At 40.1% G+C, this 121896-nt stretch overlaps 5 protein-coding genes across 8 annotated transcripts; 1 reads left to right on the top strand and 4 right to left on the bottom strand.

Annotated features, from left to right (window-relative positions):
- Positions 1 to 2911: 2911 nt before the first annotated feature.
- On the bottom strand, positions 2912 to 22419 carry LOC144716094 (putative magnesium transporter NIPA2). Of its 2 annotated transcripts, none has more exons than XM_078591132.1 (8): positions 21614 to 22419; positions 21476 to 21532; positions 12472 to 12562; positions 12218 to 12378; positions 5337 to 5464; positions 5124 to 5261; positions 4571 to 4663; positions 2912 to 3166 (listed from the first exon to the last, which is right to left on the bottom strand). In XM_078591132.1, the coding sequence occupies exons 1-8, from the start codon at positions 21738 to 21740 to the stop codon at positions 3017 to 3019; spliced, it is 945 nt and encodes a 314-aa protein (XP_078447258.1). In that variant the 5' UTR covers positions 21741 to 22419; the 3' UTR covers positions 2912 to 3016. The 2 variants fall into 2 exon arrangements, with proteins under 2 accessions (XP_078447258.1, XP_078447259.1); XM_078591133.1 differs by lacking the exon at positions 2912 to 3166 and adding an exon at positions 3580 to 3910.
- An 8183-nt stretch (positions 22420 to 30602) lies between these two features.
- Positions 30603 to 34365, bottom strand: LOC144716018 (serine/threonine-protein kinase D6PK-like). Of its 2 annotated transcripts, none has more exons than XM_078591025.1 (3): positions 34206 to 34365; positions 32935 to 33956; positions 30603 to 31550 (listed from the first exon to the last, which is right to left on the bottom strand). In XM_078591025.1, the coding sequence occupies exons 2-3, from the start codon at positions 33819 to 33821 to the stop codon at positions 30731 to 30733; spliced, it is 1707 nt and encodes a 568-aa protein (XP_078447151.1). In that variant the 5' UTR covers positions 33822 to 33956; positions 34206 to 34365; the 3' UTR covers positions 30603 to 30730. The 2 variants fall into 2 exon arrangements, with proteins under 2 accessions (XP_078447151.1, XP_078447152.1); XM_078591026.1 differs by having other exon boundaries at positions 34225 to 34363.
- Positions 34366 to 39536: 5171 nt separating this feature from the next.
- On the bottom strand, positions 39537 to 43930 carry ABI3 (AP2/B3-like transcriptional factor family protein). Its single transcript, XM_078591457.1, has 6 exons — positions 42789 to 43930; positions 40684 to 40806; positions 40464 to 40564; positions 40346 to 40392; positions 40186 to 40262; positions 39537 to 39738 (listed from the first exon to the last, which is right to left on the bottom strand). Exons 1-6 carry the CDS (start codon positions 43905 to 43907, stop codon positions 39586 to 39588), a joined length of 1620 nt encoding a protein of 539 aa, XP_078447583.1. The 5' UTR covers positions 43908 to 43930; the 3' UTR covers positions 39537 to 39585.
- Positions 43931 to 75955: 32025 nt separating this feature from the next.
- Positions 75956 to 81338, top strand: LOC144716177 (pentatricopeptide repeat-containing protein At4g18975, chloroplastic-like). 2 transcript variants are annotated; one of them, XM_078591249.1, is made up of 5 exons: positions 75956 to 76216; positions 76333 to 76429; positions 78443 to 78586; positions 79269 to 79481; positions 80999 to 81159. In XM_078591249.1, exons 1-5 carry the CDS (start codon positions 76035 to 76037, stop codon positions 81017 to 81019), a joined length of 657 nt encoding a protein of 218 aa, XP_078447375.1. In that variant the 5' UTR covers positions 75956 to 76034; the 3' UTR covers positions 81020 to 81159. The 2 variants fall into 2 exon arrangements, with proteins under 2 accessions (XP_078447375.1, XP_078447374.1); XM_078591248.1 differs by having other exon boundaries at positions 75959 to 76216; positions 80989 to 81338.
- A 25850-nt stretch (positions 81339 to 107188) lies between these two features.
- On the bottom strand, positions 107189 to 108816 carry STOMAGEN (stomagen). The gene is made up of 3 exons (XM_078591393.1): positions 108281 to 108816; positions 107705 to 107772; positions 107189 to 107607 (listed from the first exon to the last, which is right to left on the bottom strand). Exons 1-3 carry the CDS (start codon positions 108435 to 108437, stop codon positions 107410 to 107412), a joined length of 423 nt encoding a protein of 140 aa, XP_078447519.1. The 5' UTR covers positions 108438 to 108816; the 3' UTR covers positions 107189 to 107409.
- Between the last annotated feature and the right edge of the window lie 13080 nt (positions 108817 to 121896).

The following is a 121896-nucleotide window of genomic DNA, read 5'->3' as shown; positions in this document are numbered from 1 at the left end:
TTAAGTATGCTACATAAGTAATACTATTCGATATCTGATATCCATTCATGATATTGGATATCGATACAGGAGAATCTCCAAAATTGAGACGCGTTCCCAGATAATGGGTATGATAAAGAGTAACTCACAAAAAATTATGTTATCCGTTATCGTTATCCGAAAACAGATAGATATCAAATAAAAAATTATCGATAACAAACGAAAGTGAGATGAAATAACTTCTGATGTTGTTCTCCAAGTTCTATTTTTGTATTCGTTAGCTAAACGATATCACCGTAATGTGAACGGATTCAGAATGATCTCAAATTTTTAAAGTCAAGGGTGGAACAAGCTCCCCATAAGATGCATGTGATGTATGATTTTAATGATTGATTCAGAATCGATAACATGCTTCCACATCCATGGAAACCTGTTTTCCATGATTGAACCAAGGTAAATAACACAACAGTTTTTGCCAACCGCCCACCTTTCCTTCAAAATCTGTTCAGCCTCTTTCTCAATATGGTAAGTCATGTTTATTAAGCGTTTAAGATGGTAATTAATGGTTTTTTATATCAGCTTAATATGGGACATCATTCCCAAAGGATGTGTCAATGACATCCATTCCTAAAGAACTTAACGTCCTAAATGATTGGCATTTATTTCTCATATTCTCTCTCATCTTTATTATTATTTAAGGGGACTTCTGGGATAAAATAGGCCATCTCTACACCTGAAAAAGAAAGATAAGCAAAGAAATCTAACGAGCATTCATTTCTCAAAATCATACAACCTAATATATTGTATCTTTAAGAAGTCAATAAGTGAAGAGTGAAATTCAATATTTCATCTTATTCTCTGGCAAAAGAGCTATATTTTCTTGGTGTATTTATAGCGTGAAATGAAACTCGTGAAGAGGAGAGGAAGAGGAAAAACATCAAAGAGAGAGTGAGAGGCATCTAAAGGAGAGCAAGCAACCAGAAATATCCGAGTTCCACATTTCCAATATCTTATCTGAATTATATTAAATTTGAGAAAGAAAAATCATTGATTAAATAAGATATAAAGATAGAAATAATTCATGGGGTAAAATAAAAGGATGAAGTGAAGAGAGGAAATCAAGGGTTTTTTGTGGACCTCAAGTAATTTTTAGTGGAGTAATTTAAAATCTTATTGGACATGACTCTAGAAATTAGTAGGCCTCTTGCTGAATGGTTTTTATTGGATAAATTGAGAAATGTTAATAAGTGGAGTGGTTTACAAGTGGATATAAGTGGGTTAACTTTTGAAGGACGTTGAATATAGAGAAAATCAAACGATGAATTTTGGGATAAGAAAGAGGTTAAGAAAGAGGCCTAATCTAAATTGTGCTTAGTTTCTGCTATTCTTTATTTACATCATGGTTCAAATTATTAAGATTATGTGGAAATTAGCTGTTTAGTCTATGTTCAGCGTGCTAAAAGAAAAGGACATGTCTACTCAGCAAAAAGGAGGTGGGAGAGAAATGCATCCAACAAAACTAAGGGGGTCATGGGCTTGGCATATTCTTCATTGAATTTTCTTTACTTGATATCCTTCTATCTTTATTACCGACTGTTTTTTTTGTGGAGCATTAAACTTAGATTAGGATCTTTTTGAACTCTGGGTCAGATATCCCTGAGGTACGAATTAGGGGCTAGCCCTTAGCTGTATAAAAATCTGTGTCAACCTCCTTTAATCCTAATTCAGCTGATAGGTATAAGATCACTTAATTAGATTTAATTTAGACCAGAAAACTTAAGCAGCCTAATTCACCACCCCCTCTTAAGCATAACTGAGCCACACTAATCCAACTGTTAAGATAATATTATTACCAAAGATATTGTCGTAGATCGTGTATTTCACACATTTCGACGAGTTGAATTTATTGCATTAACACTGGTGGTTAGCTTCTTGAACATTAAGAAACCAAAAGGTAATGTAAACTCCACACTTCACGGGACTGCAAAGCTTTGACATCAAGTTAAACTAGATTATTGGAGTGAAAAATTATCATGTTATCAATAAATAAATACTTTACACACTCTCTCCATATACATCTGAGTGATTCTCCTCAATCTATAGAAATCACTCACTGCACTCTCCGTCTCTCTTTGCACGTATATCCATCTTAGTCTCCATATTTTTACACAAATACCTCTCTTTCTGTCTTTACATATGCAACCACTCACGAATCCTCTCATTATCCTTTCTCTCTACATACAAATACAGTCCTCTCTCAACATACATACCACTCACTTCCTCTCATACACTTTCTAGACACAAAATTCTCAATCATCTTCCATCCCTCACTCGCATGCACTCTATATCACCTTCTACATACATTTATATCTCACTCTCGGTCTCTCTATATATCTTTACATACATGTACATCTCATTCGCTCTCTATATCTGTCTCCACAGACTTATATCGCACTTATTTTCTTCCTATCTCTCTCTACATACGTTTATATCTCACTTACTCTCTATGTAACTCTACATGTACATCTCACTCGCTCTCTATATTTGTTTCTACATACATTTATATCACACTCACTTTCTCTCTATCTCCTTCTACATTCATTTATATCTCACTTCCTCTCTATATATCTCTCTACATACATGTATATCCCCTGCTCTTGCTCTCTATCTCTCTCTACATTTATCTCTCACTCACTTTCTCTCTACATGTATATCTCATTCATTTGGTCTCTACATCTTTTTCTGCATATATTTATATCTCAATCACTTTATATAAATACACATACAGTTATACCTCAGTCACTCGGATTCTCTCTATATCTCTCTTCACATACATTTAAATCACACTCACTTGCTCTATATACCTCTCAACATAAAGATCAAACATACATATATATGTATGCATGTATGTATGAATATATGAAACAAGAAAGCTAGCAATACTAAACATTCATATTTTCTACTTAATGAAAGAGCGTGCCTGAATAAGCTATTTTGAAAACATCACAAAGTACTGAGCCCAAAGGACTCACAGCTATTAGACACTGGCCGGAGGCGTCGGCGCGGGTTCGGGGGGAGAGGTCTTGCCCATGTCCTTGGTCTTGTGCAGAAGAAAAGTCCCAGCAAGGATGGTCACGAAGCCGCACAGCTCTGTAGCAATTTGTGAGGCGCCCTGTGTCGCCCAATCCTGTGTCACCAATGCGACACGTCAGCTGTTCGGATGGACTAGCCGGCATATGCATGATGGTGTCATGTAGTATGCATAATAAGCCAGTCAGACTATGATGATGTCATGATGACATCTATGATAAAAAAATTGTGGGACATGCCAGCTGTTATTACTATGGATGAGTTAGTACATGCATGATGATGGCACATCCATAATGAACTAGCAAGTTTGACCATGATGAAGTCACGATGACATCAATTGTAAAAGGAAAACTTGTTTTCATGGAACATGTTTGCATTCCCTGTGGGACACGTCAGCTATTTCAGCAGACGGTTCAGCACCCGTATGATGATGTAATGCACCACGATGACTGAATCCGGCACCATGATATCATGCGCATAATGACTAAGATCATGCGGTGAAAACAGTGTCATTGCCATTCCGATGGTGGTGATAGTGATCAGGATCTGATTAAATACTCCAAATAGATGAAAATAAAGATGCCGACTTTTGAAAACCACATGACAATGATGATTTGTCATCAACTGATGGATGAAAATGACAAAGAAGATGGCGGCTCTTGGAAACAGGATGACGATGATGATGATGATGGCTCTTGAAAACTTGATGAAAATGACAATAGCAAATCAGCGTCAACCAATGAAAGGCACAGGTGATTAGAATACCAGCAGTTGGAAACTGCATGATAATGACTATTCTTCACCGTCATCAACATCATTCACTCTTCGTTGTGTTAGCGTCCTGAAAAGATAGCCGATTCTTCAAAATCCTAGGGTTATAAATACCCCCTTGTAAGATCGCAAGGGGACCTTTTGATGAATGAACATTTTGTGGTTTCTTGGCACGGGTAGCTGCATCCGGCTGTCATGAGGGCAAGAACTCCCAATCCTAAAGTTCTTGAGTGTTTGTTCACCAATCACTATCTCTTCTTCTCTCTTACCTTCCCCATCTCTCCGACTCCCCTCTACTACCCTCGTCCTATTTCTTGATTTTGTTAGATATCCATGGGGATCTTAACACATTGATGCTAAACCCAAGTGGCAGTGTCACTGGAAAGGGCAAGTCATTGGACGATGTCATGAGCAAGCATGAGCATGATGACAACATGCACCATAATGGCTGAATCAGCCATGATGACAATACATGCATAATGATAACCATTGGGTGACAAGTATGAGTCAGCACATGCATGATGATGTCATGCACCATAGTGGCTGAATCCCACATGACGACATTATCTGAATAATGACTCAGATCATGTCCACAACGGGTGAACTAGTCCAGTATGATAACACGATGACAATGTTCACATAAAAATGTGCTACTACTTGCAAGCAATCTATGAATCCTTTCATAGAGCAGGAGATAAAGTACTATGAATAATGTGCTACTTCCAATTACCTTGAACATGATCATGCTGGCAAGAATCGTCAGAGAAGTAAACATCACATAGTAGACTGGGGATACCACGGCGGTATTAAATGTGTCTAGTGCCTGAAATTGAAGTAACCGCATGAACATTCATTCTGTTCATCAAAAAATCAAAATTTGGAAATTTCGTAAAATTTCTGTTTTTTTCACTTTTCTTTCTTAACAATTGTCATGTGACAACAGTTGATTGAAGCCTGAGTTACATAAGACACAATTTGGGTTCAACTTAGGCAACAAAATCAGCACATTAAAAAATGGGCGGGAAATTTTTATTTTACGTTCATGTTTTTCAATCTATAAATTATTGATTAAAGTGCATATGGTGAAATAATCTATCATATAGTCTAGCTGAAAATTTTAAACCCAAGCATGACTCACTCCCCACCTCTTTTTCGAAATTGAGTGAGGAAAGTTAAACTTCGAAACTTTAATAGGATTTTATGGGATCTTGTTACAACTTCAGAGAGGCCAAAGAAATAAAATAATAAAATATATATTGATAAAATGGAAAAACAAACCTTACCTTATTCAGATAGTGTATCTGTAGAACACAACATACCACCACAACAACAGCAAAAAACCAGGTTTGCCCATACACAAACTGATTCATTCCAGAAAAAGTTAACTTTAAGGCAATGGCCAGAGCCTTCACGCCCATGACCTGAAATGAGGATGGATGAGTAGTTAAATATAAGATTAGGATAACATATTATAACATTATCATTATTACGCATACCGTAATGGAGCCAACGATGGAGCATAGACCAATATAAACAACCATATGTGTCTGTCCATAACGTGGTACAATAAAAATCATAAGAGTTATGACCCCAACAAAGGCAAAACCAGCATAAGTAAGAAAACCTGCCAAGTTGTAACAATTTGATTATTCTACTAGGGCTATCAGGTTAAGAACTCATCTCCTAAAAGGAAAAATAGAAAATAAAACATTGTCAGCAGGAAGTAATTCGAGGGAGAGCATGAATTCTCTTCTGTAACTTAACATCAAAAAAAGGATGAGAATCTTTTATGTTCTACATACAGAGACGCTGTATTTAATAAGTAAAATTGCTATATATTCTGTTATTGAATACATACTTGCACTGCATACGGGACACAAAAAACTTCATGTAAGAATGCAAGTGTTTTTTGGTTATACTGTCTGAAGGATCAGGTAAATAATTTATCTATTAAAAAGATAAACTAGAAAATAAAACATTTAAGAGGAAAAGAATTCAAGAGAGACCCAAAATTCACATAAAAAAGTAATGAGTGATAGAGTCCTTACTCAGACCTATCAACGAGCGAATAGGAGGCGTCATATAACGGAATCCGCACATGCCGTGGGAGCAGCACGTGCGTCTTCAAATTAACAGCACCGCAAGAAGGTTATAGATAAAGGTGGAAGACTACTCATCAGGATACTTTTGGAAAATCAAGAACTTGAGAGGTTGCAGCGGAGCGGAGACACTCCGGGTCAAGGAAGGGCGCACATACGATTTGGGCAATCCCTCTCCTCTCATTCTCTTCCTATTTCCTTCTCATTTATTACACATTATCTTCTGCAGGATCCAAATCATTACATTGTTTCATATTCTGGGATTCCATCCTTCCTGAATTGGAGATCCAATAAAGGTTTTGGTTTTTCTTTGAGGTCTATTCTTTATAGGATCTGAGGTCCTATCAATGAGAAGCTTTTATATTCTATCTAATAAAGTTAAATTTCAGTTATATTTAATTTTATATACTTGCGCTGCAGAAGATGGCTTTTTTAAGAGAAAATTTATAATGTCCTTTTCATAATGCAGAAAAAGGCATTATAAATTCATTTAAGAATGTCCTTGGAAGTTGGCCATTTCACAAGAAGGACCAGATAAGGAATTCATCAGATGCAATATAAATTATAAAATAAATGTCCTAAGAGAGACAGCAAGTTCTCTTCTGCGAATTTCACATCAATAAGGGATCAGAAATCAAGGTAAACTGTTTCATCGTTCAGATATTGTGTATTATATCCAATAACACACTTAACTTTAGGGATCAGCTTTAATTTATAGCAAATTACGCTACATAAATGTACTACAGAAAAGACATTAAAAACTTAATTCATGAAAAATTCTTCTGTACGGTGTGAAGTCTCTATTCGATTGAAGTTCTTGAAGCAGATTGCCACATACTGAGGAACGTAACACTATACCAGAAAATAAAGCATAGTAAAGGAGAAATAATTGAACGGCGACAGATTTATCTTCTGTGTCCTCGTTCAGATCTTGTATAATCTGAAGACAAGAAGAAAGAACAATTCTTGATACTCAAACAAAGAGATTAAAAGGGGTTTTATAGGGAGCCCTAATGGGCTAATAATAGAAAGGGCCCTTAATGGGCTAATAATAGAAAGGGCTAATAATAGAAAGAAGACAAGAAAGGAAAGGAGGCAATAATGTCTACACTCCCCCTCAAGCTGGAGCGTGGATGTTTTCCACACCCAGCTTGGAACAGAGCTCCTCAAACCGAGGGGCATGAAGCCCTTTGGTGAAGATGTCTGCAAGCTGTTCAGCTGACGGAACATATGGCGTGCAGAAATTTCCCGACTCAAGCTTCTCTTTAATGAAATGTCGATCGATCTCAATGTGTTTTGTACGATCATGCTGGACGGGATCATGAGCAATGCTGATAGCCGATTTGTTGTCACAGAACAGCTGAACAGGAAGAAACCGGACACCTTAGTTCACGAAGCAGTTGGGTACTCCAAAGTGCTTCACAAAGACCATGCGCAAGGGCACGGAACTCCGCTTCAGCACTTGATCGAGAGACCACTTTCTGTTTCTTACTCCAAGTAATAAGATTGCCTCCCAAGAAGGTGCAGTACCCAGAGGTCGACCGACGTTCAACCACAGATCCTGCATAATCGGCATCGGTGTAGACTTCAGACGCAGACCACCGTGGCGGCGAAACATTAATCCACGGCCAATGGTGCCCTTCAAGAAAGCGGAGGAAGCGATGGGCAGCATGAAGATGACTCATTCGAGGTTCTGCATAAACTGACTTAGAACACCCACTGCATATGCAATGTCGGGACGGGTGTGGGTGAGATAGAGCAGTTTGCCCACAAGTCTTCGATATTGTCCAGGCTCAGCCGGATCTTCATTCTCATCCGCACCAAGTCGATGACTCACATCAATCGGTGTCGAAATAGGCTTGGAGTCTTCCTTTCCCAGCTCGCAAAGAAGATCCACTGTATATTTCCGCTGACAGATGAAAATCCCACTCGAAGAATAAGCCACCTCAATACCAAGAAAATATCGTAATGGGCCAAGATGACGTATGGCAAACTCCGACGACAGATACATAGCCAGCTGAGTAATGGACTCCGTATCATCACCCGTGATGATAATGTCATCCACGTACACGAGAAGAATAGCCACTCCCCCGGACGTGGAATGACGGTAGAAAAGCGTGTGATCTCCATTACAATGACGGTATCCCCGGTTCTTCATGGCCATGGTGAAACGGCCAAACCAAGCACGAGGAGATTGCTTCAAACCGTACAGCGCTTTCTTCAGGCGACAAACAACTGAACTCAGAGTAGACGGCACTATAGATCTCCTCAGTCAAATCACCATGAAGAAAAGCATTCTTGACATCATATTGCTGCAATATCCAGCCCCGATCGGCGGCAAGAGCCAAGAGAATCCGGACAGTGTTCATCTTGGCCACAGGGGTAAATGTTTCCTGATAATCAATGCCATACTGTTGGGTGAACCCTTGCGCCACAACACGTGCCTTGTGCCTTTCAATAGAGCCGTCGGAATTGTGCTTTACAGCATAAACCCATCGACTGCCAACCAAGTGCTTGCCCGGCGGTAGTGGAACCAGATCCCATGTGTCATTTAGGGCAAGTGCTTGTAGCTCCTCCTCCATTGCCCGACGCCAATGAGGAAGAGAGAGGGCTACGTCCACCGTCTTTGGAAGGGAGATAGTGTCAAGGGAGGTGAGAAGAGCGTGGTAGGATGGGGAAAGACGATGAGATGAGATGGATGCGGCTAATGGATACAATGGAGAAGGATGAGGGCAAGACACAAGTGCTAATGAAGGATTTTCAAGAGGAGTGGATGAGGAGGATGAGGGAACTTCAGGGGTAGGAGGAACACAAGGCTTGCGACGAGCAAGAGTGATACCATAGTGTTTTTCTGGCGGGCAACGGCGTATAGGTAAAGGGGCACAACATAGTGGGATAGAGGGATCCGATGGAGACTCTGCTGGAGGGTTCGATGAAGCAGAGGATGGATCTTTAGTAAGGACAGGTGGATTTGGGATTGGTGCAGGCAGAGGATCAGAGGACAAGGTGTTCATGGGAATATCAGATGGAGGCTCTTCGAGAGGAACAGGCAAGGAAGGACTTGGGACTGGTGACGAGGGAGATGAGTTAGGAAGAATAAGAAATTCAAGGGGATCTGATTGAGGTGGTAAAGAAGGAGAAGGTGGAGAAGAAGAGGGGTAATACGGAGTGAATTCGTCAAAGGTAGCATCCTTGGTGACAATAAATCGACGAGAGGGTGGATGATAACATCGATAACCCTTTTGAGTAGAAGCATAGCCGACGAAGACACATTGGATGGCCCGAGGATCAAGCTTGTCACGACCAAGATGGTGGTTAGGAGCAAAGCAAACGCACCCAAAGACACGAGGGGTAAGATTGGTTCGGAGAGAAATGTTGGGGAAGGAATGCTGGAGACAATCAATGGGAGTAGAGTAGTTAAGTACGCGAGACGGAAGACGGTTGAGAAGATGAATGGCAGTTAGGACAGCTTCAGCCCAAAAATACTTTGGCACATGCATGTGAAATAAGAGGCTCCGAGCCATTTCAAAAATGTGACGAAATTTTCGTTCTGCAACTCCATTTTGCTGGGGGGTGTAAGGACATGTGGTTTCATGGATGATGCCTTTATCTTTGAAGAAAGTACTTAACGTGGAATTGACATAGTCTCGGGCATTGTCGGAGCGGAAGCGACGAATAGAAGTGCAGAATTGAGTTTGAATGAGAGAGTAGAACTGAGGAATAACAAGGGAGATCTCTGATTTATTTTTCAAGAGATAGGCCCACGTGAAACGAGTAGCGTCATCAATGAATATACATAACCACCGAGCACCGGACGTGCTATGAACAGGGGAGGGTCCCCACACGTCGGTGTGAACGAGAGCAAAAGGAGTCGTCAAATGGGAAGAAGAAATAGGATACGTAGTACGATGATGTTTAGCAATTCGACAAGCATCACAAACAAAGCGGTCCACAGAGTGGCCTTGGAAAAGTTTTGGAAATAAACGATAAAGAGTAGCAAAGGATGGATGGCCGAGGCGTCGATGGAGAAGCCACAAACGCTCATGAGACGCCGAAAGGGGAACTGCAGCGGCAGCAACAGCGAGGGGAGACAAGGGAGATCGAACAAGATAGAGACCCTCATGCTCCTCAGCAATGGAAATCGTCCTCCCCGACACCTTATCACGATAAAAACAGGTATTAGGAGTGAATGTAAGATCTTGGTTCAGATCACGAACAAGGCGGGATAAAGAAAGAAGATGATGAGCAAGCCGTGGAACATGAAGGACTTTAGTGAGGTTCATCGAAGGAGAGAGAGACACACGACCAATCCCAGCCACAGTGAGAAGATCACCGGAAGCTGTTTTAACTTTGGAGGAGCCGGAAACGGGTTCATAGGTCACAAAAGCTCTAGGATTGGGTGTCATGTGGGCAGTGGCACCAGAGTCAAGAAGCCAATTGGATGATGATGACGACGGAGATGGTGAAGGAGAAGGAGAAGGAATGGTGGACATACCCGCGTTAGCTAGAGAGCACGAGCCCACGACTGGAGGGTCAAGCAATCGCCGAAGACGTTCCACTTCTTCAGGTGTAAAGCCGGGAAGAGAAGCACTCGCCGAAGACGCTCCACTTGGAAGAAGACCATAGGACAGAGGCACTTGACCAGGCATCGATACTTGGTTGACAGAAGGTGCAACCGTAGCGAGATTGCTTTGTTGTGTTCGCTTCCGTTGAAGCTTAAAGCACGTCTCCTTGGAGTGACCCCGCTTTTTGCAGTAATTGCAGAAAAGGAAAGGATCACCTTTGGAGGATTCCTCAGTCTGAGTAGATGGACCACGAGACGAAGCTCCTGCTCCAGTCAATGTGGTCGACACCTAGGAGCGCGTGGAGGAAGACGAATGTGCTACAAGTGCAGAAGCCGGGGTCTGGGACTGCTGAAAGCGAGATTCTTCAATTCTCGTGCTGCGAAGCGCATCCTTGAAGGAAAGCTCTTTCTCCCGGTGTATAAGCTGAGCCCGTACCGCTTCATATTCCGGGTTAAGTCCTATAAGGAACTGAAAAACCCAAAGTTGAAGAGTGTACTTGCGATCCACCGAGTGAGGGTCCGGAGGCATGTAGTGATCAATCTCATTCCACAGAGAAATGAGTTCTGTGCTGTACTCCATGATCGTCCTGTCTCCTTGACGCAGATTGGCGGCCCGATGCACTAGCTCATACAGTGTGGCAATATTATTTTTCTTGGAGTGGCTGTCAAGGGCCGCTTCCCACACGGCCCGGGCAGACTCAAGAGACAGAAATTCACCCTTGATACTCGGTGAAATACTATCCAAAAGCCATCGATGGACCACCCCTTCAACGTCTATCCAGTCATAGTACTTGGAGTCTGTCTTGGAAGGCCCTTCTTCAAGTAAATGACGCATCAGTCGTCCCTTGAGAGTAATCTGGACATATTGCTGCCATCAAGAAGGTTAAAGCCGGTGAACATCCCATCTGGAGGCATCCGAGGCAGAGAAAACGGTCCAGGTGAAGCCGATCAATTCCCCGACTCAAGAGGTGCCTCCGAAGCATTTGACGTTTGACCCACACTGGGTGGCGTCGATGCTGGCGTCGATGCTGGCGTCACACCGGAAACCGATACAGGCTCCGTCATCTTGATCACAGAATGAAGTGTCACACGAGGAGCACACGGTTGCGGGAACGCCCGCGGCTATTAGGCGCGCTGAAGAGTCGAGGAGGAGCGCGCCGCGCAGAAGGGAGCGCAGCCGAGGAGGAGCGCGCTGCCGAGGCGCGCACACCGAGAGGAGAGCGTGCGGTCGAGAGGGAAGCGTACGCTGCCGAGAGAGAAGCACAGCCGAGGAGGGAGCGCGGTGCGGGAAGCCGGAAATGTGGCCGGAAAGAAGCTGCGCCACCAGGAGCAGGTAGCCAACCGGAAGGAGAAGGAGCTCAAGATCGTGGCGAATGTAGAAACGCCAGAGATCGGAGCTACGGTCGAGCCCAGGAACCCAAATTAGGGTTAGGGTTAGGGCTCTGATACCATGAAGACAAGAAGAAAGAACAATTCTTGATACTCAAACAAAGAGATTACAAGGGGTTTTATAGGGAGCCCTAATGGGCTAATAATAGAAAGGGGCTAATAATAGAAAGAAGACAAGGAAAGGAGCCAATAATGTCAACATAATCTATCCAATGGGACATTTTACTTTATAATTGAAATTAAATTCCTGCCATATTTTTAGAATGAATATTTTTTCTGCAGCAAGGACATTATAAACTTAATAAAAAAATGTGACAGGAATTACCAGGTTCAGTAGCGAGGTGCCACAACTGTTGAACGGATTCAATGTCTTTTTCAATGGGTGCATGCAAGACAATTACAGTGGAGCCCACCACACAGAGCACACAACCAAACATTCCAAATATATGCAATTTCTCTTCTAAAAATATATGAGCTAGCACTGCACTGCAAGAAAGTAAATTAGATAAAGAAGAAATGAATATTAACTATTATCAAAATATCAAAACGAGTAAGTATCCCGACTGAACTGTTGCAAACCTGAAAATTATGCTCAAGGCTCCCAATGGAGTAACCAGAATTGCAGGGGCAAACCCATAAGCAAAAAAGTTAGCAACCTCCCCGACAATCACTATCAAAAGAAACCGTTGTGAAATCACTTTTAGCTCTCAGGTGGTACAAATTTAATCAATACTTAATAACACATTTCAAATAAAAATAAAAATTTAAAGAAAAGAGAAACTTTACAATCTTCCAAAGCTGCGTACATTACCCAAGATGGATCGCTGAATATAAATATATTTGATTTTTTTATAATTTGATCCACTATTGAGTTCATAAACACCTATACCAAGTAAATCCACTATTGATACCATCTAGTACTCTCCTCGTCGTGGAATAAAAGGCTGCCGGCCGGATCGGTCGAAGGCAGCAGCTCTGAGGAGGATCTCCTGTGGCGACTTCACAACTGATTCTTGATTCCCCCATATGCAGGGTTGCACTCCTTATTTATAGTATGGGGAACCAATTAGGAATGGTAGTTATATTCAAAGCTCGATAGTCCATGCATATCCTCTAGCCTCCATCTTTCTTTTTAATCAAGAGAGCGGGGCTTGAAAATGAACAATAGGAGTGTCATATGAAACCAGAATCCAACAACTCTTGTGTGAGTGCTTCGAGTTCATTTTTATGGAAATAGGAGTATATGTGTGGTCTGATGTTCACAGGTTTTGCTTCTAGAAGTAAATGTATGAGATGATCTATATCCCTTTTAGGAACTAAGTGATACGGACCTCCCACTCCGAAAGTAATGTGAGATTACTGAGCAGCAAAATTTGCTTGAGAACATAACGGGACACCACTCCAACGACTGAGGAATATCCACAACGAGAAGAACGGGGAGATAGAATGTTGATGAGAGAATACAGGGAAGGAAGAATCCCGAGGGGTGAAGATAGACTAGAAGAAGAAGTAGGCAAGCCCAGATTGGTATTGCCCAGCTGATGCCGAGAGAATCTCCCGATACCCCTTGAGCTCCACCTCGAACTCCTTTTCTCTCTGCCTCCTTTCTGTTACCAAAACCCTTCTTATTTCATAGGTCGATAACTGACCTAGGCCCCCTTCACACGTGGCCTGAGGAAGTGGACGTCATCGTTGTTTTCTGTTTTTTCCTCTTTTCCAGGTACGTGCGAGTTAGTTGCGTATCACTAAGGTCCTACAAGGTTCAAATACCAAAAGACAATGATTTTTGAACTTCTCAATAATAGATTATAGTTCAAGGGTCTTTACCGAAGCCTCAGTGGGATTGCACAGTGAGTGTAATCTTCTGAATTGTCACTTGCTGCATGGTACTTCTTTAACTTGTTGTAGTTGGAATGCAGATTCTGGAGACCTGCATTCAGGATCACTTTGTATGAAATGAAGTCGATCATGCCACAGTGCCTGAAGCATACGCATGTTGTAATTTGAGTAGAACCCATGAAGCAATTTTAGCCATTGTACTCCTAATGTGATATCAAAGCTTCCCATTGCTAAAGGTAGAAAGTCTTGTATAACATCTAAACTTTGAATATGTAAAGGAACATCCACACATACTCCTCTTGAAGATTTTAGAAATCCTTTGCCCAACATCACATCAAATCTTGGTTCATCCATAATAGGAATCTCCGCAAGTGGTAAAATAGCGGGGTTAATGAAATTGTGGGTTGTATCCCCATCTATCAATACTATTACTAGTATGACATTCATGTTGCCCCATAGTTTGAGAGATCCAGATGGTGAAGGTATTTGAGCTTGCTGCAGATTTACTCGCGACAAGAATACTGCACCCGCGGCATTCGGACTATCATTGGTCTGCATAGGACGTCCAGTTCCTCCCTTTCATATATTTCATCTCCTTCCGTCACTAGGATCAAGTTGAGATTCTTCTTGCAGCAATGACCAGGAGTAAAACAATCATTACAATAATGACTTAATCCCTAAACCTTCCGCTGCTGAAACTTGGCATCTCTAACTCTCAAGTTTTGGCATAGGGGTTTTCAAAATTGCTAGATTGTACTATAACTGGAGGTGCTACATACAACGAACTAGCAATCCCATTCACAGTTATAAAGCCAGTGCCTGGAAGCTATATGTTAATGTGGTTGAGCTGTACTATGAGGGCATGGAGCCAGATCTGATTGCGCATGTAGTTCTGCATATGGAGGAGGCATCTTCCAAGCTCGAGGAATCCATTATCTCCTTTACGCCATACGGTCTCCCTCTTAAAACTTTAAACTCAAAAATGTTACAATCCCGGGTATAATACAGATCGTACCATGGATTCACTGAGATAATACCAAACGAATGCTATAAAAGGAAACTCCAAGATTTTATTTCAAGAAGTTCAAGAATAGGCAATAGAATGATGGAAACTGTTAAGATCCCATTCCAACTAAGATCAGCGATAGTAGAACTCTACTAAGATAGGTATCTTATCAACACATTGATACGAGCCAAATTCGGAAATATAAACGAAAGAGGCAAGCGGCAAGGCCCGTTGAGAACCCTTGCTAAAATTAGAGTTTGCGGCACTATAAATAAGAGGGAACACCCTCTAGAACGGCGGTTTGAAGAAGTATTGGAGCAGCGGACAGTCAAGGAGATCCTCCTAGACTGAAGGGAAAAGGGGTACCTATCCGGTCTTCCTCAACTCCACGACCAGCTGATCCCGCCGTTTGTGGACCACCTCCGTTTCTTCCTATCATCTTCCTTTTCTTATTTCCATTATCTACTCGTTGGAGTGCTTGAACTGATTATCAAATCAGCCGAAGGAGTTATTGTTTTTCTTTCTCTCTCTCGAGACTATTGTCATTTGGATAATTCGGGTGTGCATCGTATCAGTGGTATCAGAGCCAGGCTAATTCCACGGTTAAGCAACGGAATAGAGCCAGATCGAAGGGAAGAAATATCTCAATTGGAATTCCAAAGAAGGACAACGAATGTCATGGAGCATCTAATGGAGCAGGCAGCCGCTTTATCTGTGCAACTCAATGAGATTCGAACGGGGAACCCACACGTACCTGGTGAAGCCCCCAACGCACGTCCTCAGTGTGAAATTCGGGAAGAAAGACGACCAGAAGGGAGATTAGTCAAGGATTCTCGATTTAAGAGAGGAGATTTGCCTTTATTTCTGGGTGATAATGCAGAAGGGTGGATAAAGCGAGCCAAGAGGTTTTTCCGATTGCATCCATTGCCAGATCACGAAAAACTGCATTTGGTGTCCCTGCATCTCGAAGAATCCGGGCTGGACTGGTTTCACTATTCGGAGCACGAGGTGGGATTTAGATATCGGGAGGATTTTAAGGAGAAATTTTGTGGACGATACTCCATTTCTACAACTGGATTATATCAAGCATTGATCGAGATCTAGCAAACAGGTTTTGTCGCCAAATTCCAAGCCAAATTTGAAAAATTGATTGCGCAAATGCCGAATGTGGCCTGTGAAGTCAAGGAAAATGCGTATTTATGTCGCTTCAAGGCAGAAATTTGACGAGAAGTCCTCAAACCGAAGCCATTTGGTCTTAGAGAAATTATGGACCACTCCTTGCAAGCAGAAATCGACCTGGGAATGTTATGGTCAGCTTGGCAAGCCACCCCTTCCTATCTGAATAAACAAGCAACTCAACACCAAGGAAAAAGGAGCTTGCCAAATACGTCTATGTTGCAAAACATGAACTCTTCAAGCCGGACACTGAATATAACCAAGGGGCTTATCACCGCCCCAGGGCCATCCATGCAACAACGACAGCATCTAATGGAGGGAACGAACAAGAGACGCAACATCCGACTCACTGAAATTGAGTTCCAGCAGCGTAAGGATAAGGGACTATGTTTTTACTGCAATGACCATTTCACTCCGGGACATCGCTGTAAGAGGGATTTGAATTTGATCGTGGTATTAGATGGAGACCAGGATGAGCAATTGCCTGAGGAAGAGCAAGATTATATGCAAACAGATGAAGACCCTATCAATTCGGGGTCGGCTTATACAGCTCAGATATCTTTCCATTTTTCTGAGTCCTCTCCCAACGGATTGGTTAAATTATGGGGGAACATCAAAAGGCATCTGGCCCGTATACTTATCGATGGCGGGGCGACTCATAACGTCATTGATTCCACATTGGCATCAATTCTGAACTTTCCGGTATTCCCTGGAGAACCTTTTGATGTATTATTGGCGAATGGAGTGGTTCAGGAAACCAGAGGAATCTTTCTAAATGTTCCGATCTATATGCAATGCTTGATGATTAAAAACGAGATCTGATACCCATGAGCAAGATAGAATGCATACTAGGAGTACAATGGCTGAAATCAATCGAGTGGTTCTATAGCAACTATAAGTTATTAAATCTCAAAATACTCTGGGGTAAACGAGTATACACATTGCAAAGCGATCAAGATCTTCTGTCTCCAGGGGTGTCGATTCATCCTACCGCTCAAGAAACTATAAGAAGCAAGCATCAAATCTGGGAGCTACATAAGGCCTGTGACCCACACCAACCCACGGTATTTAACTTGCAACTAAGCTTTCCTTTTTCTCAGTTTCAAGACATCTATCAGACAGTTTTTCAACCAAAGTTCCATCTGCCTCCTAAGAAAAGTGTTGACCACAAAATTCACATTTTGCCGAATTCCAAGCCCGTCAACATTAGGACCATATAGATTTGCTGAAAAAGAATGCTTACTATTGGGATGAACATGCTACTCGGGCATTTGAAGAATTAAAGCAAGCTTTATCTACCGCTCCCATCTTTCAGTTACCAGATTTTTCCAAGCCGTTCACGATAGAGACAGATGCATCAGGGATTGGTGTGGGGGCTGTATTACTCCAAGAATCCCATCCAATTGCATAATTCAGCAAGGCTTTATCCGAAAATGCAAGACGGAAATCAGCCTATGAAAGAGAAATGATGGCCGTAGTATGGTCGATCAACAAATGGAAACATTATCTGCTATTCTAAAAATTTACTATGTTCACAGATCAATTCAGCCTGAAGTATTTAAATGATCAGAAGGAGATACCTTCACAATACCACAAGTGGCTGGTTAAGTTACAAGGGTTTGACTTTGACATCAAGTACAAGACAGGGAAGAACAACGCAGTGGCAAAATCTCTGTCCAGATTGGGGGATAATAGAATCACATGCCAGGTGGCCACAGTAACACACTGGTTAGACAAACCATTATTGGAACAGGAAATTGTGATGGATCCAAAATTATCGATTATCAAGGCAGAATTACTGAAAAACTCGACAGCAAGACCTCTGTATTCTCTGCAACAAGGAATCCTTCTCTACAAAAAGAAAATAGTTATTCCTAAGGACTCCTACCTCATCCCCGTGTTATTTAAGGAATTCCACGACACGAAAATGGGAGGTCAAGGGGGATTTCAGAAGACATATCAACGGGTACCACAACAGTTTCAATGGCCTGGAATGAAACGGCAGATCAACACATATGTATTAAGCTGTCAGATTTGTCAATGCCACAAGGCTTCGAAACTTAGCCCGGCCGGACTACTGCAACCTCTTCCTGTTCCTGATCAAGTATGGGAGGATATCACGATGGACTTCATCGAGGGATTAACAAATTCACAGGGATTCAATTCAATCATGGTGGTGGTGGACAGATTAACCAAGTATGGTCATTATGTGCCACTTAAACATCTTTTCACTGCACAGGGCATTGCGGAGACTTTCATGAAGGAAATTGTACGATTGCACGGTATTCCCCGTGTTATCATATCCGATCGTGGGAGTATTTTCACCAGTACATTTTGGAAGGAGTCACACAAGTTGCAAGGTACTGCATTAAGGCTAAGTTCATCCTATCATCCTGAGACAAATGGGCAGACAGAAGTCACCAATCATGGTTTAGAATGCTACCTCAGATGCTTTGTATCGGGATGTGTTAACGCTTCTAACTTCCAATTGCAAACTCGAAACAGAACAAGATAATCTAAATAGATTGTTCAAATAACTGGCGATCAATGCCAAAATGTACGAGAAGTTCAAGTGAGTGATAGGAGAACTCAGAACAGAGTTAGAGAGAAGGTGCGGAAGGAAGGCCTGGCTGGATCGGTTGTCACCTCTTCTCCCTCCGAGCTGGAGAATCTCCGCTCCCGTCGAAAAGGCGTAACTGTTTTCTCAAAATTCGAGTCCCCCTCTTGAGCTCCTTCCCCTTTATTTTATAAGGCTTACTTTGGTCTTTACCCTTCATTTTGCATCGCACGTGCTTCTCCTGAGGCACGTGTCTGGTGCTCCCCCCGTCGATGTCTCTTTGTCCTCTGATAAGTTCGGATGAGGCATCTATCAGAATGTCCAAAACAGTGGATAAGGTGGCTTCCCTGGGCAGAGTACAGCTACAATAGTTCGTTCCATTCGTCTATTGGAATGACCCTTTTTAAGGCTCTATATGGAAGGGACCCTTCCCAACTACTACGCTATGGATCGCCTTCATCTCCGATAGATTCATGAGACCAAGAATTATATGTACAAAACCCTATGTTACAGAGGTTGAAAATGCATCTGGCTAAGGCTCAGAACATCATGAAACAGAAGGCAGACCACCGCATGAAGCAGGAGAGATTGCCAATACGAAGTAGAGGATAAGGTCTATATCAAAATTAGACCATACCGCATGAAGACTTTGGCTAGAACGACTTCAGAAAAGTTGTCATCGAAATATTTCGGGCCCTATACCATTCTGGAAAAAATGGGACTGGTAGCATACAAATTGCAACTCCCAGACTCATCACAATTACATCATGTTTTTCATGTGTCTCAATTACACAAGGCTGTTGGAAAAAGTCAATCCGTTTTTCCGTTTATGACTAACATCTCTTATGACAGGGAATGGAAGGTTTACCCAGAAGCAATACTTTCTTATCGATTTAATCAAGAAGGAATGCAGGTGCTCGTGAAGTGAAAAAATGTTATGACCCTGGTCGGGTCGAGATAACCACAAATTGCAAAGAACTTATTGAATCAATGTAATAGTTCTTCCAAGAATCCGAGAGCAATAATATTCTGAGCAATCAGAGAAGACGGAACGAATAACAGAGTATGCGTAGAATCTAGACGCAAGAGAGATAGAGATTAGAAGGAACCAAATGGAAATTGAGGGAGAGAGGCCGGATCGGTCGTCTTCTCCTCCAGAACGAGATCGCACTCCCGACTCCAGCCCGCAAGTCGCAACTGAATTCTTGGTGCGCTTTATTCGTCGTATTCTTCTTTATATACTGTCTTGGGAAGTCGATCTGGTCAACTATGGTTGACTGCTACGTGTCCGTCTTGGGTGGTGCCGCGAGCCTTGTGCGTTTTCTCTGGTATGTCTGATGCGGCCTCGTATAAAAAAATCTACCCAATTTTGAAGCCACCTGGGAAGACGCTTCAGCTTTGCAACGTCAGTTCCCTTCATTCCAAATTGGGGACAATTTGGTTCTCCAGAGGGTGTACTGATACAAGCCAAATTCCGAAATATAAACGAGAGGCAGGCGGCAAGGCCCGTTGAGAACCCTTGCTAAAATTAGAGTTTGCGGCATTATAAATAAGAGGGAACACCCTCTAGAACGGCAGTTTTGAAGAAGTATTGGAGCAGCGGACAGTCAAGGAGATCCTCCTAGACTGAAGGGAAAAGGGGTACCAATCCGGTCTTCCTCGACTCCATGACCAGCTGATCCCGCCGTTTGTGAACCACCTTCGTTTCCTCCAATCATCTTCCTTTTCTTATTCCATTATCTACTCGTTGGAGTGCTTTAACTGATTATCAAATCAGCTGGAGGAATTTTTTTTTTCTTTCTCTCTCTCAAGACTATTGTCATTTGGATAATTCGGGTGGGCATCGTATCAGACATCTTGCACTAAAATCCAGTATGCATAACGTAAGATGTAATAGAAATGTTAACAAAAACATCTGATCCAAATCTTGACAATGTAGAGCACAACGGACAAACACAATGAACACGTATGGGCGTACTGAATCAGCTACCCTCTCCAATACTAAAACAGGAGGTCTAGATCGGTCGCCCTTGTTCTTCGACAAGGGGGAGGACCTCCATCTACTCGTAGGGCCGAGAATAACAACTTCTTGATGATCGCAATTGGAAACCACCCCCAATAGATATAGAGGTGAATTCCCACTCTTATTCAAATAACTCACATGTGCAAAGTCAGCATGCCACTTTCACATGCGCCAGTTCTTGCTGTGGTTAGTCCTCAGCAATGGCTAACCGAAAAGGGACATAATCAGATTGAGTCACCCCTCCCAGCGAGATTGAGAGAATCTCTGTCTGTCACCACAGCTCCCTCCAAGAATTCAAAAAATTAAAGTCTGTTGGTCCCGCTGTCCCTCCTGTTATTTATAGGAAGCTCCCCCCATTATTAGTTTGAAGCTGCACGTGCAAGTTCATTGTCACATGCAATCTGACTAATCCTCCTCCTTTTAGATTGATACATTCTATGAAGAACCATACCATAATGATAACAAGAGAATCGAACCACAAGAAGTAGTCATTTCAGTTATTCTCAGTTCATGTTAGAGGGTTAAATCCTTTCAGAAAACATATAAAGTCACTACAAAAAATTCTAACAAAAAAATGAATTATGGTGTAATTTTTCACTAAATAAGCAAAGCTCTGGCTGGACATAAGCCGAGAAAACAGACCATATCTATAAATTTGAATAGATGCGCATAGGAGTAGCTCTTTTTTGTGTTCATACGTACTATCTCGGGATAGAATTGACTCTATAAAGCTCTATTCTTGAAACTATGTCAAGCTTGAATTTCTACTCTTTTTTGTTCATTAAAAATCACGGATCAAAGGAAAAAAAGTAGCCTTGTTTCGTCGTTTAATCATAAAAAAACAGTTTAAGATAATCTGATTAAATAAAACCCCTTTAATTCTGTCGTAGAAACTGCATCTCAAATTACAGAGCAAACAGATATTAGAGGAACATGGATTTTAACAAAAACGCAATTCCATAAAATAAATTCCGATACTTACTGATGATCATTCCGATCCACCACAGAGGTTCATTCAAGTAAGAGTGCCCCCCTTCTCCTGAAACAGAATCGATCGTTTGAAACTCTCTGGTCGAAGATAAATGAATAATTTCTAAAGAACTTTGCAGAAAAAAAGAACCTGCTCGAATGCCGGAAGTTCCAGCTTTTTGGAGCCCCTTCTTCTTTATTATGAAGCTTGATCCGATGAATGCGCTGGAAATCACCGCAAGAATTAGCCCCCAAGCGTTGTCCTTCTCGGATACCATCTCTCTTTCGCATCAAATTGCTAGAAAATCGAACGGACGAGGCCGCAATGCCGAGTAGAACTAAAAATCGATGAATTTTGAGCTCGATCTTCGATCATACATCCATGGAATGTTCGTCGGAAGGAGTAATCTTGAGTAGATGTAGAGAGAGAGAGGTTGGCAAAGAGAGAAATAGAAAGAGAGAGAAAGAGAGAGCGAGGTAGAGAGATACATAGATAGAGAGAGAGGTGTAGCGAGAGAAACAGGAGGAGAGAGAGAGGTGTAGCGAGAGAAATAGGAAGAGAGAGAGAGGGAAAGAGCGAGGTAAAGAGAGAAATAGGAAGAGAAAGAGAACGAGGTGTAGAGAGAGACATAGGAAGAGAGAGCGAGGTAGAGCGAGGAAGATAGAGAGAGAAACGCTGAGAGAGTGCGCGGAAGAGAGAGAAAGAGAGGAGAGAGAGAGAGATCGAGGAAGAGAGAGAAAGAGAGGAGAGAGTGCGAGGAAGAGAGAGAAAGAGGGACAGAGAGAGAACGAGGAAGAGAGAGAAAGAGGGACACAGAGAGAACGAGGAAGAGAGAGAGAGAGAGAGAGAGAGAGAGAGAGAAAGAGGAAGTGAGGGACAGAGAGAGGGCGAGGAAGAGAGAAATAGAGGAGAGCGAAAGAGAGGAGAGAGAGAGAGAGAAAGAGGAAGTGAGGGACAGAGAGAGAGAGAGAGAGAAAGAGGAAGTGAGGGACAGAGAGAGGGCGAGGAAGAGAGAAATAGAGGAGAGCGAAAGAGAGGAGAGAGAGAGAGAGAAAGAGGAAGTGAGGGACAGAGAGAGGGCGAGGAAGAGAGAGAAAGAGAGGAGAGAGAGAAAGAGGAAGTGAGGGACAGAGAGAGGGCGCGGAAGAGAGAAAAATAGAGGAGAGAGAAAGAGAGGAGAGAGAGAGAGAAAGAGATAAAGAGGGAAGAGAAAACCAGGAAGAGAGAGAAAGAGATGAGAGAGAAAGAGAGGATAGAGAGAAAGAGGGACAGAGAGAAAGAAGGACAGAGAGAGAACGAGGAAGAGAGAGAAAGAGGGACACAGAGAGAACGAGGAAGAGAGAGAGAGAGAGAGAAAGAGGAAGTGCGGGACAGAGAGAGGGCGAGGAAGAGAGAGAAATAGAGGAGAGAGAAAGAGATAAAGAGAGAAGAAAAAACGAGGAAGAGAGAGAAAGAGGGACACAGAAAGAGAGGAGAGAGAAAGTGAGATAGAGGAACAGAGAGAAATATTAAGGGAAAGAGAGAACAAGATAGAGAGAGAACAAGGAAGATAGAGAGAGAGCAAGGAAGATAGAAAGAGAACGAGGAAGAGAGAGAAAAATAGGAGAGAGAAAGAGAGGAGAGAGAGAGAGAGCAACCGTTACCCGCGAGAATCTCCGAAGTGAACGCAGAGGAATTTAAAAGCTCTTCCGATTCCCGCGCTCGTCCCCTCACCCTTCGAGCGATCCTGACCGTTCGATCTGTGCACCCCCCCCCCACCGAAGAAGAAAACGACCCTCCGATCTGATCATCCTACCATCCCCCAATGTCCCCCTATTGCTAATAATACGCATACACATACACATAAATATGCATATACATATAAGTTTACATGCAGCTACACATATGCATAGCCATACACATACACCTATAAATAGACACACAAATTCGTATATATACACATATATAGACATGCACATTGATATACATGCATATACACATGCATATGCGTATATGTTAGTTTAGGTGGCCAAGGAACAACCTAAGAGGGGGGTTGAATTAGGTTCTATATTTTAATTTATTTTTATTTTAATTAGCCTAGGATTTTGCTACTTAAGAAACGAGGTAGAGGAAATGGAAGACACTGTTTTTTTTTTTAGACAGCTTAGGCTAATCCTTAATGAAGCTTTGTCGTCCTCAACCCTCGAAGGCTTCCACGGAATGATGTTGCTTAATCTACTTCAACTTAGCCCCCAAAGCCTTCGTCTTATGGCCCCCAAAGCCTTAACCTGAGTGATCACAAAGATCTAGCAGTAACAGTTTATTGGTCGATTCCTCCGTGTCCAACTACAAACCCCTGTAACTCTTTCAAACCTCAACCAAATGATGCCATTCAAATTTCATTGGTTTTGTATGGACGTTAGGAACAATTCATATTTTGAACAAATGCTCAAAATCAGTACAAAAAATATGCTAAAAATTATAAACTTATCACAGGGTCGAGGATGTGCGAAGCTCAGATCTCAGCCTTCTTTTCTTTGAATCTTCAAATATCCTGAACCAAAAATCACAATTCTAAGTTGTATGGACATGGATTGATGTTAGCAACAAATGATCGCTTCAAAGAATGCTCAAAAACTGCTTGAGAATTGCTCCAGGACTTGAAAGATCTCTCTAGCTTTTAGACTACGATTTTCAAAGGGCAAGGAGAAGGGAGTTTGAAATTAGGGCTCAAAACTGCATATATAGATTTGGAAATCCGAAAGGGGCATAATGGTAATCTGTCAAAAGTCCAACAGTCATATTCATTGATTATGATTAAACAATATAAAATATTAATCATTTTAATTTCAATTTTTTTATTTTTATAATTTTGCCATCAATTCAAAATACCTTTCAAGAGTTAAGAGCAAAAACTAGCCGTTATGCCAAGGACATGAGATCTAAAATAATATTAAACTTTTAGAAATGTTTAACACAATATTTAACTAAAGATATCACCATTGGATAATAGTATCTTGATGTAATTAATTTTCATTAAATTATCAATAAATTCAGCTTTAAATACTCGAAGGTAGTAATTAAGATATTGAACACAGTATTCAACAAATAGAACGAGGATAAATTCACGCTACTACCTGAACAATGGTAAAGACTATGTTTATCTTCAATTCATAAAATCACAAGTCCTAAATACATGGTTTGACTCGTTTTGTGTATGGCCAAACTAAGTAATCTTTTAATATATCTAAGGCTCTTATTTTAGTTTCACATACAATCAGTCAACTACTTGACTAAGGGCCTATTGTGCTTTGATCACAGCCCATATTGAGGCATGCATCACTTTGAACATTCATCAAAACATTGTGTTAAAAATACCCTTAAAGCTTAATCTTCAATATACATATACATATACACACATATACACATATACATATACATATACATATACATATACATATACATATACATATACATATACATATACATATACATATACATATACATATACATATACATATACATATACATATACATATACATATACATATACATATACATATACATATACATGTACATACACTTATACATTGACATTTACACATTCATATACACACATACACACGGACGTACATTCATATGCATACACTTACACATCCATTGACATATACACATTTATATACATACACGTACACATGCATTGACATACACATGTTCATACACAAACAGATACATTGACATACACATTCATATACATATACATACACATGCATTGACATACACGTATTCATACACAAACACATACATTGACATACACACATTCATATACATACACATACATTGACACACACACATTTACATACACATACACATATTGATATACATATACATATACATACACATACAAATACACGTATAAATAGGCATACACATACACATACATTGACATACATACATTCATATATGTACACATACACATATTGATATACATATACGTACACATATAAATAGGCATACACATACACATACATACACACATATGTATACATATACATACACATACCCATACACATATACATATACATATGCATGCACATGTACGTAAATATATAGGAGGCATTATAAGTTTACATGATCCATTATGAGTTTTCAATATTCTAGAAAATTTCTAGAATTTGAAGACATTTATTTGTATTACATATTTTCACAAATCAATGTATGGATTTTGATGAACTTATCTTTTGAAGTCTAAGTGCAACTTAGTCAAATTGTGCGACTTATTTACAAGACATGACAAGAACAATTGAAATCATGTCTTGAGAGTTGTATGATGAGTTAGAAACTCAAAACCATCTCATCCATGCATACATCACCTATGCTTATGGAATGTCTTGACATATTTGAGTTTGCAAGTAAGGTCAATGAATCATACATGAATATTTTGACCCCATATTTGGATGGTCAACTCTAGAGTGAAGGTTTGACTAAAACCCATAATTTTGGATGAACTCTAATCTATTTCACTGGTCAAATGCACTGACTATTGTCTGTTTTTGGGCCAACTATGCTTGATTTAAATAAAGATTTTTTATAACTAAATTTTTTTTGCTGGTCAAACTAGTCAAAGGTATTATAAATAAATGAAATAAATATTTATGTTGTTTTTAATAAGTTATTATAATTTGTTATGATTTTTTAAAAAAAATTGTATTTTTTTATGACAGGAATTAAACTATAAGGACAAATAGAACCTTAGGCCACAATTCCGCCATGAAATTGTGTCAAAAATTAGTGGAAAAAAACACTGTAACTTTTTCTATAGGAGGTTTTTCTTAGTGTGGTTTGGCGGATTGTAAAGCTTTATCCTCTGGAATTTTTATCTAGAGAAAATGCCGAGAAAATTCAAATCAAATATTCAAGAGATCACATGAATGTTGTTGTCACTTTCCCCAAGGGCTAAGTGGTGATGTTTCTCCAAGAATCTTGATCTCCTTTGAACCCTCTCTCCCAAAATCTTGTAAAAAAAAGAATACATCAAAGAAATCTGATGCACTATGCCTCCAAGAAAAAATGGGGAGAAGAAATCCAAGATGAGGTACAAAGGAGGGGAGAAGAAAATACATAGAGTTCCCTAACTCTCCAAGCCATTAGATTTGATTACATTGGTTTGGAGGGCTATGATTACTTGATGTCCATCCTGGAATAACGTTCCCTCCTTCCCTATTCAAAAACAGGTGTTCCAAATTAACATTGTGGGTTAGTTCTACAATTCTTGCATTTAGTTAACCCAGTCCTTAAGGAGGTTTGAATGAGCTTCTAGAGCGGACTTGTTGTATATTGGCCTCTTCTTATAATCTATTAGATTTCTAATGTTTTTACTTTCCTCCCATTTGTATCTCAAAGTCACCATTTCATTTACCTAAATCTTGTTTTTCAAATAAAACTCCAAGAATATGCGAGATATCCGCTTGACTCTAAGAAATCAAGTGGGGTTACTCTAAAAAAAACAATAAAATATACAAAATTGAGCTTACAAGAATAAATCATAAATGTCTTATTTTATCCTTAAATGGTGAATAATGCTAGTGAAAATCTAAAAAATATTTGGTTAAACATAAGTATAAAAACATAATTTATTGATCTAATTTGATGTTATTGATTTGATATCCTTGCATTACCCTATTTCCAAGCATTTGCTTGGGAGGCGTTGAAATTAGGATAGGTCTTTATTGAACTCTTGGTAAGGCCATCCCCAGAATAGGATTAGGGGACTATCCTTACCTATATAAAAATTACTGTGACGATCTTTAATCCCTATTTCACTGGATATGAAAATGGTCATCTAGGAATTAAACTAGAAAACTAAAAGGATCTTTTAAAAAACTAATGCATCCCCTTCTCAGGTATAAATCCAACCATATAAACCAACAAGGTAGAGGCTTATCAGATATTTTTAATGGGTTTCATATCATAGAAGGGGCAATTGGATCACGAGAGTGGTCAAATGTAGCCCCGTGATCATTTAAAATCGGGTTAATTCAACCTCAGTTGAATCGGCTTGTTCAAGTTCTGTTCTTTCTAGGAGTTTGGTTTGAATTAGTGCACATACTAGATCTACTCAGCCACATATGGGTTTATTTAATCCACATTGAGTGGACTCAACTAAGTTTACATCCATTTTCCTAGTAGCTTGCTTTGTTTATTTGTGTGTTTGTTTATGGAATCTGCTGACATGACTGCCAGTTCTATGTCCTTGAAACACAATATGTATGTGCAATAGTTCCAAATTTCCTTAAAAATGGATAGAGTACTTCTTTCAGGTATATATTATGATAAATACCATTATTTTTTGAAAAATATATAGAAAAAATATTTCAGTATCTCGGGAAATTTTTTTTTTTGGCAAAAACACGGTGTCCGGTACGTCCAACCTTGCAGTTATGCCCGTAGATCGATCCAGCCGTGCACTAGATGCCACCCAGGGGGGGTTTTATATATAAAGTGGATTGTTTATCAATGTTTTTAGGCATGGAGTGAGCATAAATATCTCAATTACACTCGGATCCCACTCGTCCACGCCCATGTGTAGGAAAGAAAAAAGATAAATAAGTGATACCTGGCAGGTGCTTTGAGAAGGTCGCTCGTGCCAGCGTGTCTCCGGAACCCCCGCGGTGGTGATGATGCATGTTGTGTGTATGCTCTCCCCGCCGTCGAGAAGTGTCATCGATGAGGTGTGTGGCGGGGACATCAATAAAGCTGGAGAGCGAGTGCTCCACCTCCCGCGCTTCATGCAAGACACCAATCGCGGGGGCAAATCTCCAGGAGATGTACGCATGCTAGCAGGAGTATGGGGAGCCGGTGATGCATGGAGTGCAGTCCAACCACCATCCACAGATGTCAGCATTGAGGTGCTCGGCAAATTGGACGATCTCGGCAAAAAATTTAGAATAACTTTGATCTTCATTTTTATGGAAAATACTTTACTTTCAATTATCTCAAAATTATATATGAAAAAGAAACATGATGTTTATACATGAATAATTAAAACATGTATAAAAGAAATGATAACATGCATTACTCATTCAATCACTCATATGCATACAATGATGATAAAATGACACATAAGAGAATTATATGGGTGGATATTACTTTTCATTTGACTTTGTACTTTACCTAAGGTCTTTAAGCTTATTGCCTTACCCTTATCCATGTCATTCACATAAGTGACCTTGATGATCAAGCTTGCATTCCTTGGACTGTACTATACCAACATGATGCCTCGCAACAATTTATGTACTTTCAAGTCATGAAAGTGCTTCAGCTTTCCTCATTTAAATCACTTAATCATGAATTTCTTGATAATTTCAGAATCTTAAAGTGTTGTGTTGCAGAAAATATCCTAGAAACAATGCACCCTTTCATTTGAAAGAAATATTTATAAATATACAATCATGCATTTTATTCAAAGATATCCTACGCTTTTAAATCTTCCTCCACTAAATAGTTAGAATCAATATCTAGTGATATTGCAATATTAAAATCCTTATCCTTCAAAAACTTTAGGATAAGGTCTCTCTTGATCTTAGATACGTAAAACTTCCTATGATAGAGGATCAAGTAAAAGATATAGAAATCCTATGGCACACACTTTGTGATGAGATTGAACCTCCGTAGGTTGCATGTTTTTTTTGTAGAACTTATGAAAGCAAACTTGGTGTATAATAATAATATTGCAGTAAATTAATTTGTTTTAATCAAATGAAGTTTATACTTAACTCTCTCTCTGAAGCTGTAGTGATTAGTGAGGTCATCTCCACAGGTATTGGAGTTTTGAGATGGATCTATTTATAAGTCATGATAAAACATGATAAAACATGATAAAACATTTCAAAGAAATATTATAGCTGGGTAGCTAATTAGTAATCAAAGCTAGGCAATATAATTATGATAAAGGCGATAGGGTCTTAAAGATATCAAAGCAGGAATAGTGAGGCCAAGAGATAGGTCCAGATGACTTGGTGATGTCTCTCTCATATTTTATGACATATCCTTTATAGAGATCCTGTTATTGATGATAATAAGCAAAAAATGTAAACTATACTCACAATATAAGTTCTTCGCCTCCAATTTTTCATATTAAAGCCGACGGTCTATTTTAGATCTCACCTTACAATTAAGAAATTTCATCGAATCATGATTTTATTCATTTGATAAAATCCCGTTAATCTAATATTCCCGACTTTTAAAATAAACATAATAAACACCTTATAAAAATACCATAAATAAACTATCATTTAATAGAGAGTAAAAAAATACCATTTATCAATTACGAGTAAAATGTGAAAAATGTAAATCCACAATCCTGCTCTGGCAAATGCCTGATGAGCTGGTTGTGCCTGTAAAAAATCAGTTCTCAAAGATTGAAAAATTAAAGATAACTTTGTCCATCATTAAAACCATTAAATCTTCTTCGGTTGCCAAATCTTACACAGGACAAGAAGCTGATTTCATTACCCCTGCTCCATGTCATATGTGCAACAGTACAACTAATTATAAGAAAAGACTTCTATACAAGTTCCACGATTTGAATTGTGGAAATTTTATATAAGTCTTTTCTTATAATTAGTTCCACAATTCAAATTGTGGAACTTGTATAGAAATCTTTTTCTTATAATTAGTTCCACAATTTGAATTGTGGAACTTGTATAGAAGTCTTTTCTCATAATTAGTTCCACAATTTGAATTGTGGAACTTGTATAGAAATCTTTTTCTTATAATTAGTTCCACAATTTGAATTGTGGAACTTGTATAGAAGTCTTTTCTTATAATTAGTTGTACTGTAGCACTTATGATATGGAGCAGGGAGAATGAAATCAGCTTCTTGTCCTGTGTAAGATTTGGCAACCGAAGAAGATTTAATGGTTTTAATGATGGACAAAGTTATCTTTAATTTTTCAATCTTTGAGAACTGATTTTTTACAGGCACAACCAGCTCATCAGGCATTTGCCAGAGCAGGATTGTGGATTTACATTTTTCACATTGTGGATTGTGGACTTCTAAACTATCAGAAAATTTTAGCCCCCAAATATAATTTTCATCCACCAATTCCTATGTTGTTGATCTAGCACTTTCTTCTCTTGCCAGCGCATAACACATCGATTATCAATGGCTTAAAGTTAACAGATCCCATCTTAGGACCATGCAAATCAGGATTATGTCCGGCTAATAAGTACTTGTCATGCAAGCACAATGACAGGAAGACAGAGATAGAGAGAGGCTAGCGGGGGCTAGAAGAACTCAAAGTCAAGGTACTTGCCCCCGTGCTTGACGTCATTGGCTGCAGCAGCGGGTTGCATCGGCGCCTTCGTCGGCGACGGGTCTGGCTCCACGACACGGGGTATCTCCGGGGGAGTACTGCACCTGATGAGAGCCCAATTGACCCCGTCAAAGAACGGGTGCTGCTTGATCTCCGCCGCCCCTCGCTTCACTCCCAGCCGTTGCTGCGGCTCCTTCACCAGTAGCGCCCTGATCAGATCCCTCCCGGCAAAGCTTGTCGCCGGCAACTCCGGGAACCGCAGCTGCTGCCCGACGACGTTGAACAGCGTCGCCCTGTTTCCAGTCCCTTTGAACGGCGTCCTACCGTAGAGCAGCTCGTGCAGGAAGATGCCGAAGGTCCACCAGTCAACGGCGCTTCCGTGGCCCTCGCCCTTGATGATCTCCGGTGCGAGGTACTCGTGGGTGCCGACGAAGGACATTGACCGGGCACCTGTCGGCTCGACGACGAGCTCTGGCATGGCGGCCCCACCAACACTGAGGACCTTCTTCGCCTTCTTCTTCGTCTTCCCTCGACGGGGCAAGAAGCAGGAGGGCTGCATGCACGCGGAGGACGGCTCCATGCAGAGGCCGGTGCCGCTTCCTGGTTCGGCAACGACGGCCGCGGACTTGAGAAGGGTCGGGGAGACGGCGCATCGAAGGGAGAGATCGAAGTCTGAGAGCATAATGTGGCCGTCCTCTCTCACGAGGACGTTCTCCGGCTTCAGGTCTCTGTAGACAACCCCGAGCATGTGCAGGTACTCCAGAGCCAGAAGCACTTCCGCGGCATAGAATCTGCCAATATAAAGAAAATATCCCCAGTTCAGCAGATTGTTCAAGGTCAACCTTTCTCTCTCGTTGTTGGCCGAAAACCAATCAATAGACAGAGAAGTAAAAAGTAGACAGAGAAAGTCAAGAGATTTGAGTTAGTGATGATGGAAAACGAAATAGGTGTTCAAGACGCAACATAAGAAGACTTTTTTTTTTGAAAGAAAAATTAAAATTAAGTCTTCATGAATTAATAACATAGATATACAAAGTTGAACGCATAGAATCAACCCGAAGGAGAAAAATCCCACCAACCACCATCGCCTTTGGTCCACATCTAAGGTTGGCTTTTCTCTCTTAATTCCCGACAGTCAACACAAGTTAAAACGAATGACAGTAGACTAAGAAAGTCAATGCTGGGAAATATTTTAATTGCAGTGTGGATACGGGTGAACACGTTTCATCAGTAAATCAGAAAGAAAAACTGTAAGTGGGGACAACATGGTAAAATTTGACAATCTCAGAACTTGAGCATAAAAATCATGGGAAAATAGAAGTACAAATTTGGATCATTAACAGGAGAAAAACAGATATTTTAAGGAATCGTTATCCAATCCCAAATGAGAATCCTTCATATCTTATTGGTGGAACTGAATGCTTGTAGTTTGACGGACATAATGATTTCTTTCGTCACATCATGCTTTACTAAAACAATGGAAAGACATGGTTTGTTCACCAAAAAATAAGATTTCAAGTTTGTTGGTAACCAGCGTTTGACAGAATTCCATGCCCAAAACGGATTACAAAGAAGAGTTTTCTTCCAGGGTAGTACCTCAAGGCCGGTAATTCAGAAACAAATTCTACACGAGGAAATGGGTGATTATCAGAAAATAATAGCCTCTAAAATGGCCAGAAATTATGCTTCAAGTCATTCATAGATAATCGAAAGAATCATCAAACAGACTCGCCTAAAGGATCATCTAGACAAAATTGTTCTGTTCTGTTCGTTAGAAACTAACAAAAATTCGCACAAAAGAACCGCACAGGGCCTTGTTCTTTGTTCTGTTCTTTTTTTTTTTAAAAAAGAACAAAATTCGCACATTCGCACAAAACTAGAGCAAAATTCGCACTAAAGCGAACAAAAGAACTGCACACGGGTCTGTGCGATGTTCTGTTCGAATTCGTTTTTGTTCTGTTCAGAAAACCGAACAGAACGAACAATTCGTACATATTCGCACAAAAAGAACAGAACGACCTCGTCTAGGATCAACATAAATGTAAAGAAACCAATCAAAGACACCCCTACATCACAAAACCCAGATAATCAACAATGATCAAATACTGTAACCTTAAAGAATCATCACATAATTTCTTTTTCCCAAAAGAACAGTTATCAAAACCACGGCCATACCTGGCGGCGGGCTCGGAGAAATACTTCCCTGGCTGGCGCTGCCGGAGATTATGGAGATCGCCGCCGGGGCAGAACTCCATGACCAAGCAAGAGAACCTCTCTGTCTCAAAATGGGTATACAAAGTAGGAAGGAAAGGATGATCCAAGAGCTGGAGTATCTCCCTCTCTGTCTGTGCTCTACTCAGCTTCTTCCTACTAGCCAACGACGCCTTGTCCATCACCTTCATCGCAAAGTAGCACCTTGTGCTGCTAAGTTCCGATAGGTACACGCTTCCGATATCGCCGCAGCCGAGCCGCTTGAGCAGCCTGAAGTGGCTCATTCCCATTGCCCCATCCCGGGTTCGCACTGCGATTATCGCCTTCCACCTCGGATCATTCCCCTTGTGTGGCTTACTAGAATTCCCATTCGAGCTGCTCCAGCTGCTTTCGTCGCTCAATCCGCTGCTCTCGCTCTCCCTGCTTTGGCTCGTCTTTGCACTCTCCGCCGAATCCCCCCCAATGTTCTTCTCTGTGTTCTTGATTCCACCAATTCCACCATTTCCATCAATTCTACCATTTCCAACATTTCCACCAATTCCACCAATTCTACCAATTCCGCCAATTCCACCATTAGTGCTGGTAGTTTCAGTTGGGGAGAGGGAAGAGTCCCAAACACACTCCTTCTCATCAGAATCGGCGCCAGAGATCGCAGTTTCTGTGGTTTTTCCTTGAGATTTCTTCTCATCCATGGGAGAGATGTAGACTGTTCTCATCTGATCAGCTTCTTCCGACTGTTTTATCCCATCTTGAAATCTTTCGTGCAGATCTAAGGCGAGAAATTTCCTTGATAAGACATCATCGGAAGCTGATTTTGACGCGAGATTCCCGGATTCAGAAGCTATTTCCATGGCGGTGATGATCAAACCCTAGGTTTCTCTCTACGCCAGATCGACCATGGATTTCCCCCAAACGCGATCAGAAAATCAATCTCGAAGAATGTCGCCTTCATTCTTCCCAAGGGTAGATCAACCTGTCCTCCATCGCTGCGCGCATCAGATCGAAAGGATTGGATTAGAATGCGACGTCGGATCGGTAGATTCGGTTGCGGATCAAGTGAAATGAATTGGGGAAATGCCGATGAAAAATGGGCGAAAAAGAGATGAAAGAAGTGAATCCGATATCGAAATCGAAGAAGCGAAGAACAAGAAGAAGAAGATCTGAGCGGGTAAATAGCAAGATCGGTGAAGATCAAAGATGGAAAGATCGAAGAACGGGGGTAGAGAGAGAGTCACCAGCGTAGCAGTTGCGTACCACTTCAGTCGCTGCTCCTCTAGAACAGTATGAGAGAGAGAGAGTATAGAGAGAATAAAGAGAGAGGAAGAGCTAGAGAGAGAGGGGTAAAGAGAGCAAGGTAGAGAGAGAGAGGAGAGAAGAGTAGAGAGAGAAAGGATAAAGAGAGAAAGGTCGACAAAGAGAGAGGTAAGGAGATAGGTATAGAGAGAGAAAGATAAAGAGAGGTAAAGAGAGAAAGGTAGACAGAGAGAGAGAGGTAAGGATATAGGTTTAGAGAGAGAAAGCTAGAGAGAGAGAAAAAAATATAAAGAAAGAGTGACGGAGAGATAGAGGGAGAGGTAGAAAGAGAAAAATAGAGAGAGGGAGAGGTAGAGAGAGGTATAAACAGAAAGGTGGAATGAGGGAGAGATAGAGGGAGAGGTAGAAAGAGAATGCTAGAGAGAAGGAGAGGTAGAGAGAAAGGTAGAAAAAGAAAGCTAGAGAGAGGGAGAAGAAGAGAGAGAGGTAGAAAGAGAAAGCTAGAGAGAGGGATAAGTAGAGAGAGAGGTATAAAGAGAAAGCTAGAGAGAGAGGTAGAAAGAGAAAGTTAGAGAGAGGGAGAAGTAGAGAGAGAGGTAGAAAGAGAAAGCTAGACAGAGGGAGAAGTAGAGAGAGAGATAGTAGAAAGAGAAAGCTAGAGAGATAGAGAGGTAGAGAGAGATAGGTAATAAGAGAAAGCTAGAGAGAGAAGTTAAAAGAGGTAGGTGTATAGAGGAAGAGGTAGAGAGAGATTGGTAAAGAGAGAAAGAGAGGTAGAGAGAGAAAGGAAGGTTGAGAGGGGTATATATAGGGAGAGAAGGTTATGAGTTGGAATTATTTTTAGAGAGAGAAGAAGGTTAAGAGATAGAATTATTTATAGAGAGAGAAGAAGGTTGAGAGAGAAAGATTATGAGAGAGAGAGAAGAAGGTTAAGAGAGGGTTATAGAGAGTGAGAAAGGTAGAAAAGAGGAATGGTAAGAGAAGTAGAGAAAGAGGAAGGTTCAGAGAGAGAGTGACAGAAAGAGAAAGAGAGAGAGCTAAAGAGAAAGGAATAACAAGAGAGAGAAGTACATATAGAGAGACTTGTAGAGAGAGAGGCAGGAAAAGAGAGAAAGGTTAAGAGAGAAGTATGGATAGAGAGGGAGGAAAGAGAGAGAAAGATTGAGAGAGAGAATGAGGTATATATAGATTGAGGTAGAGAGAGAGAATGAGGTATAGATGGATAGAGGTAGAGAGAGAGAGTGAGGTATGTATAGATAGAGGTAGAGAGAGAGAGAAGTATATATAGAGAGACAGAGGTTGAGGGAGAGGAAGGTTAAGGAAGAGAAGTATAGAGAGAGAGAGGTACAGGGAGAGGAAGGTTAAGAAAGAGAAGTATAGAGAGAGAGGTTAAGAGAGAGAGATAAAGGGAATTGAGAAAGGCTAAGAGAGAGATGAGTAAATATAGTTGAGAGATAAAGATAGAGAGAGAGAGAAAGGTTAAGAGATAGAAGAGAGAGATGAGTAAATATAGAGAGAGAGAGAAAGGTTAAGAGAGAGAGAGCTATTAAGAGAGAGGATGGTAACGAGAGAGATGCTTAGAGAGTGAGAGAGGTATCAAGAGCATGGTTAAGAGGGAGGTATAGCGACTGAGAGAGGTATAGAGAAATAGGAAGGTTAAGAGAGAGGGGAAGGAAAAGAGAGATAGAGAGAGAAATAGAGAGGAAGGTTAAGAAAGAAAGAGGTAGACAGAGATATAGGAAGGTTAAGAGAGAGAGGTAGAGAGATAGGAAGGTTAAGAGAGAGAGAAAGGTAGAGAGATAGGAAGGTTAAGAGAGAGAGAGGTAGAGAGAAAATAAGGTTGAGAGAGAGAGAAATAGAGAGGAAAGTTAAGAGGGATAGAGAGAGAGAAATAGAGAGGCAAGTTAAGAGGAATAGAGAGAGAAATAGAGAGGAAGGTTAACAGAGATAGAAAGAGAATTAGAGAGGAAGGTTAACAGAGAGAGAGAGAAATAGAGAGGAAGGTTAACAGAGATAGAAAGAGAATTAGAGAGGAAGGTTAACAGAGATAGAGAGAGAAATAGAGAGGAAGGTTAACAGAGATAGAGAGAGAAATAGAGAGGAAGGCTAACAGAGATAGCAAGAGAAATAGAGAGGAAGCGTAAGAGAAATAGAGTGGAAGGTTAAGAGAAATAGAGAGGAAGGGTAAGAGAAATATAAAGGAAGGTTAAGAGAAATAGAGAGGCAACTTAAGAGAAAGAGAGAGAGAGAAATAGAGAGGAAGATTAATAGAGAAAGAGGTAGAGGGAGAGAAATAGAGAGGAAGGTTAAGATTGATAGATAGTGAGAAATAGAGAGGAAGGTTAAGATAGATAGATAGTGAGAAATAGAGAGGAAGGTTAAGATAGATAGATAGTGAGAAATAGAGAGAAAGGTTAAGATAGATAGATTGTGAGAAATAGAGAGGAAGGTTAAGATAGAAAGAGAGAGAGAGAAATAGAGAGGAAGGTTAAGATGGACAGAGAGAGAAATAGAGAGGAAGGTTAAGATAGATAGATAGAGAGAAATAGAGAGGAAGGTTAAGATGGATAGCGAGAGAAATAGAGAGGAAGGTTAACAGAGGAAGAGGTAGAGAGAGTGGAATATTAAGAGAGAGGAAGTTAGTGAGAGGGAGAAAGACAAGAAGGTTAAGAGAGAGAGGTAGAGAGAGATGAATGTTAAGAGAGAGGTAGAGAGAGAGGAATGTTGAGAGAGAGAGCTTGAAAGAGAGGAAAGTTCTGACGAAGAGGTATTTAGAGAGAGGAAGGTTAATAGAGAGATGTAGAGAGATGTAGAGAGACGTGGAGAGATTTAGAGAGATGTGGAGAGATGTAAAGAGATATTGAGAGATGTAGAAAGATGTAGAGAGATGTGGAGAGTTGTAGAGAGATGTGGAGAGATGTAGAGGATGAAGAGAGATCTAAAGCGATGTAGAGAGATATAGAGAGATATAGAGATGTCGAGGTAGGGTAGAGAGAGATTATATTAAGCTACTCCAGACAACAATCAAGTAACGGGAGTCTGAAAATCACGGAGCCCGTGACTTACGACGTGAAATCCCTTAACGGGAAACGTCAGAGGTGCATTATTGCACAGATATATATATGCTAAAATAACAACTATATTCTTATAACTTAAATATTCGCTATTTCTCTTCCCCTTCTTCAATGGACTTTAATAAGGCTAATAATGAATGGGATTGTAACTACGAGATCATTGTGGGTTTATGAGAAATTGTGACGTTTTTATATCACAACTTCATCCGGCCCCGGATGACTTGGCCACCGCCCACCGATCGAAATTTCACTCTTTTTTCTACTCCTTATTTTATCAATGCTTATAGAGAGGGAAATATAGATAGATAGATAGATATGTAGAATGATAAAAAGATATGATAGATAGATAGATAGAGAGAGTGGGAGAGGGAGAGCGGGAGGCAGCGGGAAAGAGGTAGATAGATAGAGAGAGAGGGAGAGGAAGAGAGGGAGGCAGAGGAGATATATAGATATATAGATAGATAGATAGAGAGAAAGAGAGAGAGAGAGAGAGAGAGAGAGAGAGAGAGAGAGAGAGAGAGAGAGAGAGAGAGAGAGAGAGAGAGAGAGAGAGAGAGAGAGAGAGAGAGAGAGAGAGAGAGAGAGAGAGAGAGAGAGAGAGAGAGAGAGAGAGAGAGAGAGAGAGAGAGAGAGAGAGAGGGCGAGAGAGGGGGGAGGGAGAGAGCGGAGAGAGAGAGAGAGAGAGGAGAGAGAGAGAGAGAGAGAGAGAGAGAGAGGGAGAGAGAGGAGAGGGGGAGAGGGAGGGAGGGAAAAGGGGAGAGGGAGAGAGAGAGAGAGAGAGGGAGGGAGAGAGAGGGGGAGAGAGAGAGAGGGAGAGAGGGAGAGGGAGAGAGATAGGGAGAGAGAGGGAGAGGGAGGGAGAGCGAGAGGGAGTGGGAGTGGGAGGGAGAGGGAGAGAGAGAGAGAGAGAGAGAGAGAGGGAGAGGGAGAGAGAGAGGGAGATGGAGAGGGAGAGACAGAGGGTGAGGAGAAGAGAGAGGGAGAGAGAGAGAGATAGAAAGAGCCAGAGGGAGAGTCAGTGAGAGACAGAGAAAGAAAGAGAGAGACACAACCAGAGGGAGATAGTGAGAGACAGAGAAAGAAAGAGAGAGACACAACCAAAGGGAGATAGTGAGAGACAGAGAAAGAAAGAGAGAGACACAACCAGAGAGAGAGATAGTGAGGGACACAGACAGAAAGAGAGACACAGCTAGAGAGAGAGAGAGAGAGCGATAGAGAGATATATAGAGAGATATAGAGACAGAGAGAGAAAGAGAGAGAGAGAGACAGAGAGAGAGATAGAGACGGAGAGAGATCGATAGAGAGAAAGAGAGAGGTAGGTGTATAGAGTCTTATAACCATAATGTTCTCCTTTTGTAGATTTCTCTCCTCTTTTCTTACAAAGATTCTTGCTAGTACTCTAAGATAAACCACCCATACAAGTTTTTCTCATTATTATACAAATTCCCTTAATAAATTATAGATGCGTGTGAGAATTATAGATCCAAGGAAAATGCCTTACTTTTAGGCCTCCCAAGTTCTCTCTCCTATTCTCCTCTTTTTTTCTTTACCATAATCTCAGAGAATCCATACCTGCAACTTTTTCCCCTCTTTGTGTTTCTAATTGAAAGAATATATTATAGATGCATGTGAAACTTTAAGGGTAAGTTCCATGGAAAATGCCATACTTTTAGGCCTCCCCAAGTTCCCTCTCCTATTCTCCTCCATTTTTGTTTACCATTAACTCAAGACAATCCATACCTGCAACTTTTTCCCATCTTTGTTTTTGTAATAGTAAGAATGTTTCATAGAATCACGGGAAAAGATTGCGGGAAAGTTACAAGAAAAGTGCTACACTTTTCTACTACTTTTCTTGCTAGTAATGTCAGAGAAGTCGCACACAATTTTTCCTCGTTGCTGTTCTAATTGTTGTAATATATTACAGAAACAGGTGAAAAAATGAAGGAAAAGTTCCAAGGAAAATGCTACAGTTTTAAACCTCTCCATCTTCTCTCTCCTCTTTTTCTACTGTGTTTCTTGCCCTAATGTAATAGTTCTATGAATTTAGAAGGGTTTGTCTGTCTAAAACCTGCCATAAGGGTGAAAATAAGCAATTGGTAGGAAAGTAGGAAACTATTCCATTTACACAAGGGCGATTTATATACTTGAAAAGTCTCTCTCTCTCTCTCTCTATCTCTCTCTTCTAAGAACAAGGTCGTATTCATACATCTATCTCTAAAGATAGAGATTTAGATGGTCTGCAGTGATGGGATCATACACCGTTGGATCACAGGGCCATGGAATCGAGCTATTCTTGACCGTTGATTCCGGCATGTTCAGTGGCGTTTCTACTCCAGCCTCCATCCCTTTTAACCTCAGCATCCATGGGGTTGAGCTTGAATGAGTTGTTTCCACTTTGGATGCAGTCTGCCGTCTGTCTTACTTTCACTCCTCTGATCATCTGTTCCCCAAGAAATTTCTTGTAAATTAATGGGAAGAAATAAGATTTCAAGCTACTTATAAAATGACCAGAACGAAATTGTGATCAGGAAGAAAATAAGCAACCATCTCTTTCTTTGTAAAGTTTCATTTTTAGAAATGGGTTGGACTTATTAAGAACTATGAGAGAGTAAAACGAAGAAGTTTGTTTTTAAAGATAAGAGCAAAGTAAAGAAGTAGAACGATGGGAACAACTGAAGAACTTGGTTACTTTCTAAAAGTTTCTCATTGCATTGATTTAGAAGTATATCTATTCATCTTCAATTTCCCTCTTTAGAAGTCCACCTTGATTATGTACCCACAAAATTTAAACCTATTTTCAGTTGGATTGGTAATAAATTTCAGCGACCAACTTGCATGATTGAGCAAAAGACGAGAACTTAAAACCCAGAAAGTAGAAGGGCCGTACGTATTTTCCGCACTTAATATCCGAGTAGATGACGATGAAATCTCCTTCTTGCAGCCCATTCGATCGAACGAATTCTCCTACAACATCAAACGCAGATATTAAATTTATACAGACGATTATTTTTTGGAAAAAACCATGGTCATTAAAAACTGTTTCTTACCAGTGTTTTCAAGTAGATACATCCTGCTCTTATTGTTGGGCCAAAACCTGAAAGAACACTAACTGCGATCAAATAAATGAAAATAAGCCGAAAATCACAAGAACAAGAGATTATCTACCTGTATCGCATGTTCCAAATCTGGGAAGTAACAATATCTTCCATAACAAGGGTCATTCCATCTCTAGTCTGCAGTTCTGGCAAGTGGGTTTCAGCTTCTTTCTGTGATGAAGTTCAAAAAAAATAACGACATTAGACATTAGAAGAAACCCATTAGGTTATTTTCTCAAAAATAACAAACGAATGAATAAATTAGGAGATTTGGCTAAGAAAAGAAGCACCTTGGGCAATACTATCCTCCCAAGGCTTCCAACGTCGCTCTGTTTGAGTACTTTCTGGAGGAGGAATCTCAGATTCTTCTCGGCCTTCCATTCCTGGTTGTTTGCCGACGGCAGATGCCAGATTCATGTCAGTTTCTCGGCCCCAAGCTACGCATAAACAAAGCAGGCTTCTTTACTCGAATCAGGCTCAACTATGAAAGAAATAAAGCATTGGGTCCAACTCTTATTTGTTGCCGAGGTAATAATAGTTATGAATAGTTGTCGCACCCAGAGAACGGGTAGAATACTTGGATTGATCCAAAGGTTTTGTCAATGAACTATTATTTGTTGCCAAGGTAAGAGTTATGAATGGTCATCATTCGAATCCAGAGAAAGGGTAGACTACTTTGGATGGATCTTTAGGTTTTGTCAATGAATGGGAATATTTGTAGAAAATCTTGGGTCGAACTCTTATTTGTTGTCAAGGTAATAATAGTTATGAATAGTCATCATTCGAATCCAGAGAAAGGGTAGACTACTTCGGATGGATCTTAAGGTTTTGTCAATGAATGGGAGTAATTGTAGAAAATCTTGGGTCGAACTCTTATTTGTTGTCAAGGTAATAATAGTTATGAATAGTCATCGAATCCAGAAAAACGGTAGAGTACTTGGATGGACCTAAAGGTTTTGTCAATTAATGGGAGTATGTGTAGAAAATCTTCGGTCGAACTCTGTTTTGTTACCGAGGTAGTAGTAATAAAGAATCATTGAATCCAGGGAAAGGGTATAATATTTGGATGGATCTCAAGGTCTTGTCAAGAAAATCTTGAATAGGGTTTTCAACTCCAGAGATGAATCGAAAGGCAATATTTATTTGTTCTGTTTTCTCTTTTTTATTAAGAGAACAAATAGTTTTGTAGGACCAGAAATAATAGTACCTATTGGATTAGAAAGAAATCTTGAATAGGGCATTCAACTTCTGAGATGAATCGAAAAAGATATACTTATCGGTTCTATCTCTTTTGATGATAAAGGAATATTTTATAAGGGTCATAAAAAAATTATTTTCTTTCTCAAATCAGCCCGTAATTGAGTATAAGCATAGCTATCTGCCACTCATCCAAAGAAAGATAATGGTCGGGTATTCAACTCCAGAGATGAATAAAAAAATGTTTATTGCTTCTATCAACTATTTTATGAAGAGAATGGATGTTACTAGAAAACATTTGTCGATGAACAGGAGTAATTGTTCATTAAATGCTGTTTTCTAAGTGAGCAGGATCACTTAGAAAGCTTCACGAAAGTAAATGCTAGTCAATAAAAGAAATATAATGGTACGGATCGGATTACACAACTTCAGAGATGAATCGAAAGATTAACCTTATAATAGTTCTAGCTCCACTTTTTAATCAAGAAAACAGTTTTTCTACAGAGAGATCAGAAAAAAAACAGCTTTCTTTTTCCGTATGGTTCTACCTATCTCTTAAGATATTTTCAACGAAAAGGGACGCGTCTCTTAATTTTACATCTCTGAAAGTACATGGAAACTTGATGTAATTGAGTAGTATCATTCAGCCAAAGAAATATAATGGTACGGAGTGGAGATTTTATTTTCAATAGGATACTCACCTCCAAAAATCAGTAAGAAAAAAGGGAAATCTTGATTGATTCTACCTCTCTTTTTCACGAAGAGAACAAATTATTTTAAGCAGAAGACCAGAAAAAAACTGTTTTTTTTTCCCTAACCAGAAAAAATGGAGTGTAAGCATCACGGAAACTACCTGAGTAGTAGGTGCAATGTGGATATGATCGCTAAACAAACCTCCCTAATTCCAAAAACAGGCGACATGGAAGAAGATGACAGTCCGCCATTGAAAGAAACTGTTCTCTTTTTCACGGAGAGAACAAATTATTTTAAGCAAAAGGACCAGAAAAAAAACTGTTCTTCTTTCCCCCAATCAGAAAAAAATTGAGTGTAAGCTTCTCGGAAACGACCTGAGTACTCGGTGCAACATGAATATGATCACTAAACAACCCTTCCTAATTCTAAAAACAAGCGCCATGGAAGAAGATGTTATTCAGCCATAGAAAGATTAGATAAATTAAAATCCTCAATTGGGTATTGAAGAAAAGACATTTTTAAGAATGGCTACCTGTCTTTTATCTTGATCCTGCACCCTTGGACTCTGCTGCGAAGAGGCTACAGCAGTCGTGGAGCCAAACCCCCAGCTTCCATGGCCGTCCATCTGTGAGCAAACTCCATCTCGCCGTAGATCACGGGGAGAGATCTCTTGATGAACGTTTCTCTGATGATGATGATGGTGATGGTGATGGTGGTGCAAAGATGAGAAGCGCTTCTGTCTGGCCATCCTCTTCTTCCTCGCTTCCTTAGTCGCAGAAGAGCCCAATCTCACAAAGGGCTCTCCCTGTACCTGCTGAAACAACTGCCCTCCTTGGTAGTGACCGTAAGAAGAAGGGAAAGCTGAGTACTGAGGCAGATGCTGAGAGAAGGCCGGCAAAGGTACACACGGATTGCTCTGGGCTTGCTGAAAAAGACCAAGTATTTCAGAGTCTTCCTCCCCAAAGAAAGGCCTCCTCCTCTTGTGAAGATGTGTGCTCTGAACCCAAGTCAGGATAAGTTGCAGTAGCTTCTTCATCCCATCTCTTCCTCCCCCTAGACTATGGGCAGCGCTTTCAATGGTGGAACGCTTAAGCTTGATGCTTCTCAAGTCCTCCGGGGAGATACTCTCTTTGTTGTTCCTTAGCCACTCTAAGAACACTGAAGCCAGATCTTCAACTTGTTCTCCTTGCTCTGCTTGCTTGGGGTAAGCCTCTCCTTCATGGAGGAGGAGCTCTTCTGCGTCTAAGTCCTCTGGAAATAGAGAGAAGGGGTCCCAAGACTCGTCTGAAGAGCCCAGAAGATCTACGTACATGCTGCACTCTGAGTCTATAGCTGCAGGTTGATCTCTTCTCCCATCTCCCATGGCAGAAGAAGATGCTTGCCCATCTGCATGTTCCATCTGATCATGATGATGATGATGGTTATCATGATGATCTCTCTCGGATGAGGAGTTTGAGGAGGAGGAAGAGGATGGGCATGCGGCATTAGAAGGGGAGGAGAGACATGGGAACTCAGGAAGGGAAGGGAAGGCTTCATCAGAGAAGAGAAGATCCGTTTCTATGCCTGCCATGATTGCATCTTCATGGCTTAGATCTTGCACTGGATATGACCCATCGTCCTCCATTGTCATCATCATCATCATCCCTGCTTCCTTATCTACGCTTTGATCAGACGCCATGGTTTCTTCACTGGAAAAGCTGAGGATGAGTATTATGGATGTGGGTTTGAACGGCGCCTCCCTCTTTATACGTGAACAACAGACAAAATCTAGTTTTGGAGAAGCGATAATGAGGATGAAGGGAAGAGACTTGCACCAATGGAGAGAGAGATAGAGGCGGTTCCAATGTTTCCACGAACCAAAACAAGGCAAGCACATGGGTGGCCGCATGGCTCTCTTTCCCAAAAATGTGGTTTTTTTGTAAAAAAACATGAGTTTCTTCCTTTGGTTATTTAGATAATCTAGTTGACCTAGATCACCAGCCAAAATCTTTTCTTTTTTTGAGGCAGCGATGATATATATATAGACACACGGATAGATCGAGAGGGAGAGAGAGAGATAGAAGATATAGATAGCTAGATAGATAGATAGAATATAGAGAGATGGATAGGTGTATAGAATATAGAGAGATGGATAGATATATATATCATAGATAGATAGATGGAGAGAGAGAGAGAGATGGAGAGAGAGAGAGATGGAGAGAGAGAGAGAGAGAGAGAGAGAGAGAGAGAGAGAGAGAGAGAGAGAGAGAGAGAGAGAGAGAGAGAGAGAGAGAGAGAGAGAGAGAGAGAGAGAGAGAGAGAGAGAGAGAGAGAGAGAGAGAGAGAGAGAGAGAGAGAGAGAGAGAGAGAGAGAGAGAGAGAGGCGGTTCCACTGCCTACCATGACTCCCTTTCCAAAATTTTTATTATTACAAAGGTTGTTTACTAAGACAACCTTGTTATCTAGGCGCTTCTCCAAAGTCTCATTCTAGACAAGCGATGAAGAACATGAAGAGATGACTTTTACATCAATGGAGAGAGGCACAGATGCCGTGGATCTCATCTGCATGATATCTTTCCAAAAGTTTAGTTTTTCTTCTTTAAATAAAACATCGTTTCTTCTCACCAACGTTAGGATAAATACAATCTCCTTTATCTAGTATCCTATCCAAAATCTCATCTGGGAAGAGGCCATAGTGTGCATGAAGAGAAGAGTTTTACATCAATGTAGAGAGAGACATAGAGGCGGTTCCATTGTAGCCCATGGATATCAGCGTGGCTCCCTTTCCGAAAAACTCTGCGTTTTTCTTCAAAACTAGCATCGTTTCTTCTCACCCACTTACGATATTTAAGATAATTTTGTAATCTAGTTCAAGAGACGGGTACAAGAAGTGCGTCATAAATATAGAGAGCGGCTGACACGGCCATACATGTTAGAATGCTATTGCATGCATGAAACTGCAAGCAAGAGAAAGAGACACCTGGCGAGAGATTGCTGACATGTGAGAGTGGGTTTCTTGACTTGAGCAAATTCTACGGATTGGTCACACTTAGGGAAAGCTAAAACGGCGCGCTGATCGAGCTGTGCGTTTTTTTCTTTCTTTTTTTTGTCATCAATGAAAGTTTATGTTCATTCCGTCTCTTTCCCCAGTCAAAATGGTCATCTCAACCTGACCTGATTCTTTCTTTCTAGGAAAAGGATGGCGACGGATTCAATAATGTTCAATATTTTAGAAATCTGGACATTAAAGACATGCTTTTAGGGATTCAGCGATATCTTCTTCAACTTTGTGAACATGGGTCATCTGTAATTTTTGTAGAAAAAACTTTAAAACCCTTGAAAATTAACACTTCTCAGCGTAAGGTTTCAACCCAGTGGCAGATTACTTCTCTGGAAAAAGGATTGACATGTGGCCATAAATCACACAAACGTATGACAAGATGTTCATCATTCGGAAGTTCTGGGCATTCAAGAAGGGATCAAAGTTGAAATTTGTGAAGACGGGTTCATTTATGATCATTTTAGATAACCTTTCAAAGTTAACAATTCTTAGCAGTGAAGCATGTATTCAATGTTAAGATAAGGTCAGTTTGAACGAGCTCTCAACCTCACATGATTATCTCTTTCTAGAAAAGCGATAGCCTCGTGGCTGTAAATCACCCACACCTATGAAAAGATGCCCTAAGTTTCAGAAATCACACAAAAATATGAAGAGATGTTCGACATTTCAAAAACTCTGGGTATTAGGGCAACCACAAGTCCCCTTTAAACTTGTGAAAAGGGATCATTTATAATCATTAGATATAATAAAATCTGACGGCCTTCAAAATTAACACTTCTCACTGTGAAGGTTGTATTCATCGGGCGTCTCAACTTCACCAGATTATTTCTTTCTGGAAAAAGATGGCCTGGTGACCGTAAATGAGAATATCTGGCATTCAAGATGGTTCAACTGCAAACTTTTCCATTTAGAGAAAGCATAGATTTCCTTTAAATTTTCCAAGATGGATCATTTATCCTCATTATGTAGTAAAATTTGAAACCCTTCTGAATTAACACTTCTCCATGTAAAGACTGTATTAAAGGTAAAATTTCACGCTTATGTTTATGATCAATTCATCCTTCACAGTGAGAAATGTGAAGTTTGAAGAACTTTGTTAAATAATAATCACTAATGACCCATCTTCATAAATTCAAATGCTAAATTATTATCTGATTTGGTCATTCTTTCATTTGTGCAAGTCACCCTTGGTGCAGGTCAACACTGATATTTGTAGATGGCTGAAATTTTAGGCTTGTTCGACATCTTCAAGATAAACCTCTCTAGCTATTTTTTGCCTTCAACTTTTAGTCTGTAAGAATTCTGAAGGAAGATGCAAGAGTTGAGAAAATAGGAGAAGGAAAGAAAGAAGGAGAAAGGGGGAGAACAAGATACACCAAGAATAGGCGAATGATTGATCGTTGTATTATCCGTAGTGTTTTATTTACATGAGTTGAGAATATTTATAGTCTAATATCGTACTCTAAATATAGAAGATGACCGTTCATTATATAACCGTTGGAACAGCACCAACGGTTATATAATTTGAACCATTGGAGCCGATCTGACCGTTATAATTCAAGGGTCCATCGATCGACACCGTTCGATCGGTGTGGTGGTCCTTTAATTATAATGGGTCTTTAAACGATCCTGACCGTTATAATTAAAGGGGTCCATCGATCCTCACCGTCCGATCGGTGAGGAGATCTTTTAGTTATAACGATCTTGACCGTTATAGCTCTGTGGGAGCACTTGATCCTCACCGTTGATCTCGTGCTCCTACGGACTGAGTTTGATCCTAACGACCTATTGTTTGATCCTAACGACCTATGTTTGACCCTAACTCTCTATATTGAATCCTATCTATCTTTGACCTATATTTGATCCTAAATGCTAGTTCTCTAACGAGTATACATTACTTTAAATGACTTATTACTATCTAATCTTGATAACTCCCTACTTCCACTGGTCTTGAGCGAGTTGGCGCACTTATTATGTGGTGACTCCTTTACACCCCCCCTCAAGCTCATCGTCGGCAGCCGAGGAAGGATCAAAGACGTTGAGCTTGCCACGCAGTGACGAAAACCTTGGAGATGGAAGCGGCTTCGTGAGAATATCTGCAAGTTGTCCGTCGCTGTTGACGAATCTTATGATCAAAGACTTAGCAGCGACTTGTTCCCTGACGAAATGGAAGTCGATTTCGACATGCTTTGTTCGTGCGTGGAAGACGGGGTTTGCAGCCAGATATGTTGCCCCGACGTTATCACACCATAAGACTGGAGGCGTGATGCTCTGGAGATTCAGCTCTTTGAGAAGAGATTGAATCCAAATGACTTCTGCTTCCGCATTGGCCAAGGCTTTGTACTCGGCCTCGGTGCTTGAATGAGCAACTGTTTGCTGCTTTTTAGAACTCCAAGAGATCAATTTTTTACCGTGAAAAACAAGAAATCCCCTAGTGGACCGTCGATCATCTTGATCTCCAGCCCAGTCTGCATCACTGAAAACGCTTATGGATGAAGATGAATGATTGTGAAATAAAAGACCATGCATGATTGTGCCTTTAAGATAACGGAGAAGATGTTTTAGAAATTTCCAATCGTCAATAGAGGGAGAATGCATTTTCTGACATGCCTTATTGACTGCGAATGAAATATCAGGACGTGTTAAAGTAAGGTATTGGAGGGAGCCTATGATTTTTCTGTACAACGTGGGATCAGAAAATGGTGTACTCGATGAAGGTTTCTTGGTTAAGCTACGAGGAGTTAACGCAGGCTTACAGTTCTCCATTTCTGCGTTTTGCAAACTTTGGTGCAAATACTTAGTTTGTGACAACATATACCCATTTTATTGTTTGAGTAACTCAATTCCGAGAAAATATGCAGCAGATCCCAAGTCCTTAGTTGCAAAGTTTTTCTGGAGCTGGCAAACGAGAGTTTGAATGGAGAAGTTATTTGGTGAGATGATAAGAATGTCATCCACATAGATCAAAATAAAGATGGGGTCGTTGTGGGACAGCTTGAAAAACAACGAAGTATCTGTTTTAGAACCAATAAAATCAAGAGATGACAAGAATTGGGTGAGTTTGTTAAACCATGCTCTGGGTGACTGTTTCAGCCCGTAGATAGATTTCTTCAGTTTACAGACATGATGAGGAATATTTTTATCTTTGAAGCCAGTTGGTTGTTCCATGTAAATGGTCTCATCTAAATCTCCATGCAAAAATGCATTGGAGACGTCTAGCTGACGAATGGACCAATTACTCATAATTGCTATGGACAACAGTAACCTAATGGTTGTGTGCTTGATCACCGGGCTAAAGGTTTCAGAGAAATCAAAACCTTCTTGTTGATTGTAGCCTTTAGCCACGAGTTTGGCTTTGTATCTGTCAATCACACCGTTAGGTTTATACTTTAGTCGATAGACCCACTTGCACCCAATAACATGGAAGTTTGGATTTCGTGGAACTAGTTCCCATGTTTGATTGTGCAGTAGAGATTTCATTTCTTGTTCCATCGCAAGTATCCAGTCAGGATTTTGTGATGCAACACTATAGGATTGGGGTTCCGAGATTCGATTGACAAAAGACAACTTTTGTGTAGTATATTTTGTAGCAGGGTCTTGATATATATCTGCTACGGATCTGATTTTCAGCAATTCTCCAGGCTCAGGAGAATAATCTAGAGTGTTTAGGATTGAAATTTCAGAATCAGATGGATTTTGAGGATCAAAGAGTCTGATGGAGGAGGAATGATTAGGAGATATTGGATGCAAGGACGAGTTATCGTCAGATGCCTGATAAGCGGATTCTACTATTATGTGGTCGGTAGTGTGAGAGTTGTTTTCAGAGTGTGACAGGGTGTCATTATAAGAATCTGTAAATTTATTTGTTTCTAAAATCTGAGGTTCGGGAACGGATCCAAGAATTCCATTGGCTTTAGAACTAGAATCAAGATGTGAAAACGGAAATAAACTTTCAAAGAAAACAACATGGCGCGAGATGAAGAGTTTACCTGTTTGGAGAGACAATCTGTACCCGAGGTGTAAGGCACTATATCCGAGAAACACGCATCTTTCTGCTCTAGGCTCCAGCTTGTTTTTAGCATAAGGACGAATGTACGGATAGCACAAGCATCCAAACGTTTTGAGGATATTGTAATCAGGTTTGCATTTGAACATTACTTCATATGGTGATTTATGTTGCAAAATGGGAGTATTTAAACGATTGATTAGATATGCTGCAGTCACAACTGCTTCATCCCAAAATGTTTTGGGCATTTTGGCATGATGCAATAGTGAGAGAGCAGTTTCTATAAGGTGTCTGTGCTTGCGTTCAGCAGTGCCGTTCTGTTCAGGGGTGTGTGGACAGGACACCCTGTGAACAATTCCTTGGGTTTTAAGGTAAGAGTGGAGTGATTGATACTCCCCTCCCCAGTCAGACTGAATGTATATTATTTTTGAAGAGAACTGATTTTCTACTTGTTTTTGAAATCTTTCAAAAACATCTAGGAGATCACTTTTCTTCATTAACGGATAAATCCAAGTGTATTTGCTGTAGTCGTCAACAAACACAACATAGTATGAGTATCCGGAATGAGATTTTACAGGAGAGGGTCCCCACAAATCAGAATGAACCAGTTCGAGAGGCTTGAATGATTTATGAAAGGTAGGGAAAAAGGGTAGTTTATGAGATTTCGAGATTTGACATGCATTACAAATGAAAGAAGATTTGGAATGGAAAACAGGGAGTCCATATTTTCGAATCAGAATTTTCAAATCTTAAACTGTGGATGTCCTAATCTGGAATGCCATAGTTCCTCAGAGGCCTTTTCCCTGATGTAGGCTGTTTTGGTAATCGGCTCGTCCAGGTAGTAGAGCCCGTTCTTAGCTTTCCCTCGAAGAAGAATCTTGTTGGAGATTTTGTCCTTCACAAGACATAATGATTCATGAAACTCAAGAAAGACATTATTATCTGCTGTAAGTTTTTGAATCGACAGTAAATTTTTAGTAATAGACGGAACGTGCAGAATATTATTTAAGAAGAGAATTTTATCAGATGTAGTAATTTTGGATTTTCCTATAGAGAGGATGGTCAAACCTGATCCATTACCGATGTGGAGTTGATCACTTCCATGGTAATGTTGAGCTTGTTGTAGATTGCCGATATCAGAGGTGACGTGGTGGGTGGCACCGCTGTTGGGATACCAGCCTTGAGATTCTGCATTGAAAGCTTGAGGATGATTCCCTGGTCGATTCTGCCGAGGTGATGATGTGAGACGTATGTATTCTTGGCATTCTCTCGCCCTGTGTCCATATTGAGAGCAAATCTGGCAGTGAGGCTGATACGTGTGATTTCTGCCTCTGCTCTTGTTTGAATTTTGATATTGACCACACTCAGAGTCTTGCCGCCCTTGCCAGTTTTCAGATTTGGAGTTGCGCTCCTGATCAGCAGGTCGTTTCTGATATCCATTGCCCCCGCGTCCCTGCTCATAGTTTCTATAAGGCTGTTTTTGCACAGAATTGGCCATCAATGGAAAATTGTTTCCATTTCCTTTCTGATGATAAGCCAGATAATCTTCATGAGCCTTCAAGTTGGTCACAATTTGCTCGAAGTTCATGTGATTGAGGTTGACGTTCCCGTTGATGACGAAGGAAGAGTACTCCGGTGGAAGTCCTCTCAAGAATGTGTAAATTTTGGCTGGCTCATTGACAGGGTGCCCGACGATCTCGAGGGCTTCGGCTACAGATCTGAAATGCTTGATATATTCCTCAATGGATAATGTTCCTTTTCCAATATTCGCAAACTGTCTAGTCAGCTCTATTATCCTGGATTGACTCCTTCCTGCAAAAATGCTCTCAAGAGACTCCCAGGCTTCTTTAGCTGATTTTTCTTTGACAACATTGGGAAGGATTGATTCAGAAATAGAGGATTGGAGAAAGCCCAGAACTTGCTGGTCAATTCTCCACCAATTTCCGTATTCTGGGTTTTCTACGGTGTTCCCTTGTTGATCTGCGATAAACATAGGGGGAGAAATATTGCTGGTGATGAAATAATTCAGACCATACCCGTTCAGAAGGGGCTGGACGATGCTTCTCCACATCTGGTAGTTATTCGCATCCAATTTGATGGAAGCTGCTGTTCCAGGTGGGATGGCTATGGGAACTTGCCCAAACGCAGCTATGCTTGAGGCAGACGGAACGTACGAGATGGCGACTGAGGAAGCTTGCTTCTCATCTCCCATGCTGCAGTCGCCTGGCTCTAGTACCATGTAACAATTCTGAAGGAAGATGCAAGAGTTGAGAAAATAGGAGAAGGAAAGAAAGAAGGAGAAAGGGGGAGAACAAGATACACCAAGAATAGGCGAATGATTGATCGTTGTATTATCCGTAGTGTTTTATTTACATGGGTTGAGAATATTTATAGTCTAATATCGTACTCTAAATATAGAAGATGACCGTTCATTATATAACCGTTGGAACAGCACCAACGGTTATATAATTTGAACCATTGGAGCCGATCTGACCGTTATAATTCAAGGGTCCATCGATCGACACCGTTCGATCGGTGTGGTGGTCCTTTAATTATAATGGGTCTTTAAACGATCCTGACCGTTATAATTAAAGGGGTCCATCGATCCTCACCGTCCGATCGGTGAGGAGATCTTTTAGTTATAACGATCTTGACCGTTATAGCTCTGTGGGAGCACTTGATCCTCACCGTTGATCTCGTGCTCCTACGGACTGAGTTTGATCCTAACGACCTATTGTTTGATCCTAACGACCTATGTTTGACCCTAACTCTCTATATTGAATCCTATCTATCTTTGACCTATATTTGATCCTAAATGCTAGTTCTCTAACGAGTATACATTACTTTAAATGACTTATTACTATCTAATCTTGATAACTCCCTACTTCCACTGGTCTTGAGCGAGTTGGCGCACTTATTCTGTGGTGACTCCTTTACATAGTCAACTCAGGAACAAAAAGAAAAACCTTGATGGATCTCTCATATAGATAATGTTTGATAATTTAGAAGGAAAAAGAAATAAATAAAGAAAGAAAGAAAACTGATAAATTTATATTCTTTTAGTCTCATCGTCTGGTCTTGCCTAAGAAGATCGGACGGCTAAGATTAAGGTGACAAACTTAAAGAAGTCCACTATAATGGGGGCTTCAAGCCGGGTGGCTCAAATCCACGCCATGGATTCTCTCTTCGTTTCTCAAGCTCACGCCCCCTTGGGCCGTGATCATTTTATCATCCTGTTTGCCCAGCCCGTTTGCAGTTTGCAAAGGAGAGTGATTAATCGGATATCAAGAAAATTAAAAGTATTAGTGGCTATATAAATGTTGCACCAATATTTTGTTTGAATTATAGAAAAGTATTTCAGGCGCCCGCACAGGCCACCCTGCAACTTGTGCTCAATGTGGGCCTTTTCTTGGGCCTTTACTGGGGGCTCTCTACTATACGTTGTTGCATGTACGCTTATGGCATGCATAGACATGGTACAATGACCTGTAGATGCACCAGGATCCATGGGTGGGTGTAGTGCCATATTAGAATGTGTATGGAACGAGCCGGAATTTTCACATACAATGTTATGGTGGGTGAAATTGCAGAAACGAAAAGGCACACACATGAAGAGCCAAGTGGTGAATGATCACATACTTATTTATTTTAAAAATCAATGGGATCATGGGGAAGAGATAATGATCCTTAGTTAGAAACTAGTGGAGATTAATAAACATGTGAGCTGATGAAAAATTAGTTTGTGAAAGATGGACAGAAACGAAGAATAAAACATGAGTACTACCTAAAAGAAAAGAATAGTGTGAACTCATGAATCTACCTCAATACTAGTGCCCCATAAATAAAGAGGGTCTCTAAGGGTCATGATCTATGTTTAAAGCTTCATTTATAGTGAGTTTCAACCTTATTTGACTTCGTTGTTTTTGTTGGTTGTAGTCTGCCTAATTGCCTAGTCTAGGAAAAATATGAAAAAATCTTGAATGAATGATCTAAAATGTAACATTAGTAAGATGGTTTTGAATACATAAAATAAAAAAATCAATTGGCACAACCAGCTATCATGGAATTTAAAGGCTCTCTACACCATTTACCTAGGAGTGGGCGGGATCATTCAGTTCATAGTGCACATACTGAAATGTGAGTATACATATTTAAAGATGAGGAATGAGAAGACAATGATTGATTTTGTGTTTAGGTTCATGGATGTACTTTCTTTGCTAAGAAACCTTATCAAGGATTTTCCACATGCAAGCTATTGTGGGTTACACCATCAAAGTTTGATTCCTTTACCCTATATCTAGAACACTACTGCAATTTGGGAAAAAAGACCTCAGTGATGGATACTATGTGGTCGTCAAGCCAATCACACCACCATGTTTATTCAAGTTCATCGAATAAAATATTATGTTCATTATTATTCCAATGTGATGTTTGTAATGAAGTCAATGAATACGTGCAAGGACAGAGTGAATTATGATGAGATCGTAATACAATGATCACTAGTCTTTAAAAATGTATTCTAAATATTCAAATTTAATAGATAGTCGAGATGGACATCGAATTATATGGATAGAATAGCACTATTTGGTCATATTTATATGATAAGTATATCTGATCCTTGTGCTATTAGTGTGGTGACACTAAAGACAGATAGTGGGTGCTCTTTGGAGAAAGAGTTCACTGAATTGATCCGTATGAATCCCTGAATGGTATTATACCTAAATGTGAATCATGTTGAATCATGTCACAGTTGTATAAGTAATCCACTGACCTGAGATACCAAGGACATCTCGTGGATGAATGACTACATTTTGACTATGATTTACATGCATTTAATCATGGGATTCAAACAAGTCACAACTCGAATGTAGTAAGAAGCTCACGAAGGTGATTCTATGGTCAAGATGGGATCATCCGCCCTCGGTGCAAGAGGAGATTGACTCAAGGAAGACAATGGATAAAATACCTAGTCATACCCTAAGTCGTTCGAGAGTCTTACACATGATGGATTATACATATACGGTAACCAATGACAGTGAAGATTCCATGAGAGAGTTCAAACATTACTCGGTATTTTCTAGAGCACGAGTTGTAGTTTGGCATCCCACGGCCTGGAGACTTAACCTATCAATTTGGTTAACTCAATCCTTAGTTAATTAATCTATATGTTTATATATAACTCAAAAAAAATTGGCCGATAGTTGATAAAGGTCATAAGGGAATTTGTGAATATATTTCACTTTATGGGTTTTTGAGAAAAAACCCATAAAGTGAAATATATTTACTCTTCCCTTTCTTCACTCATTTCCAGAACCTAGGCCAACCAGAATTGAGAGCTCCCCTTTTTTCACTCTCATCTTTACTCAACCAATGAGAGTGTCTGCAAGGAGAGTTGGTGAAGAAGTGGAGATTCAAGGCCAATATGAACGCGTGGATACTTCTAGAGGTCGGGTACGTGAATGACTTCAGAATGATCTCTAAGAGAGGATGTTAAGGGTGGAATAAGTTTTCCACAAGGTACATTTGATGTATGCTTTCAAAGATCAATTATGAATCAATTCATACGCTTGCACATCATGGGAAACATGTTTTCCATGGTTGAACCTAGATAGGTCATGCGGTGCAGTGCTAAAATTTGCACCATCCGTGCAAATTTTTGCTCGCAAGAAAAGCACCATGCGATGCGCGGTGCAAATTTGTGCGTAAATTTGCACCGCACATCGCACATATTCACACAAAATCAGAATTATTATATTCCACCCTTAGAATTTTTTAATTGCATATTGACGCCTGAAACGCCCAACCGAGAGCTATTTTAAGGGCATGTATGCAACAAAATTTTTAGAAATATCCCACCAAATTCTGAAATGGTGTGGAAATACTATTTTTCTTATAGTTGTACCCATTTTCTATTTAAAAAATAATTTATTCCTCCAATAAATTCCCAATAAAATCGATAAAACTCTAGAAAATTCTAAAAAAATCATAACTTCACCTCCATATTAATTATTATTAGACTAAGTTTTTAAACCTGCCAATTTCATTGAAATACAAATAAATTTCATAAAATTCATGAATTAACAGGAAAATAGGGGGAAATCAGACATTCACATTTTAATTTCCATCACAAATTATTTTAATAATATAAAGTAAATACTTCATGTTCCTTGAGTAAATGTTTTATAACTATGAAATTGTCACAATAAAATAGTTTTTCTTCAATAGGTATCTACTCGATGATAATTCAGAATAAATCATTGTTATTATATACAGTAAATATTTCACATTTTAACTTCCAGCAAAAATTATTTTAATAGATACAATAAATATTTCATGTTCCATGAGTAAATGTTTTATAACTGTGAAATTGTCACAATAAAATAGTTTTTTCGTCATTAGGCATCTACTCGATAATTATTCTGATTAAATTATGTATTATTGTGAAATTAAAATTTACTAATTAGGTGTCAATAATAATAGTTTATGATCATCAGATTTGTGGACAGTAATAACATGAACATTTATTTTAGCCAGTCCTCTTAATTTAACTAATTGGCTTAAATAAATAAGTTAAGACTTGCTTGAAGTACAAATGCCACAACTTGTTTCAACACATAAAGAAATGTATAAATGGTTTAACAAGTGGAAGGAAAAAGAAATGAGCTTAATGAACACTCGGGTCTTTGTTACTATCTTCGTCTGTTTACTTGACATCATTGTCATCATCGTCACCCGCTCGCTACCAACACTTGAGTCTCATTAGTAATTCAATGCTCTCTGCTGTCAACCTAGAACTCTTGTAGTTGATGACGGCACGATCGGCAGAGAAGAATCTTTCATAGGGCACATTCATAGCGGAGACCGATGGGAATTCCTTCACAACCATTGCCAACCTTGGATATGAGTGTTCTCCTGTTACTTTCCACCAAGGCAATGGTTCTATCCCCTTGAGAGGAGGTGAGCTCATGTACACATCTAGCTCATGCCCTGGACTAAGGGTTGGTATTGCTCACTGTTGGGGAATAACTCATATAGTGCTTCACTGAAGAAAGCTGTAAGCATCCACTCCGGTCGAAAACATCCAAAAGAATCTGAACGAATTACGCTTCCATCATTGGTGACCTCAATGGAATGCAATGAGCTTTGCACATACGCCCTTGTTTCGTCCCGTTGGTCACGGTCAAGTAACTGTAGCTTCATGGAGGGATCAACAAGGTCAGCAATGATGGAGGCCTGTTTGCGAGTGAGGATCGATGCATATGTGCTCATCTTGGTCTTCATCGCCTCACAAGCCTTGTACACTGATGTCCGTTGTTTGGTGGATATAACACTATTTACTCATAACATCCTTCACTCTCTCATACCAGCCATGACACCATTCAAGTGTCTCATCACTACTTTGATGATAACAATTGCCTCATTTTCTGTGGGCACTTTTGATCGGCATGCCACTATAGTAGCCAATTGTAGGAGTTGCAATATACCCGCAAACTCGTTAATCATTGCCCATTCCTCATCATATAATACCTATTTATTTAAAATGTTCAACACAATGATATCTATAACGTCCCTTTTCTCGACAACAGCTACTAGTATGTGATAACTTGCCATTTATAATATAAAATTTATGAATATAACATACACATATGTGTTATATTTGCCATCATATTTGCATATTATCATAATTAAATGGACATAAATAGCTTGCCCAATAGTTTCATGATTGTTTTTTATTTTTTAGTATTTTTTACATGACATTTGACCTTAATGTACTGAAGATTTATTTTTTGCAGGCATAAAATACTTGGCTAGAGGTTGTTAAGGCCTTCACTAGTTTTTACAGAAATTTCCATATTTTTTTCTAATTTTCTGATCATTATACAGCCAAGAAATATTTTTTAGAATTAACAGAATATATTTCATGCTTTATTAGGCATTTAAATTTTTTTTTTAATTAAATTACGTGGCTTCCATGTCATTCTGCCGAAAATTTGAGCGAATGATTGGCTGTGTCATTCATCGCCATAGGATAAACATGGCATCACAATTCATCAAAGGCTAATTATGGGATTGCGATGCACGGTGCAATAATTAACCAATCATTGTCTCAATTATTACCGTGTGGGCAACTAGAGGAGAAAGGTTGTTTGTCTTTTTTGTGCAATAAATGCTCACGGCAAGTCGATAAGCATGTGCATTTATTAAAATGAGAAATGTACTATTTTTTTATTCTTATTCTTTTATTAAAATGAGAACTGTTGATGTGGGCGACATGGCATTCTCCAAGCCACTCAAATGGTATATTTTCTCTCTCTCTTAACGGCAATGATGAGTCATTTTGTTATTGCTCAAAGATGTTGCAGTGCATGATCCAAGGTGAAGAAAACAAGGAAAGTGAACTGGCGACTCAGAAAATGAGATTTTTTACCTCCGTGGAGAAGAGAGAAATGATCCAAGGGCTGAGATTAATTGCCAATAAAATGGGGATATCTTGAGATCTATCCGTCCGATTGTGCCCAAATTTTGAGGGTAGGTTTGTCTTTTCACCCTCTACAATCCATATGGTTGGATTATTAAATTGAGATCAGGAAGAAAAGGAAAACCACCGAGGAAGCTCTCCCCCAATTTGTTTGGCCATGAAGGACACAAGTTTTGCTTTTGAAGTCGACATATCTTGCTTCAAGAATCAAAGTTATAAGTCTCTTCTTCACTATTTCAACATCTTCTTGAATGATTTCAAAACGCCAAGGCATGGGCAAAATGTACATGCCTTTGGAGATGAACTGAATGGTGTTTAGTATTACATTTTGGTTTTGATTTAAGACTGAATTTAAATTCCTAGTTCTACATTGTTTCTCATCTCATCTTGCATCTTAGTTCTGTATACTAGAGTCAAATTTCACCTACAACTGATTTTCCCCATATTTTCCACTTTCTCTCTCTAGGTTATATCGCCTACTTTCTCTCTCCGGATCTAGGAATTGATTGTTGGAAAATTCAATTCCACATCTACCATGCCAAAAATATCAACATCACTATAAAGATTCTAAATACTTTTTAGTAATTACAAAACAAAATTAAACATAACTAAGGCCCATCAAATACAAAATTAATTCCTTCTTGAATTAATTCATATAAAATTTAGGATAAAAATTCTTGAGAAGTGCCTCCTTGTAGTTTGACCCCTTTCTTATCCTATATTTGATAATTGTTATTAAGGGAAATCAGTATAAATTTTATTGCATAAGCCTAATTCTAGACAACATTATTACTTAAATTTCTAACCCAAATTTAGGCTTATCAACATGGCGTACATAGAATTCCATCTTGTTGGGAGTCCAAGGGAACCCTTCTATGGTCAGGTAGGCTAAACTGCTTGCATAAGGCCTGCATAACGTTTTTCACTCTGTGTTGAAACCCATATTCATGTGACTATCTCCTGGAGCCAGGGTATGACATTTCCTAGTGTAGGTGTACTGAATGGAGAAAGTGTGTTGCTTTGTCCTATATCATTCACACCAACCATATCGTCCTTGTCCATAATTAGTGACCCTGATGGGGCGTCTATCACACGTAAGGAGCTCATCCCGGCATGGACCACAAGGTTAATCACTTGCGCAATGCAAAGCACGAGTCTACTTGCACTGAATTGAGGGTTCACTAACTTCAGATGTTTGTCCAGAATACTCATCATCTTTCTATTATTCGATGCATTGTCTGTGGTCATCGCACACACTTGAGTAAAATTGCATCATCAATATAATAGAACGGGAAAAAAATCAGCGATACCATATTTAATGACGTAACCCATACCTTTCTCTTCACATCATAACGAGGATATACACAGAATCTATCCAAGAAGTGGGACAAATAATCATAATTCGAATGAAATCAGACATTCATATTACTTTTTAACTAGTGAAATCAACAATAAATTTGAAGACACACACACACATATATAACAAGGAATTTAAGTTAAATCTGAAACAATCAAATGACGATTCCAAAATGTGGACATGTAGCTATAAGCATTCATAAAAAGAGAAAAAAAAATTAAACATATAAATATCAAATAACTCACAAGAAGGTGCACCGCACAATCAAGACAGACACAGCTGGAATGCACAATTGATAATCATCAAACTGATGATATATACCACTCTCTTTTAGTATTGTGGTTGACACCTGCGAACAAGAACAGAACAATAAATTTTAAGTTTATAGTATTGCAGTCATATCAAAAGGCATCATCGTAAGGCATCATCATCACAATTTTTATCATCATCAAAAGGCATTATCATAAGGTACCATCATCATAATTTGTATCATCTTCGTAATAAGGAACCATCATGAGCATCATCATAAAACTGCAAGTTAGAATAATCTGAATAGCTAATCAAGAAGTTAGGAATGGATTAAGGAGAATTAAGTTAGTGAATGCACACATTTGTTTAGTAAGAGAGAATGTAGACAAAAAATGGAGAAACACACAGAGAGGAATAAGGTAATCTGCTGAGAAGTAGAAATAGAAGTTAAATAGGAAAACCAAATTGCGAGCATTAATATTAGGTGGCAATATGGCTGATGAGAGAAGCGGACTACTGTTATAAAATAGACAAAATTTATATAAATAATTGACTATTGGACAAGATCCCTAAAAGATATTAAAATGGTTCTCGAAATACTGATCAATGTCCTATAAAATTGGACAGATTGCTCCAATTAAATTAAATCTCTTGTGGAAAGATTGCTCCAAATTACAAGAGCTTATGTTCACAGATTACTCAATATTTTAATAATAAATTCCACTGAATAAGAAGCTAAAATTTTAGCAAACCCTGCATCAAAATCTCCACAACCAGCACTAAACAAAAAGGCTAATCTAGCTCATTATGATAATTGATTTTGACCTTTCGCTTGTCTAGCCAGGTGATCAAAGAATAAGGAGAAGAAGAAGAAGAAGAAGAAGAAGAAGAAGAAGAGGAAGAAAAATAAGAAGAAGAAGATGATGAAGAGGAAGAGGAAGAGGAAGAGGAAGAGGAAGAAGAAGAAGAAAAATAAGAAGAAGAAAAATAAGAAGAAGAAGAAGAAGAAAAATAAGAAGAAGAAGAAGAAGAGGAATAAGAAGAAGAAGAAGAAGAAGAAGAAGATAAAGATGAAGAGGAAGAGGAAGAGGAAGAAGAAGAAGAAAAATAAGAAGAAGAAGAAAATGAAGAGGAAGAGGAAGAGGAGGAAGAAGAAGAAGAAGAAAAATAATAAGAAGAAGAAGAGGAAGAAGAAGAAGAAGAAGAAGAAGAAGAAAGGTGAATATTAAACACTAACCTTCGTAATGCTGAACTAGAAGCAGATAAATAATTCAATTCAATCTCTTGTCTCCTTAGATTCGTGATAAATTCTCAATCTGCTGCACTCATTGAGTTATATACTCATCTTTCTATCCAGCATAATTATGGGTATTCATTTTCCAAAAAGTCCTGAAATCTTCAACCTTTCACAAGGAGAGAAAGATACAAGGTAGAGTGTTCAAATTTATACCAATAAATCCGACATCAGATCATAATCGACAATGTGGTAGTCTGTTTTCTCCCCCCTCTTCCTCTCTCTCTCTCTCTCTCTTTGTCACTCTCTTTGCTTTCCCTCCCCTCTTCCTCTGTGTGATGTGCAGTGTGGTGTACGAATTTTTAGTGCGAAGTGCGGTGCAAAAATTGCACCGCATTGCACAACCAAGCGAAAACTTTTCGGTTGCACGTTTGGACCTTCTCTAGTTGAACCAAGGCACAAAACCCAATACTTAGATGAGGTAATTGGGTTATTGAGCATTGCAAACGAGATGCATGAGATGTTCAACAAACACACTTGGCTCATGCCATGTCAGAAGAAAGAACCAACCTAACGGGGAATCTTCATCTCGTGTGCATGGATGTGGACGCCAAAGAGGCTGCAGAAGAGGGAAGACATACACAATGGTGAAATCATAAATATGACATATACAAAGCTCAAGATTAGTCCAAAACTCAGTTATAATTATGATAAATGTGGACATTCTGCTCTCAATGTTGTAGCAATGAGGAAATACGGTTGAAGACATGATTGTAGAAGAAATACTATGATGCAAGATGACTAGGGGATGATGGGGTGATGCAGGGTGGCTAGAGGAGACGGGAACATGGTGAAAATGCGAACCGGATACTAGGATGACTAGGGGAAGGGTGGGATAAAACAGACAACAAATCACACGATCGAATTTGAAGATTTAAATCCGGTGAAAATAATGATGGTGCAGCCCCTTTCCTTGCCGAGTGCGGGAGTACTGTCTTACAACCACCGTGGTGAAAACAAAGAAACACGTTCAATGAATCTGAATGGCGATCGCTAGAAGATTCAAAAACCTATTCAACTAGTTGCTTGAAGATACAAAATCCAATCAAATCCGACGGGGGTGGATGAACACAAGAAGAAGAACACGGACACCAAAGAGTGTAGAAGTACCTCGGCACTAGATAGTGCGTGAAGAGGCCGCGGGAAATTCTCGACGCATCGTTGGTGGGACGATTGACGTGCACTTCGACAGGCTATCGCGGATCCAATTCCGCGGTCAGTTGGCACGGGGTCAAGGGGGGAGTCACCCCCTTGCGGGGTTCGGGGCAACGCCCCGAAACCTAAACAGTAAACGAGGCACGCTGTTGGAGGACGTAGGATTTGAAGCCCCGGATACTAGTTCTAAGGGTCGTGTGGATGCGAGATGTTCGACGGCGCGAGCGGCAGAGGGCTAGGGTACTGATTCGGGCGGCCAAGGGCGCAGGCGTGGACAGCGCAGGCGCTAATGGCACGGCGCGTAGCCGGTGCAAGGCGCAGGCGCGGGCGGTGCAGGGTGTGGACGGCATGCCGTAGGGCCTTGCGAACAACGTGGGCGCTGGCGGCGCAGACGCCGCGGGGCGCGAACGGCACGCCGCGCGGGTGGCGTGAGGCAACCGCCTGTGTGCGCGGGCGACCGAGAGTGCAGGCAGTTGAGGGGCGCTGGCGCAGCGGCTGATGATACGGGCGGTCGAGGGTGGCGGCAGCGGCAAGCGGCGACAGCGGTAGGTGACGGAAGAGAAGAGAAGAGTTTTAGGGCAAATCCTTCAAGAAGAAAGAAAACTTCAATTCTTGAAAAATGATTCACCAAATGTTTCTTTCAACATTAGCCTACATATAGGCCTTGGAGGAAAGAGAACATACGAGAAATAAAATAACTTAGACGACGTGTTATCGTGTCACGTCAAAGGGCAGTTCTGGATCTGGCGTTGACGACGTGCCATGATGCCGGACGTGTCGTGTGTAAGTGGAAACGCGTCTGATGCTGGTGTGTTAACTTGGTCATTATCAAGGAGGTTCTTCAGTTGATGTTGGCAATGAGTCAGGATGCGGGGCATCCCCGATGACGGTGGCGGCATGTCCAAAGATGGTGCGCTGACGTCATCGCCACCATACTATTAGTGGCAATTACAAAAGATGGTGATATCATTCTTTCTAAAGCTACTAATTAGCAAACACATGATGTCTTGAAATCAAGGCCTTTAGAGATTCATGCACCATGGGCTCCCCATTGATGATCAAGTGGCTTGTACTGGTCACTACATCAGCTCACAACGCTACTACTGGCCCGTCTTTTCCAAGGTTGAAACTATGGGGCAACTCTTTTTCAATAATGACATTTCTAGGAACTATTGGAGTCAATTTATTCATCATTGGGATACAATTCTCTATACCCATATTACAGTATTTTGAGTGGATCTTTGCCTTATCAACATCCTCTAAGCTTTGCCCTTATGTACACATCACCACCACCTACCTACTATGGGAGATATTGAAGGGGGGAACTCTTTATTGCTTTGTAGTTATATTGATGAGTACGTAGGATGTCACACGGTGATTCAAGCAATGGATATGGCACATGCATCACCTAATCCTACCTACTAGGTATTACTTAATACATATGTGGAGGTGTTACACATCTTGGGCATCTCGACCTCTTTGACCTGAATCACCAACTGGGTACAGATTATTCATTGACCTGAATAACCAACAAGGGGGGAACTCTTAATTGCGTCTCTTAAACTCAATGTGGATGGTGTAGCCAAAGAGAATATAGTCCTATAGGGGAGGTAGTATTCTTTGAGATAACACATGGATAATCATTTTAGCTTTTTCTTCTTGAAGAACCTATGGATTCTGTTCTAGACTTATTGGTTAGCTTGTTTTCTCTCTTATTTTTCTTTTATTTTTCTTTCATCCTTTAGATTTGGATTTCTTCTCTCGAGGTTGGTAGAGTTCTTCTTTTTGGTTTGCTATAAAAAAATAACAGTATTTATTATTCATTACATCACTGAATGTCTGAAAGAAGGTTCTGAAAAATACATATTGAATGTAAACGTCCAGAGGTTATTGCAATGAGCAGAAATGTAACTCACTGGCCTAAACGACGAGCAAACACTCGAACTTGAGAGCAAGGGATCACCCAACGAATGGTTCTGAAAGAAGTTATTTTTAACATAAATTAAAATCACTGAATCACTGAATAATAAAAAGACAAGAATAATCATCAAAGAATGAAATGTGATGCTAATCAATGAAATAAAAAAAGTGAATCATGAAAAAAATATGTTCTCAAAGAACTTTAATAGAAGCTCACTCTGAACTGCGAGAATAACTGACTAAGTAGGTATATAAATCTTGTATTTTACCATCTGGGTGAGGAATAAGATTCGTTCTCATAGCCGTTTCTTCGTTAAGTAATAAGTAACTCATGATCTGATAGGCACTTGCAGAGGCATCTTGCGTTATTGACTACATCGTCACACATGACCTTGGCTATGAACTGAAATGGATTGCTATCACCCTTACTAATGCTGATAAACTCTCATCAGAAGCATAGATCAAACTCTTAATTTCCCTATACCATTGAAGAGCTTCATCATACAGATAGAATTTCTTATACTTAAAGGCAGCTGAAGAGGCTACTATGTCCTTTACCGACTCTTTGCATCCTTCTACCTCTTGAAGATTGTTGGCAAAGACTATTAAAGCTCTAGATAGATCACGCTCATGAAAATGCAAGATAAATGAGTGGTAAATTCTACCACGGAAGTAAATAAATGCAGGGAGATAAAAGACATAATCCTCGTATGCGGACGCTAGCGTGATTATAAAAGCCTCATTCCTAGCTTTTTTCACCCTAATAGATATTCTTTTAAGATAACATCAAGGCGATAAGGTCCCTCTATAGCAAGCTCAAAACCCCCAAAGGACCTTCAATCTACACTGCATTCTTGCATATCATCAGCATCCTTAGATCAAAATTACATGGTTGTGATACTCTTTGATTGAGATAAGCCTTGGTACCATGTATAATTGATCTTAATCACTATGACAGTAAGGGAGAGAAGATAGATTTCTTGGAGAGGAAAAGTCTCACATTAATCCTTTTAGGCCTTTCATAACATTGTCTTGTACCATATACTCATAAGAAGGATAAATAATCATCCAAACTTAATGAATAATAGGGTCTATCCATGATGAACCTTTGAAAAGACATTTATTGGCTAACGACATCATTAACTAGACTCTTGCTTGGGATATAGGGTTCCTCATACAGGTTCGGGGAGGTTGGACCAACACATTGTGGAAGGTAAGGTGATGACAATGTGATGGGCAGGGTGATGACAACGTAAAGATAATATTCTTAAAAACTATTAGTTTAGAATTTTAGTTGAGACTTCGTCCTAATTTATATGAATTATACTTCCAACCATTTTCTATTTTATTTATTGTACAAATTCATAAATCAAATGTAGCATGGAAATGCACCATTGAAGATTTATGGAGTTCTCTATAAAAATAGCATTTAAGTGTATCAAAATTATGAGAAATTTTAGGGCAGCATGTTTAATTTGAAATCTGTTGTGTTATCTTCGAATAAAACTTTGAACTAAAACTCAATATGTTTTGCTCCGATTTATATATTAAAAAGCAAGATAAATTATAAAAGTATGACATAAATAAATGGAAAATTCTGTTTGAGCACTCACACCATACCATAGAGAATTTAATAGCTCTGGAAATTACATGTCATCCATCTTCATTTAGATGCCTTCAAGGAAAATAAACATCAAAAGAGTCTTCAGATTAGAGAAAGAAAATTTGAATATATGTATTATAAATTAATAATTCAAATTTTCAAATGGATGTTATCTGAATTCAGAAAATTTTTAGTAACAAAGGGTATCTCGTTCAGATAAAAAAATGCATATTAATATTACTCTGTGGTTTCTTAATCATTCAAAATGTACGGATATCAAAATATAATTCTATATTTCTTTAATAAAAATTTTGGAATAATTTGTGTTCATTTTTTAAATTAATAACTTGCATAGTTTCTGCAGTCTAATGAATGTTTTGATAAAAAAATATACTGTTTCATTTTTAAGAATAATTTTATGTTAATTATTATTTTAGTTTACATATATATATATATATATATATATATCATACCACAGGATTTTCATGATTATCCTGTTTATTATAATTTAATAGATCACGTATATACCACTTTCAAAATTTAAAAATTATGATGCTACAGACATGATGAGGAGCGTGAATTTGATGGCCTGTAGATGATGAGAAGAAAATGCAAAAATAAGAACGGCTGATCTTAGAAACTGGCCATTTATAGAATGGCACATGTCCTCAGCATATGCATCAGATGAAGATCAAACAGTCCTGATCAGTTTTGAGAACTCTTACTTGGTGCCCCCAAGTGTGTGATACGGTCACTCTCTTCAGACGAAATGACATACTATTGACCATCCATTTTCACTTAACGAAATGGAAGCCAAGATTCTTTGATTTATTGTGATTCTCGCTCTCTTCATGAAGCAAAAATTGAATGAAAGATAGATAGCTCAAGCCTTAACCACTTTCCTTTGGTTAAAGTTTCAGGAAATTGCATTGTCAAAATGTAGGACAGCAGGCCAAAAGCCTCAAAAAGTAAAGAATAAGGAAATTGACAAGCATTAGAGTTGACTTTTGCCTATTTCTCTCAAAATTCTAGGTTTTAAAATTTTACTCCTTGTGGCTTTTGATCTGGATAGATTTAATCTCATGTTTATATTAGAATGAGTGAATTGGATTGAATTGTCACCTGCGTTCACATATTTGTCCGGTGTTATAGAACCAAATCACATTATTTTTGTATCAATAAAATCTGTATTGAGTTCTTTTTATCTGTATATAACATTTGTGAATTTCCTTTGAGGTTTCTCCCCCAAATTATCATTAGACCGCCCCATCTTCATTTCAGTCATAATTTCTGGGTGTGTACTTTCGAGAACAACTCTAACATTTTCTTCTTTTTTAAATCTACGTCTTCGTTCAAACTTCAGAAATTGGGTCTTTTTTTAGTAATGAATTTGAAAATTCATACCTTTTTATTTTATTCTCCAAAAATTATCATCTACATATCATAATTATCCTTTATACATCTACTTTCTCGTTATAGTGTGATTTTCTCCCTGATTTAATTTAAATTTAATGGGTAGATGAATGTAGATGTTTGGAATTGTTTATTGATTTTCATCTGTTTCAGAATTATTAAATTCAAAAAAATATTTTTATAATCCTAATATTATAATTTTTGTAAAAATATAAAAATCAAAAAATTATTAGAAAATTTAGTGAGTTGACTTGGTCAATGTATTTCATGAATTAACTTTCGTCTGCCTTTTAATTTTATTTTTGCCTTTATTTCAATTGGAGTTAATATTTGTGTAAGGTAAAATTTTATAATTTGATCTAATAATTTAAATTAAGTTACTCAACCATTTTAAAATTCAAGAGTTGTTCTCAATGGATTTGACACTTTCTCATCATCATAATTGACTTTATACCTTTTTGGTGAGATCAGGAAATTATTTGTAAACAAAAAATATTTTTAAAATCATTCTACGACTTGCCTCCATCAGGTTGTGTTCAGGTGAATTAAACTGATGACAATTATAGGTAAAGTGAAGCGTGGATGGTGTAGAGTGAGGTGGTGGGGAAAGGGAGTGAGGGGGGTGTGATATGGGTGAAGTGAAGGTTATGTGAGGGTGAATTAGCAGTGGGGTGAGATTAGATCTTGGTTTTATTTTAAAGGAAATTTATAATTTTTTTATCATTGATTCAATAGTTTTCTATTACCTATAAATATGTAATTTCAATCATCAGCCAGTGACCATGTCTAATGTGGAGAGCATTTTCCTGCCTTAAACAATGACTCAAAGCTCCCAGAACAGAGATCAACTGTTCACCCTAGTGTACTTCACACTATTCTTTCTGGGTTCTATGCATGTGAAATCTTTTATGAGAACAACCACATATCAGTGGAAAGACTAATCAATTTATATTTAGAAGGAACACAATGTCTTTATAAGAGATTTGAAACTTGTTCTTCACAAGGTATTTGTTTAACTAAATATAAGTGATTATAAGCAACCTCTCTCTAATGACATCATTCGCTGCATGTCATGAGGACACGTTTTATAACACTATGCCTTGAGGAGCCATAGATCAAGAGACAAAGGACATCATTACATTATTTTTAACTTTGATGGATTTACGTTGTAGCATGAACAGTCATGTGACATTAAAAAATCATTGACACTCACCATACTAGGAGGGTCATAAACCCTTGGACAATATAGAGGAAGGACCAGATGCAGGAGGAAGTCGTGCAGTTATTGTTCAACATCTACCAAGCATCTCTGATGGAAAATGGATAGATTATGATGAAAGGTACTTGCCATTCGACTATCAGCACTCATTGGGTTGATTCAAAGTGGGCATACCAGGAGCAAGTTTTTGTCATGCAGGAGCTCACTAACGAGGAAGATGATGATAATGTAACAATAATCTTACTCCAAATCATTGGGAGTTCAAACTAGTCTCCAAGTTCAATGTATTGATATGCTGATTTCCATTTGTCACTAATTATTTTAAGGTCTGTGTTGTGATGAATAATGTCTAATGTAACAAAAGCATGTTAATTATCATTAAAAAAATTACAGGGCTTGAATGGTCAATTTAACGCCAAGTGACACATCCTTGTGTTGCTCATATTCTGTGCTTTCTTGTCATGAAGGCACCAAAGGGGCTGGCTGTAGCACACGAGGAGGAACAAGGTAGCTGAGTTATAATTCAGGTAAGAATCAGATTATGATGTAGGTTGATGGAATGATAAATATCTGATTGTCATTTTAAGCTGGTCAATAGATTCATCGTCCTACATCTGATCAGAATCACATAATGATGAGAATTTGATCCACGATCAGAATCAGGAAAATATATCCATTTGTGGGATTTAATTAAAATCTGATGAATGATCAGTATCATATTCTAATGATGGATCCATAGGCCTATTTTAAAGTAGAGACAGGTTATAATTATTGATCAAATTCTTCTCTTTGATGTGAATCTATTCAAAATTTGATTGTGGTTTAAAGCATACTAATGGACCTATCATTTGAACCTAAATCAGATCAAAATTAGGTATAAAAATCTGAACACTGATCAGAGTTGGCGCTGATACCGATCTTAAGGAGCACATGGTGACTTTTTTTGTCAATCTTTTGCACAATTTTTTGTTCACTGAACATGAGGCAGCCAACTTCTTATGAACTTCCAATAAAGCTATATCTTGTTTCACTAGGGCCACTTTATTTTCCCATATTCTTTATAACATGATTGACTTGTCTTTGTTGGATCAAACAAAAGAAATTCACATTTTGAGTGTTCAGATGCTTCAGTAATTACAAGACATATAAAATTAACCAATAAGCTAACTATTTCAGAAAAATTACCTAGAAATTTATAAATTTCAATAAATAACACACGTTTTTACTTATTATTAAATAAGAAAAAAGGAGAATATATGACTTCAAAATTTTAAAGTATTACCAGAAGCATTAATAGGTTGGTATATTAAATCAAATCTGCTGTATAAGATATGAGTATATTATATCACCAATAACTCCTAAAGATATAGTTTAATCATTGCTTAAAATTTTTTAGTATTAAAGATAAATAATAAATCACTAAGATTTCAAAATTTAAAATATTGCAACATGCAACATTATTTTAAATACAAATTAAAATAATATGCCTTTCCCTTATTTGTTATGCAACAAACAAGCCATAAGAAAAAAACCATGACTTAGAATTTTGGTAAATGTTTCTAATTCTTCATCAACAACAAATTATTAAGTGATCTGATGTTTTCAATATTGGCATGTGCATCAAGATGGTCCTAAAGATAGAGCAACAAGTGCATACTATATTGTAGGAACATGATTGGCCTATCTTTTATGGATCAAACACAAGATATTTCAGTTTTCCAGGTTGATTACATTTAATTTTACTAATCCAGAATTTTCAGAGCACAATTACATGGTTTTGTGTGTACAATAATGTGCTGATCATGATATATTTCAAAAAAAAGACAAATGGATGAGTTGCCACTTATGTGTTATCACAAATAGACATGGTCGTTCTGTTCTTTTGGTGCGAATTTGTGCGAATTGTTCGTTCTGTTCGGTTTTCCGAACAGAAAAAAAACAAATTCGAACAGAACATCGAACAGACCTGTGTTCTGTTCTTTTTTTCGCTTTGTGCGAATTTTAGTCTAATTTTGTGAGAATGTGCGAATTTGTGTGAATGTGCGAATTTTGTTTGTTTTTGAAAAAGAAAAAGAACAGAACAAAGAACAAGGACCTGTGCGGTTCTTTTGTGCAAATTTTGTGTTCGTTTCAAACGAACAGAACAGAACGACCATGTCTAATCACAAATAACGGTCCTGAGTCCACCCACCCCTCCCCCACCTTCCACGTGGTTGCAAGGTGAGGTCATGTAGGGCATCAGAAACTGCAAAGTGAGGATATCAGCCACCAAGTATGGAAGTATATGTTATTTCTATCTTATTAACATAAATTCTTTAAATTCCTAACATATTTTAAAGCAAAAAAACCACTTACCTCCTACTGAAGGGAAACATCTCTAAAATGGCCCCAAAAAATTAGCACCTAATGATACACAAATAGCCATTTATGATGAACATTATTATCTTATCATAGAGAAGGGCCATTTTTGCATAGGTGGCAATATGAATTTTATCCCCATCTCATTTTATTTTTCAAATGAAGAGAGCACTGAATAGGAAATAAAATTGGTCATAAAGTATTAGATTGATTCAGTATTCTAAGATGATATTCATGACATTGGTTTAAAAGTTAAGCTAATGTGTTTTATATTGAGAAGGCAGAACTAGTTTATGGTCTTGCTTCCACAAAGAGCTAGTAAGAATTTGGATCATTCAAGTATGTTGGATGATTTGTGAGACTCAAGTATTTTGAATATATCTATATGACATGAACATTACATCAACCCTATATATTGTATCATTTAGTCTCTAGAAAACTTTTGGGGGAAATAAATGATGATCCCATACGGAAGTATATATTTATGGTATTTTTTAATCAACTTCCCATTTTTATGAAAATAATATTGAAGATTTGATGTAATATGGTTGCTTAAATTACTGTCATCTTACGTATCCAATTCTTTTTTTTCTAAAAAATGAGCCTAATAATTGTCGTTTGAAGAATATTACAATAGTTAATAATTAATAAGTTATCAATCCTGTTTGAGAAGATAAAAAAAAATGCTTATTAACAACATTGTGATTGAATCTAAGCTGGAATCACATTAGATGGAAAAAATGGGGAAACTTGATAATCCCATGCATACTTTGTTGGGTCCCTCTTACTCTCATTGTCTATCTAAGGAATATCTAAGTTATAGAATCCATGAAATCGTTTTTTTGTCAAAAGGGGTATATTGTGTGGTGTAACAATCCTGTATGAAATGTTCTCAAGGGAGCTGTTTGTTCTAGGGATTTCAAATGAGTATTTTCGGCCCAAATACTGTGACTAGAACCAAACGTTGCACAAATGGATAACCTGACAAAATTGTCACTCACATCTACTAAAAGAAACTGGACATTTTTTCATGATAGTTTATCACGAGTAATTTCATAATATATATTTATATCACCTTGTATAATCCTCAAAATGTTATTTCATATTTTTTTAAGCATTTGCACAATTTAATCTTTCTTGTAGTTTAATAGACTATAAGCTTGAAATAAACTTTCTAAAAGGTTGCTATATTTTCACTTAAAATTTCCACCTCCCATCCAAAAACCAGAGCACACACACATAATGAAATAAAATTTTAATTTCATTTTGGAGCGACAGACTGGTCAGACCAAACCGGACTGGAATCGTTGGTCTACCATTACAAGGTGCACCAGCTGGCCGGTCTGGATCTGGTCCAAGCGTCTCTTTGGACAGTAACCATACAAGACTGTTCTTCTTATTTTCTCTTCTTCTTCCATACCATATTTTTTAACTATATGACTTTGACATTGACTCGTCAACATGAACAATATAGGACAGACAGACTGCATCGGAGTCAGGCCAAAGTCTAGAATAGGTTTTAGATTCTTGCTAAAAATCAGGGCCAACTGCGGCCATGATATCAAACCAAAATGTGTCATGTAATTATACATATTTTAAAGTCATTTTGGGATAATTTCATGTAAATTTTATCCAATTTTATAAGATTTTGCATCCAATGCACTAAATAGAGAAAATAATTAAAAAATTGCATTTTAAGTTCACTTTTTATGCATGTTATACAATTTAAAAATTTCTTACTAAAAATATACATTTAAGACCTTTTTAATTTTCTAATGCTCTATTTAGTATGAGTCTATGCTATTACAGGGAAGAAAAAAAAGTTGGAGAAAGTAAATAGAAGAAAGAAATAGAGAAAATGAATGAAATGAAGAAGAAAAAAAGAAAAAGATAAACAAATTAAAAATGTTTTGCGCCGGCTAAGGAGCCAACCAGGCGCGTAGCGCCCAAGCCAGCTGCAGGCCGGCGAGCGCAGGGCTCAAGCCAGCCCACATCCGGCAAGAGATGCGCCCGGCAGGCACACGCCCAGCCGGCCACGAGGGGTGTTCAGGCCCACAGACAGGCCCTCAAAGAGGCCCACAGAGAAGATGCGAGCTAAAGAGGTGTTGGTTTTAATTCTATAGTAGAGCATATTTCGATATTTATATAGCACATCATCTTTTAAATATCTTCCATATGGGATTAAGAATCCCACTTTATTTTACTCTTGCAGTGGGCCAGGCCATCGATGGTAAAGAATGTGATTGCGGCCCAACGGGTCACGATCTAAAGAAAGTAGAAAGATAATTAAGACCCGGCTTCGAGCCGACCTGACCCGAAGCCCGTGTCTTTTTGGGCTTTCTTTAAGTAACGGGATATGATCTCAGCCGTACAATCTTCAAGATTGGGCGGTGAGATCTATCTCGCCCTATATATATATTTCAGGTCTTTTTATTGGTCGGTGATAATGATGCGAATGTGGGACCCAAATTGCAGGCGAAGTAGAGAGAGCAATGCAGACGAAGTGCTGATGGGGCAGCTGACGTGGCTCACTAACGTGGCAGACGGGTTACACTGGCTAAATTAGGGATGGTCTTTTGGTGCGACCGGTGTAATTATAAGCCGATGTGCGGTCTGGTTTGAATTTTTGGACCGCACATCGAACAGTGTAATATTAAATTGCACCGCACATCGGCCAAGGTCCTGTGCGGTGCGATTGTGTGGTTTTGGTCTGGTTTTTTCTGTCGTCCCTCATTCTCTTGTGTCTCTCTCATTCCTCTCTCTCCCTCGTGGTCTTTTCTCTCGTTCCTTGCTTTCCTCTCTCTCGCTCTCGTTGCTCTCTCTCCCTCTTTCTCTCGCGCGCTCTTCTCTCTCTGTCGTTCCTCTTTCTCTCTATGTTGTTCCTCTCTCTCCTTCTTTCTCTCTTACGCTCTTCTCTATCTCTCTCAGTCTCTCGTTACTCACTCTATCGCTCTTCTCTTTCTCTCTGGTGCTCTTCTCTCTCGCTCTCGTTCTTCTCTCTATCACTATTCTCTTTCTCTCTGGCGCTCTTCTCTTGCTCTCCCATTCCTTTCTCTCTCGCACCCTTCTCTCTCTCGTTACTCACTCCATCGCTCTTCTGTTTCTATCGCACTCTGCCTCTCCGGGCCTCTGGCATTCTTCTCTCACTCTCTTGTTCCTCTCTCTCCCTCTTTCTTTGATTCTCTCTCCAGCTCTTCTCTCTCTCGTTCCTCTCTGTTTCTATCTTTTAAGACAGTCGGACCATGCTCCTCTCTCTTGCGCTTTTCTATCTCTGGGTCGTTCCTCCCTCTTCCTCTCTCTCTCTCTCTCTCTCTTTTATCCATTTCTTGCGCTTAACTCTCTCATCCTCTTTCTCGCTCTCTCTCTCTCTCTCCCTCTATCTCTCTGTCTATCTTCTCTCTCTTTCTCACTATTCTCTCTCCCGCTCATTCTTCCCTCCCTCTCTTGAGTATGCAGCTACAGTAGTATCCTGGAAGGGGCCCGCTGTTTGATCCATCTACCAGTCAAAGTTAATCTAATGGTCTTTCTCTCACACACGGATGTTAAGGGCTCTAGAAATAAACAGATTGAAAAGTGAATGTAGAGTATCCATCGATTCTCTCTCCAACTCGGTCCTCTCTCGTTCTCTCATTCTTCCCTCCCGCTGATCTTTTTTCCGATTTTGTGCGATGTGCAGCCCGATTTCGTCGAACAAATTTGGCCCGCACATCGATCTGTGCTTTTGTGCGATTGAAAAAGTCACACGCCGTCCGAAAAAATTGGACCGGACCGCACGACCATCTCTAGTCTAAATAGGGGTCCACGACTGCGATTTAATCACAGCCATCAGATTTAGATGAAGGCTATCCAACAGCCAACGACATTTTTGTCCACCCTCTCCCCTGGCCGTCGACGTCGTCGGCTAGAGGCCATTTTCGGCCGGCGAGGGGGGACCGATGGGTTATCCAACGGCCTAGGAGAACCCCTAGGGCCTTCCCCCTCCATCAAACAACCCTGGAGGTCCGTCCCAAGCCATTAAAGTGGACCCGAAGGCCCCGAAGGAGGTATCTTTAGACCTTAAGTCCGTAGGACGGCGGAGATCCCTTCCGCATTTGGAAGCAAGCTGCGGCGTCGTGACAGCATTGGCGGTTGTGGAAAGTGAGGGAGGAGCCGAAGAAGCTCTGAAGAAGCCTGGATTCGAACCCAGATGGAGGAGAAGAGAATGGGAACACTTAAACCGAAGCTCGGCGGTGAGGATCGGCGCTGCCACCCTTCTTTTCTAATCAGGGTGATTCAGGTGATCTGACGATGATTTTTGGCTGAATTCTATGTTTTCTGTTAATTTGGATGCTAAATTGCTCACTCAATCTTGATTGTGATCGAGTTCTTTTTGTTGAAATTGGTACCGCAGATTCTCTTTGACATTTCATCGAACACCTTGCATGTTTGATGATTATTTGTTCAATTTATATAAGTTTGACTTTATCCAGCGTATAAAAAGAACTAAATAGATCCATCCTACTCCGACTCCTCTTGGGCATTCTGTTGAACACCTGAGAGGCATTCGACAGAAACAACCCATTATCTTCGATTTCCTTTAAAAAAAACCTATATAAAATACTCATAAAAAATCAATACACTATACATCTATCTGATTTCGACACTTTCTTGGGAATTTGGTCAAACACCTCTTGGGTGTTCGACTAAAGCAACCCCTTAATTCATTATATCGACTATAAAATATATAAAAAATATTAAAACACATAAAATACATATATTATATCTATAATGAATATTTTACCTGTATACGTAGTAATCTATTATTATAGGGGATCTTATATTAGTTTAAATACCTCTTAATTACTATTATTAACCCTTTGTTCCCTCTTACTATCTCTATATACCTATCTAACCACTTAGTACATTATAGTAGATACTTACTTTCATGCTCCCTGTCTATCTTATTAATATATATATAATCTATTTCTCTAGCTGCTTAATCATGTCTCTAGCTTCTACTTCTTCCTCCATCTTATTACTAATGATAGATATTAAATACTCTATACTTCTTTCCTAATTATATTATTATCCTTCTTAAATATTATATATAACCTCTTCAATTTTTTATTATTCTTAGCATCTCTCTAGTACATATCTATAATCTTAGATATTTTCTCTTCTCTAATTATCTTATTAACCTAACATTCTCTATACTTTCTTATTACTTCTCTCTTCTTATTCTCATTATCTTTAGTATTATTACTATATCTTAACAACTAACAACTCGATTATTGAATATATACCTAGAGGCCAGTCTCTGTGGAAACGACATTACTCACGCTATACACTTGAGTAAGTTTCTATACTTTATTAAATTTATTTGATTGTAGGCAAATTAATTTTACAATGACAAATTAAAATTTAACCATGCAATTTGCCTCCGTCACCTACATGCACATCCAACTTCAACAAATACCCCCAGTATCAATTAAGAACACTGTTTTGATATCTAATAAAAAATATTAATGAATAAATATCCTATGGTATAAATCTATACTGTTCTTGCTCTTCCAAGTGATGTACACGTGATCAGCCTAATACAATAAATTTAAGGTAGAGAAAAAAACGAGAGAATAAATCGATCAACACAAAACCCAGTAATTCTTCTGCCCAGATTCCATGCCAATCGCGGCCGCAGTCGGCGCAGGGTGGGCGGTGGCAGACTTTTTCTCAAACACCAGCGAGAGATTGAGCGTTATTTGTGTGCGCCGGCGAATTACAACTCGTTTTTCGACAATCCGCGCAAGTGGGTACAATTCTAGCGAAGGCAAATTAAACGGGTCACCGCAAGAACGCAAAGGGTTTGTCCGGCTTCAACACTTTTGCTAATTTTTTTTAGTCGTTTGTTCTTGAGGATAATGATTCCTTGTCTGTAGTTTTTCTCTTATTTTCCGAGAATTCGGCTTTAACTTGGTAGGAGAGAAAAACCGAGACCAGGCAAGAAGGAGCATCATCTATGGATGAAAAGAGACTCGGCTGGATCTGGGCAGAAAGCTCTTAATCTTGTTCGAATTGTGAGTTTTCAATATTTGTTCATCCCATTTTCTGCCATACTCTCTTCCTCTCTCCATAATGTTCAATCTTCCGCATATATCTTCATTAGCTTGGTTGAATTTGGTGAATTTAGCTGTTTATCCCTAGGGAAGATGAAACATGTTCCATTTGTTTGCCGAGAAGAAAAAAATGGATGATTAGTCAATTTGTTGCCATATTGGGGATCTGTTTCAAGATTTTTAAAGGAAACTTGAGCTGGCACCACGTCTAAAATCAATTTCTAGTGAAAACTTAAGATTGCTTAATTTATGTGGCGACTTTTAATTGCCATGATCAGAATTTCTTCTCTGGTGAAAACAAATTTCTACTTTAGGCCGAAAACTAATAAAATGATATTTATGTTGTCTGAGAGACTCTCTCAGCAGAGGTAAGGAACTTTAGAGGCAGGATGTTATATTATAGCGAGAGATGAAAATAACAGGGAGACAGTATCACTTGTAAAGAACATCTAGTGGATGGAGATCGCCAAACATATTTTAAATCATCTGAGGATTAAGGTTTGGGGATAGGGTTAGGTCAGCTGACCTCAGTCAGGTCGCCTAACCCAAACCGTGGGTTCACTAACCCAATCCGACCCAACCTCGAGGGCTGATTGGGGTCGAATTAATCTGGGTTCAGATCAACCAAACCAACCCGACCTCTCTCGGGGTCGGGTCGATTGACTAACCATTCCTGATCAAGAAAGAGGGTTATCCGACGCAGTTGACCCTGTTAACCCATTTATCTATTTAGATTGCCTCGGCCTGTGGGTCGGTCAGGTATCCCAATCCAGTTGGTCCTGTTGGTATTTGGATGTCTACATAATATGATACAACTAAAAATTGATGCACTTAGTTGTAGTGAGAAACCACTTGAAAGACCCAGAATTGGGTTTGGGTCAGCTGACCCAACCGAACCTTGGGTTGCCAAACTCAGCTCTACCAAAAGGCTTGGTCCAGTGTCGGGGTTGGCTACGGGTTGGGCCGACTTTGGATTCAGTCGACTGGCCGACCCAACCTGACTAACCAGCAACAAACTTTGTCTTGGAGATCCCTACTTAGGATGCTTTATCTGAAGTAAAGTTAGTGATACAAAATCTAAGATGAGAGAGTTGTGCACCATTAGATTAGGTCCTACGGATGATTGGAATTAGGGAGATGGGCTTTATTTTTCTGGACTTGCAGCCAGAGTTTGGTGTCAACAATGACGAGCCATCAAAATCAATTAGTTTCCCAGAAATGTCATCATCACTGTCATCTATTAGTTGATGATGAATCCTCTGTGTCATCATCATCCAGTTTCCAAGAGATGCCATCATTATGCATAGATTTACGTATTAAGATAGCGAATTTAAAAATACCATCGTCATCACCAACATCATCTGATTTCCAAGAGACATAACATCCATTTGGAAAATTCGTTCTTGAAATCATCAGATATTTATGGCAATGACGATGTTGAAATTTAGGAAAAGTAATGATGATGAGGATGAAGAATTCATACACCATGTTTCTCCTCTAAGATTCGATGGGTGAGGATTACACTCCATTTGTAGTCATATTATATAACCACCAACTCTTTCTGCTTGAAGTTCGGGTCATCCTGGGAAGCATTTTTAAAGTGAATCTGTAACTGGATCCCAATACCTTTCAGGGGTATTATTGTCATTTACAAGTAGGATATTATTTCTTTATAAGGCTGTAGTCCCCCCCTAAGGAGGGTAGCCAAGAAGATGTAGACGGTTAGCTTATTCAGCGAGGATGAGGAGGGAGGAAGACAGAAAGGGAGAGGAAAGGGGCCAATTCGATTTGAGAGATGTCTCCTAGAGAGGTACAGGCACCCATCCCAGCCTGTGGCTACACTGTTCCTTTGTAATTGTTAGAGACCTTCATGATGGTCACTATCACAGTCTATTCTCTATGTTTGCTATTGGAGGACAACTAATACACAAATTACAAACATCATGGCTTGCTATTTCATTTTTTCCTTTGTAGGTATCGCGGCTTCCAAATGAGAAAGAGGCGATTTGTGAAGCTTTAGATAAATGGACAGCCTTTGAGAATGAATTTCCGGTGATTGCAGCAGCAAAAGCATTGGAGATTTTGCGGCGGAGGGGTCAATGGCTGAGGATTGTTCAGGTAAGCTGATATAGGGATACTACCACTCATTTTTCTGGTTGAAATACAAGTTGTCACAATCTTTGGTATATTTGTTGGCTATTCAAACAAATTTGAAGGCCAGAACATCCTATTTGATGGCTCTCTATGAATATATAGGCCAAATTAGAAACATATACCCTATTTAAGATTTTATGGATGCCTTTGCAACAGAATCAGTGTTGTTTATTTTCAATTGTCAGATCAGTAGTCTAAATCAGTATAGTAAATCTAGAAATATGTTGCATTGAGTGAAGTATTGTCCGCTTTTTATTTCAACTGCTGGAACGTCAACTTCTGTAATACTTCTTGGCTGTTCTCCTTATGGAGGCCTGCCCTATTTAAAGGGTAGGTTTGAAATGCCCATTTGTGGACTGAAATGACAGAAATACCCCTAGGATGAGTTGGGGATTGTATCAATATTCTATCTTCTAAGACAATAATAATTCTTTTCTCAAGAAAGCTTCATGAATCTCTATTATAACCACATTTCCTAGTCGTCTGTACTTGGGATGCCTTAATTTAGCTATCACTGCCGTAAAAAAATTTGCTAGTCACTATTTGTATGCTTTTTTGCACATCTATTTATAGAAAATTTTGTTTTTTATTGCAATGTGAGCTTATATTGGAAGCTCACTAGAAGTGAATAATCATTTTGTTGTAGGTGGCAAAGTGGCTGTTGAGCAAAGGGCAGGTGATGACAATGGGAACATTTGATGTGCTTTTGTTGGCGCTTGACATGGAAGGGCGAGTGGATGAGGCAGAAGCTGTCTGGTGCAAGCTGTTGGAAACCCATTCTCGTTCAATTTCGAAGCGTCTCTTCTCACGAATGGTTTCCTTGTATGATCGCCACAGTCTCCCATCCAAGATCTTGGAGGTAGCTTCTTTCTAACTCGTTGATTAATCCTCTCTCTCTCTCTCTCTCTCTCTTCAAGATACACATTCAGCTGTCTTCTCACTTAATATTTCCGCTTAACATAATGAAGTCACACTTTCTTCTCTCTTTCGCACATTCCCTCTTATCGAGTTCAATTACCCTGCTTCCAGATAAGATTTTGGGGGCAGTTGCTTTTCAACCCCAAAAACAATCTCTCCCTTCCTTTGTCTGTGTTTCTCTCCCAAAACTCTGTCATCTATTTCGGATTTTCTCTCAACAGTTTTTTTAAACAAATCTTTTTATAATACATCTGTTTCGCCCTTATAATCCTGTCATCTACTTCATGTGTGCTCTTTATGCCTTATCTACTTCATGTGTGCTCTATATGAAACATTTCTCTTCCACACACATTTATTTCTAGTACTTTCTATCTTTCCTTCAATGGTTTATTTGTGACGCACCTGCATTTAATCTCTCTCTATCTCTTCCCATCTATCAGTCTCTCTCTCTCTCTCTCAAATTCGTACCTTATATACGCTAGTCTCTCTCTGAACCTCACATCTCTCTTTATTCATATGTACAATCTCTCAGATACACCTATCATCTATATCAATTTAGTACAGACATACAATCTCTCAGAAATACGTACTAGGTGTTTTGGAACACACCTGTATTAAATATATATGTATATCTATATGTATGTATGCCCTTCTGTCTCACACACAAATCTGTCATCCACCTGAAAATTACTCTCTATGTTTTCTCGAAGGTGAAATCCCTGTGATCTGGTAGGCTGCCTGTCTATACGTTCTCTCTTATCTCTCTATTATTCTCTCTTTCTCTTGCTCAGATGCACCTGTAAGCTTTGATTTCTTTCCTGACCTTCATGAAAGGTCTCTCTCTCTCTCTTATCATCTACAATTTTTCCATCAGTATTTACTTTGAAAACATCCACATTATGTATCAATCTTTCTTTATGTATTTGCGGGCCTTTCACCATACCAAAATTGTTATCCACTTAAAATTTTATGTTTCTCTGCCGCAAACTGGCCATCCAATTTAGCTTTTACCTCTATTTTTTCTCCAAAGTGAAACCTCCGTGGAATCTTTCTGTGTCTATTTTTTGATCTCTCTCTCTCTCTACAATTTTTCTCTATCTCTACCACACACAGAGGAGCGCATCCAATTTAGCTTTTGCAGCTATTTTGTTTTCTTCTGAAACCTAAAGGCTCACATATCTCTCTTGTCAGTTGCCACTCTACCATATGTGGACACTTAAGACATATCAATTTCAATTATCTATTTCTCTCTTTATGGATCTCTCTCTCTCTCTCATATATACATAATACATATGCACTTGTCACCTTCTCCAGTTTTCCTTTTTTTTTCCTGAGTCCACAGGATTTTCATCACTCTCTCACATGCCATGTACGAATGCCATCTCTCTGTCTCATCCATGAATAAACTTTGATGCACGCCATTTATCCAAGGTTGATGACAATGGCAGGTATTTGCAGACATGGAAGAGCTTGGGGTGAAGCCAGACGAGGACACAGTTAGGAGGATAGGGAGGGCATTCAAGAGTCTCGGCGAAGAGGACAAACAAACTTTGTTGGTTCGCAAGTATGGCCGCAAGTTTGGATACCTCCATTTCAACGGAGAACGAGTCAGAGTGAGAATCTCACATGGGCCTGAAGCCTATCTTTCCCACAATGACTGAAGTGTTTCTCTAAAGTAGAAAATGTCATCACATAGTCATCAGATTTATTGAAGAGCCAGAAGAAAGGACTTTTTTTGTAGACCTATGATATGTCCTCGCCTTCCAATATGAGTATATTACGAGAAAAGAATTGGATCTGTATTCTGTGTTGATTAACCGACCTCAATAAGATGCCCATCCACTAAGATAAAGAGAGAACTCTTGCTCACTGATGCAGCTTACTGTCAAGAAGTTATCGTCTGCTCGCCAGTCAGTCAAATGCAGCATCCCACAACCCGAGTATAACCTCCTTATTTCCCTTCCTTGCGTAGTTCAACATAGAGATTGTAACATTTCCCCCCCAAAATCACCTTATTGAGGAAATTGCCAATTGTGCTCAAGGGTTCTCATGGAGAATCTTCAAGTGGTAAACCTTTCCACTGAAAGCACACTTCCATGTCCCCAGCTGCTTCTCTTACCTTGTTTACTTTTCTGAGACACAGTTGCCACATAACCTGCGGATATATTGCTGGCAGATAAGATCATCTACTGATTCCAGGTGTGAAGTTCCAATTTCTCTCACCCAAGATCTATCTTGTTGCATTAAAATATTTTTCGCTTAACTCAGTTCATAGTACTTCATCTTTATGACCAAATATGAAGCCAAGTATGAGATGAATGCTGGTCCTATTGTTGGACAGATTCATCTATGGGAGAGATGGTACACACATCTCCCTGTCACTAGGCCCGTATCATATTTATGGAACACAACTTATATCAATGGAGTAAGTACATTAAGGTCATATTCCGACCTCGTGGGCAACTCTATCACCTTACATAGCTCCCACCTGCAGAATCTGATAAATCCTATCAGAAGTTGCATTGTGAGGGAGACGTTCTGTTTATCTGGATATTAGAATCTATGTCCTCTTATTTGAGTCATTATTATATGGGCTTTGATACTGTCAAGGATGTGAGGGATCATGTTCAGAAACACAACTCAATGCGTGAAGATGAACCCTGTGTTTTGGATTTTGTCGACCATTCTATGCAACGGACTTCTTTAGCTTATGTTTATGAACTTCAGGCATTGTGGAAGGATATTGACATCTATTGGCCTCCTACTAGCAACTCGATGGATCGTGGCTATATCCTATGTGATCGGATCTACCGTTGTCTCAAGGGTCTAAGACCACAGCTTGAATCCACTTGTCCGCAATTGTTCAACCGAGAAAATAAGCTGAATTTTGGAGATACTGTGATTCATGTATGCAAAGAAGAAGGTCGACTAGGTATTGCCACAGGAGATAGTCATGGAATTGCAGAGAGTACTGCTAGTGCTATTCACCACCCCACACTAGATCTAAGATACAACATCAAATAAAACAAGCACAGTCTGGTGTGCTGGTACTCAAGGCGGATGCTAGCCAAAACCACCAAGAGGGAATGACAAGGATCATCTATGGTGTAGTCGTCTATGTCACACTAAGGAGACATGTTGGAAGATACGTGGTCTTCCAGCCTGGGCAACGAATCAAGTGAGCAAAGGCCAAAATGTTATCTCAACAAGAGACGGACCTAAAGTGATTGAGCTGAATGATACTGAACTTCAGGAACAAAGTTTAAATCTTAGTACAGAGGAACTTCTCCAACTCAAGAACCTCTTGAAGTTTACAACTGACATTATTGGATTGACATCCCTTGCTCACTTAGGTAACTCTTTATACTACTCCCTTACTAGAGCATTATCTCATCGGTCCAATGTATGGATCATTGACTCAGGAGCCACTGACCATACGACTCCATCTAGAGATTTTTTAAGACCAATGAACTTTGCACTAGTGGTCAAAAGGTTGAGACCAATGATGGTACCCTTCTACATATAGTTGGCATTGGCAGCATTGAGGTTGCACTGATGGGGATTCTTACTTCTATTCTTCATGTTCCAAAGCTATGCGTCAGTTTACTATCTGTCCAGCTTATTGCTCAATTGTCATTATAAGTTTATTTATGATGGCCTTGAAACATTCCTTTGTGATAAGATAGCAGGCCTGAATTATGGGCTAGCTAGAATCTCGGAAGGACTCTACTACTTATGCCAGCCTCAAGGGACCATGGTGGCACATTTCCAAGCCTCGACTGGGGACAAAAAATTCTGGCTCCTCCATCGACAGTTAGGATACCCATCATTTTTTGTTATGAAAGACATGTTTCTCGACTCATGTTCTCATTCGAAAATGACTATCTTAGTGTGTAATGTGTGCCAATGGGCAAAGCATAAGCACACCACCTATCCTCTTTCTTTTCATGGAGCCACACACGTTTTGAACTAGTACACTATGACGTGGGAACTAGCCCCATTTTCAAATTTTCATGGCTTCTGATGGTTTTTTGGTTCTTATAGATGATGTGAGTTGTTTTTGTTGGATTCACCTTATGAAGCATAAGTCTGAAGTTTCTAACACTATCTGTGGCTTTCTAAGTATGGTTTATCATCTGTTTGAGGTAAAAGTTAAGCGATTCTGCACTAATAATGGACGTGCATTTATAAACTCCGACGTGTTACATCTCTTTTGTGACGAAGGAATTATTCATGAAACTTCATGTCCATATATACCTCAACAAAACAATGTAGCTGAGCAAAAATTAGGGCATATTTTGGAAACGACCAGAGCCCTTACAATTCAGAGTTCTGTCCCAAAAATCTTTTGGAGTGAAGTTCCTATGCCTTCTGCCCACTTGATTAACCGCCAACCCACGCCTACTCTCAGAGGAAAAACAACCCTAGAGATATTGCAAACATCTTATCCGAAGAGGCAATTCAACCCAACCTTGATGTAACACGATGATCGGCAGTGGTTCCTCGTGTTACGTCAAGATGATAAACACAAAATGCAATGTAAATGACGTGGGATAGTAAGATGAAGTGCGAAAATAATAACAAGAAATATGTCGATCATCAACGAGGCAAGGTGCAAATCAATTAGACAACACACGATGGGTTTTGTCTATCAATCAAGCTTCCAACAGTCCATGTGACCAACTCGAAGAGACGACGTAGTGGGGGACGAGAAGAGCGTCGATACTATCAACGTATTTGATCAAATCCGATATCGTCAAGAAAATTCCTAACACGTTGGGTGGCTATTCCTAAATTCTCATTCAATTCTCTCTAGGCAGAGGAACAGTTGTAACCGGCACTGAAAGAGGCAATTAACATTGCAAAATAAAGGGGAGATTTGAAGGGATACCGGTTATCCCCAATGCACTTGGAGTAAGAAGCCGATGTTGATGTAGATCCAAGCACGTTGAGGCAATACAGGAGCTGTTCAAGAATGTGGAAGGACGTTGACAACCAACAAAGGGTCTTGTAGAACGTGGAAACTTCCGTCGGCGTGTATGGTCGTCCGACAGGTCGTGGTAATGAGTAGAGGGTTGGCCTCTATTCCGCGTCCAAACGTCCAGGAATTTGGGAAATAGATCTTAGAGAATCTTATCCCAATCACCCAAAATCAATACTGCAATCGAAATAAACCAGACAGTGGAAGTCAATTCCGCCGAGATTTTCTTCTCAGTTATCGGCGACGAACTGTGAGTGTCGGGAGGAAAGTACCGTCCGAAATGGTCGAATTGGGACAGAGGAATTTCAATAGAGCGGGAAATTCATTCACCAAGATGAGGCAATCGATTCTCGTCGTCGTTCGCCCTGCTTACATTGTACTTCAAGGATTGGACAGGGCTGGAATGGTTGATGACGATTCAAATAGTCGACGAAGGACTTTGTGACGCACAATAACCAGGTGATAAAGGAATAATTTTCTGCCGATGTATTCTACATGCGCCGTTGAATATTCACGAACGTATAAGGGATCACTCCCTTGACAAACAACAAATGAGTGATTTTCTTCTCCTTTTCGCTAGAACAAGACACCCCTTGAACCGATCAAATGTCGAAGCTGAATGCAGAGATATCGCAGCAGTGGGTAGATTTCTTCAGCAGATGGTGGCCATCATGATCTGGCAACGGTCAACTCCAAGATAAGACAAGTTTTACTATCTTCCTCCTCTTCTCTCATTCGAGAAACTCTTCTTCTTCTTCTTCTTCTTCTTCTTCTGAATATCACGCACAACAAGAGTAACAATAACCGAAAGTGCAAGGAAGACGGAGACTGTAGATGCAAAACCAAGCAATTGGGATCCCCTTCTTCCACCACGGTGTCTTCTTCTTCTCAGAGTACGATCAAAAGGAACAGCCACAAAATAACTGTCACTGATGAAATTGAGGTCTGGAATTCAACAAAGACTTCTTTTCCTTTTTTCTTGGCCCTCCTTCCACGTCCGCCCTTCTCTATTCTTTATAGAGGGGAAGTGGACGTAGTGGGGCTAGGTTAGGCCCCCTCTTAAAGGAGAAAGCTTAGTGGGGTTTCCCTTTAAGAGAGATCTTTAGGGGGATAAGAAAGCCCAACATGGATTTCCTCCCCCTAAAGATGACACTTAGACTAGATTAAAATAAAAAGACACGCATGAGGGAGGCCGGTACTCACGCAGGAGGGGCCTCCGATAATCCAAAGACAACGAGAAAACAAAGAAAACATAAAGATACACGACGTGAAGCGATAAGACGATGTCGGTTCTCAGGCTTGGTAGTGAAATTGTAGGTTCTTCACGTCCGCTCGGGCTTCACGACGTGGCTGGCGATGGATCGGAGCATGGTCGACTGGATGGTCCTCCATCAAACCTTGAGCTGCATCTCTTTGGATGTGAGTGTTACGTTCATCTATATCCACACCAGACAAACAAGTTGTATCCTTGCGCCTTAATATGTATGTCTGTTGGATACTCAAATGCGCAAAAGGGATATAAATGCTACCATCCTTCTACAAGACGTATACTTGTATCCAAAGATGTTACATTTAATGAATTTAAATTTATTATTCTCAACCAAATGAGGAAGATGATAATAATCCAAGAACAATTTCATCTTAGCCTACTTATTTATTCCCCCTTGACCAACTAAATAATGAACCCCAGCATTTTGGCCTAGTAAGTGATAACCTTGGGTATTCTCTTCCCTTGGATCAAAAAACACAACCCTTAGTTGTGAGTGTTCCTCAACTTACTTGGGTAACACCGTATCCTTGCCATTACACTCTCCAGCGGATTAGATTTACCCCTAGATTACTGTCACACGATCAAATCCCGAGCTAGGTCTCGTGCTCGAAACTGGCATGTGCTGGCCTCAGTGCTCGGAGCAAAACACTGAGCAGCCTTGATTTCTTGCAGCGGAAGTCTTTGCAAATGCTTAAGATCACATAGAAGGAGAGGAGACGGTGGGGACGCAACCCCGTCAATGAATAGGGTCATTGCATTAATATCGTAAAAGAGTACATCGTTGGGATCATTACATTGGGGAAAGACAATGGGTGATACAACAAACGAGACGAGGCGCCTTGCGCCAGGGTAGTGTCGCCGCACCACATCGAAGCCGCCGCTCCGCCTGTGCATGCCCGCTCTACCGCTACACAAGTGCCCCGGGCCGGGCGCCGTACGCCCAGAGGCATGGCGATCACACACGCCACCCTTGCCTTGACGATCACACACGCCACCAGCACCCGTGTCAACATCTTGCCATGCAGTCTGCGCGACGCCGCCGCATTCAATGCCCCAAAGTGGGCGTTGTGCGCCTAGCACTAACCGCGGGAGCGCTACGCGCCCTCTATGCCGTCTCTGCGTGCTCAATGCGCCACGTGCCTTAGTCTCTTGGCGGGATGTCTCCCTGTCCCGCGCCCCACACACGCAATGTGCGCGCTGCCCGTGCGGCCGCTACGCGACACCCCACACAACTTCGCGCGCTACACCCACAGCATGCTGCCCGGCTTGCGCGTCCCGTGCCTGTGGGCAGCACTTCCCGTTCCCGCGCGGCGCTTGGCACTCGCGCGTCGCGTTGGCGCTTGCACATGGCGCTTGGTGTTGGCGCACAGCGCTTGGCGTGCGCGCTCATGCCTGTCGGCCCGTGCACCCAGCACGCGCGAACCTCACTTGATCCGTCCCGCCTTGGGCGTGGACGGGCACACGCAACGTCTGTAGTGTATCACCACTTACAGGGGCAATGGCCTGAAAGATCAGGTTTTGGGCATCGCTACCTATAATGAGTTAGTCCTTTAATGTCGTGAGCCTACAATGCGGACACGCCCTCCCAATAAGCACGCATGCCTCTGGGCGGGGAATGCCGCCTAGTTAGGGGCCTAACAACACAACCCTTGGATCAAACAACACAACCCTTAGTTGAGGGTGTTCCTCAATTTACTCGGGTAACACCATATCCTTGCCTTTACACTTGCCAGCGGATTAGATCTACCCCTATAGATTACCCATAGTGTGTCCAAAGTCTTATATAAACGTCAAAGGAACCAGCCATTGCCTTAGCCACCACGCCTATGCCAATTCAGGATGGTACCAAGCTGTGTCATTGATAACACACTAAATTCGGTATTTATGTCAAGCAATAACACAATTTTATGCACTTAATGAGGTTAAAATGGGGTTGTTATCATATAATATGTGTTAATTAATTCTTCCAAGTGAATTCTGATTTTTCTCTAATTTTTTGTTAATTATATCAATTTAATCAAATTTATTTAAGCTTGGAATAATGTTGTTTCAATGAAAATGGCAGGTTTAAAACTTAATTTTGATGTTAATTAATGTGGGGACAAATTTCTGATTTTTCTAGAATTTTCTAGGATTTTATTGATTTTTTTTGTTAATTTATTGAGGAAGAAATGAATTTTTAAATAGGAAAAAGGTATATTTATATGGAAAATATGAGTTATTACGCAATCTCTAAAGTCAAAGGGGGTTTCTCTAATTTTTGCTATAATTATGCCCTTAAAACAGCTCTCGGTCGTGGTTATAAGCAGATAAAATAGTTACAGGGTTTAATTGCAATTAATCAGTAATTTTTTAATGGTTTTTATGAGAAGAACGAGAGAGAAAGCGAAAATGATATATACACAAATAGTTTTCGAGCGGCGTCCATTTACACACACCCATTTTATCAGGGACTTTATTAAACAATTTTAGGCTAGTCTCTCCAGGAGGTAAGCTCACATTCCGTGCTGTGTATGCAAAGCGCATGCATGGGAGGTGATGTGGCACCTTTTGAATGGTTTAGAATATAAAGAGCGTACATGTACGTGCGAATCACTATGTATCATGTTGTTTTTTTGTTGTTTTTTCTTTATTTTTTATTCCAGGACAGGGGGTACATGGCATTATGAGATTGAACCCGATTTTTAATATTCAAATGCGTCAGCCAATCAGCATTCGACACATCATTGCGTGTTAAAAAAGAAAATTAATAAATAAATGAATTTCAATCCAATGGCTACGATTGGTCGAAGTTCATTTATTCATAACTTTTAATCCTGAAGCCCGATTGAGATGATTTTTTAATGGATTTTCTCGTCTTGACCTCCTCTATCCATCTGTGCGTTGGATCATTCAGATCAAGCCTACATTGATAGATAAAAAATAATTACTAAATAGGGGTAAAATGGTAATTTTTAATATGTAACCTAAGTATAAAAGCCAAATTTCAAGAGGAGGAGTTCATTCTTGATGGTGCTCTATCACAGCTGAAAGACAGAGAGGAGCTCCAGCTTGGATCAACCTGTTTGGTATTTTTTCCTTCTTTGTATTTAAATTTTTGGTGTATTTTGGATGATGTTAGTTGAATTTCTTGATCGGTCTTCTTGATTTTGGTCTGAACTTCTAAATCGCTTGGCTTGAGCGGCATGTACAAGCCCTTATTAGGATTGAGAGGAGACATTAAGAGATTTACCTAGCTATTCCAACTGCATATTAAGAAAAAGAACTTATAAAAGGGATTAAATTTCTAGGATATTAAATTTCCCATTTTACTATCCAATAGAGTAGTTATTTCTGAATTATCAAGCCTATAGAACCAACCAAAGCAAATCAAAATTTTCTTAATTAATCCGACTAATTGAATTCTTTGATCCTTTTAATTGAATCAAATAATTAAATTAGAGCCCCATATTTCTTCTATTCCTCTCATCTCTTCTACCCCCCTTTCTAACTTGCTTGTCTAATTAGGGTTGAATTATCAAGAAAATCATCAAATTGAATTCCTTACGAGCTTCCCTTGGACAATACCCTTTACTTATCACTACACATCTTAATCAGGGTTTTTATAAATTTTATTGTACAAGCTAAAATTGACAATGACAAGGGATTAAATTTGGTAAAATTGACCCCTATTTTTGGCTTATCAGTCATACCACACCCTTTCTGTTATTCTTACTTACCAGTACGTCACTCCAGCTCATAAGCCATTTCTGATGGATCTACAACAGGTTAATAAATCCCAAATTAGTTTCTGGTGCTTTGGCTCATCCATAGTGGCATACAACTATGAATGCTGAAATCGAGGTTGTATATAGAAATCAAACTTGGGAACTGACTCCTTTGGTAGTAGGGAAGCATACTATATGCTGCAGATGGGTCTACATTGTACAGTACAAAGCAGATGGTCAACATGAATGGTACAAACCAAGGCTGGTTGCCCAAGGATAGGCACAGCAGTATGCTATTGATTACAAAGAAACTTTTGTCCATGTGGAAAAAAAAACTATACTTATTCTAATCTCCTTAGCAGCATGTTACAATTGGGAACTGATCCAAAATGACGTAAACAAATGTGTGAATGCATGGTGAACTACAAGAAGTATATACGAAACCGCCTCCAGGTTATGATCAACCCTCCGGACAAGTTTGTCATCTCCGCAAGGCACTCTATGGTTTGAAACAATCTCCCCATGCCTGGTTTGCCAAATTCACAAAGGCTATGACTGATATCAACTATAATCAATGTGATGGTGATCATACCCTATTTTACCACAGCAGTATGCTATTGATTACAAAGAAACTTTTGTCCATGTGGAAAAAAAAACTATACTTATTCTAATCTCCTTAGCAGCATGTTACAATTGGGAACTGATCCAAAATGACGTAAACAAATGTGTGAATGCAGGGCGAACTACCAGAAGGATAGGCAAAACCGCCGACAGGTTATGATCAACCCTCCGGACAAGTTTGTCATCTCCGCAAGGCACTCTATGGTTTGAAACAATCTCCCCATGCCTGGTTTGCCAAATTCACAAAGGCTATGACTGATATCAACTATAATCAATGTGATGGTGATCATACCCTATTTTACCACAGCAGTATGCTATTGATTACAAAGAAACTTTTGTCCATGTGGAAAAAAAAACTATACTTATTCTAATCTCCTTAGCAGCATGTTACAATTGGGAACTGATCCAAAATGACGTAAACAAATGTGTGAATGCATGGTGAACTACAAGAAGTATATACGAAACCGCCTCCAGGTTATGATCAACCCTCCGGACAAGTTTGTCATCTCCGCAAGGCACTCTATGGTTTGAAACAATCTCCCCATGCCTGGTTTGCCAAATTCACAAAGGCTATGACTGATATCAACTATAATCAATGTGATGGTGATCATACCTATTTTACCACAGCAGTATGCTATTGATTACAAAGAAACTTTTGTCCATGTGGAAAAAAAAACTATACTTATTCTAATCTCCTTAGCAGCATGTTACAATTGGGAACTGATCCAAAATGACGTAAACAAATGTGTGAATGCATGGTGAACTACAAGAAGTATATACGAAACCGCCTCCAGGTTATGATCAACCCTCCGGACAAGTTTGTCATCTCCGCAAGGCACTCTATGGTTTGAAACAATCTCCCCATGCCTGGTTTGCCAAATTCACAAAGGCTATGACTGATATCAACTATAATCAATGTGATGGTGATCATACCCTATTTTACCACAGCAGTATGCTATTGATTACAAAGAAACTTTTGTCCATGTGGAAAAAAAAACTATACTTATTCTAATCTCCTTAGCAGCATGTTACAATTGGGAACTGATCCAAAATGACGTAAACAAATGTGTGAATGCATGGTGAACTACAAGAAGTATATACGAAACCGCCTCCAGGTTATGATCAACCCTCCGGACAAGTTTGTCATCTCCGCAAGGCACTCTATGGTTTGAAACAATCTCCCCATGCCTGGTTTGCCAAATTCACAAAGGCTATGACTGATATCAACTATAATCAATGTGATGGTGATCATACCCTATTTTACCACAATAATTTCTCTGATCAGATTTCCCTCTCATTGTTTGTATGGATGACATCATTATAACCGTCAACGACTCCCATGTCATTGATACTTTATGCCAACATCTTAAAGAAAACTTTGATATAAAAAATTTAGGACTCCTTACTTCTTACGCATAGAGGTAGTCTATACTCCATACAACATCATTTTATCCCAACAAAAGTATATTTATGATTTGCTAAATGAGACCGGTCATCTACATTGTTGACCCTCCTCGCTGCCTATGAAGGTAAATCTAAAGCTCACCTATGTGGCTGAAGACCCTGGTATCAACATTCTAACTGATGAAAGACTTGCGGGCAAAATTATATATTTAGCTCACACTGGACCAGATATCTCATACATTGTTAATGTACTCAGAGAATTCATGACGTCCTAAAATATCTCACTTGCAAGCTGTGCACCGAGTGCTACATCATCTAAAGGGCACCATTGGGCATGGGCTGACCTTCCGGCTTGTAAGTCACTACTTCTTGAAGTATATACTAACTCTGACTTTTCTGGTTCACAAGTTGATCATAATTCTACCGCTGGATATTGTTCTTTCCTATGCAGCAACCTAGTCACTTGGCATAGTAAGAAGCAAAAAGTTGTCTCTCTCTCCAGCGCTGAAGCTGAATTTTGTGCTTTAGTTAAGGGGATCTATGAGATATTGTGGACATGGAACCTCCTTAGGAAACTGAAGCTGTCACTTGAACAACCTACTATGTTCTTATGTGATAATAAGTCTGCTATCAGTCTTGCCCATGACCCCATTCAACATGAACAAACTAAGCATATGGGTCTTACAGCGTATCCGGTGCACACCACATAATACATCATCTGAAATATAAAACTAGCTGTTACAACAACACCTGTATAAATTCATCTAATCAGAGAAATAGATGCGCTTTTTCAGTTTTGCTTCTCATGTTTCCCAAAGAGTCTTTCTCCTTCTCGATAGCTCTCTACGTATGCATCTATCTTCCCAATATATTGGCAATACTGATGTAAGTCTTATAAGTCTGTAGATGTTGATTGTGGCTGCTCATTCTATCTGAATGTGACTTTTTTAAACAAGGCATAAAAAAGGTCAGCTATGACTGCAATCTTTTTAGAAGTATTTTGTAAAAACCAGTAATGCCAAAGAACCCTCTAACTATTACAAACAAGTTGATCATGGCCAACTATCTCATCACATCTACATTCAATTCATCTGTCTTAGCATCCTGTTGTGTCATCCAATGTCCTAAAAACTCAAGTTATTGACATCCAAACTAAAATTTCTTGGAATTCATATGAAAAGAGTTGGGTGCCACTATTTAGATAACTATCTCAAAATTCTCTTTGTGCTCCTACAGGGATATACTGTAAATTAAAACATCATAAAAATATGAGCATAACCTGTACCAATTGACATTGGAATATCTGATTTATCTTGGATTGCAAATTTTTAGGCTCATTCCTAAGCCTAAAATCATTACTTGAAATTAATAATCTGCATCACACATCTTAAATGCAGTTTAAAATGCATCCACCTCATCCAAGAGAGTTTGATTATTGATAACACCCTAAATTTGGTATTTAATTCAAGAAATTAGCACAATTTTATGCATTTAAAGAGTTTAAAATAGGCTTGTTATCATATATTTATATGTTAGTTAATTTTTCCAAGTGAATTCTGATTTTTCCCTACTTTTCTGTTAATTTATAAATTTTATTGAATTTACTTAAGCCTAGAATAATTCTATTTAAATGGATGTGGAAGGTTTAAAAATTAATTTTAATGTTAATGAATGTTGGAATGAATTACTGAAATTTCTAAATTTTATTGAATTTTATTGGATTTTTTGGAAATTTATTCGAGGAAGAAATGAATTTTTAAATAGGAAAAGGATATATTTATAAGGAAAAAAGAGTTTTAAAGCAATTTCTAAAGTCGTAGGGCTTTTTCTTAAACTGTCGTTGCAATTAATCTCTCAGTCGTCCATTGCAAACATAAAGATACAATTAAAATAGTTGCAGGGTTTTATTGAATTAATCAGAATATTTCTGTGATTTCTCTATGTTTTTTTACAAAAATGGAGGAGAAAGAAAGTTGAGGGGTATCTACATAAATACTTTCAGGCGGCATCAATTTTTGTGAGCAAACCTTTTCAGGGACTTAAGCGCAAAAAGTCCATGATAGATCTTGAGTGGCCACGTTGCCAAATCTTGGTCGTCGGAAGAGAATCTAATGGCCAAGATACGTCAGCGAATATTCCTCTCTCTGGGCAGTAAGTTCACTGCCCGTGTGGCGCATACAAGGCGCACACACGGGAGGTGATGTGGCGCTCTTTGACGGGCTGGCAGCAGTTAAAGCGCACACGTATGTACAAAGCGGTATGTACGAGGTTCATTTTTCTATTTTTTCTTATTTCCTGCAAGGGGGTATGGGGCAAGCGGAGAGATGAGGCACCGAATGAAGTTGAAATTTCACCAGCCAATCAGCACTTGACACGTCATTGCGTGTAAGGAAAAAAATAATTGAATAAATGAATATTGATCCAATGGCTATGACTGGTCAAAATTCATTTATTAGTAATTGTTGATCCTGAAGTCCGATTGAGGTGATTTCTTTATGGATTTGCTTGTTTGAATTTCCTCTTTCTATCTGTATGGTTGGATCATTCAGATAAAGTATGCATTGACGGTAAGAATTAATTACTAACTACGGTTAAAATGGTAATATTCACCATGTTACCTACGTATAAAAGCAGATTTTCGAGGTGGGAAGGTCATTCTAGAGGTGGCTCTTTCATAGCTGCAAGCTAGAGAGGAGTTTCATCCTGGATCACTTGTATTTGGTATTTATTTACCGCATTGTATTTGATTTTTAGTGTGATTTGGATCAAGTTTTAGTGAGAATGACTAATTACAATTCACTTTCAAAGTTAATGATAATCATTCCAAATGCATGTGGGTTCATCCCCTCATTAGATTCACCATTACCCAACATCATCTTAAACAGGACTGAATCAGCCTCGTTTCCCTTAAGTCTGCAGCACATCATTTAGCATAGAAAAAGTCTGACACTCTATAATCAAAATTTATGACAATTTATTTGGATTGGAGCTCACCTATAAGCTTCATATAAAGGGGACATGTGTAATAATCCATAATACAATTCATTGATGATATAAGGGTGATTAAAAGATTTCCGTACACTGTAGTTTCTTCATGTTCTGACCAATCCTGGTCATATATTGTCATCCTCGGTTATCAAAAAAACATACAGCGATTTTGTGTGTCTCTGATCCCAACAAAAGTTATCCTTGCACTTCAAATTTGTATTCTATGCCAATACCAATGACATGTATTTCCTCGTTATCTCTTGATTATTTACTTTTGGAAGTTATGATACACTAGTCCATTTTTCTTGCGTGGTGCCATGCAATTCGATTGAGGGAAATTTATCCATTGCACTAGAGCCCCCTTGCTCCCTTGAACCAACCCTCTTGTTTTATTTGCAAATTGGCCTCACAGCCCCCTGTGGTGGTCCTTTGTCCTTATAAAGGTTTCACTCCATACCTTCCAGATGACAAGGAGCTGTTTACCCTTCTTGACAGTCTCATTCACAATAATTCTTAACCTTTGAGATTTATCCTGGGATAGCTCTGCTTGAACATCATATTTCAGCTCTTTCATAAAAAAACCATCAATATTAACACCTTTATTGGGGGTAAATATACTGGCATTCTCTCAACTTCATCTCTCTACTCTTTTTCACTTGATCTTTGGAACATATCTCCATCTTCAGGACATAGATAATACTGAAGTTCATATCCTTCCGAAGCTGACATAACCTTATCAAGTTTTTATGCGTCAAGTATTTTTTTTGAAAGAGTTGTCCTATGCTCTGCTATAAAAATCCACTATCACCACCCCAAAATGTTGGAGACACCAATTTGGCTACTAGAAATGTCGTATGCCACATTTACTTCTATTATTTTATTCATGTTGCTTCCCTCCCTCCCAAAATTTGACCAGAGTCATATCCCTTTCAATATTTCCCCTCACCTTTCTCTCAAATGATGAAGAGTAAATGCCCAACTCTAAGGGCTGTATCATTTGCATCAGATATGAATGGTTATCCCCTGATCTGAGAAAATTTAAATATTACCTAAAATTCTTCTTCACTTATTTCATAGTGGCTTCTAGCTCATATGAGCATTCTGCAAGAACTTCAGCATTTGTACCAATGATATATCCCAACCATCTATATGAGGAAAATAAGAATCAATAATTGGGCCCAACTACCACATTGCTCAATCAATCTTCAAAAAATGCATCTTGAAAAAGAGATTTAAAGATAATTCCCTCTTATTGCTGAGAAGCTATCTTATGCTTTACAATCAAATGAATGCAACCTCTGATATTAGACATTTTCCATAGCCAGAGATTGTTTACTCAGCTCATTCACCTCCCCCTAAAATAAGTTCTTTCTTGATGCATTTCTCTTTCCCACCATCTCAGTGTGACAGATTCCTTAGTTCAGTCTCTTATTTTCTGTATTTTATTGGTGCATAATACTTAGATGTAGGGTTATAATTTTCTAAAAAATCATATAAATTTAAGTTTCAGAAGAGTTTTGTTAAACAGTTTCCACAAACCTATCACATGAGATTTAGTTTGAAACACAAACACGAGAGACCTAAAATCTTTTTCGAGTAGCCTTTGGAGAAAAAAATAAAGGAAGAAATATTCATTACAACATTTCCTCTCATAGCTTGCTTGAGTTTTAAAACTAACTGTGCCCACTCAAGGATGATTTTGTTACTATTTTATCATTTCCTATTGCATTCACCAAACTCCAAACTCACCCATCCTAAAGCTTCCCTCTGCATGTCTCCTCCCCCATTGAATCACTATCAACACATTTGATATCCCATCAATTTTTAACATGTCCCACAACCCCATTGGTACAGGTGGCACAGTATTAGAGTAACAACTCCTAAGCTCCTCTAACATTCCAGCACATCCCCTAATATTCCACCATTTCGTATTTGGACACCACTTCATAATGAACAGCTTTCCAAAAATCATGTTTGTCTTCAAATATCATATATGTGTGAACTATAACCTTTAAAAGTCCTTCAACCATCAGTCCTACAGTTTCTCCATTTATTTCGATTTTCTTGTAAAAGAAACTATAGGTGAGATAGCAACTTACATTGTGTACCATACTGGATTTACTAGTGGTGCATTTTATAATGTCCATTCTTAGTATCTATTTACACAAATTTTATTATTATTTTTTGTGTTCAATATACTGAAATGATGATGTTTTAATTTATTGTATACATATTAATATTGTTCATGCATTAAAATTTTGTTGCTTAATCATAATATTTTATTAATGAATAGATAATAATATGACATAAAATAAAGGAGAAAATAGTGTACAATTTTCCTGAGACATTATGATTTTTCTATACTTTGAGGGAGTTTTCTAGACGTTATGGAATTCAGAAAAAAATAACTGATTTATTAAAAATCATAATATTTTTTTAAGATTTATTTTTATTTATTTTCATAATTTATGGGCTTTTTGGATTGTATAGTGGGATTTTGTTGGCCACTAAGTGAGGTTCAATGGGATACTAAAGCATGTCAAACTTAGCTTACTCAGTGGACTAATAGGGTGGGTCAACAATTGCAAGAGAAGGCTGGAAGGTCATGTTAGGGGGCACGGTGTGGGCTGGGTTGACTCAGCCCGGGCTGGGTTAATTATGCTTTTAGTAGTTATCAATGACTTGGCAGTTAAAAGGTTGCATCATCTCACAATATCACAAGACAGTGGAAAATATATGACATCATATTTTGATTAGTATGGCTGGTATAAGAACATAACTTTAATTCTGTCTTAAGTTTTAACGTAAAATGAAAAACAAATATTAGTTCATCATTATTCAACTTTATGAATTATACTCGTTCCTAATTTATTTGATGCATCGCATTTTATTGGTTAACGCCTTCGTGTTCCTCACACCTCTTTAGGCGACTTGTTAGTGTGAACTCTACATATGAGGCCTGATCCCACATTATTAAGAACATAACTTTAGGTTATGTTGAACATAAATTATTTTTCTCTACCCTAAAGGACTATTTAGCAAAAAGTGTGACCTAATGTCAAGTATCTGCCTCAGCTATGAAACAGAAGAAAATCATTAATTTCCACACACCCCTTTGTAGACCATCATTATCCTTGGGAATATTTTCCCTTAGATATTTTCCTTGATCTATCAAACAATTTGGGGAAACATGTTTCTAAGATGTCTTATTATATATTATGGTCTTCAAGTTCTGACATCTCTTGGGTCGCTCACCTTTACTGTGATTAAATCTTTGAGTTATATGGTGAAAAAGTGATATTCATGAACCATCCTTCATTCTAAGGTATCATCGAATCACACATTTTCTTTAATAGTCTTATGGATTATACTTCTTCACCTCTATTGGTAAATTACAGATTTTGGTGCATATAATGCAATGCAGTTGCTTATTGCACATTTTCTTGGAATTTTGAGATATTGATCAGATTCTTCTCCCAATTATTCTCTTCTTTGAAAAAATAAGAGCTCGTTAAGATGGACTTTTGTTCTGTCGAAAAATAATATCCAAAAGGAACTAAAAATGTGAACCTTAATCCGGGGTAGGTCAACAAAAAATACAAGATAACCAATGTTCATGCCTCTTTTATCGTGCAAGTCAATGAGTCAGGAAAATTCACAAAGATGCGATCCATTTTAGACATCCATTTATATTCCTCATTAGTCATCCATCAATACATGTGTGGAATGGACAATCCAATTGGGATGAGAGCTGATAATAGTGACAATAGAGACGCTGATGTCTGAATATAGGGAATGGAGGAAAACATTTGGACAACAGTGGATGATGCTTGAAATGGATAGCATCTTAAAATTTGTATAAATAAATTCAAACCTATGTGAATCTATAACTATACAAAAAATCATATTTTAAACTCATATCTACTCAATATTTATTTATACTCCTACATGTCGATTTATAAATGTTCTATATCTATATCCAAACATATGAATCTATATGTATATATTTATATCCATCTATAATTATATATACCTTAATATAACTAAAGTGGTATCTGTAAATATATATATATATATATATATATATATTCATGTATATATCTCTATCAATATCTGTGTCCACATGCATATCAATGTGTTTATTAAATACTTGATAATGTTGAAGGGGTCTATGGAGATATTTTTTGTCTAGAGTTTGAGGCACAACCCAATTATTTTAACATAGTTTTGCCTCAGCTGAAGTTACTCAAAAGTTTCAGCCAAAACATTGAATGACACAATTAAACTTGACATTTATGATATACTACTGAAACATTGTCACACAAAGGTATTTTATATTGACATCTTTACTTAAGGGTGGAGAACTTGGTTTTGGCAAAGCAAGTAGCCAAAATATTGTCACAGAAAAGTGGATGTGGAAAATTTTGAGAGAATTGGAGTTCTTGGAGAAGGGATTGAAGCCATTTAATGTCACCAATGTGATTTTCAAGTTCTTTGTATTATACTTGTGAGCTAGATCATGATAGGGGGTTCTAGTTCTTTAGCTCCAAGAAGTGAAACTTATTCTCCAGACAGACTATATAATCACAGCCAGCTCATAACCCTTACCTTAAAGCATGCTGAGTCTGTCTTGCTTATGCTCAAAGAGACAAAATGGAATTTAAAATCATTAAAGACCATAAAAATATTAACTTTCAAATCCCAGTTTTCTTTAGCAGTTCCCACCCATATGATGAGAGAAATGCATCATTTGACATTATTTAATTACTACAAAAAATATCCCAGAACAAGTAAAATCATAATATATCAAATGGGACCATGATACATCAAATGTTGATAAATATTTTTCATATATTACACCTATGTAAAAGGGCACCATAAAACATGTCAGAATAGGTAAAATACGTGGATGTCAATTTGGATCAAAGGAGGCATAGTGTTGGTGGTGTCTCACAGATTTGACACAGATTTGAAATCTTTTCACTTTTGTGTTTTTAAAATGAAATGCCATGGAAAATTATTAAGATTGATTATTTAATGACAAGAAAGTATTAATTGGGTGTCATGTGAAGCAAATGTATGATAAAGTGATGCGATGATTTGGATGATATTCTGTTAAGAAGGGCTGATAAATAAGATGTCACATAATTGAGATGTCAATTTAATAAAATGGTATTCAATAAAGTGGTATTTAAGTTCATTGAATTATTCAAATAGAATAACACTAACAGATCCTACTTATGCGATAAACATATTTGATCATGTGGCTATTACTGTGGTGACAAAGGGCATATAGTGGCTCCTCTTTGGAGAAAGAGTTCACTGAATTTATATGTACAAATTCCTGAATGATATTATACCTAAATGTCAATCAAGTTGATTCCTCTCATAGTTGTATAAGTGATCTATTGACCAGAGACACCAAGGACATCTCATGAATGGACGACTACATTTTGAGTACAAATTATGAGGCTCTAATCATGGGATTTAACCAAGTCATAGCTCGGATGTAGTAAGAAGCTCATGGAGGTGATTGAGTGGTCAAGACGGGATCATCTGTCCTCGGTACAAGAGGAGATTGACTCAAAGAAGATGATGGAGAAAATCCCTAGCCAGGGTGGTGAGGATATTGGAGAAGGCATTCTCCAATGATCCCCATTACGCATCAGTACTAATCGAATGATGGATTAGGGTTTGATGATCAACCATACCCTAAGTCATTTAGAGTCTTGTGCAGATGATGTGTAACCGATGATGGTAACGATTCTATGAGAGAGTTCGAACACTACTCGGTGGAGAACGAGGTGTAGCTCGGCACCCGGCGACCTGGAAAGTTAACCTATCAATTGGCTTAAATCAATCCTTAGTTGATTAATGTATATGTTGATATAGTTAATTAATAAGTTTGGCCAATAATTGGTATTGGGCCACTAAAGTTATTAACTATAATGATACAAGGCCCTAGAGGGTCACAAACATAAGATCATAGGGAGATCGGTGAATATATTTTACTTTATGGGGTTTATGAGATAAACGTATGTAAAATATAACTAGGGAATGGGCACGCATTTCAAGCACCCGGGCCAGCCATATTTGAGAGCCCCCCTTTCTACACTATGCTCTCTTCTCCACTCAACCAAGGAGAGTGTCATCATGGTGAGAAGATCTTCAAGATTTTCAATGAGATTTAAAGAATAAGAGGTGGAAATTTAAAGGACATGATCGTGTGGATACTTCTGGAGGCTGAACATGTGAACGGCTTCAGAACGATCTCAACGAGACCAGGTCAAGGGTGGAACAAGTTCCCCATAAGGTACATGTGATGTATTTTTTCATAGATAGATTCAGAATCGATAAATGCTTCAGCATCCATGGAAAAATTTGTTTTCCATGGTTGAACCAAGGCAAAGAACCCAATAGCTATGAGGACTTCTTTTAAAATAAATAGAGATTATTTAGCTTTCAGATATAATGAGGGTGTTAAGGATCATTGAAACATGAGGATGTTCAAGGTAGATGGTTTCTTTCTGTTCTCCATTAATAAAACTATTATAGAATTCAATTTGATGAATCAACCAAGTATGGACAAAAGATAGTGAGAGAAGTAAATGAATTGAAGTCGTTCTAATAAATGGGCTGAAAAATTCAAGAAACGTGTACCTTGTTTACTGTAACCTTTATCTAAAAGTGTAGATTTGAAGCTGTCAATTTTACCATGTACATAATATTATAGGTAAAATACATGTATACCCTATGGGGTGTAAGTGGATTTTATCTAAAATATTTGATGCATGGAAGCAATGGGTGTTGGATTCATGGGAAACAATGGGTTATGGTTCTGAAGTAGAATGTTAAATTTAGTTTACACAAATTGATCCCAGACAAGGTATTTTGAGGATGAGTTAAAGCTATCGGGTTCAAGGGTGGCTGTGAGCCAGAGGAAAAGTGGATGTTTGAGATTCAAGATGCTGCCTATAATGGTAGATGTTGAAGGTAGGTAGGAAATTTAAGAGAATACTTTGGTGAGAGGTTTAAACGTGGGAGGCAAAGACTGTGACCGATGAATGGTGGGGTTATTTGTAATTTAATAATATGGAAGCTTCTCGAGACCCTAGAGTAGGATGGGGGCTAGAAACTAATGTTGGATTCCTCTTAGAGCTGGTGTCAAAATTGATGGGAAACTTATTATTGTTCATACTATTAATGCAATGATGAAGGGGATCTAGCATTCAAGGTTAGAACAATGGTAGTAGATTGGGATGAATAATAGATATGGTTAGAGGAAGGGGTGATGTGATGAGACTGCAAATGTATTGGGTTGAAGTACTAAATTGTCTTGAGATGGAGGGTTAGTAGTGAAATTAGATGATGATAATGATGCCCATGTAAAAATATTTTTTATTACACACAACTTATCCAGACATAAAGACCTAACCTGGGGTGAAGGATAGGCTCATGTATCCCAAAAGCTTGCATCGATAGCTAAGAAATGAACCTTAATCTGATCTAGAGGCGATCATCTTGGATGCATATGTTATCAAGTCTAGAGACTGCCAAAGGTTTCTAAAAGATAATAATGAATTTCTTTGAACACAATACATTTGATGATTTATCTTTTAGTGGAGGATAAATCATATGACAAATTCAAAAACAAAGCTGTAGATGTAGATTCAACCTGATATATTTAGGGCGTGGATGCATGTTCAAGTAATGATATTGTGGTTTGGATGATCTGTGTATGTTTTCTTTTGACATTTCTATTCTGATCAGGGGTACAAAACACTCTATGAAAGATCCAAGAAGCAAAAGAAGATAAGAAGAGGAGGAGACTGAGAGGGAAGAAGGATGTGATACAGACATAGTGAATTTGAGTTTATGAATAAATAACATTTTACCAACATTTAATCAATGGCCGTGCCTGATAATATGCATTTTTATTTATTTATCTGTTCCTGTTTACAAGTTTATTTGCATTAAACCACTTATATTTGCATGTTATCAAGTTTAAAATGATTAAATCTATTTTTAGAAGGATTTTCTGAATTTTCTGCATTTTTATGAATTTTTGGGGATTTCTCTGACAATAGAGATTCTAAAAGAATATAACTTTTGAGATGGAATATGATTTTTTAGAACTTTTTCGACATTAAATTTGGAAAGATATTATTTTTTAAGTCAAACTATGTATTTATTTGTATTTTTGGAAAATTTTCTAGCCTTTTTTATCTTGCGTCGCCACGTATCGCCATTCCATTCATTGAATTGAGACAAACGACAGCTGGCACTGATGATTGGCAACAACCAATATTTAACTTAGTTAATGATTGACGTCAGCCAATCAATGAGCTGAGCAATCATGGCATCATGAATAGAGAACCCATGATTGCATTTATGACTAACAAAATACTTTCTTGAATTTTCTGGCACAGGAACGATGTGGTCAAATCAACAAAAAGAAGGCCTTTTTGCAATAATTGCCCGCGTGGGCCGAGGAAGCAAAAAGACAAAAAACACCTTTCTTCTCTCTCTCTCTCTCTCTCTCTCTCTCTCTCTCTCTTTGAAAATCAATAAAGGCCGTCGGGCGACGTGTCGCAACGTCAGGATGCCGTGTGTACACGTGGCGCTCGCATGTACACGTGGTGCGGCCATGTGGGATTTTTATTGGACCGTCGCTGATGTGGCTCGCTCTGACGCGATATTTAAATAAGAGATATTTAAATAATAAGAGATATTTAAATAAATGGTACGATTCTTTTTTGTCTTTTTCTTCCTACATGTACATGTGGCGACTCAGAAAAACATGAGCGCAGAAGACGAAGTAGCGTGGAATATGAATGACATTACAGTTCAACCAAAAATAGAAAACGAGGAAGCGTCACACACCATGATGAGGAGCGAAAAAAATCAAGGGCTAAGATTGATCCAACTTCAAACGGCGATAGCTGACTATCTACAGCTCCGATTGAACTGAAATTTTCTGCATTGCTTCATCTCCCCCTCTTTCCATCCATATTCTCTGATCTATAAATAGAGGCCTGGATCACTGTGAAAGTCATCTTGAAATTTCTTCCTACTTGTGTGGACTGATTGAAAGATAGTATGTTTTGAGATCCATCAACTGTATTCTTGGAGAAGAGGGGGAAAAGCATTGGAGAAGAGGGGGAGCTTACATGCACTCGCAAATTGCCGTGATCCTGGCGAAACGTAAGGATCTAAGGTAAGCATTCTTTCTTTTCTCAACATCATAATTAGCTTAATTAGGGTTTATCATTGTCTTTTCACTATCGTTTCACTTAGTTATATCATCATATCTCGTCTCTACCAAATCATTGTTCACGCACTCGATCACCATCGTGCCCTTCACACAATTCTACGTTCACTTACTCTTTTCTTTACTAGTGTAAGTTAAAATATAACTATTACATCCTTTTTCTCGATATCATTAGCTCACATATTCTATTCTCGTTTTCATCTCTTCTCGCGTTGATCATCACTATAATAAGAAATTAATTCCTTAATCATAGTTTCCTATAAAGACACTCCATACTCATCACTAGCTAAATATTCCTAAGTATGGTTAAATATATTTTTATTGAATAATCTCAATTACCAATGACAAATTAAATTTCCTAAATTTGAGATTATCAGTGCCCATGGTCAACCATCATTTCTGAATCAGCTACACCCACAATAACTTCCACCTCATGAAAGAAACTATTAATTACAAGTGCCATACGTGAGACATAATTTTTTCCCTCTAGTGCAATTTAGATATACTGTGAGGAGCTACTCAATTATAGACATCAGCATATCATTTGTCCTGGCATCGGTAGGCATGTGCATTTCTGAATCTGTTAAACTTTGTCCTGCATCATTTAGTCACTCTCCAAAGTGTCCTTCACCTTTGTCCTTTCTTCTCCTCTACAAGGACAATCAATAGCGCGCCAACCTTTAGGATGCATACACGAGTGGTTGTTGCAGGTTCTCCCTTGAGCTTATCGCTTAGAAATTGTCTTCACATGCTGCGGTCAGATAGTGTACTAAACAGTGGACACGTCTATCTCTCTCTCTCTCTCTCGATATATATATATATATATAAATCTATCTATCTGTCTCTCTATATATATACATCTATCGATCTCTATCTCTCTCCCTATCTATTTCTATCTTTATCTATCTATCAATCTCCATCTCTCTCTCGCTCGTTCTCTTTCTCTCTCTCTGTATCCCCTTACTCTCTCTCTTTCGCTCTCTCTCTATCTTGCTCTCTCTCTCTCTCTTTCTCTCTCTCTCTTGATCTCTCTCTCTCTCTTTCGCTCTCTTTCTCTCTCTCTTGCTCTCTCTCTCTTTCGCTCTCTTTCTCTCTCTCTTGCTCTCTCTCTCTTTCCCTCTCTTTCTCTCTCTCTCGCTCTCTCCCTATCTCCTCTCTCTCTCTCTTTCGCTCACTCTCTCTCCCAATCTTTCGCTCTCCTTCTCTCTCTCTGACTCTCTCTCTCTCTTTCTCTCGCTCTCTTTCGCTCTCTCTCTCGCTCTATCTCCCTCTCTCTCTCTTTCGCTCTCTCTCTCTCCCACTCTCTCGCTCTCTTTCTCTCTCTCCCACTCTCTCGCTCTCTTTCTCTCTCTCTCTCTCTCTCTCGCTCTCTTTCGTTCACTCCCTCTCTTTCTCTCTCGCTCTCTTTCGTTCTCTCCCCCTCTCTCTCTCTCTCTCTTTCGTTCTCTCCCCCTCTCTCGCTCGCTCTCTTTCGCTCTCCCTCTTTCTCACTCTCTTTCGTTCTCTCCCTCTCCCTCTCGCTCGCTCTCTCTATCCCTACGCTTAGATATGTCATCACATGCCGTAGTCAGAGAGTGCACTAAACAATGGACACGTCTCTCCCTCTCTCTGTATATATATCTGCCCGTCTCCCTCTCTCTCTCTTCTCTCTCTCCGTCTCACTCTCTCTTTATGTCAATCTCACTCTATGTCTCTCTTACCTCTCTCTCTCTCTCCATCTCTTTCTTACTCTACCGCTCTTAATCTCCTCTGCCTTCTGGTTGCATGGATGAGGACGTGTTTTGTTTAGCGCCACAGACAAAGAAAACAACGGCGATACCACTGAAGGAAGCCGACAAGAGAGAACAAATGGAAGAGAGATGGTATCCTTACGCGGTGTGGGGGATCTCAGTCAGAGTGGTCCTCTACTGAAACGCAATAAATCTTCATTCACTACACACAGCTTCTCACTTCACCAAAGGTTGCCTTCGCCATCACTGCTTTTTACTGTTTATAAAGGTTGTCGTAGCTCTCTTGTTAATTATCCACAGTATTGGATTGACATGTAGATGGATGAGTGAGTTTGTAAACTACATAGTTAGGAATGTAGAAAAATCTTTAGGATTTCTTGTATTGATATATTAAGGATGAATCAATAGTTGATAGTACATAAAGAACTGACGATATTATTGATTACACACATGTAAAGTTATGAGAAGATACCTGATTTCATAGACCTTGATGTTGAGAGGTAGTCTTTTGAGTCAACAGGGAGTATCCTTAGTCTTTGAGAGTAATGGATATCTCAAAGAAAACCATGTCCTGTGATTCAAGGACTGGCCCCTATTTATAGGCAAGAGGAGCTTTATTATACTTTTAAGTCTCACTTGAATTTAACGCATCATTAATCAAAATTGACTTAGCCTCTAATAAAAATAATTAATTCCCACAATAAAGTATATTAATTTCAAGATTATCATAACGAATCATCATAGTTAGATAATAAATGATAGGTTGTAGTATTATCATATAAGAAATTACAACTCAACAAAACGAGCTATTAGTAAACTCCATATATATTACTCCATAAGTGACCTTCAGGGATCTTCATCCGCAGGTCTCACCTTGGCCGAAGTTTGGGGGATAAAGTTGGCAACGCAATTTATTGCTAGCTATTAATATTAAAACATTCTGAGGCAGTCGAATATTAACAAGGAAAATCACTACACGTAGTAAGATTCAACGCAAAATGAACATCTTTAAAGAACCCAGAGAAGTTGAAATAAAAGACGGATAGACAGATAGCTATACAAATGAACGGATAGATAGATTGAGAGAGAGAGAGAGAGAAGAGTTCGTAGAAATATAATTTTCTCTGCAAACATTGGAGCTTCCACTACCAGATAATACTGCCATTCGGATGAGCAAAGTTGGAGTGATGTTCTCAAAAGTTTTGATAATCTCTCTCTCTCTATCTACTATCTCTCTCTCTCTATCTATCTATCTATCTCTATCTATCTATCTATATAACTCTATCTATCTATCTATCTATCTATACTATCTATCTATCTATATATCTCTATCTAGCTATCTATATATCTCCAACTATCTATCTATATATCTCTATCTATATATCTCTATCTATCTATCTATCTATCTATCTATCTATCTATCTATCTATCTATCTATCTATCTATCTATCTATATCTCTCCATCTATCTATCTATCTATCTCCATCAATCTATCTATTTATCTCTCTTGCTCTATCTATCTATCTATCTCTCTCCATAAATCTCTCTATTTATCTCTCTCTTGCTCTATCTATCTATCTATCTATCTCTCTCCCTCTCTCTCTCTCTCTCGCTCTCTCTCTCTCTCCCTCTGTGGACACGTGCCACAATAGAACTCGAAGAAGGAGACAAGAACAGAAACAAAATAATAACCCAAAGAGGAGAGGATCTAGATAAGCCTGTGCAACGAGGCAATAACGATCAAAATTTCTGATTCCTACAGGGAGCTGTTTCTTCCTTCGTTAGAGAGAGAAGTTCATCCTCTACAGTGGGTAACGGAGTTTTTAAGATAAAAAAGTGGCTCTCAAGAGAGAACCACATCAACTTGAGGAACTTTCTCCTCTTCAAACTCCTCTTATTAACTCCTGTGGCAGATGCACCTGTAATGGTAAGCGCTGTTGATGGGGTCGTTTGCATCAACGGGGACTTGCTCAGCGCTACAGCTGAATCGACAACCTCTGCACTCGTTGAAGCTACACGTTGGAGCCGTCGAACCTATCATCAGCCTCCTGTTACTTCTTGATCTCCATGCCCAGTTCTTTATCCTGCTTAAAACCTAAACCCCAACAAGGAACAATAAAAAGTTCAGATTATGTTCTACAAATTTTGAAGTGGGTCTGGTGAGCTGCAAGATAGAATTGAAGTGATTTTACCTCGGTCACTGTCTGCACTTCGATTTTAAGATCTGGGTTGGAGTCCTTTCTGGAGTCGAGCGCACAAACTGTAGGTTTTTACATAGAGAAGCAACAGAAGTTGGTAGAAGTAGAAACTTTAAAGATAAAACAACCAGAAAAAAAAGGAACTGAAAGAATATACTAGACATGAGGAAGAAAAAGAAGAAGTTGAATAAGAGGAAGAAGAAGGAGAAGAAGAAGATGAAGTTGAATAAGAAGAAGGTAAAGAAGATGATGAAGTTGAATGAGAAGAAGAAGAAGGTAAAGAAGAAGAAGAAGATGTTGAATAGGAAGAAGATGTGAAACAAGAAAAACAAGTTGAACAAGAAGAAGAGAAAAAGTTGTGTAAGACGAAGAAGACAAAGATAAATAAGAAGATGAAGTTAAAGAAGAAGAAGAAGTTAAATAATAAGTTGAATAAGAAGAAGAAGACGAAGTTAAATGAGAAGTTGAATAAGAAGAAGAAGTCAAATAAGAAGAAGTTGAATAAGAAGAACAATATGATGATTATGATGATGAATAAATGGGTGGGAATATAAGCGTTAGAGGATTGACCTGCGATGAAGATGGAACAAAGAATGAGGCAAGCAAGGAAAAAGAAGCGGAGGCTGTAGGGTTTTAGCATCGCGACCATAACGCCTACTCGAGCAAGAGGAAAAATAGGCTGGAAGAAGCAAGGCCGGCGATAATACATAGATTCATATCCATCCATATCTTCTCCGTCCTCCAAATTTTACCCTTCCAGTATTTACTGCTTCTTCAGTCTGCCTCCATTGCAATGAGTGTAATCTGATGCTCTGCTACGAAACAAACAGATGAGAAATCTTGAGAAAGAGAAATAAAGAGAGAGAAAGAGCGAAGGAGAGGGTATAGAGGGAGAGTGGAATCAGAGAGAGAAAGAGAAAGGGTAAAGAGAGAGAGATGATAATAGACTCTGAAATCCGAGTAAATGCGGACAGACTGAGTAGAGGTCCCCCATCGTCGCGAGGCAACATGTGATGAACTGACGACTGATGCGCAATGGACACCATCTCAGATGTCCTCATGCTCGGTTCCACCCACTTCTGATTCGAAGTCGTGGGAGTTCAACAAGAGTTTAAACTGCCCGGATGCGGCGTCTGGCCGCTTCATTGATTTCTCTTCTCCCGTCTTTCTTCACATTTTTACGTGGATAATGTCGTAAAATGGGATACTAGAAGGTGCCGCGTGATGGGTTTCGTAATTCATAAACGGATGAAACTGCGACCGGGGTTCCCGCAAGAATCCAAGATGTCTGATCTTGGCCTCTGATTACGGAATCGTGAATGAGTGAAGAATCTTTCAGGACCATCTTGCAATGAATTCTTCAAAATGAATCTCTTGTCCCGCATGCTCTCGCTCCCTCCCTCTCTGTCTCTCCTGCTCTCTCTCTCTCCCGCTCTCTCTCTCTCTCCCTCTCGCTCTCGCAGTCTCGCTCTCGCTCTCGCTCTCTCGCTCTCTCCTTCTCTTTCTCTTTCTCTCTCTCTCTCTCTCTCTCGCTCTCTCCTCTCTTTCTCTTTCTCTCTCTCTCTCTCTCTCTCTCTCTCTCCCTCTCGCTCTCTCACTCTCTCTCTCTCTCTCTCTCTCTCTCTCTCTCTCTCTCTCGCTCTCTCTCTCTCTCTCTCTCTCCCTCTCGCTCTCACTCTCTCTCTCTCCCTCTCGCTCTCACTCTCTCTCTCTCTCTCTCTCGCTCTCTCTCTCCCTCTCTCTCTCTCCCTCTCGCTCTCACTCTCTCTCTCTCTCTCCCTCTCGCTCTCTCCCTCACATTCTCTCTCCCTCACTCTCTCGCTCTCTCTCCCTCCCTCTCTCTCTCTTTCTCTCACCTTCTCTCTCTCCCTTTCTCTTTCTCTCTCTCTCTCTCTCCCCCTAACACTCTCTCCCTCTCTCTCCCTCTCTCTCTCTCTCTCTCCCTCTCTCTCCCTCTCTTTCTCTTTCTCTCCCTCACTCTCTCTCTCTCTCTCCCTCACATTCTCTCTCTCCCTTTCTCTTTCTGTCCCTCACTCTCTCTCTCTCTCTCCCTCTCTTTCTCTTTCTCTCCCTCATTCTCTCTCCCTCTCTTTCTCTTTCTCTCCTTCATATTTTCTAACTCTCTCCATCTCCCTCTCTCCTTCTTCCTTTCTCTTTCTCTCCATCACACTCTCTCTCCCTCTCTCCCTCCCTCTCTCTCTCTTTCTCTCCCTCACACTCTCTCTCCCTCTCTCCCTCCCTCTCTCTCTCTTTCTCTCCCTCACACTCTCTCTTCCTCACTCTCTCTCTTTCGATTTCTCTCTCCTCACGCTCTCTCTCTCCAACAGCGTAATGATTATCTCTCCAACACGTTGCCCATTTCCAAATAACCCGGTAATGAATATCATTGGATCATCTCTCCTACCATACCTGCGGCATGAAAGAGATTCATTGTCGATGAAATGTCAGTAAGACGGGAAGAATTAACTGTCATCTGACTTAGCCAGCTCATCACGTTGATGTTTGTTAAGGACCGGATCTTTGATATCCATTTTTACTCTCTCTCTCTCAGTTTGTATCGCAAGATTTAGGATATCTCCATCTTCATCTCAAGACTTATTAACTCCAACCCCATTTTCATCTGAAACTACTGGCATTTTTTTCTTAATTTATGTCTCTATTGCTACTGCTTTCTCTAACCCTAGGACAATCTTAGTCTGTATCTTAAAATGTATCGCAATCTACATCTCATTCTTTATCTCTATGTCTATCTATATCTTTATCCCTGTCCCATTCTTCATCTCCATATCCATAGTTATCTCTCCCTCCATCTCCATCTCTGTCGCTCTCTACCTCTATCTATATCTCAATCTCTATCTCTATCTCCATCTTCATCTCCACCTCCACATCCATCTCCATCTCCATCTCTATCTCTACCTCTATTTTTATCCCTATCTCTACCTCTATTTCTATCCCTAATGTCAATCTCTATCTGTATCTCTATCGCTCTCTGCCTCATTCTATATCTCTCTTTCTATCTATATCGCCATCTCCATCTCCATCTCCACCTCCATCTTCATCTCAATCTCCATCTTTATCCCTGTCCCATTCTTCATCTCCATCTCCATAGTTATCTCTCCCTCTATCTCTATCTCTGTCGCTCTCTACCTCTATCTACATCTCTATCTCTATCTCTATCTCCATCTTCATCTCCACCTCCACATCCATCTCGATCTCTATCTCTATCTCTATCTCTATCTCCATCTCTATCTCCATCTCTATCTCTATCTCTATCTCTACCTCTATTTTTATCCCTATCTCTACCTCTATTTCTATCCCTAATGTCAATCTCTATCTGTATCTCTATCGCTCTCTGCCTCATTCTATATCTCTCTTTCTATCTATATCGCCATCTCCATCTCCATCTCCACCTCCATCTTCATCTCAATCTCCATCTTTATCCCTGTCCCATTCTTCATCTCCATCTCCATAGTTATCTCTCCCTCTATCTCTATCTCTGTCGCTCTCTACCTCTATCTACATCTCTATCTCTATCTCTATCTCCATCTTCATCTCCACCTCCACATCCATCTCCATCTCTATCTCTATCTCTATCTCTATCTCCATCTCTATCTCCATCTCTATCTCTATCTCTATCTCTATCTCTATTTCTATCCCTATCTCTACCGCTATTTCTATCTCTAATGTCAATCTCTATCTGTATCTCTATTGCTCTCTGCCTCATTCTATATCTCTCTTTCTATCTATATCGCCATATCCATCTCCATCTCCACCTCCATCTTCATCTCAATCTCCATCTTTATCCCTGTCCCATTCTTCATCTCCATCTCCATAGTTATCTCTCCCTCTATCTCTATCTCTATCGCTCTCTACCTCTATCTACATCTCTATCTCTATCTCCATCTTCATCTCCACGTCCACATCCATCTCCATCTCCATCTCCATCTCTATCTCTATCTCTATCTCCATCTCCATCTCTATCTCCATCTCTATCTCTATCTCTATCTCTACCTCTATTTCTATCCCTATCTCTACCTCTATTTCTATCTCTAATGTCAATCTCTATCTGTATCTCTATTTCTCTCTGCCTCATTCTATATCTCTCTTTCTATCTATATCGCCATATCCATCTCCATCTCCACCTCCATCTTCATCTCAATCTCCATCTTTATCCCTGTCCCATTCTTCATCTCCATCTCCATAGTTATCTCTCCCTCTATCTCTATCTCTGTCGCTCTCTACCTCTATCTACATCTCTATCTCTATCTCTATCTCCATCTTCATCTCCACCTCCACATCCATCTCCATCTTTATCTCTATCTCTATCTCTATCTCCATCTCCATCTCTATCTCCATCTCTATCTCTATCTCTATCTCTACCTCTATTTCTATCCCTATCTCTACCTCTATTTCTATCTCTAATGTCAATCTCTATCTGTATCTCTATTTCTCTCTGCCTCATTCTATATCTCTCTTTCTATCTATATCGCCATATCCATCTCCATCTCCACCTCCATCTTCATCTCAATCTCCATCTTTATCCCTGTCCCATTCTTCATCTCCATCTCCATAGTTATCTCTCCCTCTATCTCTATCTCTGTCGCTCTCTCCCTCTATCTACATCTCCATCTCTCTCTCTTTCTCTTGCTCCGTCTACCTCCCCGCCCCCCCCTCCTTCCCCATCCTTCTCTCTATCTCTCTCTCTATCTCCATCTCCATCTCTATCTCCATCTCTATCTCTATCTCTATCTCTACCTCTATTTCTATCCCTATCTCTACCTCTATTTCTATCTCTAATGTCAATCTCTATCTGTATCTCTATTTCTCTCTGCCTCATTCTATATCTCTCTTTCTATCTATATCGCCATATCCATCTCCATCTCCACCTCCATCTTCATCTCAATCTCCATCTTTATCCCTGTCCCATTCTTCATCTCCATCTCCATAGTTATCTCTCCCTCTATCTCTATCTCTATCGCTCTCTACCTCTATCTACATCTCTATCTCTATCTCCATCTTCATCTCCACGTCCACCTCCACATCCATCTCCATCTTTATCTCTATCTCTATCTCTATCTCCATCTCCATCTCTATCTCCATCTCTATCTCTATCTCTATCTCTACCTCTATTTCTATCCCTATCTCTACCTCTATTTCTATCTCTAATGTCAATCTCTATCTGTATCTCTATTTCTCTCTGCCTCATTCTATATCTCTCTTTCTATCTATATCGCCATATCCATCTCCATCTCCACCTCCATCTTCATCTCAATCTCCATCTTTATCCCTGTCCCATTCTTCATCTCCATCTCCATACTTATCTCTCCCTCTATCTCTATCTCTATCGCTCTCTACCTCTATCTACATCTCTATCTCTATCTCTATCTCCATCTTCATCTCCACCTCCACATCCATCTCCATCTTTATCTCTATCTCTATCTCTATCTCCATCTCCATCTCTATCTCCATCTCTATCTCTATCTCTATCTCTACCTCTATTTCTATCCCTATCTCTACCTCTATTTCTATCTCTAATGTCAATCTCTATCTGTATCTCTATTGCTCTCTGCCTCATTCTATAACTCTGTTTCTATCTATATATCGCCATATCCATCTCCATCTCCACCTCCATCTTCATCTCAATCTCCATCTTTATCCCTGTCCCATTCTTCATCTCCATCTCCATAGTTATCTCTCCCTCTATCTCTATCTCTATCGCTCTCTACCTCTATCTACATCTCTATCTCTATCTCTATCTGTATCTCCATCTTCATCTCCACGTCCACATCCATCTCCATCTCCATCTCCATCTCTATCTCTATCTCTATCTCCATCTCCATCTCTATCTCCATCTCTATCTCTATCTCTATCTCTACCTCTATTTCTATCCCTATCTCTACCTCTATTTCTATCTCTAATGTCAATCTCTATCTGTATCTCTATTTCTCTCTGCCTCATTCTATATCTCTCTTTCTATCTATATTGCCATATCCATCTCCATCTCCACCTCCATCTTCATCTCAATCTCCATCTTTATCCCTGTCCCATTCTTCATCTCCATCTCCATAGTTATCTCTCCCTCTATCTCTATCTCTGTCGCTCTCTACCTCTATCTACATCTCTATCTCTATCTCTATCTCCATCTTCATCTCCACCTCCACATCCATCTCCATCTTTATCTCTATCTCTATCTCTATCTCCATCTCCATCTCTATCTCCATCTCTATCTCTATCTCTATCTCTACCTCTATTTCTATCCCTATCTCTACCTCTATTTCTATCTCTAATGTCAATCTCTATCTGTATCTCTATTTCTCTCTGCCTCATTCTATATCTCTCTTTCTATCTATATCGCCATATCCATCTCCATCTCCACCTCCATCTTCATCTCAATCTCCATCTTTATCCCTGTCCCATTCTTCATCTCCATCTCCATAGTTATCTCTCCCTCTATCTCTATCTCTGTCGCTCTCTACCTCTATCTACATCTCTATCTCTATCTCTATCTCTATCTCCATCTTCATCTCCACCTCCACATCCATCTCCATCTTTATCTCTATCTCTATCTCTATCTCCATCTCCATCTCTATCTCCATCTCTATCTCTATCTCTATCTCTACCTCTATTTCTATCCCTATCTCTACCTCTATTTCTATCTCTAATGTCAATCTCTATCTGTATCTCTATTTCTCTCTGCCTCATTCTATATCTCTCTTTCTATCTATATCGCCATATCCATCTCCATCTCCACCTCCATCTTCATCTCAATCTCCATCTTTATCCCTGTCCCATTCTTCATCTCCATCTCCATACTTATCTCTCCCTCTATCTCTATCTCTATCGCTCTCTACCTCTATCTACATCTCTATCTCTATCTCCATCTTCATCTCCACGTCCACCTCCACATCCATCTCCATCTTTATCTCTATCTCTATCTCTATCTCCATCTCCATCTCTATCTCCATCTCTATCTCTATCTCTATCTCTACCTCTATTTCTATCCCTATCTCTACCTCTATTTCTATCTCTAATGTCAATCTCTATCTGTATCTCTATTGCTCTCTGCCTCATTCTATATCTCTCTTTCTATCTATATCGCCATATCCATCTCCATCTCCACCTCCATCTTCATCTCAATCTCCATCTTTATCCCTGTCCCATTCTTCATCTCCATCTCCATAGTTATCTCTCCCTCTATCTCTATCTCTATCGCTCTCTACCTCTATCTACATCTCTATCTCTATCTCCATCTTCATCTCCACGTCCACATCCATCTCCATCTCCATCTCCATCTCTATCTCTATCTCTATCTCCATCTCCATCTCTATCTCCATCTCTATCTCTATCTCTATCTCTACCTCTATTTCTATCCCTATCTCTACCTCTATTTCTATCTCTAATGTCAATCTCTATCTGTATCTCTATTTCTCTCTGCCTCATTCTATATCTCTCTTTCTATCTATATCGCCATATCCATCTCCATCTCCACCTCCATCTTCATCTCAATCTCCATCTTTATCCCTGTCCCATTCTTCATCTCCATCTCCATACTTATCTCTCCCTCTATGTCTATCTCTGTCGCTCTCTACCTCTATCTACATCTCTATCTCTATCTCTATCTCCATCTTCATCTCCACCTCCACATCCATCTCCATCTTTATCTCTATCTCTATCTCTATCTCCATCTCCATCTCTATCTCCATCTCTATCTCTATCTCTATCTCTACCTCTATTTCTATCCCTATCTCTACCTCTATTTCTATCTCTAATGTCAATCTCTATCTGTATCTCTATTTCTCTCTGCCTCATTCTATATCTCTCTTTCTATCTATATCGCCATATCCATCTCCATCTCCACCTCCATCTTCATCTCAATCTCCATCTTTATCCCTGTCCCATTCTTCATCTCCATCTCCATAGTTATCTCTCCCTCTATCTCTATCTCTATCGCTCTCTACCTCTATCTATATCTCAATCTCTATATCTATCTCCATCTTCATCTCCACCTCCACATCCATCTCCATCTCCATCTCCATTTCCATCTCTATCTCTATCTCTCACACGGTCAAATCTCGAGCTAGGTTTCTTGCTCGGAATTGGCGTGTGCCGTCCTTAGAGCTTGGAGCAGAACACTGAGCAGCCTTGATCTCTTGCAGCGGAAGCTTTTGCAATTGCTTAAGATCGCTTAGAAGGGGTTAGAGGAGATGTTGGTGCTAGGCACCGTCAGTGAATAGGGTCATTGCATTGATATCTTAAAGATTACATCGGGATTACATGGGGGAAGATGAGGGGTGTTACAAGGAACGAGACGAGGCGCCTTGCGCCGAGGTAATGTCGCCACATCGCCTCAGAGCCGCCGCTCCGTGTGTGTGTGCCCACTCTGCTGCTACACACATGCGCCGGGCCAAGCGCCGCGCGCCCGCGGGCGTGGCGATCACACACGCCACCCCTGCCTTGACGATCACACGCGCCACCAGCACCCATGTCTACACGCTAGCGCGCAGTCTGCGTGACGCCGCCGCATTCGACGCCCCCGAGCTGGGCGCTACGCGCCTAGCACTACTCGCAGGAGCGCTGCGCGCCCATTGTGCCGTCTCGGCGCTCTCTGTGCGTCACATGCCTTAGTCTCCTTGCGGGATGTCTCGCCACCACGCGCCCCGCAATGCGCGCATTGCCTGCACGGCCGCTGCGTGGCACCCCGCACAACTCCGCGAGCTGCACCTGCGGCCTGCCGCCCGGCATGTGCGTCCTGCAACCCTGTGCAGCACTCGGCGTTGGCGTGTAGCGTTGGTGCCCGCGCGTGGCTCATGGCTTTGGCGCGCGGCGTTGGCGCGCGCGCACACACGCCGATCAGCCCATGCGCCTAGCACGCACAGACTGTACCTGATCCGTACCGCCTTGGGCGTGGACGGGCACGTGCGTAGTCTGCCGTGAATCACCACCGACAGTGGCAATGGCCTAATAGATCAGGTATTTGGGCATCGCTACCCATTATGACTCAGTGCTTAAAAATGTTGTGAGTGGAATACAACGAACACGTCCGCCCAATAAGCATGTTGGCCTCTAGGCAGGGAATGCCGCCTAGTTAGGGGCCTAACACGCCCCCGCCGCCTGAACTTGTCAACGCCCTCATCGATGCCGGCTGCTCCGCTTCATATGCTCGTAGTAGGTCCTCGAACTGCCATAAGTCTGAGTTGCGCTCCCAGGTGGCTGATTCCTCTGGCCAGTTCTTCCCCTTAATCAGGTACTCAATCTTGTGAAGCAGCCATGACGTCCTCCCCAATCAATTTCCCGCTTCGCCAGGACAGCTTCTGCTTCTTGGTCGAAGTGCGCCTGCACATTTGGTGGTGCACATTGGGGCTGGTTCCTTGCCGTGTCACATGGAAGACTGGATGGACCGCCAGCCGACGGGGAATGTTGAGTCGGTAGGCAACCTGGTCGATTTTTGCTACCACTTCAAAAGGTCCATCGTAGCGGGGAACCAGACCCTTGTGACGTTGCTTTGCCTGCTTCGTCTTCAACATCTGAGCATTGGTCTTCAACAAAACTCTATCGCCAACTTGGAACTCTACGTCCCGTTTGTGTTGGTCGGCGTATTTCTTCATTCTTTGAGCAGCATGCTCCAATGCCTCACGGGCTTCCTCAATGCGTGCATGAAAATTGTGCGCAAAGCGGAAGGCCGCAGGGAAATGCCCATTCCCTTTCCTTTTCACAACTTTCAGAGGATTCAGTGGCTGTCTTCCCGTTGCAATCTCGAACGGAGAGTGACCCGTAGCCGAGCTCTGATTGATGTTCTACGCAAACTGTGTTGCATCCAGCAGCTCCACCCAATTCTCCTGATTGACCGAAACGTAATGCCGGAGGTATTCCTCGAGCATGGAGTTTACACGTTCTGTCTGACCATCTGTTTGGGGGTGGAAGCTCGTAGAAAATTTGAGCTTGGAGCCCATGTACTTGAACAGCGACTCCCAAAAATGACCAATGAACCTTGTGTCTCTGTCGCTGATGATGTCTAGTGGAAGACCCCAGTACTTCGCCACATAGGACATGAACAGACAAGCCACTCCATCTGCGTGCACTACCGACGTGGTGGGGATGAATGTCGCATATTTGGAGAAGCGATCCAGGACAACCAAGATAGCGTCGTGCCCACCCACGCGCGGAAGGCAAGTGATGAAGTCCATCGAGATAGACTCCCACGGTCTGCTCGCCCTCGGGAGAGGTTCCAGCGTTCCAGCTGCCTTGGCCTACTCCGTCTTGTCTTGTTGACACACCAGGCATGAACGAACATAGGCTTCTACATATCGTTCCATTCCCGGCCAGTGATAGCTGCTGGACAAGAGTACAAGCGTCCGGGCCTGCCCTGGGTGTCCGGCGTGGGGTGCGTCGTGTGCTTCGTAAAGGAGCTTCGAGCGCAACCCACCCGCACGCGGCATATACGGCATGTTCCCATTTGCGTATATGATGCCGTCTTGGTCCAGAATCTCCTTGTCTCGCCCGCATCAATGCGCTTCATCAGGCGAACAGCTTTTGGATCGTCTTTCAGCGCCAACTTGATTTTGTCGAGGATGCTTCCTTGGACTGCTGAAAGTGCGACCACAAACACTTCTGGTTCTTTGCGGCTTAGGGCGTCGGCCACTGGATTGGCGCGGCCCGGCTTGTACTTTAGGTTGAAGTCAAACTCCGCCAGGAAGTCTTGCCATCTTGCTTGCTTCGGGGTCAGCGTCTTCTGGGACTCGAAGCAGCTAGTGGCCACATTGTCAGTGTAGGCCACGAATTTCTCTCCGAGGAGATAGTGGTGCCAGACTCTCAGGCAATGTACCACCGTTGTCATCTCCTTCTCGTGCACCGAATACCTTCTCTCCACGTCGTTCAGCTTGCGGCTTTCGTAAGCCACGGGGTGTCCTTCCTGCATCAAGACACCTCCTAAGGCGAAGTTAGAAGCATCGGTATGTACCTCATATGGCTTGTTGAATTTGGGCAATCGAAGCACTAGCTCGCTGGAGACTGCACTTTTCAGCTTATCGAATGCTCTTTGACACCGATCAATCCACTGCTACTTCACGTCTTTCCTCAACAAGTCCATCAGAGGGGCAGCTAGTCGGGAGAAGCCTTTGATAAACTTTCGGTAGTAGTTTGCCAACCCAAGGAAAGATCTTAGCTGCGGCACTCCCTTCGGCTCTGTCCAATTTCTGATGGTTTTCACCTTCAAGGGATCCATGCGCACACTTCCCTTCCCAACTAGGTGTCCAAGAAACTCAATCTCCTGCAAGTCGAACCCGCACTTTTTCGGGTTGAGGTAGAGCTCGTGCTCCCTCAGCTTGGCCATCACCTTCCTAAGGTGCCTCACATGGTCATCCAAGCTCTGGCTGTATACGAGAATATCATCCAAATACACAACCACGAAATCATTGATATAATCCTGAAAAATATTGTTCATCAGTGAACAAAACGTAGCAGGAGCGTTCATGAGCCCAAAAGGCATCACACAAAATTCAAATGATCCATAGCGAGTCACACACGCCGTCTTCGGTTCGTCCCCCTCCTTGATCCGCACTTGGTGGTACCCTCTCTTCAAGTCCATCCGTGAGAAGTCGCGAGCCTCGCCGAGCCTGTCAAATAGCTCTTCAGCATTCGGTATAGGATATTTATTTTTCATTGTTACCTTGTTTAACGCTCGGTAGTCCACACGAAGTCGAAGCGATCCATCCTTCTTCTTCTGGAAGAGAACTGGAGCGTCGACGGGGGCCTTGGACGGCCGGATGAGCTTGCTCTCCAACAATTCTTGGAGTTGCTTCCTCAGCTCCTCCAGGTAAGTCGTGGGCATCTTGTAGGGTGCCCGCGCAGGGGGACGTGTTTCGGGGAGCAATTCGATCTCGTGGTCCACATCCCGCCTAGGTAGCAGCTTCGTGGGGAGTTGCATGGGCATCACCCCGGCAAACTCCCGCCATACGTCCGCAAGTGGCCCCAATAGTCCACCCGCGGCTGCACCGGGGTTGTTGTCATCGTCGTCACCCCAACTAAGTGCCGCCAAACGGGCTGGTGCGCACCCCTGCCTTTCACCCTTTTTTCGGGGTGTCGGCCCTCGTATGGTGACGAGGAAGGTCTCTTCCCCCTTCCTCAATCTGTCCTTGATTTGCATGGCGGACAGGAGTGCGGTGTTCCGCGGCTTCTGGGCCCCTTGATCCCTCACGAAACATGGGTGAGATCCCTCCGGAAACAGGACGCCGCGGTGCTGGGGGAACACGATAGCACGTGAACCCATTAGAAGGTCGAGACCCAAGAAGACTGTGAAGTCATCCATGGGGGACACCATGAAGTTGGTCCGGCCCTCCCACGTTCCCACCTGCAGCAACACCCCCTTGGCCACGCCAACGATGTCTCGTGGTGGCCGCTGCTGTTCCTCTTGGGCAATCCCTCATAAAATGGGGTCCTCCGCAAGCAAAACAAGTCAGCTTGTTGCCCCCCCCCCACCTGGACTCTGCTTCCACAGTCTTGGGCTCTTGCCCTTGTCTCGGCCCTTGTCGTGGCCCTACTTGAACTTTCTCTTCAGGCCTTGACTGCTTGGTGCTACTGGTGCCTCATCGCGCTCTTGGCGCAGCTTGTACCCCTTCATGGGTCTGTCCTCCATCTTGGCGAGTCTAGCGGGGCGGAGCTGTGTGCTTTCCACGACCTTGTAGGCCGAGTTCAAATCTCTGCACTATCTCCATTCCAGCTTGGTCTCGAGCTAGTGGGGAAGGCCCTTCGCGAAGCGGTAGAGCTTGTCCGCCTCAGACATGTCGGTGATCCTCCGGATTATGGACACAAATTGGCCCACGTATTCCCTCGTATTGCCCGTCATTTTGAGGTTTTTGAGATCTCCTCTCGCGATCCACGACGTGTTGTGCGGCATGAAACTCTCCTTTATCTCCCGCACAAACGCATCGTAAGTCGGGGGTGGCCAATTCCCGCATTCTTCTCGCTGTCGCCACCACGACTTCGCTTCGTCTGTGAGGAAATAGCTAGCCTCTAGCACTTTGCTTTCATCTGATAGCTGTCTATTGCCAAAATATCTGTCACAGTCGTAAAGGAAATCTGCCACTGTGTCTTCCCTGCGAGAACCGTCGAACCGCGGTTTGGGGAGTGAGTGTTTCCTCCCGGTCTCATTGCTGGGACGACTGCTGGTGCCTTCTTCCAGCCTCTCCATCTAGAGTTTTAGTGTCAAGACCATCTCGGTCAGCTGCCCGATGGTGTCCTCGTGTTGTCTCACAGTTTCCTCGAGGCCTTCCTGCCTCTAGCGGGTCTCCACCCGCACTTCACTTACGTCTGACTTCAACTCGTCGTAGTTCTTCTCAACTTGGGTCTTCAAACCCATCATGTTCTTGTGCAGCAGGTGATTCGTCAGCCTCTGCTCCTTCTCCTTATGCAGTCGCTACTCGCGCAATTGTGCGCAAAACGACTCCATCTCCTCAACCAAAACTCAGAAGCACAGGGGGAGGCAATCCAACCTGGCTCTGATACGAGTTGTCACACGGTCAAATATCGAGCTAGGTTTCTTGCTCGGAATTGGCGTGTGCCGTCCTTAGAGCTTGGAGCAGAACACTGAGCAGCCTTGATCTCTTGCAGCGGAAGCTTTTGCAATTGCTTAAGATCGCTTAGAAGGGGTTAGAGGAGATGTTGGTGCTAGGCACCGTCAGTGAATAGGGTCATTGCATTGATATCTTAAAGATTACATCGGGATTACATGGGGGAAGATGAGGGGTGTTACAAGGAACGAGACGAGGCGCCTTGCGCCGAGGTAATGTCGCCACATCGCCTCAGAGCCGCCGCTCCGTGTGTGTGCGCCCACTCTGCTGCTACACACATGCGCCGGGCCAAGCGCCGCGCGCCCGCGGGCGTGGCGATCACACACCCCACCCTTGCCTTATTAATCACACACGCCACCAGCAACCATGTCTACACGCTAGCGCGCAGTCTGCACGACGCTGCCGCATTCGACGCCCCCGAGCTGGGCGCTACGCGCCTAGCACTACTCGCAGGAGCGCTGCGCGCCCATTGTGCCGTCTCGACGCTCTCTGTGCGTCACATGCCTTAGTCTCCTGGCAGGATATCTCCCCACAGCGCGCCCCGCATACGCAATGCGCGCGTTGCTCGCGCGGCCGCTGCGCAGCACCCTGCACAACTCCGCGCTCTGCACCCGCAGCATG

The sequence above is a fragment of the Wolffia australiana genome, chromosome 20, assembly GCF_029677425.1.
Source record: "Wolffia australiana isolate 7733 chromosome 20, ASM2967742v1".
Taxonomy (NCBI): Eukaryota; Viridiplantae; Streptophyta; class Magnoliopsida; order Alismatales; family Araceae; genus Wolffia; species Wolffia australiana.
This window is presented reverse-complemented; position numbering and strand designations above follow the sequence as displayed.

Excerpts from the sequence above, each read along its gene's own strand:
- LOC144716094 (XM_078591132.1), bottom strand. The coding sequence starts at position 21,740 with ATGGTATCCGAGAAGGACAACGCTTGGGGGCTAATTCTTGCGGTGATT. Across the intron at positions 12,563-21,475 it reads GTGGATCGGAATGATCATCA|TGATTGTCGGGGAGGTTGCT; the intron begins GTAAGTATCGGA and ends TTCTTTTGATAG. Across the intron at positions 5,262-5,336 it reads CCATCGTTGGCTCCATTACG|GTCATGGGCGTGAAGGCTCT; the intron begins GTATGCGTAATA and ends TCCTCATTTCAG.
- LOC144716018 (XM_078591025.1), bottom strand. The coding sequence starts at position 33,821 with ATGGAAATAGCTTCTGAATCCGGGAATCTCGCGTCAAAATCAGCTTCC. Across the intron at positions 31,551-32,934 it reads TTCTCCGAGCCCGCCGCCAG|ATTCTATGCCGCGGAAGTGC; the intron begins GTATGGCCGTGG and ends TTATATTGGCAG.
- ABI3 (XM_078591457.1), bottom strand. The coding sequence starts at position 43,907 with ATGGAGGACGATGGGTCATATCCAGTGCAAGATCTAAGCCATGAAGAT. Across the intron at positions 40,393-40,463 it reads ATTTGGAACATGCGATACAG|GTTTTGGCCCAACAATAAGA; the intron begins GTAGATAATCTC and ends GTGTTCTTTCAG. Across the intron at positions 39,739-40,185 it reads ATATTAAGTGCGGAAAATAC|ATGATCAGAGGAGTGAAAGT; the intron begins GTACGGCCCTTC and ends CTTGGGGAACAG.
- LOC144716177 (XM_078591248.1), top strand. The coding sequence starts at position 76,035 with ATGCCAATCGCGGCCGCAGTCGGCGCAGGGTGGGCGGTGGCAGACTTT. Across the intron at positions 76,430-78,442 it reads CTCTTAATCTTGTTCGAATT|GTATCGCGGCTTCCAAATGA; the intron begins GTGAGTTTTCAA and ends TTTCCTTTGTAG. Across the intron at positions 78,587-79,268 it reads AATGGCTGAGGATTGTTCAG|GTGGCAAAGTGGCTGTTGAG; the intron begins GTAAGCTGATAT and ends ATTTTGTTGTAG.
- STOMAGEN (XM_078591393.1), bottom strand. The coding sequence starts at position 108,437 with ATGGATGGATATGAATCTATGTATTATCGCCGGCCTTGCTTCTTCCAG. Across the intron at positions 107,773-108,280 it reads TTGTTCCATCTTCATCGCAG|TTTGTGCGCTCGACTCCAGA; the intron begins GTCAATCCTCTA and ends AAAAACCTACAG. Across the intron at positions 107,608-107,704 it reads AAGTGCAGACAGTGACCGAG|GTTTTAAGCAGGATAAAGAA; the intron begins GTAAAATCACTT and ends GTTGGGGTTTAG.